At 42.2% G+C, this 109,938-nt stretch overlaps 1 protein-coding gene across 1 annotated transcript; it reads right to left on the bottom strand.

Moving 5' to 3' along the window:
- Positions 1-4,067: 4,067 nt before the first annotated feature.
- Positions 4,068-85,760, bottom strand: LOC134227216 (dynein axonemal intermediate chain 7-like). The gene is given in 11 exon segments (XM_062708562.1): positions 4,068-4,552; positions 4,647-4,710; positions 14,528-14,941; positions 46,017-47,144; positions 47,146-47,185; positions 64,454-64,780; positions 64,916-65,109; positions 65,184-65,362; positions 66,707-67,030; positions 85,035-85,310; positions 85,557-85,760. Coding segments are annotated over 11 exon segments (3,087 nt in total). The 5' UTR covers positions 85,560-85,760; the 3' UTR covers positions 4,068-4,414.
- Between the last annotated feature and the right edge of the window lie 24,178 nt (positions 85,761-109,938).

Here is a 109,938-nt window from a genome sequence, read left to right as displayed (position 1 = left end):
CGTTAATGGTGTTTATTTGTGCATAAATTTATTTATGCTGTGCGCAATTATTGTGTTTGTTGCACTATGAGTCTTTGGCTGATATACGTGAATGTAGGTGAAAACTATTCAAGATTTTTCATATTGACAGCAAAATTTGAAATACCGAAAATACCGGTATTTTCCGTCTCTAATACCAGTATTTTCGGTACTCAAAATTGGCCGGTAATACCGGTATTGCCGGTTTCTGTACTACCGGTTAGACCACCCTATTTTAAATTTAATAATCATTTACTAATCAAGGGCCCTCTTTAGCCGTGCGGTAAGACGCGCGGCTACAAAGCAAGACCATGCTGAGGGTGGCTGGGTTCGATTCCCGGTGCCGGTCTAGGCAATCTTCGGATTGGAAATTGCCTCGACTTCCCTGGGCATAAAAGTATCATCGTGCTAGCCTCATGATATACGAATTCAAAAATGGTAACTTGGCTAAGAAACCTCGCAGTTAAAAACTGTGGAAGTGCTTAATGAACACTAAGCTGCGAGGCGGCTCTGTCCCAGTGTGGGAATGTAATGCCAAGAAGAAGAAGAAGAATCATTTATTTTATTTTAGCGGATTTCAATTTTATTGAACAATTTGATAGAAAAATGTTTTTAACACAGCACAGCAGAAATATGTGGAGTGGATGAAAAATTCAAATTGAAAAAACGCCTACTTCGATGCACCACGCTTGCCTACCGCGATGTACCATACTCGCCAACTTCGATGTGCGCCTAGGTCGTCATGGTAACAACGGTCGCATCGTGGCATTCTCCGTACCCGAGCAAAAGTGGTTGTACTGCTGACAGGGTTGGTAACACAGTGCTTGGAGGAAGATTTATCGAGGCGATACTGAGGTCTTTTCCTGGTGTTAGCCATGTTTGACATAAAGCAAAAACATCGCATTGCAATTTGTTAACTAAAATATTGAAAATGTCTATTTTGGGAAGAATACTTCGATAGATCCACCACAGACAAAGGTTCACTGTAAAATTGAAATCATGTTACCCTTATTGACGAAATTAGCCATCGAAGGATACGAATGACTCGAGGAGGGGCATTTTCTAAGCCAGCTGCTTCAGAAGAGGAGTGAGAATAGGAAGAACTGTTTTCACCATGTTTTTAACGGGGTCGGAAGCATTAAAGAAGTTGAGGATGAGCTTCACGATGTCAAAAAGCGTGAACATTGGAGCGCTCTGTGGTTGTTCCGTTCACTTTCTCTGCTCTGTTTCTGGCTGGAAATTTCCAAAACTTAAGACATTTAAGATTTTAGATGTACCCGGAAGCGGAGGAAACTCTCTCTAATCTTGATGTGAAACCACAAAAGTTAAACGCTTTTGAGCATTTCCACTCGCTATTATTTGAACATGTTGGATTGGGGTTCACTTTGAGCCAGTTTTCAAGGCTTTTTCAAGGGTCGCTGGCTCTATTTCACTCTTTTCCTCGTTGAACATTTGAAAACGAAGGGAACCCCATTTCCAACTTCAGAGTCAGAACTACCTTGATCGTCCAGAGGAAGAGACGAGCAGATGGTGTCAGAAACAACCGGTGCGGTGTAGCGGCCTTCTTCAGCATCTCGGCGTAGCTTCGTCACGACCATTTTGGTGAATTCGCCGCTTTATGTACGTCGAGCAAGCTTCAAGAGCATGTGAAGGATCGTCGTTGCAATAGACACATTTCGGTGCCGTCTTGCATACGCCATCCACATGCTTATCTCCGCATCTCCAGCTGCTTGCAATTATCGCAATTCATCACCTTCGGTACATACAGCCGCACAGGTAGACGAAGTTTGCCAATCACTACGTAGTCAGGCAGCGCGGACCCGGAGGAGGTGACGCAGGAAGACTCAGACGGGGAATAAAGCCGCTTCTCTCCCTCCTGCGAAACCGAATGCATTTGTTTGCATTCCAGTATCGCAATCGGAGGCAAAGAACCGTTCTTGAAACGACCGAGACCTTGTTTTAAATCGTTGCATGTCACACTCCCCTCCGTCACCACCCCTGCGATCTCGCAGGCCGCTGATATTCGAGAGTGAAATGCTCAGAGGTGGCAATCTCGTTGGCTTGTTTGCGATCACTGACCGTGACGCAAATATTACTGGACCCAACCATGTCAATGGTCGTGACAGACGAGCAGGCTGTTCGGACACATTGAGAGTTGACGTAAAGTCAATGTCAACTTCTCTCCACGAACAGCCTAGATAGCCGTCGGCAGCTGGTTATCTGGCTAAGAATAACATTACGGATTGCCTGTTCCAGTGGTAAAAGTCCACCATACAGGTGACCCCTAATTCTCGGTGTGATGCGGCTTTATGCTTACCGTGCCTACGAATGAATGGTTAGGGGGGTCCAATAAGAACCTAACCGCAAACGGAGCCTGTGAAGCACCAGGGCCCCCTTCACAGTGTTTTAGCCTATGGCGTAGTTGACTTTTTACTTCTCCGAGATAATCGGCTACTCTTATTCAACCTCATCGTGAGGTTAAATAAGAGTAGGGTTATGAATATGTGTTTTACTTAGTTTTCAACAAATTGTTACCTATATGGATTCGCATTATGCGTTTTTTACAATGTTCTTTGTGCATGTTACCTATATGGATTCGCATTATGCGTTTTTCACAGTACACTCTGTGTTTCGTCATTGACGTTCATCCATTGTTACTTCCTCTGTGTTTTTGTGACACCTCTCTTTAGTCCCTAGCTGAATGCGTGTGAGTCTACATAATTAACTTTCCTATAAATGGTTCCATTCTCCTTTCCAACTTCACTTCCTCTTCCTTTCCCCTTTTCACTTCCTTTTCCGTCAGGTAAATGATGAGAAAGGCCAGTGAAGGCGATGGCACAAATCTCTCAAATTGAGGGGAACGTGCCTCCTGAGCCGACGTTCTGATACCTGATACCTGATACCCCTGCGATCTCGCAGGCCGCTGATATTCGAGAGTGAAATGCTCAGAGGTAGCAATCTAGTTAGCTTGTTTGCGGTCACTGATCGTGATGCGAAGTTTACTGGACCCAACCATGTCAAGGGTCGTGACAGACGAGAACCGCTTTTCCAGATCTTTACCGATCTGGCTGATAGTCAAGCATTTGCCTTTGGGTCGAAAGAAAAGAACATACGGCCCACTAGAGTCGTGAGGGTAGACCTTGGGACGAGCGTTGCTGGTGTCCATTTCGTTTTGTTGTGGAACACCCGAATGCAACGTAACATCTGACATGGAATACGAAGCACCCTCGCCATCTTCGCGCCGCTGTAGCGACTAGCGAGGCACACTCTATTTTAAAACTAAACAATTATTACAAGGACAAAAAAACACACACTCGCAAAATAATGATTTGGAACAGAGGGGAAGACGAGTAAAAAAGAAAGAAAAAAAACTTTTTTAATAAGATGGAGAAGAGAGGGTACCAAAGACCGCTGGTGGTGCGGTCGAAGCGAACCACGCTGTTGTTGGTGTTCTCGCCGTAGACAACACTGCAACTGGGTGGATGGATAGTGGCAGGACGGCAGCGTCCGTGTTGGTGGAGACGCACGATAGATGATGATAGTGGTGGGACTGTCGCGACATGTCGGCGTGGGGCGATGATGCCTGCGATGGATGCCGAAGAAACTGCAAAATTTTGCATAGTCTTGTAAAAACGACGAAATGGCTACTTAACTGCTTCAGCTAAGCACCACTTCCACTCAATCACTTTAACTTACAACCGTCTCGCACGGATACTCGACGTCGAATGGAAACGAATTTTGAAATGATTTTTTTTGTATACATAAAAATGAATTTCTGTCGGTCTGACCCTCATAGACTCGGAAACTACTAAACCGATCGGCGTGAAAATTTGTTTTTTTGGGACCGGGAAACATAATTAGAGATTGATTCAAGATTTCAAACTGACAGATATAATTTAATAGTTAACTATTTTAATTGTGAAATTGTTAACAATTGAATTCCAATCGACAATCTCTACAAACAATCAATTACTCGATCGATAATCGGGCATCTCATCGTTCACCACATCAAGCAAGCGAAGTGATCAGATTATATTCTTTTCATTTATTCTCATTCCACTTTTCCATTCATCAAATAAACGCTTCTAACTACTGTTTGCCTGGCAACGGTACACAAATCTTACCATTCTGTGCTCGCTTGTTAGAGTCTAGTCAGCTTGGATAAGAATGGTTGAAATTTCTTTGCTGATAAAATATTAACAACTGAATACAAGAGTCCATTTCCTACGCAAGAATGTACGCCACTCCAAATTACTAGTTCCATTGTGGAATTGTTATTTCAATGAACAAACAGTTGGATTTGTTTCCTCCTATTTTAAATTAAATCATTTTGGACGAATCGGATCGTAGTAGAACGCTAAGGGGTTACAAAATGTATTTCATTCACGTCGTTCATTCACGAAAAGCTTAGCGGACGAACTGCCTTCAGAAGCCGGACGACGTTGTCCCGTAGGATGGGGCTCATGTTTTCCTGCTTCACTTTTGACGATGGTTGCGAGTGCTCGCGGCCTAGATGGTACAGGTCAGCGTAAGGCTGTTTTTTTGGATAGAGTAGAAAGGATAATTAGTGCTTTGTCTTTTCCTAACGAGATTATTATAGCTTAACCTATTCGATTCGATTCAATTACCTGCATGCCATCGATGGGATTGCTGTTGAAAACCGGCGAGACTTCCACTGAATCGACGATTGTACTGCAATGGCAATGGTTGAGAAATAATACAATTGGTATGATTGTAGTATTATCAAAAGGTCATTTTTTGTGGTTAGGTGAATTAAAGAAAATACACATAGAAAGACCTTTTCTAAATGGAGCAAATTGTAACGTTTTATGAATGACGAGGTTGACATTAAAGGGGTCATTTTTAATGATGATGATAATAAACGTAGACAATATTTTCAATGGTTCTTTTGGCGTTAGTGTGACATTGAGGATCTCGCATACATATTTAATCAAATATCATTTTTATCTGAATCTTTGTTGTACCATGTACCAAAAACTATGTTGGTATCATATGACGTGTACAATAATATAGATGCTTCAGCTTTGATTTAATCCTACGATCTACATTGGTTTCAGAATGATACAAATTGATAAAAATTTAAATCAGCTTTATCACAGATCTGTGGCTTTACTTTAAAAAATAAGTCCACTGTGACAAAAATTATGTTTGAGAATGGGCAAACTGTTGTCTAATTCCGTAAAAGATCATTACTGTTTGCTTTATTGTAGAATAATTTATCAATGATCATAAATGATATTCATGCTGAACAAAACTTTAAAATTTTCTCCGACGGTTCGCTATAGTGTTACCTATTTTAATTACTACATTATTATATGCGATAACTCTTCATTGTGAATGCTGCCATGAGAATTTTAATTTGCATCCAGCTTCTCTTAGTATAGCAATTTGTCATCTAGCGCTCTGAAATGTGTTGTAGTGTTATAACACAACAATTCATTTATTTTGCACTTGTCTTAATTGAAGCTTTAGGATACACCGATGGAATTGGCAGAGAGTAGTGATGATTCGTGGGGACGTTTGATCTCAAGTATTCATTTGACGATTTTTTAATGAAATAATGTTTGGGATGAATGTAATATGTACGCATAAACTTTTAAACGTATTTTAGGTGTTGAAAGTATTCGAAACAAAACTGCAACGAGCCGTTAACGACCCTCAAGGATGTTTGGCGATTTGTCCCATTTCAAGCACGCATTCGGGCTCTTGCTTTCGACTGCTGCTTTGATCTCATTGTCATCGCCGCAACAGGAAGTTGAAGAATCAGAAATTCATCCAGTTCCATGAATCCACGTGTCGAAGACGGTAAAGCGTTTTGAATGGATCAAAAGAACATTTACCTGCCGAGGTTATACCGCCAGCTGTCGCTCTAGTTCATGTTCTGATCAGTGAACCATATTCATATGACACAATAACACCTTTAAGTTCCTCCAAAATAAACAAAACATAATCGCTAAAATTGATTTTGCTCAATTTTAGTCGACCTTTGCACCAGTTGCCGTACTAGTGGTCCCATTATGGCCAATACCATGAGAAAGCAATGGGATTTGCCATAATAGGAACCATAATTAAGAATAGTGCCTCAACTGGTACAAGCATTCCTGTTATAGATTAAGCAATTTTGGGAACTATCACGAATTTTAATGGGTTTTCCCAGTTTTCCTAAGGAGCAAGAAGGGAAACCTTTCGCTTGACATTTTAACATAACCCACAGGCTTTATATTTATTAAAAAAAAATAGTTGTTCTTAAGTTTCGTGACGATTTGTACACCCAACCCAAAGAGGAACTTCTTAAATTTTGAGTAGTTTCATTTTCAAAAAGTGAGTTCAATTTCCACCTTGTGTGTACAAAAAATAAGTTTGTTGTGCAACTGAACTCGACTCTGGACGTCTTAGAATTTAGTAAACTTTATCATCAAAGCACATTCTTCTTCTTCTTCTTCTTATTGGCATTACATCCCCACACTGGGACAAAGCCGCCTCGCAGCTTAGTGTTCATTAAGCACTTCCACAGTTATTAACTGCGAGGTTTCTAAGCCAGGTTACCATTTTTGCATTCGTATATCATGAGGCTAACACGATGATACTTTTATGCCCTGGGAAGTCGACACAATTTCCAATCCGAAAATTGTCTAGACCGGCACCGGGAATCGAACCCAGCCACCCTCAGCATGGTCTTGCTTTGTAGCCGCGCGTCTTACCGCACGGCTAAGGAGGGCCCCTAAAGCACATTCATGTAAGTTAAATCAATGGAGAGTTACAGATACAACTGACGTTTTTTGATCATATTCATATAAAGTTAAATACTAAGTTATTACGATATAGGTCCCCATGAGTATTTTTCAGGCAAAAATGGGTCTTCCAGGGGAAACGATGGGAAAAGATTTGAAAAACTGTTCAGCAGCATATATGCATGAAAGCATATGGAGGCGCATGGTACATTTGTAGCGATGATTCACATTGTGACTAAGCTTTTCATGCAAATTCCATCACATCCATTTTATTAAATAAATGAACAAGTGTACCAGCATTTGTACCTGTAAAACCTGTGAACCTGTACTCAATTGCATGTTGGGAAGTACATGTTATTGGTTACCATGTCGAATACGGCGATAAAGAAATCATTAGAATCATGATTTTAAAAAGCAGGTTCCCGGGCGTCTTCTAAGCAATTTTCACAATTCTTTCGCGGTTGAATTATCCACCTCATCTAGTTTCCTGTAGTTTGCTAGTTGATTATGTTTCAAGGGATCCTCGTTTTTTTATTGCAAGATCAGCTGGAGCACGCAGGCTGTCATTTAGTATGTAGAAAATGTTGATTCAGTTCATCGAAAAAAGTCCCTATGCAAAATTTCAGCTCAATTGGACTTCGTTAAGTATTTGCCTATTGCGGTCAAAGTTTGACTGTTTTGAAACACAAAAGATTTCCCATAACAATACCGTCCGCCATCTGCACTCCACCATAGATGGTACGCAGCACTTTCCTTTCGAAAACTCCGAGTGCGCGTTGGTCCTCCACGAGCATCATCCAGGTCTCGTGTCCGTAGAGGACTACCGGTCTAATGAGCGTATTGTAGATTGTCAGTTTGGTACGGCGGTGAACTCTATTCGATCGGAGCGTCTTGCGGAGTCCAAAATATGTACGATTTCCAGCCACTATGCGTCCCCGAATTTCTCTGCTGGTATCATTTTCGGCAGTCACCAGTGAGCCCAAGTACACAAATTCTTCAACCACCTCGATTTCGTCACCACCGATGCAAACTCGAGTTGGGTGGCTCACATTGTCTTCTCTTGAATCCCTTCCTATCATGTACTTCGTCTTCGACGTGTTGATGACTAGTCCGATCCGCTTACCTTCCCTCTTCAGTCTGATGTAGGCTTCCTCCATCTTCTCAAAGTTACGTGCCATAATATCTATGTCGTCGGCGAAGCCAAATAGCTGGTCGGACTTATTGAAAATTGTACCACTCGTGTTAATCCCTGCTCTTCGTATTACCCCTTCCAAAGCGATGTTGAATAGCAGACACGATAGACCATCACCTTGCCGTAACCCTCTGCGCGTTTCGAAGGGACTCGAGAATGCCCCTGAAACTCGAACTACGCACATCACCCGATCCATCGTCGCTTTGATCAACCGTGTCAGTTCATCCGGAAAACCGTGTTCGTGCATTAGCTGCCATAGCTGGTCCCGATCGATTGTATCATATGCAGCTTTGAAGTCGATGAATAGATGATGTGTGGGCACGTTGTATTCACGGCATTTCTGCAATACCTGACGTACGGCGAACACCTGGTCCGTGGTGGAGCGTTCGCCCATAAAACCCGCCTGGTACTGCCCCACGAACTCTCTTGCAATTGGTGTTAGACGGCGGCATAACATTTAGGAGAGTACCTTGTAGGCGGCGTTCAGCAATGTGATTGCGCGGTAGTTACTACAATCCAGCTTATCGCCCTTTTTGTAGATGGGACACACGACACCTTCCATCCACTCCTGCGGCAAAACTTCCTCCTCCCAAATCTTGGTAATGATCCAGTGCAGCGCTTTAGCCAGTGCCTCACCACCGTGTTTAAACAGCTCTCCTGGTAGTTGGCCAACCTCAGGGGCTTTGTTGTTCTTCAGTCGGCCAATCTCCTCCTGGATTTCCTGGAGATCCGGAGCCGGTAAAATTATGTCCTACGCGTGTTCTCCCAGGTCCATCACCATACCGCCATCTTCGTCTGCCACATCGCCATTCAGGTGTTCTTCGTAGTGCTGCCGCCACGTTTGGATCACCTCACGCTCGTTCGTAAGAAGGTTCCCGTTTATGTCCTTACACATAAAGCCTGTCCACGTTAAATTTCGGACACTGTGACAATGTCTAATTGATTTGTAGCCATTTCATCACTCGGACAAGAATGAAAACATGCTCAAAGAATCACATAAAGCGGAGAGATTTAGCAGTCATGTAAATTATTCTTCTCATTGGTTTGTGAAAATTTTAAAAAATAGCATTGGATGATGGGTGTCCGAATTTTAACGTGGACAGGCTTTATCAGGCTGTGGCTCTTGGCGCTTACGTAAACGGTTCAACTTCTCATAGAACTTTCGTGCGTTATTAGCGCGGTACAGTTGCTCCGTCTCTTCATGGTCTCAATCTTCGTGTTGGCGTTTTTTCCTCCGGAGAATCAAGTTTTGTCTGTTTCGCGCCCGTTTATATCGTGCCTCGTTCGCCCTCGTGCGGTGTCGCAGCAATCTCGCCCATGCTGCATTCTTCTCTTCCACTAACTTATATATTTCTTTGAAATTTAAATTTTGTAGAAATCTCACAACATTGAGATCTGAAGTCACAAATAGGTAAAGGATTTTTAACCCTTATGCGGCCAACAAAAAAAACACACGTGGATGGCCGACAGGGTACCCGTGTTCCCATAAATTGATGTTCTCATAATTTCACCAATTTTCAACCGATTTGGGTAATTTTGACAGTTTTGGAAACAGAAACTCATATACTTTTTGCCCATAGTCAAGTTTTACAGCTTACGCCTATGGTTATACAAGAAATCTTTGAAGTAAGGCTTAAGAGTCTACACGCGTAACCAAAGGTCATTCAACCAGTTTCAAATATGCTACAAGCTCTTTGCGCTTCTTAGAATTGAAGGTATTCACAGTATATGCTTCGGGTAATGCAAAAATCCCTGAAATGAGGTCTTAGTCATCCGAGAAATCTCTGTAGTAAAGCTTAAAGATCTACTCGCGTAACCAAAGGCCTATTATGCAAATTCAAGTACGGTACATGCTCTTTGTGGTACTTAGTATAGAATGCGTTCACAGTATATGTTCCGAGTCATCCAAGAAATCTCTGGAGTAAGGCCTTAAGGTCTACACTCGTAACCATGGGTCTATGGACTTGTCTTAAAAGTGGTACATGCTCTTTGCGCATCTTGAAATCAAATGTGATCACTACAAATGTTCTGCGCTATCGAAGAAATCTCTCGGATAAGTCCTCTGGCGCCTTCATTGCATATGTTGATGGTCATCCAAGAAAACCCTGGAAAAGGCCTTAAGATCTACACACGTAACCAGAGATCTTTTAGATTGTTTCAAAAGTGGTACACGCCCTTACATAGAAAAGAACGCCTGTATTGCATATGTTCGTGATCATCCAAGAAAACCCTGGAAAAGGCCTTAAGATCTACACGCGTAACATAAGATCTTTCAGATTTTTTCAAAAGTGTTACATGCCCTTTATGTTACATAGAATAGATTGCGTCCATTGCATAGGTTCATGGTCATCCGAGGAAACCCTGGAATAGGCCTTTAAATCTGCATGGGAGATCTTTTGGCTTGTTTCAAAAGTGGTACATGCCCTTTGTGGTACATAGAATAGAATTCGTCCATTGCATATGTTTATGGTCTTCCAAATAAATGCTATAGTAGGCCTCAGGATCTTCGCACGTAACCAGATACCTTTCGGATTGTTTCAAAAGTGCCATATTCCCTTTGTGATACATAGAATATACCGCTTTCATTGCATATTTTCATGAGTATCCAAGAGATCAATCCTCAAAAACTTCACGCGTAACCAGAGTTCTTTCGGCCTATTTGAATAGTTATACATGGCTTTTATGGTACGTAGAATAGAATGCACCCATTTCAAATGTTCATGGTCATCCAAGAAAATCCTGAAGTAAGGCGTTAGGATCTACACCAGAGATATATCAGCCTGTTTTAAATTTGGTACATGCCTTTGGGGTCCTTGAAAAAAAATGCGTTCATCCTAGACCCAAATGGGCATCCTAGAAATTTATGGAGTAAGACTTCTAGGCTTACACGAATATCTAGAGGGCCTTTAAGGTTACTCCTTACGGAATCCAAGTTTCAAAGTGGTCTCGTTTTCGGGAGCACACCACTCGATGAGGAAGCAACGCACAACTATCATTTTTATTATTTCAGGCAGCAAAGCTAAATCAACAAAAATGACAGTTGTGCGCCGCCTCCGTATCGATTGGTGTGCCCCCGAAAACGCGAGCACTTTAAAACTTGAATCCCGTGAGGAGTGTCCTTAATCTAATTTTAATATGGTACATGATCTTTGCGATATTAGCCCGTTTTTTCTCTCACGTTCTCGGCGTTAAGTTGTATCGTTTCAATTTATTTACATTTTGCATTTCCAAAGAATAGACAACTTCATATTAGTGATATGAATGAAGTTTGTATACTACCTGGAGTCAACAACAACAAGACAACAATAACTACTTGGAATGCTAATATATCAAGATGAGGTTTCACATCTTGTTTATTCTTCAATAACTACCCAGAGCTAATGACAACAACTTGAACTACTTGAAATGCAAACATATACCAATAGCCTTCCGTTCGTGCGTTGATCTGCAAATCATTCCTATATGGAGTTCATAGACTACCTAGTAGGGGAACTGCTCCTTGAATTCATACCATGTACCCAAATCAATACCATTCGAAAACAAAGAATTGGTGCGCTGATTGTTTTATTTCTCATTTTTGTGATTTTTTTCAGCAGTGAGCACGCCGGAAAACAACAAAACACGGCACAAATTTAGCCTAAATTGCATGTTTTGCGAATGTTATTGATATAGGAGCATGTTATTAATAATGGAACAGATACCCTACCATGGCAAAAACAAAAACTACAGCAGACGTTCAATAACTGCAAGTCATTTAACTGCAATGCTTTTTAACAGCAATTTGATAGGTGCAACAGTTTTACAGTTATCGGACCGCTAAATTTCAAACCGATGGCAGACTCAATGACAGCTGCATTGCGCTGCATACTTAGATGCACTTTTATTGCATCTGACGTCGATTGACAACCGTTTGACGTCTAGAGTGCGTTGCAGTTATCGAACGGCATTCGATAACTGAAAAGTAAACATTTTGCAGTTATCGAACGGCTACTGTACTAGGAATGCGTACATTTACTCAGATGAGGTTGACCCGATTTTGTCACTCCCTGATTTCGTCTACTCCTGATTTTACCTAACCCGATTTTATCACGTTTGTCGACCCAATTTGCCGCAAACAATAAAGATATTCATTAAATAACTTTCACTGTCTGTAGCTTATTATGAATCATTCATGAGTACTTGTTAATAAGTTTGGAATACAAACATATACCAAGAAAGGGTCACGCTACTTGTTTATTCTTCGATAACTGCCTCCATTACGGAGATTGATCCGAAGATCTTGACTGTATGGAGTTCGTAGACTACCTGGAACTGACGACAACAACACGAACTACATGGAATACAAACATATACCAAGTAGGGGCTACACAACTTGTTTATTATTCAATAACTGCCTCCTTTACGGAGGTTGATCCACAGACCTTGAATCTATGGAGTTCGTAGACTACCTGGAGCCCACGACAACTAGAACTACTTGGAATACAAACATATATCAAGAAGGGGTCACAAAACTTGTTTATTCTTCAATAACTGCCTCCATTACGAAGATTGATCCCCAAACCTTGACTCTATGGAGTTCGTAGACTACCTGAAATCCTCGACAACAACAAGAACTACTTGGAATACACACATATACCAAGAAGGGGTCCAGCAACTTGTTTATTTTTCAATAACTGCCTCCATTACGGAGATTGTTCCGAAGACCTTGACTGTATGGAGTTCGTAATCTACCCGGAACTCACGACAACAACAAGAACTACATGAAAAACAAACATACGCCAAGAAGGGGTCACAGAACATGTTTATTCTTCAATAACTGCCTCCATTACGGAGGTTGATCCACCGACCTTGAATCTATGAAGTTCGTAGACTACCTAGAGCCCACGACAACAACCAGAACTACTTGGAATACAAACATATGCCAAGAAGGGGTCACACAACTTGTTTATTCTTCGATAACTGCCTCCATTACGGAGATTGATTCGAAGACCTTGACTGTGTGGAGTTCGTAGACTACCTGGAACTCACAACAACAACAAGAACTACATGAAAAACAGATATATCAAGAAGGGGTCACACAACTTGTTTATTCTTCAATAACTGCCTCCATTACGGAGGTTGATCTACAGGCCTTGAATTTATGGATTTTGTAGACTACCTGTAACCAATGACAACAACAAGAATTACTTGGAATACAAACAAATACCAACAAGGGGTCACAAAACTTGTCTATTCTTCAATAACTGCCTCCGTTACGGATATTGATCCGAAGTCCTTGACTGTATGGAGTTCGTAGACTGCCTGGGGCCCACGACAACAACAAGAACTACTTAGAATACAAACATATACCAAAAAGGGGTCACGCAACTTGTTTATTCTTCGTTAACTGCCTCCATTACGGAGATTGATCTGAAGACCTTGACTTATGGAGTTCGTAGACTACCTAGAATCAATGACAGCAACAAGAACTACTTGGAATGCAAACATGTTTTAAGAAAAGGTCATTGGATGACCCGGAACATATACTGTGGTAGCATTATATGCTAAGCACCATAAAGAGCATGTACCGTTTTAGATTTTACACGATAGACCTGTGGTTACGTTAGCACACCATAAGATCTTATTCCAGGGATTTTTTGGATGACTGAGGCCTTACTGCAGGGGTTTTTGGAGACCCAGAATATATACTGTGAACACCGATTATTCTAAGAAGCGCAATGAGCATGTTATATATTTGAAACTGGTTGATAGTCCTTCGGTTACGTGTGTAGACTCGTAAGCCTTACTTCAAAGATTTCTTGTATAACCATGGACAAAAGCTGTAAACCTTGACAATGAGTTTCTGTTTCCAAAACTGTCCAAATTATTTAAATCGGTTGAAAATTGTTAAAGTTATGAAAATATCAATTTAGTGGAACACGGGTACCCTGTCGGCCATCCACGTGGTAAAAAAAATCAGATGCCCCTCCCCACGTCCCTCCTCACTGTATCAACGTGATTTTCTCACAGATGCTACATTTTATGGAGTTCTTAGATGTCACCGAGCTTTCATATATAAAAATTCATTGAAATATCACCACCAATTGTCCTCAGCTGACTGCTGAATATGTAAATAAAATTAGAAACGAACCAAATTGTAAATATGCGTACACATTTGGTTTTTTGTTTTGCATTTACCGTTGATGGTTTAGCAATCGAGAATCGTGACGATAGTTTGCTTTTCTGCTTAAACTATTAAGATTAAATTCGTTAACACTCAGACGATGGAAAGCTGAATGAATTTGAACATAGCAGAACAATTTAGTGCTAAATTTAGCTCTCGGCTGTTTGAATAAGAACGAGCTCATGCATAATTTGTGGGTTAGATTACGCAGATGCAACGCTGAATTGAATTTGAATATTTACCACACATGAGAATGCTTTGCTAACGAAGCGTAGGCATTGTGCATTGGTATGCATTAGTTAGCATTGTATTGGAATAGCCTGTGAACATGTCCCATTTCCAATTAATTTAATAAAGATCAGTCGAATAAATATGTACGTATCACAGAGGTTCGATACTCACGCCTTCAGCGGGGTCACCAGCAGCGTCGAATGAATCGGAATCCGGCGGTGTTCGATAATTTCACGCATCAGCAGAACGCACATCCGACAGCCCGACAGCAGATTCCATCTGGACCAGGAAAAGTTATGTGTCAGCGCTAGCAGGCCCATGCAGTCGTAAAGGTGCGACTCCATGATGGGGTTCTTTTCGCACGAGCCCTCGCAATAGTTGAATGCGTCATCTTCGGGAAAGAGGTCAACGGCAGCCAGCCGTAATTGTTTCATCATTTTCCGCATCGGCATCACCTGGCCGAGAATTTCCTGCAGGGCCTGCGTCGGGCCACCCTGCAGCGAGTTGACGCGGAAGCCCTGCTCACTGACGGTGATCTCCGTACTGACGACGGCTGCGGTGAGGGAGAACACGACACAGCCGGGGCTGGAATGTATGTAATTGGAGGACGAAAAGTCACAGATTTTACAATAGCCACATAAGTTTTATTAGAAAGAATAAAAGGTGCGTTCAAAATTAAACAAAAAAATAGGTACAAAAGTTAAAAAAAAAAAAAACTTGACTGCGTGTAATCACATTACTATTACTGAACTATAGAGATCGTTTCCGAGTTTTGATGAGCAAATGTTCTTTTTTATACTGTGATTATGCTGTGATTATAAATAAAACATTTTCATTTATTATGTATAATGAATGTGGAAAATGCAATAATTTTAAAGAGTTTGGCAATTTCGTATATGCTCAATTTTGATAAATATTTTGGTACGTTCTTATTCAGGTACCGTCAACTGGGGGGAAGATGATCATTGAGGTGAATGTGTCAGTCAAAAGTGCCAAATTTTTTTATGAAACGGTAGTCAACAATATTCTCCATTTAAGTAATGTTACCGCTAGGTAGAAATCCGAGTTTTTCGATTATAATCATGAAAATGTATTTTGTGGAAGAAAGAGAGAGATAGTCATAAATAACGCTATTTTCGTTTCAAATATTGACTTCGTAGACTTCTTTACGTAGTAAATTCAACATTCATACAAATAACCTAATGTATTTTGACTACTAGGTCATAATGATTTTAGTAGACCTGTCTTGATCAACTTCACCCCAAATCAGATTACTCAAAAAATGTGTGATAATTTAATTTATTTTAATAAATGCGAACGCATTTCAGGAAACTAAAGTTGTTGATTATTGCAACGTATAGCAGTACATGTTTTGAACATATTTGTTTCGATTTAAAATGTAAACACACATTGTTATTGCATGTTTTGTCTTAAAAATGATCATCTTCCCCCCAGTTGACGGTACCTAAGAAAATCTGTTGATCGTCAGTGTATTTCGGTGAGCAAGGACTGTCTCTTGCTGGTATTTTGTTGTTAAGCGATCTTTCTCTCACCTGATGTATTGTCAATTAGGGTTTTTTTTTCCTCTTTCCTTGCCTAACATGCATACAACTGCATTATTTAATTGCTAAATATCGTTTGAAAAAGCTTTTATATGATTTTCCACGGGAACTACTTTGAAGTTTTCATGAGAGTTTCTTTGGAGTTTCAAGGGGAAAATTTTCAGAATTTTCAAGGAAAACTGTTAGGCAGTTCCATGGAAAATTCTCTGAAATTTCCATGGGAAATTCTTCAGGAAATTGTTTAAAATATGCACGGGATGGGCCATTTGTTCGAATGAGTCATTAGCTCGAAAATGTCATTTGCTGAACGGGTGTTCCCGGACAGAAGTCATGAACTGAATATTGAGCGTTTACTTGCTAGGTGAACACGGTCGGTTGAAGTAGCTGTTTCACCAAGTGTTCGTTCAATTAGTCGTTAAACTATTCGCTGTTGGTATGAGCGGGACAAAGAAAACGTAAAAAAAATGCAGCCAGCAATCTAAGTGAAAGATCGAATATTTGTTTACCGACGACCACGTGCTTTTTGGCATTCGCATTTCTGGCGGAAAAAAAGGATGAGCGCGTGCTCCAGTGGGTGAGGGGTAATTAGATGTAAATGATATTTATTACCTGATCGTAACATAATTAATTGAGACCCCAATCAGTTCGGACGTGCCTTGTCTGCAATTGCAGCACCTCGAACAATTGTCGTTCAGTATCAATTATCGACCGCGCGCGAAAGTGATTAGTCTGCAATAAACCGAGCAAAAAATAATAAAAGTAAAATCATAGTGCGGTGAACCAGTGGTGAACATGAGTACACAGAGCGGAGGGGACCTCGACCCCCCTCCTGTGACCCTGTCGGCAAATGGAATTCAAACACGGTATGTAAGGGTAAACAAAGTGAATGGTAGACTGGAGGATCACAATATCTTTCTGGTCACTAAGTCCATCGAGGCATACGGAAGCATTGAAGGTGTGTGGAGTAACCGGAGTGATGGTTCGCTAACGGTGGCCCTAAAGGAAAAATACGCAAAAAGGATTCTCGAACAAATGAAAACGCTCGGGGACAGCACCCCGGTAACAGTGAAATTGGATACAAGACTGAACACGTCAAGTGCAGTGATCGTCTGTAACCAACTGACTAATCTCGAAGAAAAGGAAATTCTGTCTGAACTGGAAAACCAAAATGTGATCAAAGTGAAACACATTTCCCGTTCAAATGGAGACAAACAACGCACCAACACCGGAGTTGTCATACTCACTTTCTCTACCACCACCCCGCCTGACAGAGTGGTGATAGGATGGCGAGTATGCCGCACCGAAAAGTATTATCCAAGGCCGACCCAATGTTTCCGCTGTTACGCGTTTAATCACATCAGCAAATACTGCAAAAATGAAACACGATGCCGAGTCTGCTCAAAAGTAGCACACAAAGACGACGATGAATGCAGCAAGGAACTTATGTGCATAAACTGCAAAGAAAAACACGCTCCTACTGACAAAAAATGCCCTGTTTACCTAACAGAACAATCAATTGTGAAAATAAAAATTGACCAAAATGTGTCCTATCAGGCAGCTCGTCGAATGGTGGAATCTAGAACGAACAAGGATAGCTACGCTAACAAAACAAGTGACCTAGACAAAACTATCGCAAACGAGCGTACAAAGTGGGAAAAGTAATGGAATCGAAGCTCAAATACATTTCAGAAAAGATGGAACAGCTCGCCAAAAAAGAAAACGAAATGAAAAATGGTACATAAACATAAAAGCAAAAGAAGCGGAATTCAAAGAGTATGTCGAGAAAAAAGAGGCTGAACTTAACCACATGGAAACGCATTGCAACTATCTCATGAACGAAATGCAGAAAAGGGATGAGCAAATCTCAACCCTTAAACAGCACATCGAAAGACAGGAACAAAAATTATACACATCAAAGAAAACACGGCAAAAAGGCAAAACTGGAAAAAAAGCACGAGTCATCCCCAGAACGCGAACCCGACGGAACTCCGAAAAGGAAAAACATAACAAAAAACAGGACAGCAACGAACACCACAAGAATCAGAATCTGATCAAATGGACGACGACAACCAATAGTCAAAACACAAAACAAAACAACAACAAAACATATGATGACTACGCTCATCCAATGGAATTGTAACGGTATACGTAGCAAACTTGCTGAATTGCAATTAATAATTAAAGAATACGACCCTTCATTTATAGCACTACAAGAAACAAGAACTAAACCAGGCGTGAATATCAAAATCAAAGGATACAACACCATCTTTACGCACCGCCCATCAGGACAAGGCGGCACTGCCATTATGATCAAAAACGGCATAAATTATACACCAAATACTCTAAACACCAACATTGAAATAGTTGCGGTTAACGTTAACATGCCCTATAAAATGACAGTTGTGTCACTATATATTCCTCCAAATTCAACACTAGACCCCGAAGAATTTGACCAAGTTATCACATCTTTACCAAAACCACTGATAATCTCCGGAGATTTTAATGCCCACCACCACCTATGGGATCCAGATAGACAAAATGCTAGAGGAAAAGAAATAGCCAAACTGATAGAAAAACATGGCCTTATCATCCTAAATGATGGACAAACAACTTTCATCCATTCTGCAAAACGAAACGAAAGGATCAGTAAATCTGCAATAGACGTAACAATATGCAGTCCCGAACTAGCTGCAAAACTAGACTGGCAAATAATAGAGGATCAACACAGCAGCGACCATTTCCCAATCAAAATAGGAACACTAGCAAACAACACTCGAAAAAAACAAACTCCCAAATGGAAAATTGACAAAGCCGACTGGGCCAAATACGAGGCAGAAATTGAAAATCTAATAACACCAGACCGAGAATACACAATTGAGGAGATAACAGCTGCTATCAAGGAGGTCGCCTATAAAGCAATTCCTCGAACATCAAACTTCATTAGTACCAAAGCGGTTCCATGGTGGAACGAACAAATCAAAACAGCTATCCGCGAAAGAAGAAAAGCCTTAAGGAAACTGAAGAAAACCTCAACCGACAACCCAAACTACGACTCCATCCAAGAGAATTTCCGGAAAAAAAGATACGAAGCAAGAACAATTATCGATGAAGAGAAACAAAAATCATGGCAAGAATACGTCTCCGGAATAAACGAAAATACAAACCCAAAAGAAGTATGGAAAAGAATAAGAAGTGTAAGAGGGAATAAATCATCCGACCCCATATGGACGATATCCATAAATGATCGAAACATTTCTGACCCTCAAGAAGTGGTCGAACACATAGCAAACCATTTCGCCAAAGAATCATCTGACGAATCCTACCACCCAAAATTTCTGACAATCAAAAAGAAAAAAGAACAAAAACCAGTAACTTATCCTGGAGCCAGAAATGCAGCTTACAACGAGCTTTTCACAATAACTGAACTAATCTATCAAATGGATACTCTGAAAGGATCTTCCCCTGGCCCTGACGAAATTCACAACGAAATGCTTAAAAGATTACCTTTCTACATCAAAAAGAAATTACTCCAAGCTTACAATCACATCTGGACGTCAGGAACGTATCCACAAAATTGGCGAGAATCGTTCCTCATCCCGATTCCGAAACCAGGAAAACAAACCAATGAACCTGCGCCCAATATACTCAACGAGCTGCGTGATGAAATTATTCGAACGAATGATTAATCGTCGCCTAATGAACTTTTTAGAAAGCAAAAACTTCCTTGGAACCGAACAACACGCTTTCCGCAAAGGAAGGCAAACATTGGACCCACTTACTGAGGTAGAAGAATTATGCAACAAAGCCATTACAGACCACAAACACGTAGAACTCCTATTTCTGGATATAGAAAAAGCATATGACAAAACATGGAGGTACCTCATCAAAGCAAATCTAGCAAAGGCAGGCATTGGAGGCCATATGGCAAAATTTTGTGAAAATTTCCTAAGAGAACGACAATTTAAAACTATACACCAAGGACACATTTCGAACCCCAAAATCCAGCAAAACGGAGTACCACAAGGATCGGTGCTTGCAGTTACCTTCTTTCTGATCGCTATCAACAGCATAAAAGAATGGTTACCCAAACACACAACAATCAAAATATATGCCGACGACATAACCATCGCAGCCACATCCCAATCCGCCAGATGGACCAGGCACCGCATACAAAAGATATTAGACCAAATTGAAGATTGGAGCAACAAGACAGGATTCACTATCTCAACACAAAAATCGTCAATCATGCACATTGGAAACCGGAAAAAACTCCAAAAGCAACCATCGGCCAAACTATGCCAAACCCCAATATCCACAACGAAAATCGCAAAAGTACTAGGAGTATGGATCGACTACAAACTTAACTACAAACACCACATCCAAAAAAAACGCGAAGAGTGCAACAAAATCATATCACTGATGAGATGCATCAGTAGTACAAAGTTTGGAGCAGACAGAAAATCACTACTACGTATACTTAACTCCATGCTGGTCCCAAAACTGTTATATGCTGCACCAATCATCAGCAAAGCAAACAACAACGACTTAAATCGACTAAATCCAATATACCATCAAGGAATCCGCATAGCCACAGGCGCATTCCACTCCAGCCCAATCGAAAGTCTCCTGTCAGAAAGCGGCCAACTTCCACTACACCTCAGAATAACAGAAAATCTGATCTCATACGCAGCTAAATAAACCAGTCGACAAATAATCCCTAAAGATTGCTCCCTAGCACTACGAGCAATTCTAAAAGCTGAAGAAATAGATATTCCCCCAGCAACTATCGAATCAAAAATCCCAACATACTATCGCCCTACACAAATCCATGGAATAAACTTTGAAATCACTGTGGAAGCCACTACAGCAGAGAAAAAAAACCGATTTCAAGAAATAAAAGCTACAAAATACAATCTACACAAACACATATACACAGACGGATCGAAAACCCAAGAAGGAAGCGGATGCGGTATTTCCTCGGAAGACATCGAAATCAGTATCAACCTTCCCCAACATTTGTCCATATTCAGTGCCGAGGCTTACGCGATCAATAAAGCCATCGACCTCCACGAAACAAATCTTTCGGTAATCTTCACAGACTCAAAAAGCGCGCTAATGGCAATCAAACACCAAAACTCAAATCATCCCTGGATACAAGACATTAAACAGAAGCTGATAAACAAACCGGGACGCATCGAACTCTGCTGGGTCCCTGCACATATAAACATAACGGGAAACGAAAAAGCCGATCAACTGGCAAAAAAAGGAACAACCGCACCCAGAACAAGTAATATCAACACCCCATATGACGATTACAAAAAGCTCATCAAACTACACGCTAGACTGAACTGGGAAAACAGTTGGCACAACTACACCGGACATCTGAGAGAAATTAAGCATAGCACTGTCGAATGGCAAACTTCAAACATGTTCAAAAGAAAAGAGAGTCTCATAATAACACGACTTAGAATAGGGCACACTAGAGCCACTCATGGGCACTTTGCTCTGAAAGAAACAGAGTCAACCTGCAGTACCTGTGGAATCCCAACAAGTGTCAAGCATATACTCCTAGACTGCCCCAAATTCGACAATATCAGAAAAGAAACAAATATCGCATCATCAGTTTACATCGCCCTGGGCAATGACATCGACGAACTCAAAAAAACAATCAATTTCGTCGAAAAAGCAAACTTGACAAACGAAATATGACCAATCAAAACACAAAAAAAAAACCACGATCAGCAACAAACGTCGAACCAACCAAACAAACAAAGATATAAAACCGATCAATTTCACCCCAACCCATCAGTACCAAGCAACGCAGCAGAACAAAACTTCCTGATAGACCCAGCAACAGAAGTGCAGCTCGAACAAAATTCCAAACATGGGAGGCTCAAGCACGAAGGAGGAAAACACCGCACACACCCACGGAAACCAACTAGTAACTGTGATCCAAACACAGGACGTCCACTCAGCAGAACACAAGGAACACCAATCATTACTGCTCATCGTGATCGTGCTACAGATTATCATCATACTTATAATGGTGATCAAGATGATCTACAAAATGATGCGGAAACGATGGATGGAAAAAGGAATAAAGGCTGCCCGATCCATCGCCACACTAGATGTGTAAAGTGCCCAAAAGTGATTTCAATGTATAATGAAATGTAATTTCTTAGGTTAAGGCGTGAGTCAAATGACTATAGGTTAAGATTCACGTTAATAAATGAACAACAACAACAACAACAACCTGATCGTAAGATATAAAATGTTTAAAATTTGCTCAAAAAAAAAGCAAAAAATATCTAAATTATTTCATAAAGTTCCGCGACTGTAGTATTGAAGAATTGATTCCATTTAACGAAATATTGTAATTGTAAATTAAATTTTATAAGACATTTATATCGGTGTTCTCCTCGGTTTTTATGCGCTTCTTCTAAGTAGCCGTGAAAGCAATCGGGAAAATCTTGATATCGAATAAATCCACAATAACAAAACATCATATGGACTCGATTGATATAAGAGATAAAAGATCAGGCAACAATGTCACAAATTCGAACCGCAAAATCATTTCAATACCAAGATATGTTATTGATAAAAACAAACTAGTAGCTCGAGATATTGATCACTTCTTACAAATTTCATCATATCGTGATATTTCAGTGCAAAAAACGACAATAGTCTGATCTTGTATCTTATATATCAATCAAGTCCATATCTCATTTTGCCATCGAATCACGATTTGTCATTATTGTGCTTTTTTCTTCTGCGTAGTTTTTGGCTAAAAATGTCGAACCATTTGGCCAGCGGACCATTTTGGCCAACGTCGTTTTCGGTTAAATGACCTATTTGTAGAGATGCCCTTCATAGTTGGACACAAATGTTACTTCAATCTGACAAAATGGTGCACGTCAAATAAAGGCTGTCCACGACGAAATTGCCACACACAAAATTGATTCGCAAAACCCAAGTAACAATTTCCATGCTTCTTGGATTTATCTAATTCTTATTGCGGACTTATGACAGCAATCACGAAGCTGATTGCTCAGTTTTATTGGCGCTCTTATTGCTATCAATAAACCTCCCATAAATCTGCTGAAAAATGCTTCAAACGTCAAATGCATATTGACCATATGAACAGATCTATGGTAGTGATCAAGAGCGTAATAAATCCAATTTTCAACGTTCGAATAAAGCTACAGTTTTTGGTCATAATGTGGTCAAATGAATTACCCCCATAAGAATGTTTGTATTGCGAAGAGTTTATGACGGTGTTTTATAAAAGCAAAATTTTTCTGATCAAATTCCATGATGGCCATATTGAAAACCGGAAAAACATTTCGCAGTCAGCGAAATATATCACTGAAATGCATGATTTAACGAAATTTTCACCGCTTATCATACTTTTTCCGATAGATAATTTTATTAATTAATAGTTTGGGCAAAAATACTAATCGATTTAGTGGACATCCTAGATGTTTTGGTAATCAATATTTTCGATTTATTTCCCTGAACTACGATATATGGCCGGCGCGTGGTGTTTAAACTTATTTTTTTCACAACATTTGACTATAGAATCGGAAGCGCACTTCTTTTCAATGGTACTGAATCGAAAAAATAACCTGAAATAAAATATTATTTTGTTGTCATCATCATAATTTTCATCAACAATCCATTTTGTTATTATTTTTCTGCAAAGATTTGTTTCTCTTTTTTTAATGCAACATTTTGACAGCTGCCGCAGCCAAATTCCCTTTTTGCGGGTGGTTTAAAAAGGGTTTCTAAATGCTCTTATAATAGGTTTATAGTGGTTATCTAGAGAGAGCCACTTGCCAATATCTTACTCTTATAGTGGTCATCAGAAGGTTGCCGTGTATTACTCGGTTTTATTGTTAGATCTTATAAATTGATCTTGAAAACCATTCTTAGAGCGGAATAAAACTTAAAATGTTACTTGGGAATTCGAGTTTTCATCCAATTGCCATCAAATTTTCAGGGATTGAAAAATAACTATTAAACTTCATTTTACCATTTTACTCGTATGTTATTTACAGTCCATACGCAAATGCCCGCACCTTGGCCTTAACCCCGGCCATAAGATTCTGCACAACCTGTGAATCGACCGTGTCGTAGCCAAACGATTTGCCAATCTTCTCCGTGGAAACAGGCTTTGGACGCCGATAATCAATCAGCGTCCTTCCGCCTCAAGAAACGAACACTGAATGATCTTCATTTATATTATATGTCACCCGTCGAACAATCTGTTAGCTTACTTAGATTTAATTTCAAAATTCTTTTCATTAGCTTCTTAGCATGCTAGCATTTCAAATACCTACTACGATTGGATTTCAAATTTGTTATCTTTTTTTTTCATTATTGTCATTTGAAAATATTTTAGTTAACTTCTTTATTTTCATTATATAGATAAGACATACGTTCTACATTATATATCAATGCAACCAAAAAAAATGCGAATGCTGAATACAGGGTCCCCTTATTCCCCACAATATTCTCCGTCTCAACTTTTTTACTGTTTATTCTGATTAACAAATTATTTGGAATTGTTTATACGAAAACATGAATTCATGAATATCAATGACAGCTTCAACCCAAATGCAATCCAATCCCAATCCAAATCCAATCCAAACCCAATCCAAAACTAATCCAAAACTAATCCAAATCCAATCCAAATCCAATCCAAATCCAATCCAAATCCAATCCAAATCCAATCCAAATCCAATCCAAATCCAATCCAAATCCAATCCAAATCCAATCCAAATCCAATCCAAATCCAATCCAAATCCAATCCAAATCCAATCCAAACCAATCCAAACCAATCCAAACCAATCCAAACCAAACCAATCCAAACCAATCCAAACCAATCCAAACCAATCCAAACCAATCCAAACCAATCCAAACCAATCCAAACCAATCTAAACCAATCCAAACCAATCCAAATACAATCCAAATTCAATCCAAACCAATCCAAACCAATCCAAACCAATCCAAACCAATCCAAACCAATCCAAACCAATCCAAACCAATCCAAATCCAATCCAAATCCAATCCAAATCCAATCCAAATCCAATCCAAATCCAATCCAAATCCAATCCAAATCCAATCCAAATCCAATCCAAATCCAATCCAAATCCAATCCAAATCCAATCCAAATCCAATCCAAATTCAATCCAATCCCAATCCAAGTCCAATTCAAATCCAATCCAAATCCAATCCAAATCCAATCCATATCCAATCCAAAACTAATCCAAAACTGATCCAAATCCAATCCAAATCCAATTAAAAATCAAATCCAAATCAAATCCAAATCAAATCCAAATCCAATCCAAATCCAATCCAAATCCAATCCAAATCCAATCCAAACCCAATCCACATCCAATCCAAATCCAATTCAAATCCAATCCAAATCCAATCCAAATCCAATCCAAATCCAATCCAAATCCAATCCAAATCCAATCCAAATTCGATCCAAATCCAATCCAAAACTATCCAAAACTAATCCAAATCCAATCCAAATCCAATCCAAATCCAATCCAAATCCAATCCAAATCCAATCCAAATCCAATCCAAATCCAATCCAAATCCAATCCAAATCCAATCCAAATCCAATCCAAGTCCAATTCAAATCCAATCCAAATCCAATCCAAATCAAATCCAAATCTAAACCAAATCCAATCCAAATCCAATTCAAATCCAAATCTAATAAAAATCCAATTCAAATCCAAATCTAATAAAAATCCAATTCAAATCCAAATCTAATCAAAATTCAATCCAAATCCAATCCTATCCAAATCCAATTCCAATGAAGGGGTATGAAGCTTTTTTTAATGATTTCTTCAATCAAACGCAAACTCATTTTTTCCAACTTCTAAAGATTCAGTTAGAACCTGGTAGATCGCAAGGAATATGGAATTCTGTCAGGTGGTTCACTTATCCAAAATGTTTGGGAACTTCTTATCTAAACAACATTACATGAAATGGATACTCGCTGAATCACATATCTCTGGGGTTCAAGCCCTCAGCTCTTTATACGTCCAGTTGGATTTTACCTTTCAACTTCTGGTGGTGTACAAATTTCTAATTTCAATCCACTTTGTTTCAAATATGCATTTCTCAATGCACCTTTTTCCATAAAATTTGCTTCATGGCTTACCATAATTTTTTGCCATTTTCTCTTCCCATATGCATGGCTTACCATTTTCTTTTGCCATATCTATTCTATGGCTTACCTTGATTCTTTGCCATTCTCTTTGTTGTCTGCGGCTTTTTTAACCACTGACATACTTTGGCTTATCATTATTTTTTGCCATTTTGTTTATAGGTACATAGGCTTATCATTCTTTTTTTGCCTTATTTCGCTTCTTTTCTTCAAACACCTAAAAAATTTATTACCTTGTAGGGGAGCAACAACTACACCATTGTCGTAGCCAAACGATTTGCCAATCTTCTCCGTGGAAACAGGCTTTGGACGCCGATAATCAATCAGCGTCCTTCCGCCTCAAGAAACAAACACTGAATGATCTTCATTTATATTATATGTCACCCGTCGAACAATCTGTTAGCTTACTAAGATTTAATTTCAAAATTCTTTTCATTAGCTTCTTAGCATGCTAGCATTTCAAATACCTACTACGATTGAATTTCAAATTTGTTATCCTTTTTTTCATTATTATTATTTGATAATATTTTAGTTTACTTTTTTATTTTTATTATGAAATGAGACATACGTTCTACATTATATATCGATGCAACCAAAAAATGCGAATGCTTTATTCAGGGTCGCCTTATTCCCCACAATATTCACCGTCTCTACTCTTTTACTGTTTATTCTGATAAACAAACTATTTGGAACTGTTTACACGAAAACATGAATTCATGAATATCACTGACAGCTTCAACCCAAATGCAATCCAATCCCAATCCAAATCCAATCCAAACCCAATCCAAAACTAATCCAAAACTAATCCAAATCCAATCCAAATCCAATCCAAATCCAATCCAAATCCAATCCAAATCCAATCCAAATCCAATCCAAATCCAATCCAAATCCAATCCAAATCCAATCCAAACCAATCCAAATCAATCCAAACCAATCCAAACCAATCCAAACCAATCCAAACCAATCCAAACCAATCCAAACCAATCCAAACCAACCAAACCAAACCAATCCAAACCAACCAAACCAATCCAAACCAATCCAAACCAATCCAAACCAATCCAACCAATCCAAACCAACCAAACCAATCCAAACCAATCCAAACCAATCCAAACCAATCCAAACCAATCCAAACCAATCCAAACCAATCCAAACCAATCCAAACCAATCCAAACCAATCCAAACCAATCCAAACCAATCCAAACCAATCCAAACCAATCCAAACCAATCCAAACCAATCCAAACCAATCCAACCAATCCAAACCAATCCAAACCAATCCAAACCAATCCAAACCAATCCAAACCAATCCAAACCAATCCAAACCAACCAAACCAATCCAAACCAATCCAAACCAATCCAAACCAATCCAACCAATCCAAACCAATCCAAACCAATCCAAACCAATCCAATCCCAACCAAGTCCAATTCAAACCAACCAAACCAATCCAACCAATCCATATCCAATCCAAAACCAATCCAAAACTGATCCAAACCAACCAAACCAATCCAAATCAAATCCAAATCAAATCCAAATCAAATCCAACCAATCCAAACCAATCCAAATCCAATCCAACCAATCCAAACCCAATCCACATCCAATCCAAACCAATTCAAATCCAATCCAAACCAATCCAAACCAATCCAAATCCAATCCAAACCAATCCAACCAATCCAAACCAATCCAAATTCGATCCAAATCCAATCCAAAACCATCCAAAACCAATCCAAACCAATCCAAATCAATCCAAACCAATCCAAACCAATCCAACCAATCCAAATCCAATCCAACCAATCCAAACCAATCCAACCAATCCAACCAATCCAAGTCCAATTCAAATCCAATCCAAATCCAATCCAATTCAAATCCAAATCTAAACCAAGTCCAATCCAAATCCAGTTTAAATCCAAATCTAATAAAAATCCAATTCAAATCCAAATCTAATAAAAATCCAATTCAAATCCAAATCTAATCAAAATCCAATCCAAATCCAATCCTATCCAAATCCAATTCCAATGAAGGGGTATGAAGTATTTTTTTATGATTTCTTCAATCAAACGCAAACTCATTTTTTCCAACTTCTAAAGATTCAGTTAGAACCTGGTAGATCGCAAGGAATATGGAATTCTGTCAGGTGGTTCACTTATCCAAAATGTTTGGGAACTTCTTATCTAAACAACATTACATGAAATGGATACTCGCTGAATCACATATCTCTGGGGTTCAAGCCCTCAGCTCTTTATACGTCCAGTTGGATTTTACCTTTCAACTTCTGGTGGTGTACAAATTTCTAATTTCAATCCACTTTGTTTCAAATATGCATTTCTCAATGCACCTTTTTCCATAAAATTTGCTTCATGGCTTACCATAATTTTTTGCCATTTCACTTCTCATATAAATGGCTTAGCATTTTCTTTTGCCATATCTATTTTATGGCTTACCTTGATTCTTTGGCCATTCTATTTGTTGTCTGCGGCTTACCTTTTTTTACCACTGACATACTTTGGCTTATCATTATTTTTTGCCATTTTGTTTATAGGTAAATAGGCTTATCATTCTTTTTTTGCCTTATTTCGCTTCTTTTCTTCAAACACCTAAAAAATTTATTACCTTGTAGGGGAGCAACAACTACACCATTGTCGTAGCCAAACGATTTGCCAATCTTCTCCGTGGAAACAGGCTTTGGACGCCGATAATCAATCAGCGTCCTTCCGCCTCAAGAAACGAACACTGAATGATCTTCATTTATATTATATGTCACCCGTCGAACAATCTGTTAGCCTACTAAGATTTAATTTCAAATTTCTTTTCATTAGCTTCTTAGCATGCTAGCATTTCAAATACCTACTACGATTGAATTTCAAATTTGTTATCCTTTTTTTCATTATTATTATTTGATAATATTTTAGTTTACTTTTTTATTTTTATTATGAAATGAGACATACGTTCTACATTATATATCGATGCAACCAAAAAATGCGAATGCTTTATTCAGGGTCGCCTTATTCCCCACATGTAAACCCATACTTTCTTCAGTTCCTCGACTGTCTTCACAACCTTAGGTCGTTTAAGAAGGCGCTGCTTCATAATCGCCCAGTACTTCTCGGTGGGGTGGAGCTCCGGAGTGTTGGGAGGGTTGAACATTTTCGGCACGAAATTGACCTTATTGTCCGCATACCACTTCAGCACGTCCTTGGAGTAGTGGCATGAGGCAAAATCCGGCCAGAAGATTGTTGAGACGTTGTGGGCCTTCAGGAGAGGAAGCAGCCGTTTCTGGAGGCACTCTTTCATGTACACCTGTCCGTTCATCATGTCCTGGGTCACGAAAGATGCACTCCGCTTCCCGCACGTGCAGATGGCTTGCCAAACCACGAATTTCTTCACAAATTTGGACATCTTATGAGTGCGGACATGCTCCGGAATGCTGAACTTATCCTTGGCCGTGAAAAACAGGTTGCCGGGGATCTGTTTGAAGTCGGCCTTAGCGATGGAACGATGCGAGAGATCCTTGTTCTCGTGATGAATGCGCAAGATTTTATCACGCCCGAACTGTTCTTTCGACTCCATTTCCGCGAGTGTTGATCACAGGACTTTAAAACTTGTAAATGTAAATAATGCACTATGAACTAAATCCACCCAAATTTTTATTAAATTCTACCCAACGGTTAAAAAGTTAGAGCAATTTCATAGTGTGGCAATTTCATCGTGGACACCCTTTACACGCGGGCGCAGACATTCCATATACATCAGTGTGTAATACATGCCGGTGTATTTGCAGAGCGCGCGCCCACGTGACTCCAGCGTGTATTATTTTGTCAGATTGAAGTGACATTTTGAAAACTAAAATATCCAGGGAATCAATATTCGAGTAACGCCTAACAATATACCCTTTGTCATCAACAGAGTTTGTTACTGACAAACGCACCTTGCAACAAGCCTTTGTCAGAACCTGAACACAATATGACAAGAATCATTTGCCTTGCATGCTCTGATATTTCCGAGAATACGAGACTATTTTTGTAATCAGCGTTAGATTATCGAATATTTCCATGAAAGTAGAAACTACGATAGCATAAAACCGAAATTTGCTCTAGAGAGAATGCAAAATAACGGAATCAAAAGTTAGCAACAAAATTGTCTTCTTTTTTGTCGCGGACAAAATTTTTCGGATCTTTGTCATTATTATCTACGACAAAAATAAAGCTTTGACGTTGGTTCTCTTTTGTCGCTTGTTTCGTATGCGCATCGAAGAAAAATTGATTCCCTGAAAATATCCATCTATTAGTTGCACTGAATGAATGTTATTTGATTGTAAGTTGTGAAAAATAAAAGAGCAGATTTTGTCCCAACTGTGTAGGACATCTCTGTCTGAATCTGTGTCAAAAGGTCGAAGGACAAAAGGTCGAAAGAGCAAAAGGTCTAAGGGACAAAAGGTCGAAAGAACGAAAGGTCGAAAGAACATAACGTTGAAAAAGGTCGAAAAGTCGAAGATTGAAAGGTCGAAAGGACAAAAGGTCGAAGGAAAAGAAAGTAAAAAAAATTATTGAAGGAAAAGATGGTTCGAAAAAATGCATAGATCAAAAGGTCGAATGGACAAAAGAACTAAGAGAAAAAGGTCGATAGAAAAAATAGTCGAATAGACAGAGATTGGAGATTTCATTCTATTAATCATTAACTGTTCCTACGAATTATGCCTTATTTAAATCTTAAACAGACGCTATTCTTTAGGGTTTACTTAACCCTCTAATTCTAAAATTTCTCTCAAAATCACTATTTTGCTTTCTAAAACTGATCTGATCACATTTCAGTCTCGTTAATAAAGACAAAAAAAAAATCATTTCAGGCAAAAGAAATTAAAACGTGATTTCATCAATTTCACCTTTTTTAAATTTTGGTTTTCTAGTTTGAAATTATTTTTTGACCCGATTTGAACAAGTATTGGGCTTTATATTACTGATCGACATCAAAAACTTTTTGAAATCTGAACAATTAAAATTACAAAAATGTATCAAAGTACCCCTCTAAGGGCGGTCTTGTACGTTAAAGGTCACTCCTCACATATTCCAAGATTTAAAGTGCTCGCGTTTTCGGAGGCACACCACTCGATACGGAAGCAACACAGAACTGTCATTTTTATTTTTTCACGCATTCTGCGACGCAGCAAAGCTAAATCAACAAAAATGACAGTTGTGCCTCCGTATCGAGTGGTGTGCCCCCGAAAACGCGAGCACTTTGAAACTTGGATTCCGTGAGGAGTGACCTTAAAGGGTTACTTGTTGACTTCACTAAATGAAACAATGATAAGAGTTTCAAAATTGCGCAACGCAAATTTGGGAAATTCCATACCCCTCCCTACTCCACAGCGTAACATAAGGGCTTCTAATTATAAAAATAAATTTATTATATACGTTTATATTTACTTCAAAACAAATTCTACTTCCGTTGAAAAGTATGGTCTTTTGAGCAGATAAAAACATAATTATTATCATTACAAGATAGTATGTTAAGCTAAAAAATGATAAACATAGAACATCGACTCATGGAGATTTTACTGAATAAATCATTTTGAATAATCATTTTGATGCAAATGAGTAAAGAACTAGTTTCAGGCATTAAAATTTAAGTAAATAAAGCCTAGCAACACTTTGATATACCCCTGGACAACACATATATCCCTGAAGCATACCCTATGTTTGAACAAAGTGAAAATTCTGAAATGAAAAATATTTTCAGGTGAACAGTCTATTAGGCCGTTACAAATATTTAATCAATTTTGTCCTACTGGTCTCCGAAATAATAAATAATTAAATGAAAATAATCAAAAAAACTCCTTGGATTCGTTAAAGCATGTTTTGAAAATCCTCAAAATTATCCGAATTTTATTTTATTGCCCCCTCAAAATATTATTTTTTGACAAAAAAAAATCCGAGGAGGGGGAGACAAAATAGTTTTTAAATATTTGTATCGGCCTTATTAAAAAAAAAGAAAAATAAATTAAAGATGAAAATCACAGATAAAACACAGATTAATATAAATACGCAAAACTAAAAAAAAAGCCATATGATTAGAATAGAGAAAAATTCAACAATAAAACATATTCAGGTGAAACACAAATAAATATAAATGTGCGAAACTCGAATGAAAAGTGAAAAGTCTTACCGCACGGCTAAGCAGGGCCTTTTATCCCATCTCACCTTTTAATCTTTCGATGTTTTGACCTTCGCCATTTTGTCCTAAAACCAAAAGTTGTCTCTTTTGTTCGTTAGACGAATCGTCCTTTCGACCTTCTGTCCTCCGACCTTTTGACTCAGATTTTTTGTTTCGAGCTTTTGTCCTTTCGACCTTTTGACCTTCGACGTTTTGTTCTTCGACTTAAATTTTTTTTCGACCTTTTGCCCATTCGACCTTTTGTCCTTTCAACCTTTGGTTCTTTCAACCTTTGGACCTTCGACCTTTTGACTCAGATTTTTGTTTCGACCGTTTGTCCCTTCGACCTTTTGACCTTTCGACCTTTTGACCCTTCCACCTTTTGTTCTTTCGACCTTTTGACTCAAGTTTTTTGTTTCGACTATCATTCCCTTCAACCTTTTGTCCTTTTGACCTTTTGATATTCGACTTTTGTCCTACAACCATTAGTTCTATTTTTTGTTATTTCGACGTTTGGTTCTTTCGACCTTTTGACCTTTCGACCTTTTGTCATTTCGACCTTTTGACCTTTCAACCTTTTGACCTTTCGACCTTTTGACCTTTCGACCTTTTGACCCTTCGATCTTCTGACTAAGATTTTTTGTTTTGACCTTTTGTCCCTTCGACCTTTAGACCCTTTGACTTTTTGTCCTTTCGATCTTTTGACCTTCGACCTTTCGTCCCACAACCTTGCCCTTCGGGGAAAACTCCCACCGGCATGAGACAAAGTCATGAAATCACAATTAGTCAAACATGTGTGAGTACTGCTGGTCTGCTAGAAACAGTCTGCACAGGTTCGCGACATAGCATCAAAATTACCACTCAACGATCTAGTTTCACGATATCATCAGTCATAAAAAAGAATGTTGAAATTTTACATGCAAAACCCATTTATTCACCCACCCAACTTAAACCTATTTTACTTAGCTTCTAATGTTGTAAGTGTGTCCACGTGTTGAAGTGTATCCCTTCGGCGGCTCCGACAGCCCTCCGGACGCAAGAGGGTAGTTCCACTGTCCGTGCTGTCCTTAGGGCTCGATTGTTAGCGGCTCAAGTGCGGGAAAACCATTACACCTCCCTGATGCCGGTGGGAGGTTTTCCCCGAATTCCTCTGTCTATTTGTCCTAACGACTTTTTCGACTTTTACGATATTTTCGATCGTATGCCCATTTTTGTTAAACATCATTTTCGGCCAGATAGGTTAAGGCCGAAAAATATATTCGGCCGTACACCTTTCGGCCTACTGACCTCCGCATAATCGTCACTTTCCGTCGTTTAGCCGAATATCCTTTCGGCCAAACCATTTCTTTCGACATTTTCGGCCAAACCATTTCCTCATAACTGTATCGGACAAATGGAATTCGGTTAGGCCTAACGTGCTATCGGCCAATTAGCATTCGTACAAATGGTTTTCCGCCAATTGCCATTCAGTCAAACGATGGTAATTTGGTCTAAAAAGTTGTACGCCTTCACATGTCATTTAACTGAAAACGCCATTCACCCGGAATAATCGTTAGACCGGAAATATCGTTTGCTCGAATAGATCGTTTGGTCGAAAATGTCGTTTAGTAGAAAGGATGTTTTGGCAGAAAGAGTAATTTGACCCGAAAATTTGAGGTTACATCGCTGTATTCACTATTTCGGTTCGCAGCGACTGGTTCGCAGTGGCATTAGGATGAACGTAAACAAAGCGAGCTGTCATCTCTGTCTCTCTCTCTCCCTGATTTCTACCATATGACCATAGTATTGAGACGTCTCACTACGCGCTTCTTACTCTTGACAGCGAGAAGTGAGAAATGAGGAATGAGAATTGAGACGTCTCACTTCTCACTCGTCACTGTGAAAAGTGAGTAGTGCAAAGTGGGTAGTATAACGTTTCACTACTTATTTCGCGCTTCTCACTTTTCACAGTGAGAAGAGAAAAAATTAAGAGTGAGAAATGAGACGTCTCTCTTCTTATTCTTAATTCCTCACTTTTCAAACGACCTATTCGGCCAAATGACCCTTTCGGCTAAATGACCCTTTCGGCCAAATGACCCTTTAAAAAAAACACCTTAATAAAGCTACAAAAAAAAATACCCTTTCGGCCTAATTACCCTTTCGGTCGAACGACCCTTTCGGCCAAACGACCTTTTCGGCCAAATGACCTGTTCGGTCAAATGACTGTTGCCCAGATGGGTTTCGGCCTAGTGGCATTCTGCCGAATGGGTTTCGGTCAAACGACCCTTCCTTCTATAGGAAATTATTGTTGAACATGATCAATTGTTTTGAAAAGTTTTGTGACACTAGTTAAACATATTCATTCATCAAGTTCAAGTTTTATGTTGGCATGTGCTGGGAAATAATTGGGTGTATATTAGAGTGGGGCGTCATTAGCATTAGCATTGAGCAATTCGCACAAATTCGTAGGTGGTACAAGCCTGGACTATTGTATGAAAGTAGCATCATTTTCATCCGTTACCACAGATATTGATTTGGGACTAATCACTATCTCTTAGATGGAAGCAATGCACTCTCCAATAGTCCAGATCTGTCCTGGCCACGTCCTTGCGAATGCTGGGTAAGGGGAAGGATGATTAGTCGGAAAGAAAGATGCAGAGAACTCTACGACCTCTCATAGGTGCCACGGGAGGTTTTGGAATTGTTAGTGTGGAAGGTTATAACATTAGGAATCGTGTTGGTATAACGAGAAACACAGAAAGAACTATGATAGAAATACAAAGTAGGAAAGGGACGAGCTGTATATTAGAGTGGGGCGTCATGGTCATTTTTTCAAATCAATGGTTTTTCGTAGTCATTCTGGGTCCTGAACAACTGTGCAGAATTTGGGACCGATTGGTTGCTTCCTCGCTTTCCGCATCGGGTTTGAAGTTTGTATGGAAATTAGTATGGAAGAACGTATAAATTTGCATTTCTACTACTAGAGGTTTCAGTTCATCGTGAACCAAGTGGCACATTGCGTTAAAGTATAACCCAAAGGATGCCGAAAAACTTTGCTAAAGAAGGCACGTTGCTGGAACGTCCACGAAAAAAGTTATAACGCTTCGAACATTGTTCAAACCATATGCAAAAAATCGTTTATTCTGCCAGCACTTCCGTACTACGTAGACCAATAATTTAACTGAGTTTTATTTAAAAAAAATGATCTTATAGGGCTTTAGAGCTAATAGGAGCTATCCGGAATTATTTCATAAAGAAAAAAATCCGACAAGAAGGAAGTTGGGTTTTGCCCTTCGATAACCAGAGGTTGTCCGGTAGTGCAACCAATCGAGCCCATGTTTTGCACAGTTGATTGGGGTCCCAGAACGATTCAGAAAAACCTTGATCTCACTTGATCGGACGAAGTTTGCGTTTTTCCATACAACTGCGCCCCACTCTAGTGTATATGTGCATAAGATGACGATACAGAGAATAATCCCCATCAAAACCTTGTCACCCCTTGGGAGGGGAGGCCGCATGAGACGGAGGACAAAGAAATAAGAAAGGCGGTGAAGATGGCACTGGTCCCCATGACCCACTTACCATCATTCAGCCTACCTAGAAAATGGTTCGAATAAGTGCAACCAATAGCGAAGTATAATCGGAGACGCTCTTGATAAAATTGAAGCATAAATTTCACATTAATAAAAAAAGTGTTTATTTAGTACTTACGTTCTAATTTCTGCTTAAACCTAGAAAGAATTGTTAATTTGTGTATATGTGTGTGTGTCAGTGTGGGAGGTGTATCCCCCGGCGACGATGAGATGCTGCGCCTGTCCGGACAGACCGCTGACTTCGACAGCTACATAACGGCCATCCACAGGTAACACTGCGCACCTCCATTCCGCCAGGCGATTATTTGTTGGCGTAGAAGAGAAAGGCCTGGTTAAAGAGATATCGATGAACCTTTCATTGTCACCAGTCACAGCACTTTGTTCTATATAATTTGGGAACTGTTTCAATCTGCCGTTCTTACCGATCTCAGAGCAATCAATCACCACTCTACTCCATCACGGTGGTTAGTAGGTGCATAATCTCGGCGTGGGCATTAGTGGCTAAAGAGGCAAATACTTTGTTAGCCCAAAATCTCACTAAGTAATGAGGTGTCGTTACCTTGCCCTAGCCATCACAAAAAAACACACCTTACAATGCACCGGTACTTTTGAAATATAGTCGGTCAGGCGATAATCACTACTAGCACCGATTCACTCGAAACAAGACTCACTTCGCGTGCTGCCTGCTTAGCAGTTAACCGACAACTGACTTGATCTGTTTCGGTTTTGAAGGTGAGCAACTTATATTCTCTTATCTTCGGCAGGTGGTGATAAGAGCGTTGGAGCGTGTAAAGAGGGAGAAAGTTTTGTGATTGCTGTGAGAATGGTGATGGGAGGGAACTCCTGATACAGGATTATGGCATCTTCAGTAATTTGATTGCGTTGCTCTTTCGCAAAGACATCAGATCGGCCCGTTGTGAGTGGATGGCCCCTTAGTTAGAATCCTATCAGATGTGGATTCTCCTGATGTAAAACTCTCCTCCAAATACGGAGCGCAGGCGCAATTTTCGTGTTCTGTTGGTATGTTGTAAGTGTGGTGTATTTCACATGGTAAGAATTATTTTTGCTTCGATTTAATAAGCTTATATAATGGCTACATTGATGCCAACCGCGAGGCCGTTGGAAGTGTGCAGGTTACAACCTTTCTTAACTGTTTGCAGGAGATAATATAAATGTATCGAGTTCGACTTCGTTATGCACATTAGCGTTTGAGCTCCAATAAACAAGTTATTTTGAAAAGAAAATTATTGTAAGCTTTTAGTGGAATGTATTTACTTGCAATAAAACGAAAAGAAAAAAAAAATAATGAAAAATAAACAGCGCATAAAACTTGACATGCGAAAATTTACGCTATTGTTCGTTGAAATGGTCCACTTCCTAACAATAATGCTTACAACTTGTTTGCAATATTGACGATTCATGTCAAATATTGTATACATAGGCACGGCAAATGCTGGGTAAAGCGTACCATTGGTACTTCGCGTACTTGAAGGAATAAAATAGACCCCATCTCGCGGTCCTTAGCCTCTTACCCAGCAACTCCTATCCCTACTTCCCCGCGGTGCTGGCCGGGATACGAGCAACCTTAGGGAAGATCGGGTAACCAACCCCGGTGGGAACTATGGTCGTATGCTGACAGGGAAGGTGGGGTTTGCTCCTCTTCGGAGATGCAAATCTTACTGAGCGTCTGTTCTCCATGTCAGGATCGGCTCACAACAGCGTCTGTTCTCCATGTTAGGGGCGGCTGATCATCGTCCGAGTGCCAGCGAGGGACTCTAAGTGAAACTGTGCACCATGGTCCACCGGAAATTTAGGGGGTTTGGTGTCAGGCCCTGCAAGCCAGCCTTTAAAAATCATAAGCAACGAACAATCAACAAGAGAGTACGGACCGGAACCATCGGCGAAGACCACTGCGACGAAAAGGGACTAGCGATTGGAAACTCGGTTCGTGGAACTGCAAATCTCTCAACTTCATCGGGAGCACACGCATACTCGCCGATGTGCTCAAGGACCGTGGATTCGGCATCAGGAGGTGCAGGAGGTTTCTTGGAAGGGATCAATGGTGCGAACGCTTAAAGGTAATCATACCATCTACCAGAGCTGCGGCAACACACACGAGCTGGGAACAGCTTTCATAGTGATGGGCGATATGCAAAGGCGCCTGATCGGGTGGTGGCCGATCAATGAAAGAATGTGCAGGTTGAGGATCAAAGGCCGGTTCTTCAACTTTAGCATAATCAACGTCAATAGCCCACACTCCGGAAGCACGGATGATGATAAGGACGCATTCTACGCGCAGCTGGAACGTGAGTACGACAGCTGCCCAAGCCACGACGTCAAAATCATCATAGGAGTTCTCAATATACACGCAAGTTCTATCAGAAGCTCAACGCATCCCGCAAAGGCTTCGTGCCGCGAGCCGAAATGTGCCGGGATAAGGATGGGAGCATCTTGACGGACGAACGTGTGGTGATCGAAAGGTGGAAGCAGCACTACGAGGAACATCTGAATGGCGCTGAGAGTACAGGCAGTGAAAGTCAAGGCAGCGGAGGAGATGACTACGTCAGTTCAGCGGACGATGGAAGCCAACCAGCCCCCACCTTGAGGGAAGTTAAGGATGCCATTAAACAGCTAAAGACCAATAAAGCAGCTGGTAAGGATGGTATCGGAGCTGAGCTCATCAAGATGGGCCCGGAAAAGCTGGCCCCTTGCCTGCACAAACTGATAGTCAGAATCTGGGAAACCGAACAGCTACCGGAGGAGTGGAAGGAAGGGGTTATATGCCCCATCTACAAGAAAGGCGACAAACTGGAGTGTGAGAACTTTCGAGCGATCACCATCCTTAATGCCGCCTACAAAGTGATATCCCAGATCATTTTCCATCGTCTGTCACCATTAGTGAATGAGTTCGTGGGAAGTTATCAAGCCGGCTTCGTTGACGGCCGCTCGACAACGGACCAGATCTTTACTGCACGGCAAATCCTCTAAAAATGCCGTGAATACCAGGTCCCAACGCATCATCTGTTCGTTGATTTCAAGGCGGCATACGACAGTATAGACCGCGCAGAGCTATGGAAAATTGTGGACGAGAACAGCTTCCCTGGGAAGCTTACCAGACTGATCAAAGCAACGGTGGATGGTGTGCAAAACTGTGTGAAGATTTCGGGCGAACACTCCAGTTCGTTCGAATCGCGCCGGGGACTAAGACAAGGTGATGGACTTTCGTGCCTGTTGTTCAACATTGCGCTAGATGGTGTCATGCGGATTGCCGGGTGTAACAGCCTGGGTACGATTTTCAACAGATCCAGTCAATTTATTTGCTTCGCGGATGACATGGACATTGTCGGCCGAACATTTGCAAAGGTGGCAGAACTGTACACCCGCCTGACACGTAAAGCAACAAAAGTTGGACTGGTGGTGAATGCGTCAAAGACAAAGTACATGCTTGTTTGCGGAACCGAGCACGACAGGGCCCGCCTGGGAAGCAGTGTTACGATAGACGGGGATACCTTCGAGGTGATCGAGGAATTCGTCTACCTCGGATCCTTGCTAACAACAACTGTTAGGCTGACAACAACGTTAGTCGTGAAATACGAAGGCGCATCATCTGTGGAAGTCGGGCCTACTACGGGCCCAGAAGAAACTGCGTTCGAAAAAGATTCGCCACCGCACCAAATGTGTCATTGTACAAGACGCTTATAAGACCGGTTGTCCTCTACGGACATGAAACATGGACAATGCTCGAGGAGGACTTGCAAGCACTCAGAGTATTCGAGAGACGGGTGCTTAGGACCATCTTTGGCGGTGTGCAAGAAGACGGTGTGTGGCGGCGAAGAATGAACCATGAGCTCGCCCAACTCTACGGCGAACCCAGTATCCAGAAGGTAGCTAAAGCCGGAAGGGTACGATGGGCAGGACATGTTGCAAGAATGCCGGACATGAACAAAGATGGTGTTCGCTTCCGATCCGGCAGGTACGAGACGGCGTGGAGCGCAGCGAGCGAGATGGGCAGACCAGGTGCAAAACGACTTGGCGAGCGTGTGGCGTATCCGAGGATGGAGAGATGCGGCCTCGAACCGTGCATTGTGGCGTCAAATTGTTGATTCGGTGTTATCTGTTTAGATGTTAACTAAATAAATGAATGAATGTATACATTTAGGCTATATCTCGTGTGGATTTACGCTAATAATGGCGTTCCATTTATGTGCATGATTTTTAGCGTAAATTTCAGTAGATTTTTCTATCTGTGTATTCTATTTAATCCCACTACTTCATTGTACCTTTGACAGATACGTATTTCGTTCTCAACAGTATGGCCATCTTCAATGTCTCGTACTCGACTCGACGAGTCGAATTTAAGTTATTTAGACTATTGCTTGGTAATATACAATTCCCCCTTAGCTTTTACATAATGATTAGATTAAAAAAATCCAGGACACTGTTAAATAGGATGCGATAAATAATCGATTATGGGGCCCTCCTTAGCCGTGCGGTAAGACGCGCGACTACAAAGCAAGACCATGCTGAGGGTGGCTGGGTTCGATTCCCGGTGCCGGTCTAGACAATTTTCGGATTGGAAATTGTCTCGACTTCCCTGGGCATAAAAGTACAATCGTGTTAGCCGCATGATATACGAATGCAAAAATGGTAACTTGGCGTAAAAACCTCGCAGTTAATAACTGTGGAAGTGCTTAATAAATACTTAGCTGCTAGGCGGCTCTGTCATAGTGTGGGGAAGTAATGCCAATAAGAAGAAGAAGAAGAAATAATCGATGATTTTCCTATACTAAAAATTTCCGTTTCAGAGAGAAAAAAAATGTTCGGGACTCCTCGGTAGATTTCTTTTCAAATAGTCACGAAATGGAAGCAAATGCTCTATTTTCACGTAGTGAAGGTTTTGGCGATGCTCGTTTTTTTGTCATAAAGGTTTCCTATACACACGCCGTGTATTCATAATAATTTTTAACAACGCTGCACAGTAGGCCTGGCCGCTTTTATGTTTAAACTACATTTATGATGTGCTTTAAACATAAATATTGATAAGACAAGAAATAGATGTAGTCGAATCTATCACTTCTCAGAATTCTGACTAGACTAGACTACAATTCGACAAGGAGAAATTCTTCAGAGTATGAAGAAAATTGTCTTTTTCACCATTTTAATTGTCAGGTGCGATACAGTCGTTGAATGTTGTTCTTTAGTGACATTTACAATAATGCTGTCTAATGAGCAGCTCGAAGTTACTCCCATCCCTCTGATGCCCATTTGTTGACAAAAAAAAAAGAACGAGCAGGGAGGGAACAACTTCGAGCTACTTCGAGCTGCTCATTGAACAACACTAATATTTACATTCTTACGAAGAGGATCCCGAAAACTGCGAGCCATTTCAACACAAATATAGGGTAAGACGGTATAATGCGCCCACTTGGCCAAAACGCCCCCTTTGATTTCTAGAAAACTATAACTAACTAAGGTTCAAAATCAGTTTGTACCTATAAATATTTATAAAACCATCATACCATGTGAATGTGGAAGTATTTTTGTATTACATAATGAAAATATTTGCAAAATACAAAAAGTTACAGTTTTGATGTAACTTTAAATGTTTGTTTGCTCAACATTCTGGAGCGACGCTAGCATACTGTCCGCAAAACTTGCACACGAACATTCAGTTTGGCAACAAAATAACTTTTCTCAGTGGTTAATATGATATAAAATTACCTACTTCCATCTTCAAAAGTGTAACGTTTTTCAAAAATATGTTTCACTGATCAAAACGCCCCAGCAGAGTAGGCAGGACGATATGCCCTTACGAACTGCACACAAACGCGGCGAGATTGCAGCCGTTGCTTCCAAATTATATGGAAACTATTGAAATGTAATTCAAACCTGATTAAATGAACTTATGTTGGTTTTTTAATGTCAAGCACATAAGGCTCTATAAACCGTAATCAATCCGATGATGACGATGATTTTATTCGAATCCACACTAATACTAATAAAGTTTTGAACTAAATCAATATTTTGGGGCAATTTACGGACTTACCCTCCATCATAATACATATATCCATTGCATTTCCATATTAATTTTTCACTTTTAAAAACTAGCAATTACTGAGAAAATGCTGGAAAAACGCTGAAAACTGCGTTTTTCCTTGGCCGATATTCTTATGTTCATCGAACGCATACTAACGTTCGAACGTTCGGATCAAACACATACACACTCACTTGATTTTTCAATTGATCTTTTCCTATTGTTTACTTTATTTTATTACTCCTAAAACATATTCACTAACTGACTTTCACATTTTTCTTCAATCTTGACTACCAAAATTCACTTCACGCCCAAAAACTGTCGAAAACTGCTTTCCAAAAATCGAAGTGAAAGACAAATTTGACGACCGTATTGTGAATGCAATAAAATGCGGAAGACTCAAATTCACTAGCGCAATAAGTGAAATGGTGAGTACAAAATCTACGCGATGCAACTTCATTCAATCCAAACAATACAACGTATACGCCAGCCAACACGCAAACAAAGATGTGCATACACAAGAAAATAATCATCTCTTCACCGTTGCCAGATTTATTTATTGGAAAAAATCATTGCTGTTTGTCGGATTGAACAATAAAACCAAAAATAAATATTTAAACATGTTATGTAAGCTTCTATTACATTCCAAGTGGCGTATAAAATTTTTTAAACCGATAAATACCCATATATTTGGTACAACATGTCTTATGATATAAAATAAACAATTCGTCAAGTCTGGGAACATTATGCATCAGCTGGCATATTTTTACCACCCAATTTCCACCCACCCCAGTTGTAAACAACATTTTATTTATCGCTGCTGCACTTTTTCGTACCAACTGCATCACTATTACAAACAAGTGATTCAGTCATTAATTTTCAAAACATTGTGATGGAGTCTTGAGCCATAAGGATTTGTAACCTTTTTACTATGGGATTGATAAAATACTAATGAAGGGCTATGAAACGTCTTTGGCTAAGGTGCGTTTTGCCCAGGCACTTTTTGAAATCCATTTTTTCACGATTTTTCAAAAAAGCTTTATTACGTGTTATCTATTATATTTTCATATGACTACTCACGGGCAATGAAGAGCATCATTATCGGTCGCGAGCATTTTAATCACCCGCGCAGCGCTCTCATTTTAGTTTCGTCACTCGTTTCCGTATCGGTCACTATTTTCGGCTCTCAATTTGGTTGCTGTATTCCGTACCGGTGACGTTTGACAGTTGACAGTTCAGCAGTTAGCAGCGCTCTTATTGCGCTACTAAATTTGGTCACCTGTCAGTCGCGCTACTGTTATAGCAGCGCGTTTAGTAGCGACCGGTAAAGTGTCAAGTAATGATACTGCGCTGCCAAACGGCTTAAACTCACCACCGGTAATCTTGCTCTAACATATGTGTAACTCGGGTAGCAAAAGTTGTACCCTTATAACACTTTTTATTTGTTATACGGAACATCGAAACGTCAGAAGATAGTATAACAGTATTTGATCCAACAAGGGGTCATGCGACTTATATTGTATATCTGAATACGATTCGCGTTGGAATTATACAAAAGATTTTCCCTATAGTGACGTTGGGTGTTTAGGAGCTAAATTTGTTTTTTTTATAATAATTTGGAGATTGGGGTAAACAATATTAAAGTAAAAAAGAAAGGAGTTTAAGGTATGTAACTGATTTAATATTATGTTTATATTGATTCGCCAAACTCGAACAAAATCCATTCGTACGCCGCGCACGGGCTCCTAACCAGTAAACGATGAATTTGTTTGGTGCTTGGTTGAAATATTATGTTTTTATTCGAAAAGCATATCAAATGCTCCTTCATTGCTATGAACATATTTATTAACCGCATTTCTCAAACATTTCCCATATGTGGCGTCTCTCCCAGTGGTGTGGCATCGCACCCGAATTTGACTTTTTTTCTAACATGTATGTAACCAACTTTTTGTCTTTCAAAAGTCTTCTATACTATGTTTCCTTAAGCTATCAATAACAGCAAGTAGAGTTTCATTTATCGGTTTATTTTGAAGAAATATCGATTTTTAAAAAGGTGATGCCTCACCTGAATTTACCCTCAGTTAAATGTTCAATGCACAGTTTTGGTGTTTTCTGTTTCCTTTTTACATGTTTTTGAAATTGCTCTACTTTTGGTAAAGAGTATTCGAAATACTATCAACCCAAAAGCAATGTTCTAATAATGGAAAGAATGCCATGAAAAGAGATAACATTAATATCGTACATCGTAATAACCTATTCAGATTAGGTGCTTGATTGCATGATAAAGATTATCTTGATTTCAATGTTGAATCATCACATTTTCATTTAATATGATATCCAAATTGGAAACACCTCACAGTTGCGATGCTCTCCTGCATTGTGATAAGCGAGTTTGCGATTGATAATTTATAATGTTGCTTCTAATCTATCTATTTTGTGATTGTTGCGCATCGTAGACAAACATTGGTGTATCCCTCGTCATCCTTTCGAAAAAACCGAAGACTGCGTATATAAAGATTCGTTCCCAATGTAGAACAGTTCTAAGGAATATACTTTTCTACACATGTTGAATAAAATCTAGATTTTTACCATGCTGACCGAAAATATTATATCAATTTTAGAGGAATTTTATTTCCGTATGATAAATAAGTTAAAATGGATAAAAGACGAACATTTCATCAAAAATCGCCTGAAAATAGAAGTTTACCCTACAAATAAATCAAATTAGATTTCATCAAATATAAATTAGTTAGTAAAAGCATAAGAGAGACCTTCTTTTGGATGCAATCCGTCATTTTTAAAAACAATGTAAAAAATTTATGATAGAAAAATAAATATCATTATACTTAGGCTACAGATCTTGCTCTTTGTAGTCTTGGAAAAAAGTGTTATAATTTTCTGATCATATGGTATTTGTTTACACTTGAAAATGACAGAACGATGTTCCCGTTCCCAATTATAACAGTTTTGGCTCATCAAAAGGGGTCAACTTTTGGATTGGATTTTGTTCGAAGATCCACTTATGTTATGTGATTTGCGACTACCCGGACTACCAAATAACACGAAGTTTGTTTAAATTGCGTTGAAAAGTAAAAAGTTATCAAGGAGTTGCCTTAGGAGGGGCATATTATACCGTCTTACCCTAATTCCATGAAAAAGAAAAGTAGGATTTTTCCACATTGTGACATCTAGCCATTTCACATGCAAAAGCGTTAATGGAAGATTGGCCTTTGGCTTTTTGAATAACAGCAAATAAAAAACCACAGTTTTTTTTTATTTCTATCGCTTTTGAATGTGTAATAGATCTATGGCGCATTTCTTCTAATGGAAGGAACAGACTTTATTTCATTCATGGTGAAACATGTGGCGGTCAATATTCTACCGAATTTTTCCTAGAAGTCTGAGGTAACAGTTAGAAGAGTGAATGAGACGCCTTTTCCTATACAATCTTCAATCTTGTTCATCACTCATTTGGATCTAAGTCAAATTTTTACAGCAGCTTCTGAGAAACAAAATATATTATTCATACTCAGTGAAACATTTTATCGGAGCGGTTAAAAAAATTGCAATGGCGCGCCCGTGCCAGCAGCAACTGGGACGAACAAAAATGTTTTTTATATCGCACATGCTTATATCCAAAATTCGAAAACTTAAAGAGATTTTTTTGAACTTTTGAACTTTTGAAATTTTGAACCCATCGGTTTGTACACCATATCAGAGCTATCAGAACGTGGAAGTGTAAGGAAAACCTCATAAAGAAACAAAAAAGAAAGTGTTTAAACATAGCAGCAATGTGTGTGAGAATGGAAAAAACATATTTAAAAAGTAAAATTTAAATGTCCCGAAGCGTGTTAAGTTACGTTTGTATTTTTGTGATTTTTGGACAAGCGAAACACCAAATAAATCTTTAACGAATGAACAAAAAAAGTTAGGCAAATATGGCTACTTTGAGTGATGTAAAGTGCTACAATACATTCTTTATATCCGATCATTAAACTAATTAACATTCTCTGTTGCTACTACCAACAATGGACGCTTGCACTACATCGCTTCTACTTGAACCAAACTGCTCATGCCGCTAATATAAATCAATAGAAACTGTCCTACATAAACTCATGCTCGCTCATGCCCCCACCACACCACTTTCCAATTCAAATTAAATGCCATACTTCTTGAGGTCCGGCTTCAGTTCCCACGACTGATATGGCAGATTGCTGTATCGGTTTGCGGCGAACGCTATCGCCCCCAGCCGCCCGATCCGAAACTGAATTGTTAATTTATCCTCGTTGAATTTCACATCATGGATGTCCCTGGTGCTCCACTTGCCAACGTACTCCTTCTCCCGGTCCACCATAACATAGTTTCCGACCTCCTGGATGTCCCCGTAGTCCACCTCCTCATCGTCCGAGTCGAACTTGCTCTTCTGGACCTTTGCCTTCCGATCACGATCCCGGGTCCGTTCCTCGGAACGAACAATCATCACGCTTTGTCTGCCCTGCTCGGCTTTGGATACGGTCGTAACTATTTCTTCAATTTTAAATTCAAATTTTGGGGTTTTCGCATCAATTAACTCGTCTAAATCTTTCATAAATTTAGAGAACATGTATTGCTTTTTCCTAGATTTTCCGTTCCCAGCAGAGGCCGCATCGTTGTCGGAGTCATCGTAGTCCGCCTGGTCGTCGCTCTCCTCCGGAATGGAAGGGTAGCTTAATTTATTTCGTCTGTTCCATATTTTCAGTATTTTGCTACCACAGCCCGGTGGGAAAAGATAGGACGGTATTTTCGTCTCGTAAACGATGTTAGTCAGTGCCGCACTCGAAGGAGTTTTGGTGATTTTCCTTTTTTTCTCACGGGACTTTTTGCCACTAGCCATAAAGTGAGACTTCTTCTTGTCCTCCTGTGGTACTATTTTGACTGCATAGTTTTCCGGAAGCTTGGGAATCACGAAATCAGCAACGATGGAGCTGAGGTGGACGTGTGACGGGATGTCGAGGATGTTGAAATCTTCGATATACTTTGTCTTACGGTCGCGCATCGATTTGGTTTTGCGTTCCTTTGCTGCATGCACCATATGTTTATGTTTGTCTAAGTACTTGGAAAAACTGGGCTCGGATTCTAAAGTCTCTTCTCTGCGCTCCCAGCGGCACACGATTGGTGGCTCGAACCAAAACACATTCTCCGGCAGCTGTAACGTGATCAATGCCAGCTTGTCGAGGTTCTCCTCCATTTGTTTGATTTCGGCTTCGATTTCCTCCGGCAGCCGGCGCACTCCCGGCTGGGGCGTTGGGGAGGTCGATAGGCTGATAGAATTTCTTCCTCGTCAACTGGCCCGCTGGAACTGTGGAAGAACAAACAAGTCGCTGTAAGTGAGATTTTTTATCAGTATGATGGTTGATTTTGTGTACACAAGGTTAAAGCTTATTTATTGAGGAAACTTTTATCCTGATCATCTATTAAACAGTGACATGACGAATGGACTTTCTATTAAAACAGTATGCCTTCAATTTTGAAAATTTTGAAGACTTGTTTTGCTTGATATAAAAGTTCGGAAATCTGTTCTTTAAATTGTGAAAATCGAAAAATAAAATAAAACAGAACAGAAGCGAATGCCAAACACCAACAAAAAAGGTATCATGATGAACTCTTTAGATATTAAGAAAATCACTTAAATAAAGGTTAAAAAAAAAACAATAAGGTACCTTTGAACTATCACTTATCTGAGAAAATGCTTTGGATCTTAAAGTTTTGTAATACTATGAGCTCGTTAAAATGGGATTTATTTATTTAACAAAAATATTTGGATTGGATTGGATTTGGATTGGTTAGTTGTTGGATTGGATTTGGATTGTTTGGATTGGTTTGTTGGTTGGATTGGTTGGATTGGATTTGGATTGGTTGGATTGGATTGTTGGATTTGGATTGGTTTGGATTGGTTTGGATTGGTTTGGATTGGTTTGGATTGGTTTGGATTGGTTTGGATTGGTTTGGATTGGTTGGATTGGTTTGGTTGGTTGGTTGGTTTGGATTGGTTTGGATTGGTTTGGATTGGTTGGGTTGGTTTGGTTGGTTTGGATTGGTTTGGATTGGTTTGGTTGGTTTGGTTTGGTTGGTTTGGTTGGTTTGGTTGGTTTGGATTGGTTTGGTTGGTTTGGTTGGTTGGTTGGTTTGGTTGGTTTTTGGTTGGTTTGGTTGGTTGGTTGGTTTGGTTGGTTTGGATTGGTTTGGATTGGTTTGGTTGGTTGGTTGGTTTGGTTGGTTTGGTTGGTTTGGTTGGTTGGATTGGTTTGGATTGGTTTGGATTGGTTTGGTTGGTTTGGTTGGTTTGGATTGGTTTGGATTGGTTTGGATTGGTTTGGTTGGTTTGGATTGGTTGGTGTGGATTGGTTTGGATTGGTTTGGATTGTTTGGATTGTTTGGATTGTTTGGTTGGTTTGGATTGGTTTGGATTGGTTTGGATTGGTTTGGTTGGTTTGGATTGGTTTGGATTGGTTTGGTTGGTTGGTTGGTTTGGTTGGTTGGTTGGTTTGGATTGGTTGGTTGGTTTGGTTGGTTTGGATTGGTTGGTTGGTTTGGTTGGTTTGGATTGGTTTGGTTTGGTTTGGTTGGTTGTGGTTTGGTTGGTTTGGATTGGTTTGGTTGGTTGGTTGTTGGTTGGTTGGTTGGTTTGTTGGTTTGGATTGGTTTGGATTGGTTTGGTTTGGTTTGGATTGGTTGGTTGGTTTGGTTGGTTTGGTTGGTTTGGATTGGTTTGGTTGGTTTGGATTGGTTTGGTTGGTTTGGTTGGTTTGGTTGGTTTGGATTGGTTTGGTTGGTTTGGTTGGTTTGGATTGGTTTGGATTGGTTTGGTTTGGTTTGGTTGGTTTGGTTGGTTTGGTTGTTTGGATTGGTTGGTTTGGATTGGTTTGGTTGGTTTGGATTGGTTTGGATTGGTTTGGATTGGTTTGGATTGGTTTGGATTGGTTTGGATTGGTTTGGTTGGATTGGTTTGGATTGGTTTGGTTGGTTGTTGGTTGGATTGGTTGGTTGGTTTGGTTGGTTGGTTGGTTGGTTGGATTGGTTGGTTGGTTGGTTGGATTGGTTGGTTGGATTGGTTGGATTGGTTTGGTTGGTTGGTTGGTTGGTTGGTTGGTTTGGTTTGGTTTGGATTGGTTTGGTTGGTTGGATTGGTTTGGATTGGTTGGATTGGTTTGGTTTGGTTGGTTTGGATTGGTTTGGTTGGTTTGGTTGGTTTGGTTGTTGGTTTGGTTGGTTGGATTGGTTTGGTTGGTTTGGTTGGTTGGTTGGTTTGGATTGGTTTGGTTGGTTTGGTTGGTTTGGTTGGTTTGGATTGGTTTGGTTGGTTTGGATTGGTTTGGATTGGTTTGGATTGGTTTGGTTGGTTTGGATTGGTTTGGTTGGTTTGGTTTGGTTTGGATTGGTTTGGATTGGTTGGTTGGTTTGGTTGGTTTGGTTGGTTTGGATTGGTTTGGATTGGTTTGGATTGGTTTGGATTGGTTTGGTTGGTTTGGTTGGTTTGGATTGGTTTGGATTGGTTTGGATTGGTTTGGATTGGTTTGGTTGGTTTGGTTTGGTTGGTTTGGTTGGTTTGGATTGGTTGGATTGGTTTGGATTGGTTGGTTGGTTGGATTGGTTTGGATTGGTTGGATTGGTTGGTTGGTTGGTTGGTTGGATTGGTTTGGATTGGTTGGTTGGTTTGGTTGGTTGGGTTGGTTTGGTTGGTTGGTTGGTTTGGTTGGTTGGATTGGTTTGGTTGGTTTGGTTGGTTTGGTTGGTTGGTTTGGTTGGTTTGGTTGGTTTGGATTGGTTTGGTTTGGTTTGGATTGGTTGGATTGGTTTGGTTGGTTGGTTGGTTTGGTTGGTTTGGTTTGGTTTGGATTGGTTTGGATTGGTTTGGTTTGGTTTGGATTGGTTGGTGGTTGGTTTGGTTGGTTTGGTTTGGTTTGGTTTGGTTGGTTTGGTTGGTTTGGTTGGTTTGGTTGGTTGGTTGGTTTGGTTGGTTTGGTTGGTTTGGATTGGTTTGGATTGGTTTGGATTGGTTTGGTTGGTTTGGATTGGTTTGGATTGGTTTGGATTGGTTTGGATTGGATTTGGTTTGGATTGGTTTGGTTGGATTTGGTTGGTTTGGATTGGTTGGATTGGTTGGATTGTTTGGTTGGTTTGGTTGGTTTGGATTGGTTGGTTGGTTTGGATTGGTTGGATTGGTTGGATTGGTTTGGATTGGTTTGGATTGGTTGGATTGGTTTGGATTGGTTTGGTTGGTTTGGTTTGGATTGGTTTGGTTGGTTGGTTGGTTTGGTTGGTTTGGTTGGTTTGGATTGGTTTGGATTGGTTTGGTTGGTTTGGTTGGTTGGTTTGGTTGGTTTGGATTGGTTTGGTTGGTTTGGTTGGTTTGGTTTGGTTGGTTTGGATTGGTTTGGATTGGTTGGTTGGTTTGGTTGGTTTGGATTGGTTTGGGTTTGGTTTGGTTGGTTTGGTTGGTTTGGATTGGTTGGTTGGTTTGGATTGGTTTGGATTGGTTTGGTTGGTTTGGTTGGTTTGGATTGGTTTGGTTGGTTTGGTTGGTTTGGATTGGTTTGGTTGGTTTGGTTGGGTTGGTTTGGTTGGTTTGGATTGGTTTGGATTGGTGGATTGGTTTGGATTGGTTGGTTGTTTGGTTGTTTGGATTGTTTGGTTGGTTTGGATTGGTTGGATTGGTTTGGTTGGTTTGGTTGGTTTGGTTGGTTTGGTTGGTTGGATTGGTTTGGTTGGTTTGGTTGGTTTGGATTGGTTTGGATTGGTTGGTTGGTTGGGTTGGTTTGGATTGGTTTGGATTGGTTTGGATGTTGGTTGGTTGGTTTGGTTTGGATTGGTTTGGTTGGTTGGGTTGGTTGGATTGGTTTGGTTGGTTTGGTTGGTTTGGTTGGTTTGGTTGGTTTGGTTTGGTTTGGATTGGTTTGGTTTGGATTGGTTTGGTTGGTTTGGTTTGGTTTGGTTGGTTGGATTGGTTTGGTTGGTTTGGTTGGTTTGGTTGGTTTGGTTGGTTTGGATTGGTTTGGTTGGTTTGGATTGGTTTGGATTGGTTTGGTTGGTTTGGATTGGTTGGTTGGTTTGGTTGGTTTGGATTGGTTTGGATTGGTTTGGTTGGTTTGGATTGGTTTGGATTGGTTTGGTTGGTTTGGTTTGGATTGGATTGGTTGGTTGGTTGGTTGGATTGGTTTGGTTGGTTGGATTGGTTTGGTTGGTTGGATTGGTTTGGATTGGTTTGGATTGTTTGGTTGGTTGGTTGGTTTGGTTGTTTGGTTGTGTTTGGTTGTTTGGTTGGTTTGGTTGGTTTGGATTGGTTTGGATTGGTTTGGATTGGTTTGGATTGGTTTGGTTGGTTTGGTTGGTTTGGTTGGTTTGGATTGGTTTGGATTGGTTTGGTTGGTTTGGTTGGTTTGGTTGGTTTGGTTGGTTTGGTTGGTTTGGTTGGTTTGGATTGGTTTGGTTGGTTTGGTTTGGTTGGATTGGTTTGGTTGGTTTGGTTGGTTTGGTTGGTTTGGATTGGTTTGGATTGGTTTGGATTGGTTTGGTTGGTTTGGTTGGTTTGTTTGGATTTGGTTGGATTGGTTTGGATTGGTTTGGTTGGTTTGGATTGGTTTGGATTGGTTTGGTTGGTTTGGATTGGTTTGGTTGGATTTGGTTGGATTGGTTTGGATTGGTTTGGATGGTTGGTTGGTGGTTGGTTTGGTTGGTTGGATTGGTTTGGATTGGTTTGGATTGGTTGGATTGGTTGGATTGGTTGGTTGGTTGGATTGTTTGGTTGGTTGGTTGGTTGGTTGGTTGGATTGTGTTTGGTTGGTTGTGGTTGTTTGGTTGGTTTGGATTGGTTTGGTTGGTTGGATTGGTTTGGATTGGTTTGGTTGGTTTGGTTGGTTTGGTTGGTTTGGATTGGTTTGGTTGGTTTGGATTGGTTTGGATTGGTTTGGTTGGTTTGGATTGGTTTGGTTGGTTTGGTTGGTTTGGATTGGTTTGGTTGGTTTGGTTGGTTTGGATTGGTTTGGTTGGTTTGGATTGGTTGGTTGGTTGGTTGGTTTGGATTGGTTGGTTGGGTTTGGGTTGGTTTGGATTGGTTTGGTTGGTTTGGATTGGTTTGGTTGGTTTGGATTGGTTTGGATTGGTTTGGTTGGTTTGGTTGGTTTGGTTGGTTTGGATTGGTTTGGATTGGTTTGGATTGGTTTGGATTGGTTTGGATTGGTTTGGATTGGTTGGTTGGATTTGGTTGGTTTGGATTGGTTGGATTGGTTTGGATTGGTTGGTTGGTTTGGTTGGTTGGTTGGTTGGATTGGTTGGATTGGTTTGGATTGGTTGGATTGGTTGGTTGGTTGGATTGGTTTGGTTGGTTTGGTTGGTTTGGTTGGTTGGGTTGGTTTGGTTGGTTGGATTGGTTGGTTGGTTGGATTGGTTTGGATTGGTTTGGTTGGTTTGGTTGGTTGGTTTGGTTGGTTTGGTTGGTTTGGTTGGTTTGGATTGGTTTGGATTGGTTTGGTTGGTTTGGTTGGTTTGGTTGGTTTGGATTGGTTTGGTTGGTTTGGTTGGTTTGGATTGGTTTGGATTGGTTTGGTTGGTTTGGTTGGTTTGGATTGGTTTGGATTGGTTTGGTTGGTTTGGATTGGTTTGGATTGGTTTGGATTGGTTTGGATTGGTTTGGATTGGTTGGTTGGTTTGGATTGGTTTGGATTGGTTTGGATTGGTTTGGTTGGTTTGGATTGGTTTGGATTGGTTTGGATTGGTTTGGATTGGTTTGGATTGGTTTGGTTGGTTTGTTGGTTTGGATTGGTTTGGTTGGTTTGGTTGTTTGGTTGGTTGGATTGGTTGGTTGGTTGGATTGGTTGGTTGGTTTGGATTGGTTGGTTGGTTTGGTTTGGTTGGTTTGGTTGGTTGGATTGGTTTGGTTGGTTTGGTTGGTGGTTGGTTTGGATTGGTTTGGTTGGTTGGTTGGTTGGTTTGGTTGGTTTGGTTGGTTTGGATTGGTTTGGTTGGTTTGGTTGGTTGGTTGGTTTGGTTGGTTTGGTTGGTTTGGTTGGTTTGGTTGGTTTGGATTGGTTTGGTTGGTTTGGTTGGTTTGGATTGGTTTGGTTGGTTGGTTTGGATTGGTTTGGATTGGTTTGGATTGGTTTGTTGGTTTGGTTGGTTTGGATTGGTTTGGATTGGTTTGGATTTGGTTTGGTTTGGTTTGGATTGTTTGGATTGGTTTGGATTGGTTTGGATTGGTTTGGATTGGTTTGGATTGGTTTGGATTGGTTGGATTGGTTTGGTTGGTTTGGTTGGTTGGTTGGTGGTTGGTTGGTTTGGTTGGTTTGGATTGGTTGGATTGGTTTGGATTGGTTTGGTTGGTTTGGTTGGTTTGGATTGGTTGGATTGGTTTGGTTGGTTTGGTTGGTTGGATTGGTTTGGATTGGTTTGGTTGGTTTGGTTGGTTTGGATTGGTTTGGTTGGTTTGGTTGGTTTGGTTGGTTTGGTTTGGTTGGTTTGGTTGGTTTGGTTGGTTTGGATTGGTTTGGATTGGTTTGGTTGGTTTGGTTGGTTTGGTTGGTTTGGATTGGTTTGGATTGGTTTGGATTGGTTTGGATTGGTTTGGATTGGTTGGTTGGTTTGGTTGGTTTGGATTGGTTTGGATTGGTTTGGTTGGTTTGGATTGGTTTGGATTGGTTTGGATTGGATTGGTTTGGATTGGTTTGGTTTGGATTGGTTGGGGTTGGTTTGGTTGGTTTGGATTGGTTTGGATTGGTTTGGATTGGTTTGGATTGGTTTGGATTGGTTTGGATTGGTTTGGATTGGTTTGGATTGGTTGGTTGGTTTGGTTGGTTGGATTGGTTGGATTGGTTGGATTGGTTTGGATTGGTTGGTTGGTTTGGTTGGTTTGGTTGGTTGGTTGGTTTGGATTGGTTGGTTTGGATTGGTTTGGTTGGTTTGGTTGGTTTGGTTGGTTTGGATTGGTTGGATTGGTTTGGATTGGTTGGTTGGTTGGATTGGTTGGTTGGTTGGTTTGGTTGGTTTGGATTGGTTTGGTTGGTTTGGATTGGTTTGGTTGGTTTGGTTGGTTGGATTGGTTTGGATTGGTTTGGTTGGTTTGGTTGGTTTGGTTGGTTTGGTTGGTTTGGTTGGTTTGGTTGGTTTGGATTGGTTTGGTTGGTTTGGTTGGTTTGGAGGTTTGGTTGGTTGGTTGGTTTGGGTTGGTTTGGTTGGTTTGGTTGGTTTGGATTGGTTTGGTTGGTTTGGTTGGTTTGGATTGGTTTGGTTGGTTTGGTTGGTTTGGATTGGTTTGGTTGGTTTGGATTGGTTTGGATTGGTTTGGTTGTTTGGATTGGTGGTTGGTTTGGTTGGTTTGGTTATTGTTTGGTTGGTTGGATTGGTTTGGATTGGTTTGGATTGGTTGGATTGGTTTGGTTGGTTTGGTTGGTTGGTTGGTTGGTTGGTTTGGTTGGTTTGGATTGGTTTGATTGGTTTGGATTGGTTTGGTTGGTTTGGATTGGTTTGGTTGGTTTGGTTGGTTTGGTTGGTTTGGATTGGTTTGGTTGGTTTGGTTGGTTGGTTGGTTTGGTTTGGTTTGGTTTGGATTGGTTTGGTTGGTTTGGATTGGTTTGGTTGGTTTGGATTGGTTTGGATTGGTTTGGATTGGTTTGGTTGGTTTGGTTGGTTTGGTTGGTTTGGATTGGTTTGGATTGGTTTGGTTGGTTTGGATTGGTTTGGTTGGATTGGTTTGGTTGGTTTGGTTGGTTTGGATTGGTTTGGATTGGTTGGATTGGTTTGGATTGGTTTGGATTGGTTTGGATTGGTTGGATTGGTTTGGATTGGTTTGGATTGGTTTGGTTGGATTGGTTGTTTGGATTGGTTTGGTTGGTTTGGTTTGGTTGGTTGGTTGGTTTGGTTGGTTGGATTGGTTTGGATTGGTTTGGTTGGTTTGGATTGGTTTGGATTGGTTTGGATTGGTTTGGATTGGTTGGTTGGTTTGGTTGGTTTGGTTGGTTTGGATTGGTTTGGTTGGTTTGGTTGGTTTGGTTGGTTTGGTTGGTTTGGTTGGTTTGGTTGGTTTGGTTGGTTTGGTTGGTTTGGATTGGTTTGGATTGGTTGGTTGGTTTGGTTGGTTGTGTTGGTTTGGTTGGTTTGGTTGGTTTGGTTGGTTTGGTTTGGTTGGTTGGTTGGTTGGTTTGGTTGGTTGGTTGGTTTGGTTGGTTTGGTTGGTTTGGATTGGTTTGGTTGGTTTGGTTGGTGTGGTTGGTTTGGTTGGTTTGGATTGGTTTGGTTGGTTTGGATTGGTTTGGATTGGTTGGTTTGGATTGGTTTGGATTGGTTTGGTTGGTTTGGATTGGTTTGGATTGGTTTGGTTGGATTTGGTTGGTTTGGTTGTTTGGATTGGTTGGTTGGTTGGATTGGTTTGGTTGGTTTGGATTGGTTGGTTGGTTTGGTTGGTTTGGATTGGTTGGATTGGTTGGATTGGTTGGTTGGTTTGGATTGGTTTGGATTGGTTTGGATTGGTTTGGTTGGTTTGGTTGGTTGGATTGGTTTGGATTGGTTTGGTTTGGTTGGTTGGTTTGGATTGGTTTGGATTGGTTTGGATTGGTTGGATTGGTTTGGTTGGTTTGGTTGGTTTGGTTGGTTTGGTTGGTTTGGATTGGTTTGGATTGGTTTGGATTGGTTTGGTTGGTTTGGTTGGTTTGGTTGGTTTGGATTGGTTTGGTTGGTTGGATTGGTTTGGATTGGTTTGGTTGGTTTGGATTGGTTTGGTTGGTTTGGATTGGTTTGGATTGGTTTGGTTGGTTTGGTTGGTTTGGATTGGTTTGGATTGGTTTGGTTTGGATTGGTTTGGATTGGTTTGGATTGGTTTGGATTGGTTTGGATTGGTTTGGATTGGTTTGGATTGGTTTGGTGGATTTGGTTGGTTGGTTGGTTGTGGTTGGTTGGATTGGTTTGGATTGGTTTGGTTGGTTGGTTGGTTGGTTTGGATTGGTTTGGATTGGTTTGGTTGGTTTGGATTGGTTTGGTTGGTTTGGTTGGTTTGGATTGGTTGGTTGGTTGGTTGGTTGGTTGGTTTGGTTGGTTTGGTTGGTTTGGATTGGTTGGTTGGTTTGGTTGGTTTGGATTGGTTTGGATTGGTTTGGTTGGTTTGGTTGGTTTGGTTGGTTTGGTTGGTTTGGTTGGTTGGTTTGGTTGGTTTGGATTGGTTTGGTTGGTTTGGTTTGGATTGGTTTGGATTGGTTTGGTTGGTTTGGTTTGGATTGGTTTGGTTGGTTGGTTTGGTTGGTTTGGATTGGTTTGGTTTGGATTGGTTTGGATTGGTTTGGATTGGTTGGGATTGGTTTGGTTGGTTTGGATTGGTTTGGTTGGTTTGGTTGGTTTGGATTGGTTTGGATTGGTTGGTTGGTTGGTTGGTTGGTTTGGATTGGTTTGGATTGGTTTGGATTGGTTGGTTGGTTTGGTTGGTTTGGATTGGTTGTGGATTGGTTTGGTTGGTTTGGTTGGTTGGATTGGTTTGGATTGGTTTGGTTGGTTTGGTTGGTTTGGTTGGTTTGGATTGGTTTGGATTGGTTTGGTTGGTTTGGATTGGTTTGGATTGGTTTGGTTGGTTTGGATTGGTTTGGTTGGTTTGGTTGGTTTGGTTGGTTTGGTTGGTTTGGTTGGTTTGGTTGGTTTGGATTGGTTTGGTTGGTTTGGTTGGTTTGGTTGGTTTGGATTGGTTTGGTTGGTTTGGTTGGTTTGGATTGGTTTGGATTGGTTTGGTTGGTTTGGATTGGTTTGGTTGGTTTGGTTGGTTTGGTTGGTTTGGTTTGGATTGGTTTGGATTGGTTTGGTTGGTTTGGTTGGTTTGGTTGGTTTGGTTGGTTGGATTGGTTTGGATTGGTTTGGTTGGTTTGGTTGGTTTGGTTGTTGGTTTGGATTGGTTGGTTGGTTGGATTGGGATTGTTGGATTGGTTTGGTTGGTTTGGTTGGTTTGGATTGGTTTGTGTTGGTTGGTTGGTTGGTTGGTTGGTTGGATTGGTTTGGTTGGTTGGTTGGTTGGTTGGTTGGATTGGTTTGGATTGGTTTGGATTGGTTTGGTTGGTTTGGTTGGTTTGGATTGGTTTGGATTGGTTGGTTGGTTTGGATTGGTTTGGTTGGTTTGGTTGGTTTGGTTGGTTGGTTGGTTTGGATTGGTTTGGTTGGTTTGGTTGGTTTGGTTGGTTTGGTTGGTTTGGTTGGTTTGGTTGGTTTGGTTGGTTTGGTTGGTTTGGTTGGTTTGGTTGGTTTGGATTGGTTTGGTTGGTTTGGATTGGTTTGGATTGGTTTGGATTGGTTTGGTTGGTTTGGTTGGTTTGGATTGGTTTGGTTGGTTTGGTTGGTTTGGATTGGTTTGGATTGGTTTGGATTGGTTTGGATTGGTTTGGATTGGATTTGGATTGGTTTGGATTGGTTTGGTTGGTTGGATTGGTTTGGATTGGTTTGGTTGGTTTGGATTGGTTGGGTTGGTTTGGATTGGTTTGGATTGGTTTGGATTGGTTTGGTTGGTTTGGTTGGTTGGTTGGTTGGTTGGTTTGGTTGGTTGGTTGGTTTGGTTGGTTTGGTTGGTTTGGTTGGTTTGGATTGGTTTGGATTGGTTTGGTTGGTTTGGATTGGTTTGGTTGGTTTGGTTGGTTTGGTTGGTTTGGTTGGTTTGGTTGGTTTGGATTGGTTTGGTTGGTTGGATTGGTTTGGTTGGTTTGGTTGGTTGGTTGGTTTGGTTGGTTGGTTGGATTGGTTTGGATTGGTTTGGTTGGTTTGGTTGGTTTGGATTGGTTTGGTTGGTTTGGATTGGTTTGGTTGGTTTGGTTGGTTTGGTTGGTTTGGTTGGTTTGGATTGGTTTGGTTGGTTTGGATTGGTTTGGATTGGTTTGGATTGGTTGGTTGGTTGGTTATTGGATTGTGGTTGGATTTGGTTGGTTTGGTTGGTTGGATTGGTTTGGATTGGTTTGGTTGGTTTGGATTGGTTTGGATTGGTTTGGATTGGTTTGTTGGTTTGGTTGGTTGGATTGGTTTGGTTGGTTGGATTGGTTTGGATTGGTTTGGTTGGTTTGGATTGGTTGTGGTTGGTTTGGTTTGGTTTGGATTGGTTGGTTGGTTGGATTGGTTGGTTGGTTTGGATTGGTTGGATTGGTTTGGTTGGTTTGGTTGGTTTGGATTGGTTTGGTTGGTTGGATTGGTTTGGATTGGTTTGGATTGGTTTGGATTGGTTGGTTGGTTTGGTTGGTTTGGTTGGTTTGGTTGGTTTGGTTGGTTTGGTTGGTTTGGTTGGTTTGGATTGGTTTGGTTGGTTTGGATTGGTTTGGATTGGTTGGATTGGTTTGGATTGGTTTGGATTGGTTTGGTTGGATTTGGATTGGTTTGGATTGGTTTGGATTGGTTTGGTTGGTTTGGTTGGTTTGGATTGGTTTGGATTGGTTTGGATTGGATTTGGATTGGTTTGGATTGGTTTGGATTGGTTTGGATTGGTTTGGATTGGTTTGGTTGGTTTGGATTGGTTGGATTGGTTTGGTTGGATTTGGTTGGTTGGTTGGTTGGATTGGTTTGGATTGGTTGGTTGGTTTGGTTGGTTGGTTTGGTTGGATTGGTTTGGTTGGTTTGGATTGGTTTGGATTGGTTTGGTTGGTTTGGTTGGTTTGGTTGGTTGGTTGGTTTGGTTGGTTTGGTTGGGTTGGTTTGGTTGGTTTGGTTGGTTTGGTTGGTTTGGTTGGTTGGGATTGGTTTGGTTGGTTGGGTTGGTTTGGTTGGTTGGTTGGTTTGGTTGGTTTGGATTGGTTTGGTTGGTTTGGATTGGTTGGTTGGTTTGGTTGGTTTGGATTGGTTTGGATTGGTTTGGTTGGTTTGGTTGGTTTGGTTGGTTTGGATTGGTTTGGTTGGTTTGGGTTTGATTGGTTTGGATTGGTTTGGATTGGTTTGGATTGGTTTGGTTTGGTTTGGTTGGTTGGTTGGTTTGGTTTGGTTTGGTTGGTTTGGTTGGATTTGGTTGGTTTGGTTGGTTGGATTGGTTTGGTTGGATTTGGTTGGTTGGTTGGTTTTTGGTTGGTTTGGATTGGTTTGGTTGGTTTGGTTGGTTGGATTGGTTTGGATTGGTTTGGTTGGTTTGGTTGGTTTGGTTGGTTTGGTTGGTTTGGTTGGTTTGGTTGGTTTGGATTGGTTTGGATTGGTTTGGTTGGTTTGGTTGGTTTGGTTGGTTTGGTTGGTTTGGTTGGTTTGGTTTGGTTGGTTTGGTTGGTTGGTTGGTTTGGTTGGTTTGGATTGGTTTGGTTGGTTTGGTTGGTTTGGTTGGTTTGGTTGGTTTGGTTGGTTGGATTGGTTTGGATTGGTTTGGTTTGGATTGGTTTGGATTGGTTTGGTTGGTTTGGTTGGTTTGGTTGGTTTGGATTGGTTTGGTTGGTTTGGTTGATTGGTTGGTTTGGATTGGTTTGGTTTGGTTTGGTTGGTTTGGATTGGTTTGGATTGGTTTGGATTGGTTGGTTGTTGGATTGGTTTGGTTGGTTTGGATTGGTTTGGATTGGTTTGGTTGGTTTGGATTGGTTGGTTGGTTGGATTGGTTTGGTTGGTTTGGTTGGTTGGTGGTTGGTTGGTTTGGTTGGTTGGTTTGGGTTGGTTTGGTTGGTTTGGTTGGTTTGGTTGGTTTGGTTGGTTTGGTTGGTTGGATTGGTTTGGTTGGTTTGGATTGGTTTGGTTGGTTTGGTTGGTTTGGATTGGTTTGGTTGGTTGGTTGGTTTGGTTGGTTTGGTTGGTTTGGTTGGTTTGGTTGGTTTGGATTGGTTTGGTTGGTTTGGTTGGTTTGGTTGGTTTGGATTGGTTTGGTTTGGTTTGGATTGGTTTGGTTGGTTTGGTTGGTTTGGATTGGTTTGGTTGGTTTGGTTGGTTTGGTTGGTTTGGTTGGTTTGGATTGGTTTGGATTGGTTTGGATTGGATTTGGATTGGTTTGGATTGGTTGGTTGGTTTGGATTGGTTTGGATTGGTTTGGTTGGTTTGGATTGGTTTGGTTGGTTGGTTTGGATTGGTTTGGATTGGTTTGGTTGGTTTGGTTGGTTTGGTTGGTTTGGTTGGTTGGATTGGTTGGATTGGTTTGGTTGGTTTGGTTGGTTTGGTTGGTTGGTTGGTTGGTTGGTTTGGTTGGTTTGGTTGGTTTGGTTGGTTTGGATTGGTTTGGATTGGTTGTTGGTTGGTTGGTTTGGTTGGTTTGGTTGGTTTGGTTGGTTTGGTTTGGTTTGGTTGGTTTGGTTGGTTGGTTGGTTGGTTGGTTTGGTTGGTTTGGTTGGTTGGGTTGGTTTGGGTTGGTTTGGTTGGTTTGGTTGGTTTGGTTGGTTTGGTTGGTTTGGTTTGGTTTGGTTGGTTTGGATTGGTTGGATTGGTTTGGTTGGTTTGGTTGGTTTGGATTGGTTTGGATTGGTTTGGATTGGTTTGGATTGGTTTGGATTGGTTTGGATTGGTTTGGATTGGTTTGGATTGGTTTGGTTGGTTTGGATTGGTTTGGTTGGTTTGGATTGGTTGGTTGGTTTGGTTGGTTTGGTTGGTTGGTTGGTTGGTTGGTTTGGTTGGTTTGGTTGGTTTGATTTGGTTGGATTGGTTGGTTGGTTTGGTTGGTTTGGATTGGTTTGGTTGGTTGGATTGGTTTGGTTGGTTTGGATTGGTTGGATTGGTTTGGTTTGGTTTGGTTGGTTTGGATTGGTTTGGTTGGTTTGGTTGGTTTGGTTGGTTTGGTTGGTTTGGATTGGTTTGGTTGGTTTGGTTGGTTTGGTTGGTTTGGTTGGTTTGGTTGGTTTGGTTGGTTTGGTTGGTTTGGATTGGTTTGGTTGGTTTGGTTGGTTTGGTTTGGTTTGGATTGGTTTGGTTGGTTTGGTTGGTTTGGATTGGTTTGGTTGGTTTGGATTGGTTTGGTTGGTTTGGATTGGTTTGGATTGGTTTGGTTGGTTGGTTGGTGGTTTGGATTGGTTGGATTGGTTGGTTGGTTGGATTGGTGGATTGGTTTGGTTGTTGTTGGTGGATTGGTTTGGATTGGTTTGGTTGGTTTGGTTGGTTTGGTTGGTTTGGATTGGTTTGGTTGGTTGGTTGGTTTGGTTGGTTTGGTTGGTTGGTTGGTTGGTTGGTGGATTGGTTTGGATTGGTTTGGATTGGTTGGTTGGTTGGTTGGTTTGGATTGGTTTGGTTGGTTTGGTTGGTTGGATTGGTTTGGTTGGTTTGGATTGGTTTGGTTGGTTTGGTTGGTTTGGTTGGTTTGGTTGGTTTGGTTGGTTTGGTTGGTTGGTTGGTTTGGATTGGTTTGGATTGGTTTGGGTTGGTTTTGGTTGGTTTGGTTGGTTTGGTTGGTTTGGTTGGTTTGGTTGGTTTGGATTGGTTTGGATTGGTTTGGTTGGTTTGGTTGGTTTGGTTGGTTTGGTTTGGTTTGGATTGGTTTGGATTGGTTTGGTTGGTTTGGTTTGGTTTGGATTGGTTGGATTGGTTTGGTTTGGATTGGTTTGGTTGGTTTGGATTGGTTGGATTGGTTGGTTGGTTTGGATTGGTTTGGATTGGTTTGGTTGGTTTGGATTGGTTTGGTTGGTTTGGTTGGTTGGTGGTTGATTGGTTTGGTTGGTTTGGTTGGTTGGATTGGTTGGATTGGTTGGATTGGTTGGTTGGTTGGTTTGGATTGGTTTGGATTGGTTTGGATTGGTTTGGTTGTTGGTTGGTTGGTTGGTTTGGTTGGTTTGGTTGGTTTGGTTGGTTTGGTTGGTTTGGATTGGTTTGGTTGGTTTGGTTGGTTTGGTTGGTTGGTTGGATTGGTTTGGTTGGTTTGGTTGGTTTGGTTGGTTTGGTTGGTTTGGTTGTTGGTTGGTTGGTTGGTTTGGTTGGTTTGGTTGGATTGGTTTGGATTGGTTTGGATTGGTTTGGATTGGTTTGGATTGGTTTGGATTGGTTTGGTTGGTTTGGTTGGTTTGGTTGGTTTGGTTGATTGGTTGGATTGGTTTGGTTGGTTTGGTTGGATTTGGTTGGTTTGGTTGTTTGGATTGGTTTGGTTGGTTTGGTTGGTTTGGATTGGTTTGGTTGGTTGGATTGGTTTGGTTGGTTTGGTTGGTTTGGATTGGTTTGGTTGGTTTGGTTGGTTTGGTTGGTTGGTTGGTTGGTTGGTTGGTTGGTTTGGATTGGTTTGGATTGGTTTGGTTGGTTTGGTTGGTTGGATTGGTTTGGTTGGTTTGGTTGGTTTGGTTGGTTTGGATTGGTTTGGTTGGTTTGGTTTGGTTGGATTGGTTTGGTTGGTTTGGTTGGTTTGGTTGGTTTGGTTGGTTTGGATTGGTTTGGATTGGTTTGGATTGGTTTGGTTTGGTTTGGTTTGGATTGGTTTGGTTGGTTTGGTTGGTTTGGTTGGTTTGGTTGGTTTGGTTGGTTTGGATTGGTTTGGATTGGTTTGGATTGGTTTGGTTGGTTTGGATTGGTTGGTTGGTTTGGATTGGTTTGGTTGGTTTGGATTGGTTTGGATTGGTTTGGATTGGTTTGGATTGGTTTGGATTGGTTTGGATTGGTTTGGATTGGTTTGGATTGGATTTGGATTGGATTTGGTTGGTTGGTTGGATTTGGTTGGTTGGATTGGTTGGTTGGATTTGGATTGGTTGGATTGGTTTGGATTGGTTTGGATTGGTTTGGTTGGTTTGGTTGGTTGGTTGGTTGGTTGGATTGGTTTGGATTGGTTTGGATTGGTTGGTTGGTTTGGTTGGTTTGGTTGGTTTGGTTGGTTTGGTTGGTTGGTTGGTTGGTTGGTTGGTTGGTTTGGTTGGTTTGGTTTGATTTGGTTGGTTTGGTTGGTTTGGTTGGTTGGATTGGTTGGTTGGTTTGGTTGGTTTGGTTGGTTTGGTTGGTTTGGTTGGTTTGGATTGGTTTGGATTGGTTTGGATTGGTTTGGATTGGTTTGGTTGGTTTGGATTTGGTTTGGATTGGTTTGGTTGGTTTGGTTGGTTTGGTTTGGTTTGGTTTGGATTGGTTTGGTTGGTTGGATTGGTTGGTTGGATTGGTTTGGATTGGTTGGATTGGTTTGGATTGGTTTGGATTGGTTTGGTTGGATTTGGTTTGGTTGATTGGTTGGTTGGATTGGTTTGGTTGGTTTGGTTGGTTTGGTTGGTTTGGATTGGTTTGGTTGGTTTGGATTGGTTGGATTGGTTGGTTGGTTGGTTTGGATTGGTTGGATTGGTTTGGTTGGTTGGTTGGTTTGGATTGGTTTGGATTGGTTTGGATTGGTTGGTTGGTTTGGTTGGTTTGGTTGGTTTGGATTGGTTTGGTTTGGTTTGGTTGGTTTGGATTGGTTTGGATTGGTTTGGATTGGTTTGGATTGGTTTGGATTGGTTTGGTTGGTTTGGTTGGTTTGGTTGGTTTGGTTGGTTTGGTTGGTTTGGTTGGTTTGGTTGGTTTGGTTGGTTGGATTGGTTGGATTGGTTTGGGATTGGTTTGGATTGGTTTGGATTGGTTTGGATTGGTTTGGTTGGTTTGGTTGGTTTGGATGGTTTGGATTGGTTTGGATTGGTTTGGATTGGTTGGTTGGTTTGGATTGGTTGGATTGGATTTGGTTTGGTTGGATTTGGATTGGTTTGGATTGGTTTGGATGATTGGTTTGGATTGGTTTGGATTGGTTTGGATTGGTTTGGTTGGATTGGATTGGTTGGTTGGTTGGATTGGTTTGGTTGGTTGGTTGGTTTGGATTGGTTGGGATTGGTTTGGATTGGTTGGATTGGTTGGATTGGTTTGGATTGGTTTGGTTGGTTTGGATTGGTTTGGATTGGTTTGGTTGGTTTGGTTGGTTTGGTTGGTTGGTTGGTTTGGTTGGTTTGGTTGGTTTGGATTGGTTTGGGTTTGGTTGGTTTGGATTGGTTTGGTTGGTTTGGTTGGTTTGGTTGGTTGGTTGGTTGGGTTGGTTTGGGATTGGTTTGGATTGGTTTGGATTGGTTTGGATTGGTTTGGTTGGTTGGATTGGTTGGTTGGTTGGATTGGTTTGGTTGGTTTGGTTGGTTGGATTGGTTTGGTTGGATTTGGTTGGTTTGGTTGGTTTGGATTGGTTTGGATTGGTTTGGATTGGTTTGGATTGGTTTGGATTGGTTTGGATTGGATTTGGATTGGTTTGGTTTGGTTTGGATTGGATTTGGATTGGTTTGGATTGGTTTGGATTGGATTTGGATTGGTTGGATTGGATTTGGATTGGATTTGGATTGGATTTGGATTGGATTTGGATTGGATTTGAAATCCAAATCAAGTTCTAATCCAATCCTTTCGAAATCCAAACCAGATCCACTTCAAAATAATTGTTGTCAACGGTGAAATTAAATACTTAAACAAATGAGCATTGTCGAATAAACTAATAATTAGCCAATTAAATATTGGTGTCTCAGAATCAATCAAAATTATGAATAATCGAAGGACTGAATTTATTATACCCCTATACTAAATGTTGTCTATATTGGTAAGATGCACATCTATAAAACTCCATATGATCTTTATGTATCAAAATACTGTTGAGCGTTCCTCTATCTACCGAAATATTCGCTTATGTTATGAGCAATTTTGCCATCTTTATCCGAATGTCTTGCTATAATAGACGTAATATCAGCATCATCATCTTTATCGCCCTCTCAAGACTTACCCGTCCGAAGGAGCGACTTTTTTGCAATTTTAACCTCCTGCATCGGCTGCTCCAGATAATCGATGCAATAAACACCGGCAATTATGCGATGGCTTCTCATGTTCACGTCGTTCTCGAACAGATTCAGTGCCTTGGTTCCTTTTTTGGCGCGTTCCTTCTTCATCAGCTCATCCGCGTGCTCGGTGTAAATTTTGTCTACGTCGATGTCGTGCGTTGCCCGTTCGTCGTCCTCGGAGTCGTCCGGCCGTTTTTCCCGCGGTTCCTCGTACACCGCCTTCAGGATCTCCTTCCGCTTTTTCCACTCGATTCGGCTAATAATACGCAGATCTGGCCACGGATCAAGGAGAAAACATAAATAGAGAAAATAAATAGAGACGGCATTCCTCGGTGCGATGTGATGAAGATATCACGATGCTGTGCGTTTTGGAAATAGTGTGTGTCGGGAAAGAGATATTAATTTACCAGCACGGTAATCCTGCCTGTAGGGCATATCGTAGCTGGGGCAATAGTCACTGAAATGGTCGTAGCTTATCCATAAACCTCTTATTGCTGAATGATGACACTTCACGGCAGCTGGTAGAACCAGATGAAACCCCAGCAGCGGGAAATCGATATCCGTGTGTTTGCTGTCCTCTTTGGCCTTCTCCTTGGGGTTGCTATGAAAAACCAGAAAAAGCATTACATTATTCAGCGGTGTAATTTTTTTTAACTCTAAGCCACGGTGATTTACAGTTGGGGAGTGGGCATGTCCCGGAGCCCATAAAGCTGCATTTTGAATACGTCGGACTCGTACTTGTGCGTTACTTCCAGCAGCCCCGTCAGTGCCATGTCCCGGTTAATGTTGCTCAGGATTTTGTACGCGAACTCGTCGATATAGTTGGCCAGCACTCGGCGAAATTCAGTTTTCATCTGTGGGTGGAAGTATGGAAATGAGTGAGTCGTTTCCTGAGCGGTTTATGGATTGCTGTCTAAATGGCCAATAAAGCTTTTATCTCCCTTCATTGTGTTAATTTTCGAAATAATTCTAGAGTTTGGTGCTTTAGATTTCGAAATTGTCTGGTGATGTCGGTTTAGAAATGTCGAAAGTAACTTTTGATTTATGTATTGTAAATCTGCTGAGCTGTGGCGAAATGGCGTATGCTCGAATAAAATATATTTGAAGGATTTCTGTCATAATTATTTAAAGCGAATTTGAAATTAAACCGTAGTAGGCATGGAAATGCCAGCATATGCGAATAAGAGCAAAAATAAATTTAAATCGCGGTAGGCTGGCATAAAATAACATCTGCAAAGCAAATCACATAACTAGTTTGGAAGTCAATCGCATAGTAGGCTGTAAGAAAATGTCAACATACTATAAAACGTACAAAAATAAGTGATCATCCAAATTTTTCAGTTTTAGTGCGCAGGTTGTGTTTTTCGACTTAGATTTTTTTGTGTAGTTACCAAGCGGCACGACACTGGCGACGGTGTTGCTTCGACAAGTGTCAAGGTACATATATGTATGTTCAACATTGTAAAGAAAAATATAACAGGTTTGATAATAGTGAGAAAAGGTAATTTGGTAACAGAAATAAATGAGGCAAACATTAATTAAGCCACGTTCAAATACAATTGGCATAAGAAAATCGGATAGGCAAATAAACCATATCTATCAAATGGCAAAAATCCACAAAAGTCATAATAAAATACAAGACATAAAAGCATGGTAAACCAACGAAAAATTTGAAATGATAAAAAAGTTTTTGAAACCTATGAAAGCGTCCCTCCTGGTCTCACTTTTTTGATCATTCATCAAGTCTGCAATATCATAATACAGTACATAGATCATATTATTTGATCTATTTGAAGTATTGTGTACAAAAGCATATAGAGTACTAATCGAAACGAAATTAAAATTATGGTATTCAGAAGTAAGTCTTCAACAATAATTCACTTGTCGTTACTTAAGATTCCTTCCAAAAGTTAAACGACAAGTTTTCGCAAATATTCGCTATCAAGAATTTCCTTGCATACGTCCAAGCTGAAGGAAATTACTCTCATGCATAAATCAATATCAATTCAAAACTATTTCATCCTACCGATCAACAGCAAAGCTGTAAAGTCGACAAACTGTTGCTTCTGATGAAAATGCTTCTCAGGCCTTTTAAGCGGTACTATCTCACGGCACAGTCATAAGTACTATTTATGATTCATGATAAATCCCGCTCATCACCGGCATATTTGCCAAACCAACCCGTTAGAGTTATGTACCTCGTGTAAGTCATCAATCATCGTCTGTGTCATATCCGTATCGTGCAGAGCGTCGTCTATCTCCTCCAGTATGCCGAGGACTTCCCTCGTCTTGGCCGCGTACACGTTTCCTATTTCCGGCTGCTGTTGCTTCAGGCTCTCGCGCGACATGTTGGCAACGTTAACGTCTTGCGTCAATATGCTCTGCTCGTTGGTGCACAGCAGCCAGTTTTGTTCGCGTTCGTTGTAGAGCCGGATGGCCTCACACCAGATGTGCAAATACTTTCTCAAATCCGCAGGATCAAACGCATTCGGTAAGCCATTGCACCGCATGTACTGCTCCCACTGAAATAATTACGAGTGTTTGATGAGTGCCAGATATGGAGAAAGGTTATCTAATCTAGTGCTGAAGCTAAACAGCTACTCGGCAGTGATACGATCTCAGCATATGGTATACTACGGACGGAGGAACCCGAACGATGTGGATATGTATCGAAACCAGGACATTGTGGTTTTGGTTAGAACGTTGTGACTCTGCGAGGGAGCGATGTTCGTTTTCTTTGGAGTGGAAAATCAGCGATAAATCACACTAACGGCCCAATAGGATTTAAAGTAATTCAGAATGGAGGGTTTCCACTAGATTAGGTTACCGAGTTTTAAAATATTTATATACATTGTTTTTAATGTTCAGAATAATACTACAATGATATGAATAATGTATTTCGGAATGCACGTAATTACCTACTCGGATACCTGGTTGGCTACAACGTCGATACACCTTTTCCTGCACAATGGACTGATTCGCAAAATTTCAGGACATAATTCGATAACTCTAAAACTATCAACGCTAAAGTGTTAGTGTCTTCAGAAGAAATGATCTACAAGAAAAAAAACTTTTCATGTAAGTTGCCATTAGGATAGCCCTTTTGTGACAAATTTTGAAAATGTAATATTTTAATATTCCATGTTAGGGGATCGTCTTCTTCTTATTATTATTGGTATTACATCTCCACACTGGGACAGAGCCGCCTCGCAGCTTAGTGTTCATCAAGCACTTCCACAGTTATTAACTGCGAGGTTTCTAAGCCAGGTTACCATTTTTTCATTCGTATATCATGAGGCTAGCACGATGATACTTTTATGCCCAGGGAAGTTGACACAAATTTCCAATCCGAAAATTGCCTTGACCGGCACCGGGAATCGAACCCAGCCACCCTCAGCATGGTCTTGCTTTGTAGCCGCGCGTCTTACCGCACGGCTAAGGAGGATTAGGGGATCGTACTATTTTATAAAAGATGTAGAGCATTATGATCTCTTCTAAATCTTCTAAATCCTTGTCTACTTTTGTTTGATCGTGTTTGGTATAAAAACTCATTAATTCCATGTGAAACACAAAAAGGAACTCCGGAGACGAGCCAGCCTTGGGCTGAAAATCTCTTTAACAAATAAAGAAAATTATTTTCAGCTTTTTAGTGGAATGTTTTCACTTGTCATAAGACGAGTTTGTACAATCCAATTTAATTCTACTACTTAATTGTACTTTGACAGATACGTATTTCGACCTCAACAGTAAGGTCGTCTTCAGTGTCTCGTACTTGAGGTCGAAATACGTATCTGTCAAGGTACAATTAAGTGGTGGAATTAAATGGGATTGTACAAACTCGTTTTATGACAAGCTCCTCAATAAAGATTAAAATAAAAATTAACTGTTCGGCACTTCCTTTCATAGCTTCTATGTTCATCCCATAAAAAACAAAGCAATGAAAATTAATTATAAATTGCTTTGTTTCATAATCTAAATACTCACGCTCCTCTAATGTGAAAGTGTTCTACACACATAGTGGCTTGAGAAATGGATTGCGAGTGATTTGACTATGCGTCCAATTTGGGAATCTCGAGCTCGTTCAGTAGCCGCTAGGTTGCGAAGGCCGACGGAGGTCCTTCGTAGCTTAGTTGGTTAAAGCACCAGTCTAGCGTACTGTAGGGTCATGGGTTCGAGTCTCATCGAAGGGAAAGTGGTTACCTCCATTACATTTTCCAAATCAATATCTTCTACATAACGTACATATTTACCTATGAGTTTTCACAACGTTGTAGATTGCTTTGTTTGTTATTTTTGGGATTTTTTTCAGCAGTTCGCTGATCGAAAAAATCAATTTTTTTGAAAAAAAAAAGTTCCGTCGAAACTCTAGCGCTGATGTTTTTCAAGTTATCGAATTGAAATTTATCATTATGAAGTTTGACCACTTGTAGATTATTCGCGATGAATTTATGAATAGTCGGGTTACGGACCGTATTCCCGACAGGGTCTAATTTCCGGCACAGGCTCAAAAACCAAGGATAGAAACATTATTTTGCCAAAATTCCACCGTACACACTTAAATCGTTTCACAGATTTCGATGAATTTTGCTTCAAATCACCGAAATCTCCACAGCTCTATTGTTCGGTAATTATTTCACCGATTTTCTGCGATATTTTCCTTTGATCAACTGTCAAAACCACCGAAAGTCTGTAAAACTTTACAAAATTCTGCGATTTATTTTACGTGTGTATTCGTGTGAGAATGAACTTTAATATGCAATTGTTGCTTTAGGTGTGCCGAGGCTCAATTTCTTGTGGGGAATACTTGCCGTTACCCTATGTGGAATATGAAGGACTGTTCCAATTTTAACGTAGGACTACGTCTATCTATTCTATATTGGGGTACACTTTACGATTGCGAAAATCAGAGATTGTCACGAAAATATGATAGGTTTTGAACATTAATATCTCAACCGTTTCTTGATGAATTTTCAAATTGTCCGACCATTCGATCAAGGAAGAGTCGATGCTTCTTTGTATTTTTCTGAAAATACTAATTTTCAACTATTTATTATCGATAATTGATAAAAAAAAAACAGAATAATCCGCCTAGCGGTGATGGTGCCTTTCTCGTGCGTTAAAAAAATAGTATTTTGATCATAACTTCTGAGCCCATAGTCCGATCCGGCCAATTTTCAATAGGAAATAATTCTGCATCGAACGCAATCTGTTGCGAAGAAATCGGTTTAGGGGAAGTGCAAAAAAGTGAGCCAGACTTTTTTCTCGCTTTTTTTATGAGAAAAAGTATTCTGGCCATAACTTACGAACCCGTAGTCCGATCCGGCCAATTTTCAATAGAAAACAGTGGGGCAGGATACTGCGTTGAGTGCAATCTATTGCAAAGAAAAAGTAAGCTAGACTATTTTACGCGGTTTTATATGAGAAATAGTATTTTGGTCATAACGTCCACTTATACGAGAAAGGCAAAACGGCTGAGATGTTAACGATCAAAGTCTATCATATTTTCGAAACGTTTTTCAAATTTCGCAATCGCAAAGTGTGTATTTTGGCCACAACTTCTGAGCCCATAGTCCGATCCAGCCAATTTTCAATAGGAAACAATGGGATAAGATTCTGCCTCGAATGCTACTTGTTACTAGCAAATTGGTTAAGTGTAAGTGCCTGAATAATGGGATAGACTTTTCCCCCCGTTGTTGTCAAAAAAAAGTATTTTGGCCATAACTTCTGAGCCCATAGTCTGATCTAAACAATTTTCAATAAGAAACAATGGGACAGGATTTTGCGTCGAATGCATGTTGTTGCAAGCAAATTGGATTAGGTTAAGTGCATTAAAAAATGGGCTAGACTTTTCCACTCGTTGTTGTCTAAAAAAAGTATTTTGGCCATAACATCTGCACCCATAGTCCGAGCCAACCAACTTTCAATAGGATAACTCTCCTGCAATCTAAAAAGCGCAATAGGTGGAGCCTAAGGAAACATCCTTTGATTGCAGTAAAATTGTAATAATGTTGCAACATACTACAGCGGAAAAAAATAAATAAAATAAAAATAAAAAACTGGATTCGATTTTTGGATCTTGTGATTGATAGTCCATCACTCTACCACAGCACCATTCAACACTTCGAAGGGACTGCATGTTGACTCACCATAATAAAACATACGATTATGAAGTTTTGTACTCGGGTTTCCAGTAAGGTACACCGGGGCAAGTTGAAATGCGGGGCAAGTTGAAACGGAAGCTGTAATTTAGATCGGAAATGACTGAATGTCCCGATTATTTTTTTCAACAAAATGCTCCCCTAAACGCACCTTCTGACTGCCATTTCCGGAAGATTGCAGCTTTCAAAACCAATTCCTGCTATTGTATATTTTTTGCCCTTTGCAAAATCCAAACCAACTATTTGACGTGCTATTGAAACAGGTCTCAAAACGATGATCGAAAGAGTTTTTTCATCAAATTTTCACGGTAGATAATAATTCAATATTGAATAAGCATAATGATTATGAAAAATCGATGAAAGACCCGTTTTAATTTTTGTATTTTGGTTGTTTGATATTGCTCCGCATGTTCAACTCATCGGAGCAAATAGAAATGCGTGGTGCGGGGCAAGTTGAAACAACGATTCAAAGCGTCACCATCGCAATTAAAAGTAATATTTTTTTTTTCCAGAATTCAACATGGTCCATAAATACATAACGTTTTGACTCAAATTCCAAACACTCGCCTTTAAATGGCCATTTTGGCTTTATTAGTGTAATTTTCTCCATCAAATCTTGAATTCGTTTATAATCTTGATCCTCAGAGTGGAAAACTGATGGAAGTTTCAGTTTTGGGCGCTAAAACGCCAGTGTTCGGAATATGAGTCATGTTCGGGATTTGAGCCAAAACGGTACATTCGTTACACATAAATTTATAAAATCTTCCAAACTTCTGAAAATAAATTTAATAAATTTCCGCCCATTCCGTCATGAATGCAACCCTTCTACAATCTCTACTAGAATGCAAAGGAATCATGTTGCAGTTTTGAGATTCTTTATCTACTGAGCACTGACGCTCAGAAAAATAAAACATAGAATATGTAAACATTTCGTTAATTCCACCTTTCCCTTCCCCAGCTGCCTATTTCTCCAATCGAAGAGTTTATGAGAGATATGCTGTCTGGTTATTTAATGTGCATTTATGAAGAAGCAGCCACAATCGAATTAATCAAGTGCACAATATATGTACAAGTGAAGCAAATAATGAACCATCCTGAATAGTAATCCGAGTGGTCACCAGTAGGAGGAAATCAATTTGATAAATTTTCAGCGAAGTGCGTTCTCCAGAATTTGGTCTTTGAAAATACGCTTGTGACTTTGTTGTACACTGCCCTTATTCGCATAAGAGTCCCATGTCATTTTCTCCGACCTAACTATCAATTCTATACTTTCGCCTCTAATTCTATCATGAACATGTACGTCTAAGTTTGGAAGATGATATTAGCATTTCCATATCTTTGAAAATCGTTTAACTTCACACACAACTGTCATTTTCATTATTCCACGCATGCGACGCAGCAAAGCAGAAATAAAAAAAACAAACGTTGTTCGCTGCCTCCGTATTGAGTGGTGTGCCCTTGAAAAGGTAAGTGAATTTAGTTTTGGATTCTGTGATGCTTGTCCTTAACTTCTTCTTCTTCTTATTGGCATTACATCCCCACACTGGGACAGAGCCGCCTCGCAACTTAGTGTTCATTAAGCACTTCCACAGTTATTAACTGCGAGGTTTCTAAGCCAAGTTACCATTTCTGCATTCGTATATCATGAGGCTAACACGATGATACTTTTATGCCCAGGGAAGTCGAGACAATTTCCAATCCGAAAATTGCCTAGACCGGCACCGGGAATCGAACCCAGCCACCCTCAGCATGGTCTTGCTTTGTAGCCGCGCGTCTTACCGCACGGCTAAGGAGGGCCTGTCCTTAAACAGGAGACAATTTTAAGCTAATTTCTGAAGGAAAATCAAAATCGTCAAAAACTTACATGGTACTCTTATGTGAATCCTAGCAGTATTATAATCACCTTTACAACCTCCTGCATCTTGAGTCTCATTGAGTACATACATGTTGTTATTAATACGGCAAAATCAGATTATGTCTGCTAACGCAGTGTTTCAACTTGCCCCGATATGCGGGGCAAGTTGAAACGATTCATAGAAAAAAATAATTTAAATATACAAAATATTTATAAAAAAGTTTTTAAAGATTGCTTATTTTTTATGCATAATCTTTGGCCCGAACTAGCAAACACCGCAAACGGATTCAAAATATATCAAAAGGTGATTTTTTTACAGCACTTCGAATTTCAACTTAAAAAAAAAACCGTTTCAACTTGCCCCGGTGTACCTTAACTTGATTGCACCATCACAGGAAAAAAAGTGAGTTCTCAAAACGTTGAACGATGCTAAATTAACATGAAGACACACTTATCTGCTACACAATTTAAACAAACAATTAAATTTTGAAAGACGCATTGAAGTTACATGGTTAAAAATATGCAACTTGATGATTTTGTTTAGTGTTTGCAACATGAAGTGCAGTACTCTTTGGTTGTTTGTTTCCAAATGTCAAAGACGTACTGCGTTGCAATGTTAATGAAACATGGATCACAATTCGAACGTTTTTGACATGATGCATTTTTTTCGCGCTTTGATGTTTTTTCAATGCCTTTAATGAAACTGAATAGAAACAAGGTTCCATCGTGCGTCTCCACCAACACAGACGCTGCCGTCCTGTCACCATCCATCCACCCAGTTGCAGTGTTGTCTGCGGTGAGACGCCACCGAAATGTGTCTATTGTAACGAAAGCCCTCCACATGCTCTTGAAGCTTGCCCAACGTACATACAGCAGCGAATCCACCAGAAGCGGTCTCTTCAGCAGCGTTCTCGGCGAATTTACCTACGCCGAAATGTTCGAAGGAAGGCTTCAGTCGTTTCTGATACCATCTACTCATCTCTTCCTTTGGACGATCAAGGTAGCTCTGACTCCGAGGTTGGAAATGGGGTTCCCTTTGTTTTCAATGGCTCAACGAGGAAGCGAATAAAACAGAGCCAGCGACCCTCGAAAAAGCCTAGAAAACAGCCTCAAAGTGAGCCCCAATCCAACATGGTCAAATTCAAAGCGGGTGGAAATACTCAAAAACGTTCAACTTTTGTGGTTTTACATCGGGATGATCGAGAGTTTCCACCGCTTCCGGGAACATCTAAAACCCCAGATGCCTCAATTTTTGCGATTTCTTAGTCGGAAAGAGAGCATAGAGAGCGAGCAGCAGATGAACTCCCGAGCGCTCCAATGTTCACACTTTCTGGCATCGTGGAGCTCATTCTCAACTTCTTTGATGCTTCCGACCCCGTGAAGAACATGGTCAAAACTGTTTTTCCCATTCTGACTCCTCTCCTGAAGCAGTTAGCTTCAAAAATGCCCCTCCCCGAGTAATTTGTATCCTTCGATGGCTAACTTAGTCAATAAGGGTAACATGATTTCGATTCTACAGTGGAACTGTCGAAGTATTCTTCCAAAATTAGATATTTTCAAATTTTTAGTTAACAGATTACAATGCGATGCTTTTGCTTTATGTGAAACTTGGCTAACACCAGATGTGAACCTTCATTTTCCTAATTTCAACATAATCCGACCAGGCTAATTGATATAGAGGGGTGCTTTTAGGGATCAAAAAGCAGCACTCCTTCTATAGAGTCGATCTTGCGCCAATGTCAGGCACCAATGCTGTCGCATGTCAGGTGACTATTCGAGGAAAAGACCTCAGTATCGCCTCGATATATCTTCCTCCAAACACGGCATTATCTCGTAAAGATCTCTCGCATATCTGCTCGGTTATGCCCGAGCCACGGTTGCTCCTGGTAGATTTTAGCTCCCACGGAACAGGCTGGGGGGAACTGTATGACAACAACCGTTCAACAATGTTATACGACCTCTGAGACAGCTTTAATATGTCACTTTTGAACACAGAAGAAGTTACACGAGTGCCTTCTCCAGCAAGAGATAGCCGTCTCGATCTTTCCATTTTTTCGAGCTCATTATCGTTGGACTGTACTTGGGAGGTGGTCCAAGATCCCCATGGTAGTGATCATTTGCCGATTTTAGTCTCGATTTCAAATGGAAGTAATCAATCTGTTTATGTCGACTTCTCATATAACCTCACGAGGCACGTCAATTGGCGCACATATGCGGAGGCCACCATTGATGGCGTAATGTCGATAGAACCACTTTCTCCGCGAGAAGAGTACGAATTCGTATCCCAGTTGATCCTTGACCGTGCTCTTCAGGCACAAAGCCGGCCAGTGCCAGGAGCTTTGGTTTGTAGGAAACCCCACTATCCGTTGTGGGATGTTTAGGGTACACAACTTTATCGCGAGAAATCCGGCGCGTTCAAAAAACTCCGGAAACACGGTTCGATCGTTCTTCACAAACGGTACATCGCGCTCGAGGGGATAAATATATAAGTTCTTTTCGCGAGCTTCGGACATTTGTTGATATTAGTGCTTTTTTTTCACTAACCGTAAGTCAAGACAACCAAATCAAACGGAAGAGATTTGTTTTGAGACTTTCTTAATGAATCTAGTTCATTGGATGGCAACGACTACGGTCAAGGGCCGGGGCTAATGGGCTTGCCTTCTTGGATACAGAAAGCTGCTTATTTTGTTCGAAATTCCGCGAGGAGCGGTCCCGGCATCGGTGATGATAGTCGGCGTGGCTGCTGCAAAAGCTTTATTTTCGTCGTTGGCGTGGGTGGCGCGCTTTGCCGCAAGATAATTTAACCTCAACGAGGGCGTATGCTGCGATTTCCAAATCATCGTGTGGACGTCATCAGCAGTACTCAAATAATTTTTTTTCTAAAAATTGTGAATCATCGTCTTTAGTTGCTGTTAGTGGATGTAAAAGCGTATCAAGAAGCGGAAATAAGATCTTGTCAGGACAACCATAATAAACGGAAGTTGATTTGTAATTTTGTTCGTACCGAATATTATGTCGTTAGTAGCATGGCCAAACGACTGTCGTGATGTTGTGATGTGATAGCAATAAATAGTATTTTTTTTCGCAATCGTTTGGTTGTTGTTAGTGGTTGTGAAAGCGCATCAAGAAGCGTAAATCGTTTCTTGTCAGGACCACCATATTTAACAGAAGAGAGTTGATTCAAGATGAATTTTCTTCAAATCGACAGAAAATTCAATAACAATGATAGCGTAGGTAGCGACGATGGCCGTCAGCGATGGTTGCGATAGAAAAGTTATTCACTGCGATAGCTTCTGCAGCCATTTATGAGGAGGAAGTGAAGTTTGTGATTTAGTGAAAGTGATTTAGTCATTTTTTGGGGCCCTCCTTAGCCGTGCGGTAAAACGCTCGACTTTAAAGCAAAACCATGTTGAGGGTGGCTGGGTTCGATTCCCAGTGCCGGTCTAGCCAACTTTCGGATTGGAAATTGTTTCGACTTCCCTAGGCATAAAAGTATCATCGTGTTAGTCTCATGTTATACGAATGCAAAAAATGATAGCTTGGCTTAGAAAACTCGCAGTTAATAACTGTGGAAGTGCTTAATGAACACTAAGCTGCGAGGCGGCTCTGTCCCAGTGCACAGTGGTTCCCCCATAGGTCATAAATCCAAAAACATGACTTTATCGAAATTCAACAAGATATCCCTAAACTGCTACTTTATGGTATACTATATAAGATGCAATCATCATTTTTGTAGAATTTGAGCTAATATGACCTGTATAAGGCTTCGAATTTAAGATAATCCAGTTAAATAAACTATACGTGAAAATGTGGGCATACCTCATGAAACTTATGTTTTACCTTTGAATTCCCTCTTGAAATATCCTCTGAGTAAATATTTACACAATAATCTGTCATCTACATGCTATTTCAGCTGGGACCGTCCGCAGCCAAGCAAATGGTCAACGAAAAGCTCTAATGTGTTTGATGAACAAATTCGCAATTTTCTTCTGAATTTCATTATTATCATCCACCAATAAAATATGTTTCCCCTTCAGATCCCCTCCAGAAACATTTCCTGAGTAGATATTTATACTATTATCTATCATCTGAAGGCTATTTCAGCTGCGACCATCTGCATCAAGCAAATGGTAAACAAATAACTTTTCTATGTTTTATTCGACGGAAAAACAATTTTCTTCTAAATTTTGGTATCATCGTCCTCCAAGAAAGTATGGCTCCCCCTCAAATCCCCTCCAGAAACATCCTGTGAGTAAATATTTACACTCTAATCTGTCACCTAAAGGCTATTTCAGCTACGACCGTTTGCGACCAAGCAAATGGTAAACAAATAATCTTTCTATGTTTCTTCGATAGAAAAACAATTTTCTTCTAAATTTTGTTATCTTCATCCTCCAAGAAAGTATGTTTCCCCTTCAAATCCCCTCCAGAAACATCCTCTAAGTAAATATTTACACTCTAATCTGTCATCTAAAGGCTATTTCAGCTGCGACCGTTTGCGACCAAGCAAATGGTAAACAAATAACTTTTCTATGTTTCTTCGACAGAAAAACAATTTTCTTCTAAATTTTGTTATCTTCATCCTTTACGAAAATATGTTTCCCCTTGAAATCCTCTCCAGAAATATCATGTGAGTAAATATTTACACTCTAATCTGTCGTCTAAAGGCTATTTCAGCTGCGACCGTTTGCGACCAAGCAAATGGTAAACAAATAACTTTTCTATGTTTCTTCGACAGAAAAACAATTTTCTTCTAAATTTTGTTATCTTCATCCTCCAAGAAAGTATGGTTCCCCTTCAAATCGTCTCCAGAAACATCCTGTGAGAAAATATTTACACTCTAATCTGTCATTTAAAGGCTATTGCAGCTGCGACCGTTTGCGACCAAGCAAATGGTAAACAAATAACTTTTCTATGTTTCTTCGACAGAAAAACAATTTTCTTCTAAATTTTGTTATCTTCATCCTTTACGAAAATATGTTTCCCCTTGAAATCCTCTCCAGAAATATCATGTGAGTAAATATTTACACTCTAATCTGTCGTCTAAAGGCTATTTCAGCTGCGACCATCTGCGATCGAGCAAATGGTAAACAAATAGCTTTACTATGTTTCTTTGACGAAAACACAATTTTCTACTCAATTTTGTTATCTTCTTCATCCACTAAGAAAGTATGTTTCCCCTTCAAATCCCCTCCAGAAACATCCTCTGAGTTGATATTTACACTCCTATTTTTCAGCTAAGTGTAATAAACAAATAACAAAATTATGTTTGTGTAACAGATATCATATTTTCTGCTCAATTTAATCGTGTACTATAATTTCTTTCTGAATATCCTTCAAGTGTATTCAGATTTCTGGCTGCTGCCTAAATGGGATTTTAGTTACCGCAGTCTGCGACTGAGCTTGGAAATAAATAATCGATGGTAAAAAAATACCAAATTGATGAACACGAGTATTATGTTTTTTTTTACCATGGTCAACTTTATGAGACTGAAAAGCATCTGACATCTCTGAGAATATCGTGGTATAATAGTATTATATTTAACTTTAAATTGATATATTGAACCTTTTTGTCTTTCTCATATACTAAGTATACGTCAAGGCTATACGTTTGTTCCAAAAATGAACTGTTATAGGATGCCCGGAGACCCATAGTATTATATACCAGATGATATATGTCTGTGCGTGTGTATGTGTGCGTATGTATGTGCCAAAAAACTCACTTATTTTTAGGCACTCATACTTCTAGACCAACATTTGGAAAGGGCGTAACAGCCACTATTTATTCCTTCTGATTCTTCGTCTACATATTTAGCTATATATGTGGACAAAGAATCAGAAGGAATAAATTTTGGCTGTTACCCCCATTTTCAAATGTTGATCTAGACTCAACCGATTTGTTCGGAACAAGTTGCGTTGCACGTGGAATCATATCCTTTTGTTTTCTAATAAGAATTGGCCAGATCGCACAATGGGTCTAAAAGTTATGGCAAAAATACTATTTTTTCATATGCACTAGAAAGGCATTAACATTGCTAGGTGGATTAATCAGGTTTATTTTCGTTTACTACTTTCACAATAACAAGCATCTTCACACCCACGCATCTTCCTCAAGAATGTAAATTGAACGTTGTTTGTTGGATTTTTGCATATAATACTGAAATCGGCTTCGTAAAGTATGATAATGACTGAGCCTACCAAATAATTAAAAAATAGGCTGTTTAACCCGAAAAATACTAAAAGTACACCATTTTAAGGTATAACTTCCGTAATTTATATTTATGACCGCCCTTCTAAGGGAATGGAACCACTGTGCAGTGTGGGGATGTAATGCCAATAAGAAGAAGAAGAAGAAGAAGAAGAAGAAGAAGAAGATTTACTCATTTGGTTGTTAATAATGTTTGGAAAAGCGCATTATAAAAAAAACTCGGGAAAGCTAAAATCAGCAAGAAATGAATAATTTTCAAATGCTGGCATTCTAAATTTATTATTAATTTAATGAACCCACTCAAAATCAGATTATTTTTCAGCTGTTCTGGTGTTTGCTAAAATAAATTATTTTCAATAATACGCATTTCCAATCACAAACGCCAACAAACTCAAAGCCTGAATCTTTTGGAAAAAAATTACTTGATGTAAATAAGACTGAACTTTTAGAACTTTTAGACTGAACATATAGAAATCGATTTAAAGTTCCGCGATGCAAACAATAGACATACAGTCACTCTCAAAATTGAGCGTACACCATGGGTTAGATGAATATATTCGAAAATTCCAAAGGAAAACAAATTGTTGGCTCGGATGTTTTTAATGCATTTCAATATTCATCCCTTCCTTCAATGTATGCGTACATAAAATGGTTGAAATTTTTTCTCTAAAGTTCATTTATTGGAAAATGATCTCAAAATACGCCTATTAGATGTTACAAAATTGAGCGTACAGCGATTTTTTTTTCTATAAAATTTCTTATTATAAACACGATTAATGTATTTTAATATTGTTTTTTCATGATTATATTTATAATAATAAACATCCGCTACTTAAACATTCAATGTTTAGAAATAAAACCATGTTTTAATCAAAATGGCGAACAAGTAAGATGTATTAACAATGCTATGCTAATAATATTAATAAAAGAGCAGAACACGGATACATTATAAGATGTCATTTTATATTTGAAGACTCAGTCACCGTAGGAACAAATTTGGTTGAATCATTTAAATTCATCAAGGTATCATTAAATAAGCTGTCGAACTTTTAAAAAAGTTAATTTTTTCTCTCCACATGGCAATCATCTAATTGTATCCCTTATGGTAACAGATCGTGGAGTTTAATCCAAATTTAATTATGAAATTACGTTTTAAAGCTATCTTTTCAATATTCAATCAGTATTGCTCTACGGGGTTGAAAAGCTGTTTTTATGTTCGGTACCTTAACATGCACCTTGTACTTTTAGAATTTGACTGTTAATGATTGGATTCAATAATATTACTCTTAATGAAAGACCTGAGACAAAAATCAAGCTTTAAAACAAATTTCAGTTAAAGACATACTAAATTTGAATTATGTCATTCCTAACATTTGTCGTTTTCTCTGTATGTTTACATCTGTTTTCATCATTTACCGACTGAATTTTCCCAAATTTATCGTATGTCTCGCTCGATTTTGCTTATCTATCATATATAAGATACGAGGTGGTAGAAGAATTTGTGTACTTGGGCTCACTGGTGACTGCCGAAAATGACACCAGCAGAGAAATTCGGAGACGCATAGTGGCTGGAAATCGTACGTACTTTGGACTCCGCAAGACGCTCCGATCGAATAGAGTTCGCCGCCGTACCAAACTGACAATCTACAAAACGCTAATTAGACCGGTAGTCCTCTACGGACACGAGACCTGGACGATGCTCGTGGAGGACCAACGCGCACTTGGAGTTTTCGAAAGGAAAGTGCTGCGTACCATCTATAATTGGGGTGCAGATGGCGGACGGTACGTGGAGGAGGCGAATGAACCACGAATTGCATCAGCTGTTGGGAGAACCATCCATCGTTCACACCGCGAAAATCGGACGACTGCGATGGGCCGGGCACGTAGCCAGAATGTCGGACAGTAACCCGGTGAAAATGGTTCTCGACAACGATCCGACAGGCACAAGAAGGCGAGGTGCGCAGCGGGCAAGGTGGATCGATCAGGTGGAAGATGACTTGCGGACCCTCCGTAGACTGCGTGGTTGGCGACGTGTAGCCATGGACCGAGCCGAATGGAGAAGACTCTTATATACCGCACAGGCCACTTCGGCCTTAGTCTGAATAAATAATAATAATAATAATAATAATAATAAGGAGGAGGAGGAGGAGACAAGATCGAGCGATACGTCGAGAAGGAGTTCTGTTGGGTTGGATGCATCAATCGCAAGTAACCGTCGTGATTCGATTGCACCCGCCGCTCCAGGACCAACAGTGGAATTGCAACGACAGCAATTGAAGGACGAACTAGCTAATCATATGGGCACAGCAGTTACACAGTTCCGTGGGACAGACCCCATGTCCCGACACCGGATACCCAAGTTGCAGTACTCCTATCGGTTGACGAGTACAGTAAGCATCCTTAACCAGGATATTTTGCCACAGTACTTGGAAACCGTGGAGAACCTTGAAGAGCTGCAATTTATCGTGTATTCGGCTGCAGTGGCTGTTGTAAGAACGTTGGGATTGCGAACGCGCCCACAAGGTGAGAGTGATGGACGCGCACGCCCCAAAGCACGAAAACCCGCGTGGATGCGACGTCTGGAGACCCGCATCGCCACACTGCGGTCAAAGGTTGGTCGATTAACACAGTACAAGTAGTGTTGCTGAAATTGTGAAACCCACAGAACTCCGTGATCTCACCGAGGCGAACATAACTGAGATCCTCGACACCCATGTACAGCGGTTGAGTGCTCTTGCTAAACGACTGCGACGTTATGGAGAATGTTCGAAGAGGAAGGAGCAAAATCGAATGTTCAACATCAACGAAAGGGAGTTCTACAACCACATCCGAAACGACAAAGCCGACTTTGGCGAGGGCCTTCCGGAGATTGGAGAAGTCACGCAGTTTTGGTCCAATCTATGGGAGAACCCCGTCATACACAACGGCGATGGGGTGTGGATGGCAGAAGAAGAGCAATATTGTGGTGGAATTGGAGACATGACCGCTATCAACGTGACCGCCCAAGACATACGTGAGGGCTACTCGGTATACCAGGAATTGGGCTGCACCAGGACCCGATTTTGTGCATAATTTCTGGTATAAAAAACTCACAACGGTCCACGGGCGGATGGCGGAATGCTTCAACACGGTACTAGCTAACCCCGAGCAGCTACCGGAATTCATCACTAGGGTGTCACTTATCTTCTGCCGAAGGATCGGAACACTTTGAACCCAGCCAAGTACAGACCAATAACGTGCCTTTCGAGTCTGTACAAAGTGCTGTCATCGGTAATAGCGAGGAGGGTGCAGAACCATTGCGACGTCAACAACCTGATGACCGAGGAACAAAAGGTTGTCGACGTAACACACGAGGCTGCAAGGATCAGGTCTTCATTGATGCAGTCGTTGTTGAGCAGGCCACCCACAAGCAAAGAAACCTGAGCATGGCGTATATCGACTATAAAAAGGCATACGACTCAGTACCTCACTCGTACCTTCTTAAGGTACTGCAGTTGTATAAGATAGACGGTAACGTCATCAGGCTAATGCAGCACGCTATGGGGATGTGGAGCACATCCCTACACATTACCGACGGAGAAAAGGTGCTACGGCCCAGGGCTATCAGCATCAGGAGGGGCATATTCCAAGGCGATACCTTTAGTCCTCTATGGTTTTGCCTTGCCATGAACCCTCTTAGCAGAGCACTCAACCAACACAACTATGGCTATCATTTGAAGGGTGGGGAAAGGAGTACAAACATTACCCACACCTTCTTTATGGACGACTTGAAGCTGTTTGCGGAATCTGTGGAGAAGCTGCACCAATTTCTACGGCTTGTAACGGTATTCAGCAACGACATCCGGATGGAGTTTGGTATCGATAAATGTCGATCTATACATCTACACCGGGGTCACCTGGTGGATGCCGACAGTTTCCGCGTCAACGAACAGGAGGAGATTCGAAACATGGTTGAAGGCGAAACGTACAAGTTCCTAGGTTTCCTGCAACTGAAAGGAATTCGCCATACGACGATCAAGAAAGAGCTGCAGGAAAAGTTCTTGCATCGTGTCAACGGTATTTTGAAGAGCCTCTTGTCGGCCGGCAACAAGGTGAAGGCGATAAACACGTTTGCTGTGCCCTTGTTGACATACAGTTTCGGGGTGGTGAAGTGGACCAAGACTGACTTGGAGGCGTTAGAACGAGCAGTACGAGTGGCGTTCACTAAGCATCGCATGCGCCATCCAAAATCGTCCATTGAGAGAGTCACCCTGCCACGTACAGTAGGAGGAAGAGGCGTCACCGATATACAAACACTATGTGTTTCCCAGATCCAGCAGTTGCGAAGATACTTCGTGGAAAGCCAGAACCGCCACGAAATCTATCGCGCTGTGTGTGAAGCTGACCACGGATTCAGTGCCCTGCATCTGGCGCAGGAGGACTATCAGCTGAATTGCGACATCAAATCTGTCGACGAGATGATCGCATCGTGGAAGCAGAAGGAGTTACATGGGACGCACCCCCATCAACTGGAGCTGGAATATATCGACAAAGCGGCGTCGAATACGTGGCTGGTGCGGGTGAACTCTTCTCGGAAACAGAAGGATTCATGGTAGCCATCCAGGACCGGGTAATTGCGACGAAGAACTATCGGCACTATATATTGCACGAAAACGTGGAGGACCGCTGCAGGAAGTGCAATTCAGTAGGAGAGACGATCGAACATATCGTGTCCGGGTGTTCAGCCTTAGCTGATTCAGCCTATCTCGGTCGTCATAACGAAGTAGCCAAGATTGTGCACCAACAGCTTGCTTTAAAGCACAACTTGGTTAACCAGTTTGTCGCCTACTACAAATATGTGCCTGTCCCGGTTCTGGAAAATAGTTTCGTGAAGCTGTACTGGGATCGCGAGATCATAACGGATGTCCTCATTCGTGCCAATCGGCCCGATATTGTGGTCTACGACAAAAGGATGAAGCGGGTAACCCTCATCGACATTGCTGTACCGCTAGACCATAATGTCCAAACAACATTCTCCAACAAGATAACGAAGTACCACGACTTGGCGGAGGAGTTGAAGCAGATGTGGCACCTGGAGGACGTGCGTATAATTCCGGTTGTTATCTCAGCAACCGGAATCGTCCCGAAATCTCTTCTGAGATCCTTAGGAGAGCTGGAATTATCTCATAACCTCCATAGCATCCAAAAGACAGTGGTTCTTGGAACTTGCAGCATCGTAAGAAGATTCCTGAACCACCATAACTAATACATCCGGTGCAAACGTTTATTATAGGATTTTAAGTCAACCGGCGAATGAGATCCACAGAGCCTAATCCCCTTTGGCATTCAGATTGCCCGGGGTAGGTGAAAATTCCCAGCACGCTTGCTGAGGAAGTGCCAAAACTCTATAATAATAATAAGATACGATGCCGGTGAAATCCATATCTTAAAGCATCTATTTTCCCTAGCAGCATTGAATTGTTAAATAGCAATGTTCTTACGTCTCACTTGTTCGCCATTTTGACCAAAACATGGTTTAATTTCAAAACTTTGAATGTTTAGGTAGCGGATGTTTATTATTATAAATATAATCATGAAACAACTATATTTAAATACATTAATCGTGTTTATAATAAGAAATTTTATTTAAAAAATTCGCTGTACGCTCAATTTTGTAACATCTAATAGGCGTATTTTGAGATCATTTTCAAATAAATGAACTTTAGAGAAAAAATTTCATCATTTTATGTACGCATACATTGAAGGAAGGGATGAATATTGAAATGCATCAAAAACAACCGAGCCAACAATTAAATTTCCTTTGGAATTTTCGAATATATTCATCTAATCCATGCTGTACGCTCAATTTTGAGAGTGACTGTATATTAACACTTACTGCCAGCCCCTGAGCAATATAGAGTCCGTTATGCTACGTTCCAACGTGACACTTATGTACATCCCGATTGGGCTGCACCTTTGAGTTTTTAATTTAAGCTTAATTTTTGTGATTTTTTGTAACTATGATAAGTTCATCACATTATCTGCTATGACTTTAATTAGCAGATGAGGTAGGTACGGTACAGTCGATTCTATTACACACGGCGAAACCAAACATGACACTTTTCTTTAATTCCTGATATTCGATTTGGTAACACCTACACGAATCTATTTTCCACCAAATTGATTATGTGTCATCTTTTTTCTTCAGATTTATCTCAAACACCAAAGAACCACAATTATGTCCGGAGTATATTACCAAAACTACTAATCAGCTGTTGCCAAAGCATATCTCATACAGCCACATAGCACATAGTTGTCATACGTACCTCACGGTCTTTCTTCTGCTGGCCATGTAGATGTTTAACCTCCTCTTTAATTAACGCAAAATATTTGTAACTATCCTCCAGTTGGACTTTTCGCAACTTGTTGGCCACTATTTCTCGCACCTGTTTCCGCTCAGCTTCCTCCTTTTCGCGAACTTTCCGCATTTTTTCCTCCTCGATCTTACGCTGCCGTTCCCGTTCCAGTTCCATCCGCTGATGTTCGGCTTGTTCGGCCTCCAGGCGAGCTCGCTCCTTTTTGGACATCTTCTTTTTGGGACTCTGAGCAAACAATTATAAGCGAGGGTGGCCAAAGCCCACGACAGTGGTGGGGGATGTGGAATGGATATGGAAATGGATATACCGCAAGTCAAAGGGAGGAGAAGAAAGAGAACAAAGAAGATTGCACACACTCGGTTGTAACTGGGGGGATGTAATTTAATTTTTGGTTCGGCTGACTACTGTCGCAACAAAGACAACGCATTCGACCGTTGCTCGACCGAAAAGAAGAAAATCGATATCAACTACCATTTTGCAGAGAAGTTGAATCCAGACTAAACCGCGATTTCCTGCTTCTTCTGTTACTGCTGTTGCTTTCCCCTTTCCTTTAAGTACACAACAAATGGCCAATTATGCACTTTTATGTACCACATAAAGACACTGCCACGTTCGGCATGGGACACACGAGACCAAAACTTCCAAAAGGACAACCACCAAAAAACTTCCACTCCAGCCTATATCCGAACGCATTAACTTTTGTAACTTGCCGACTGAATTCCGGTGAAGGGGTACAGAATACGTTGGTTGTTATAAACATGACCCCCCCGCCAGGCCTGGCAACCGAATTGAAACCGACTCAAAACGATGCGATGGGGCATATCACGGTGGGAAATAAAGCATTCCGCTTGTAGGTTTTTAACAAAAATTATCCATTGGAAACCAACCAGGTAGATAGTCGGCAGACAAGCCAGTGCATTGTTTTAGCCGTTGCTGTGCAATGATGCGAAGACTTCTTGTGAAAGGGAAGGAAACTCATTCCTGCTTCTATATCGTTGGGTGAGGAATGTTTCCTTTTGGTTTGCGTATTACATGCTGTTGCCCGTGGCTGCTTTACACAAGGCAGGAAGGAAGGAAGAAATTAATAAAATACAAAGTTTTGAGAATTATTAAATAGGGACGTCGATGAATCTAAAAAGAAAATATTAGGGTAACGGGGAAATGGCTCCGGAACTGCTAGTGGAACTGAGTCCAAAGGAAACCTATATAGAAGTTCCGGGTGAACCTAATGTTGAATTAGAACGTTGAGCAGTCGGAACTACCGGGGTTCTCGGAATGAAAGGCGATGGAATTCGCTGTTTATTAGCTGAAGGTGTCTTGTTTTTAAACCAACTTCTCACTACTCAATTATCATAAATCACTTCAAACTATTTACTTTCACTATATATTGTTCGACTAAACAACATCTACGGTCATATAATCCGTTCGGAAAAACGAAAAATGATTCAGCCATATGTTCGGCCTAATGACATTTTCGGCTAAATGACCATTTCGTCCAAATGATCTCTTCGGACAAACGACTTTTTCGGCAATATGACCGACACGACATTTTCGGACATATGACCTGTACGACCAAACAACGTTTTCGACTTATTTGCTCTGTATGACGTATTTTCGGCCAGATGACCTTTTGGGTCAAATGGCCCTATCTGCCAAACGACTTTTTCGGTCAAATTACCTGTCCGGCCGATTGAGTTCGGCCATTCAAAATTTTCGGCCTTGTGACCTGTTCTGTTAAACAACATTTTCTTTCTTCGTTCGGCGAAATGACTTTTTCGATCAAATGATCATTTCTGCTAAACGAACTTTTCGGTCAAATGGCATTTTCGTGCAAATAACCTATTCAAATAACTGAAGGGGCCTTCAGAAAGAAGAGAGACGGAAGGAGGGAGAAGGAAGAAAGAAGAAGGAAGAAGGAAAAAAGAATACGGAAGAAAGAAATAGCAAGAAAAAAAAACGATGAGAGAAAAAGGAAGAAGGAAGGAGAATGGAAGAAGGTAAAAGAAAGATGGAAAAAGGAAGAAGGAAGAAAGAAGAAGGAAGAAGGAGAAAGAAGAAGGAGAAGGAAAAAGGAAGAAGGAAGAGAGAAGAAAGAATAAAGAAGATGGAATAAAGAAGAAGGAAGAAGGAAAAAGGAAGAAGGAAGTAGGAAGAATGAAGAAGGAAGAAGAAGGAAGGAAAAATGAAGAAGGAAGCTGGAAGTAAGAAGAAGAGAGAAGGAAGAACTATTAGGAAAGAAGAAAGAAGGAAAAAGGAAGAAGGAGAAACGAGGTGAAAGTGAAACGAATGAATTGTCCGTTATATCCAACAGCAGCTTAAGCGCCACTTTCTTTAGGAGAGGCTGCTGAGGCGTTTTTACTTGCGCGACTAAGACTCAACTTCAGGGTGGGTTAATAGGCTCAAACACCCGATCTCACATCAACTTTCCCAACACAAGACATCCAAATTTCAAAATCCTTTCATCTAAACCGAATTCAAACCCAATCAGTGGAGATGCAGTCAATTAAACGGGTGAAAATTAACCGAACCGTATCCAACAATTCCAATGGAGTCGTCAACCAAAAGAAATCAAAATTTAGGGTAGCTAGTATGTACCTGACTCATTCTATTCAGTCTTTGGGATCCCTGATCTACTCTAGTTGACGTCAACATGCACACCACATGCAGCCACACCATGCTGTTCTGAAGCCGGACAGTACAACGACCAAATTGCGCGTTGTGTTTGACGCATCGTGCAAAACTATACACCAGGCGCTACACTGAATGATGGGTTGATGGTCGGTCCCGTAGTCCATTATGATCTCATCTCCATTCACGCTCGATTCCGACTGCGTCGGATTGACGTTACAAAGATCTACCGAATGGTAAGAATGTGCTCACGTGATCAGAAGTTTCAGCTTGTTCTATGGAGGAAGTCTTCAGATCAACCCATCCAGACTTATCCTCTCACGGCCGTTACGTACGGCACCGCATCGGCTCCGTTTCTCGCCACTCGTTGTCTAGTTCAACTAGCAGGAGATGGAGACTCCACACATCCAGTAGCAGCACAGGTGCTGCGTAAAGATTTTTATGTCGACGACATGATCACGGGCGTCGACAGTCCAGAGGAAGGCAAGAAGCTAGTCACAGAAATGATTAGCCTGACAGACTCAGCTGCATTCTCGTTACGTAAATGGAACTCAAACTGTGAAGAAGTCCTAACCGAACAGCAGCCGCATCTTCACGACAATCGAGAAGTATTCGAGATGGATCCTCCACCGCCAACCGCTACCGTCAAAACATTAGGCCTCGTCGTGCCTCGTCTGATGTCCTTCCGCCGTTGATTTCAGCTTCACTGTTCCAAAGTGGAGTACGACAACAGAGGTGACGAAGAGGACTGTTGTTTCCGATGCATCCAGATTGTTTGATCCATTGGGTTTGATTGGACCCGTAATCGTCGAAGCCAAGATTTTCATCCAAACGTTGTGGAAACTACAAGTCAGTTGGGACGATTTGCTTCCTGAAAACCTTCAAGCATTTTGGTTGGAGTATCGTAGGAACCTTGGTGCTTTGGAATCCATCAGCATTCCGCGATGGGTCAACTATAGTGAGGACTGTTCCTCAGTCGAATGGCACGGCTTCTGAGACGCTTCAGATAGCGCATACGGTGATTGTTTGTACCTGCGGTGTACCACTTCTGATGGTTCTGTTAGTGTTCACTTAATGTGGCACCACTGGAGGATTTGGAGAACAAGAAGCGCGAACTTTCGTCCGCACTGCTCCTCAGTCATCTTTACGAGAAGGTCAGCCATGTTATCCAATTGAAAATTCCGTCGTTTTTCTGGACTCATTCCAACATTGCTAAATTTTGGATTGCGTCGACACCATCGCGATGGCAAACCTGTCGCAGGAAACGAAAACCCAGCCGATGTTCTTTCGCGTGGCATATCAGCCGTTCAATTGGAGTACCAAGCGTCAAGAACGACACTTCTGGCCTGTGAACGCTGAAGTTGCTGTTGAACAGCTAGATCCAGCTACCCTCGAAGAACTAAAAATCGTGGCGCTACCGCTGCAAGCAATTCCGCCAAGTGAAATATTCTCGGTACGCTCGTCGCTGTCGTCGTTAGTTCGTTTGGTAGCTTGGATTCGTCGTTTCCACCACAATGTGCAAAGTGTCAACCGAGGCCGGATTCAACCGAGTGTCAACCGAGGGTCGGATTAATCACCTCGCAAGAATATGGAGACGCCATGCTACATCTAGGCTATCACAAAAAGAAAGCTTTTCGCAAAAGATAGCAAATCTGTCCAGTGGGACTCAAATTAAAGATTCCTCCGCAATATCGTCATTGAATCCTATGCTGCAGGGTGGAATAATTTGCGTTGATGGTCGGCTCCGGAACGCTGCTGTATCCGAGAATCGGAAGCATCCAATGATCATCGACCATCGCCATCCTCTCGCTTCGCTGGTAATCCGCCACTATCATTTGAAGATGCTTCACTCCGGACAACAAGTTGTCATTGCTAGCACCAGAGAAAGGTTCTGGATCCCGAACGTACGTAAACTGGTACGGAAGGTCTTGCATGAAAGTGTCACCTGTTTCCGTATCAAACCCAGATGCCATGCGCAATTAATGGCAGAACTTCCGTCGGAAAGGGTGAACCCCGCTCCGCCGTTCCAGAAGGTTGGTGTGGACTATTGTGGACCATTATTGGTGTCATACCCCCAGCGTCACAGTCCTCCCGTGAAATTCTTCGTTGCTGTATTTGTGTGCCTCGTTGTGAAGGCAATCCACGTCGAACTTGTCACAGATCTCACCACGGAGGCATTCCTGGCTGCACTTAAACGTTTCTCTGCTCGTCGAGGCCGTCCGGCCTTGATAATGTGCAATAATGCTAAGAATTTCGTCGGGGCCAAGCGTGAACTTCGACGACTGTTAAATCTTTTCGAGCAGGAGCAGTTTCAGAACGCTGTGGCATGCAATGCCGCAGCTGAGGGTATTGAATTTAAATTCATCCCAGCAAGGTTGTAACCTGCACACGTCCGACGGCCTCGCGATAGCTGCAAAACAGCTGATTCAGTCGCCGCACGGAATGTAAACAAAAATCTATCCCCATGTAAATCACAGCACACAGAACACAACACACCAACAGAACAGTCGTTGCTGAAACCCAGATGAGAGCCACATTCTAATCTCCTCAAGCGAACATCAGCTGAAGGCGGTTGAAAAACTACGTTCCTAGCATGCAGCATCTTCGGGCAGCAGCATGGTACTGGCTACCAAGCACGCCATAATTTTGTTTCAGGAACCCGTTCCATCCAATATTCTAGCAGCATCCTACAGAATCCTCCCCGGAGATAATCTCTCAACTCCAGGTAACGATCATCTACACGATAAGCAACATCGGTAGGCAGAGGTATAATCCGATCTCCCCAGTTAGTTGTCGGTTAACTGCCAAGCAGGCACTACGTTCGCAAGTGTATGATTGAGTTCGGTATCGAAGTGTTAATTGCCTGACCGACGGATTGGTTCTAGTTACCGTGTGCGGGAGTTAAAAGAAACTACTTGTGGGCAGTGAAGTGGTGATTTATTGATGGCCTAGGAAAAGGTAGCAGCTCTGCTGTAAAATAAGAGTGATGGTGCTAATTTTTATCCACCCTACAGCCCTAGTTGCCAAGATTAGGAGCATTATCAAGAAGCATTACCAAGAAGCATTATCATTACCAAGAAGCAAGTAGAATGGAGTAGTGATTGTTTTGCTAAGAGATCGGTAAGAGTGGAGTTTCAAAAGCAAATCCGATATAACTGTGATGAGAAGAAAGAAAAGTGATCCATACTATACCCCCAACAGGCCTTTCATTCGCTGCAAAAATTATGTGGCGGCTTGTGGGAGCAACATCCCAAGACGACGGTGAATCGAAGTGGCTGGCATGGATCGCTGGCAGGGGCCAGCAATCATCTTGGTTCTGTCCGGACAGACATGACGGTTTGCGGTCGCCGAGGGATACATTTTTACACTGACACACACACATACTACACACACATACACGCTTTGGGGGCAGCAGGGACCATGTCCAAGGGCTTGACGACCCCTCCCCAGCCGTCTGTGAGTCAGGGGGTTCTGCCTAGGAGGTGGTGGGGTTAACAGGGGGCGCTGTTAATTCTCTCCCAAAAACCACATATCCGTAAGCAAACCTTATCAAGCGACCGTGTGCCGCTTAAAGCATACAAGCCCCTAACCCCGAATCCCAAGGTGTCAGGCGACCCGTGCCGAAGGGATGAATGGCCTGGGGGGTGAAACAATTAGCCAGGTCGTTAACGGAGCCTGTGGAGGTTCCACAGAGTGAGGGCTGCTTCGGCGGCAAGCGGGTGGCAGTGGGTGGTACCCACACACCCCCAAGTGGTGCACATGTGGTGCAAGCGAACGGGAGTTGGGGGTATTACTCGTAATACCCCCACAGAATGAGGGACCGAGTGTATGGGTGAGCACACAAGTAAGTCTCGCATGGTACGCATGGTCGGTAGTGTTGGAATGACTGAGGTCTGGTGAGGCCTGGCAGGAGTCGGGGGGCAGATACCTCTGCGGCACCTCAGAAGTAGGGGACACGAAAGTCTCGCTGCGTCTGGCAGGAGTGTCGGGGGGTTGATGCTTCTGCGGCACCTCAGAAATCGGAGACATGTAAGGTAGTGGTGTGACCCCGTCCCAGGATGGGGAGACCACCACATTGGCTGAGGACTACCTAGGCTTCGAAACGTCAATGGGTGGGTGCTACCGGCATAGTACCTTACGGAGTCCTATTGACAGTGTCAAAGCCCGGGTAGGTGAGTGTTAGGCACGCTTGACGTGCCGGGTGTTCCACGCCCAAACGATGCACAGGAGGTGCACAGAGTGGATAAAAATGGGAGATGGGGTATTACAACCCCACTGAGTGAGTGACTGAATGTCAAAGAGAGTGGTGCACAAGTGGTGCAAGCGATTGGGACTGAATGTATGAGCGAGCACACAAGTTAGACTCGCATGGTACGTATGGTCAGAGTGGCTGCTTAGGCAGTAGTGTGATCCGGCTGTCAGGGACGGAATGAGTGAAGTCTCGCTAGGCCTGGCAGGAGTGTCAGGGGCAGATACCTCTGCGGCACCTCAGAAGTAGGGGACACGAAAGTCTCGCTATGACTGGTAGGAGTGTCGGGGGGTTGATGCCTCTGCGGCACCTCAGAAATAGGAGACATGAAAGGGTCTGCCTCGTAGCTGAGGTAGGAGCGGCATAGGAGCCACCAACCTAGGGTCGCCTCCGGCTTGGTAGACAAGTGGTGCCACCCTGTTGCAGGACGGGGTGAACACCACACTGAGTGAGGACTGTCTATGTTGTGAGATGGCGGCATGGGGTATCCCCTGCAGGGTACTTATAAATTGGTCCTTGCAGTCATTCAAGCGGCATAGGCAGGTGAGTGTTGGGGCACATGTGGTGCCAGTGTGTCTTGTGCAAATGTGTTGCATGGGGAGTGTCGAAGAGTTGAGGCGCATACGTGCACTTGTGTACGTCATGGAGGGGGCGCAATGCCCAATAGTCATCCCCCGAAGTATTGCTTAATTGCGGGCCGGGGGAATGACTGGAGAGGAAGGAGTTGGTTTACACTACCTGGGTTCGCCTCCCCAGGTGTCTGATTGCAGATTTCCATTACCTTCGATAAAAAAAAAAAAAAAAAAACACACACACATACTAAACTCTATGTTAAGGAATTTAAGCGTAAGTACTAAAATACATTCTTCTCATGTCAAATTTATGTTTTTATTTTTGTTTCAATGATTCCGAGTATGTAGTGCTTTTTTTTATGGGTCCACTATATTGTTTGAACCAATTGTTGGCAGTTTTGGGTACGTGGGCAATGGAGACCAGTGCCATCTTCGCCTCTTTTCAATTTTTTGTCCCCGTCTCATGCGGCCCCCCCCTCAAGGGGGAGGTGACAAGGTCTCCAAACTTCGGTGGTCGGACCAATCGGACGAAGTGGACAAGGCGACGACAACATAGCTGTTGCAACAATGGTTCTATTGATGGACGAGTTGGAACCTCGGTCGAGTCACCGAAGTGTTCCGAGGCTCTGATGACAACATTCGCGTGGTAGACGTACAGACTAGCAGTGGGGTATACCGTAGAGCAGCGGTTCTCAACCTTTTTCTTGAGAGGTACCCCTTCGAACTTTTGCATGATTTGAGGTACCCTCTCTCGACAGTAGGCTTCCAATCCTCTTGAAAGCATAATTTCGAGCCCTTTTGAGGGGAAGGTCCTTTAAGCTTTTGAATCCATTTAGAGTGGGCTTCCGCGCCTCTTTATTAGAGGCTTCTGAGCCCCTTGTAGAGAGACTTCCGAGCCTCTTCAAGGTGGTTTTCGAGCCACTTAAAAGGAAGCTTTCATCTTGAAGGACGCTTCTGAGCCTCTTGATAGAATGCTTCCAAGCCTATTGAAAGAAGAACTCTGAGCTTCTTGAAGCGAGGCTTCCGAGCCTCTTGAAAGGAGGCTACCGAACCACTTGAAAGTAGACTTCCGAGAGTCTTGAAAGCAGGCTTACGAGCCTCTTGAGAAGGCAACCTTACCACTTGAAAGAAGGCTTCCGATCCTCTTGGAAAAAGGCTTCCGAGCCTCTTGCGAGGAGGCTTGCGAGCCTCTTGAGAGGAGGCTTCCGAGCCTCTTGAGAGGAGGCTTCCGAGCCTCTTGAGAGGAGGCTTCGAGCCTTGAGAGGAGGCTTCCAGGCCTCTTGAGAGGAGGCTTCCAGGCCTCTTGAGAGGAGGCTTCCAGGCCTCTTGAAAGGAGGCTTCAGGCCTCTTGAGAGGAGGCTTCCGAGCCTCTTGAGAGGAGGCTTGAGGCCTCTTGAAGGAGGCTTCAGGCCTCTTGAAAGGAGGCTTCCAGGCCTCTTGAGAGGAGGCTTCCAGGCCTCTTTGAGGAGGCTTCCAGGCCTCTTGAGAGGAGGCTTGAGCCTCTTGAGAGGAGGCTTCCAGGCCTCTTGAGAGGAGGCTTCCTGAGCCTCTTGAGAGGAGGCTTCCAGCCTCTTGAGAGGAGGCTTCCGAGCCTCTTGAGAGGAGGCTTCCAGGCCTCTTGAGAGGAGGCTTCCAGGCCTCTTGAGAGGAGGCTTCTGAGCCTCTTGAGAGGAGGCTGAGCCTCTTGGAGAGGAGGCTTCCAGGCCTCTTGAGAGGAGGCTTCCAGGCCTCTTGAGAGGAGGCTTCCTGAGCCTCTTGAGAGGAGGCTTCTGAGCCTCTTGAGAGGAGGCTTCCAGGCCTCTTGAGAGGAGGCTTCCAGGCCTCTTGAGAGGAGGCTTCCAGGCCTCTTGGAGAGGAGGCTCTGAGCCTCTTGAGAGGAGGCCTGAGCCTTGGAGAAGAGGCCTGAGCCTCTTGAGAGGAGGCCTGAGCCTCTTGAGAGGAGGCTTCCGAGCCTCTTGAGAGGAGGCTTCTGAGCCTCTTGAGAGGAGGCTTCCTGAGCCTCTTGAGAGGAGGCTTCTGAGCCTCTTGAGAGGAGGCTTCCTGAGCCTCTTGAGGAGGCTTCAGGCCTCTTGAGAGGAGGCTTCCAGGCCTCTTGAAAGGAGGCTTGAGCCTCTTGAGAGGAGGCTTCGAGCCTCTTGAGAGGAGGCCTGAGCCTCTTGAGAGGAGGCTTCTGAGCCTCTTGAGAGGAGGCTTGAGCCTCTTGAGAGGAGGCTTCCAGGCCTCTTGAGAGGAGGCTTCCTGAGCCTCTTGAGAGGAGGCCTGAGCCTCTTGAAAGGAGGCTTCTGAGCCTCTTGAAAGGAGGCTTCCTGGCCTCTTGAAGGAGGCTTCTGAGCCTCTTGAAAGGAGGCTTGAGCCTCTTGAAAGGAGGCTTCTGAGCCTCTTGAAAGGAGGCCTGAGCCTCTTGAAAGGAGGCTTGAGCTCTTGAAAGGAGGCCTGAGCCTCTTGAAAGGAGGCCTGAGCCTCTTGAAAGGAGGCTTGAGCCTCTTGAAAGGAGGCTTGAGCCTCTTGAAAGGAGGCTTCCAGGCCTCTTGAAAGGAGGCTTCTGAGCCTCTTGAAAGGAGGCTTCCAGGCCTGCCTCTTGAAAGGAGGCTTGAGCTCTTGAAAGGAGGCTTCTGAGCCTCTTGAAAGGAGGCTTCTGAGCCTCTTGAAAGGAGGCTCTGAGCCTCTTGAAAGGAGGCTTGAGCCTCTTGAGAGGAGGCTTCCAGGCCTCTTGAAAGGAGGCTTCTGAGCCTCTTGAAAGGAGGCTTCTGAGCCTCTTGAAAGGAGGCTGAGCCTCTTGAAAGGCTTCTGAGCCTCTTGAAAGGAGGCTTCCAGGCCTCTTGAAAGGAGGGCCTGAGCCTCTTGAAAGGAGGCTTCCAGGCCTCTTGAAAGGAGGCTTGAGGCCTCTTGAAGGAGGCTTCTGGAGCCTCTTGAAAGGAGGCCTGAGCCTCTTGAAAGGAGGCTTCCAGAGCCTCTTGAAGGAGGCTTCCAGAGCCTCTTGAAAGGAGGCTTCAGAGGCCTCTTGAAAGGAGGCTTCCAGAGCCTCTTGAAAGGAGGCCTGAGCCTCTTGAAAGGAGGCTTCCAGGCCTCTTGAAAGGAGGCTTCCAGGCCTCTTGAAAGGAGGCTTCTGAGCCTCTTGAAAGGAGGCTTCCAGGCCTCTTGAAAGGAGGCTTCCTGAGCCTCTTGAAAGGAGGCCTGAGCCTCTTGAAAGGAGGCTTCAGGCCTCTTGAGAGGAGGCTTCTGAGCCTCTTGAGGAGGCTTGAGCCTCTTGAGAGGAGGCTTCCTGAGCCTCTTGAGGAGGCTTCCAGGCCTCTTGAGAGGAGGCTTCCAGGCCTCTTGAGAGGAGGCCTGAGCCTCTTGAGAGGAGGCTTCCTGAGCTCTTGAGGAGGAGGCTTCCGAGCCTCTTGAGAGGAGGCCTGAGCCTCTTGAGAGGAGGCCTGAGCCTCTTGAGAGGAGGCTCTGAGCCTCTTGAGAGGAGGCTTGAGGCCTCTTGAGAGGAGGCTGAGGCCTCTTGAGAGGAGGCTTCTGAGCCTCTTGAGAGGAGGCTTCCAGGCCTCTTGAGAGGAGGCTCTGAGCCTCTTGAGAGGAGGCTTCCTGAGCCTCTTGAGAGGAGGCTTCCGGGCCTCTTGAGAGGAGGCTTCTGAGCCTCTTGAGAGGAGGCTCTGAGCCTCTTGAGAGGAGGCTTCCTGAGCTCTTGAGAGGAGGCTTCTGAGCCTCTTGAGAGGAGGCTTCCTGAGCCTCTTGAGAGGAGGCTTCCTGAGCCTCTTGAGAGGAGGCCTTGAGCCTCTTGAGAGGAGGCTGAGCCTCTTGAGAGGAGGCTTGAGCTCTTGAGAGGAGGCCTGAGCCTCTTGAGAGGAGGCTTCTGAGCCTCTTGAGAGGAGGCTTCTGAGCCTCTTGAGAGGAGGCTTCCAGGCCTCTTGAGAGGAGGCTTCTGAGCCTCTTGAGAGGAGGCTTCCAGGCCTCTTGAGAGGAGGCTTCCAGAGCCTCTTGAAAGGAGGCCTGAGCCTCTTGAGAGGAGGCTTCCAGGCCTCTTGAGAGGAGGCCTGAGCCTCTTGAGGAGGCTTCCAGGCCTCTTGAGAGGAGGCCTGAGCCTCTTGAGAGGAGGCTTCCAGGCCTCTTGAGAGGAGGCTTCCGAGCCTCTTGAGAGGAGGCCTGAGCCTCTTGAGAGGAGGCTTCTGAGCCTCTTGAGAGGAGGCTTCTGAGCCTCTTGAGAGGAGGCTTCTGAGCCTCTTGAGAGGAGGCCTGAGCCTCTTGAGAGGAGGCTTCCAGGCCTCTTGAGAGGAGGCCTGAGCCTCTTGAGAGGAGGCTTCTGAGCCTCTTGAAAGGAGGCTTCTGAGCCTCTTGAAAGGAGGCTTCCAGCCTCTTGAAAGGAGGCTTCTGAGCCTCTTGAAAGGAGGCCTGAGCCTCTTGAAAGGAGGCTTCTGAGCCTCTTGAAAGGAGGCTTCTGAGCCTCTTGAAAGGAGGCTTCTGAGCCTCTTGAAAGGAGGCCTGAGCCTCTTGAAAGGAGGCTCTGAGCCTCTTGAAAGGAGGCTTCTGAGCCTCTTGAAAGGAGGCTTCTGAGCCTCTTGAAAGGAGGCTTCTGAGCCTCTTGAAAGGAGGCTTCCTGAGCCTCTTGAAAGGAGGCCTGAGCCTCTTGAAAGGAGGCTTCTGAGCCTCTTGAAGGAGGCCTGAGCCTCTTGAAAGGAGGCTTCTGAGCCTCTTGAAAGGAGGCTCTGAGCCTCTTGAAAGGAGGCTTCTGAGCCTCTTGAAAGGAGGCTTCTGAGCCTCTTGAAAGGAGGCTTCTGAGCCTCTTGAAAGGAGGCTTCCAGAGCCTCTTGAAAGGAGGCTTCAGGCCTCTTGAAAGGAGGCTTCAGAGCCTCTTGAAAGGAGGCTCTGAGCTCTTGAAAGGAGGCTTCTGAGCCTCTTGAAAGGAGGCTCTGAGCCTCTTGAAAGGAGGCTTCTGAGCCTCTTGAAAGGAGGCTTCCTGAGCCTCTTGAAAGGAGGCTTCTGAGCCTCTTGAAAGGAGGCTTCTGAGCCTCTTGAAAGGAGGCTTCTGAGCTCTTGAAAGGAGGCTTCTGAGCCTCTTGAAAGGAGGCTTCCAGAGCCTCTTGAAAGGAGGCCAGGCCTCTTGAAAGGAGGCCTCTTGAAAGGAGGCTTCCGAGCCTCTTGAAAGGAGGCTTCCGAGCCTCTTGAAAGGAGGCTTCCGAGCCTCTTGAAAGGAGGCTTCCGAGCCTCTTGAAAGGAGGCCTGAGCCTCTTGAAAGGAGGCTTCCTGAGCCTCTTGAAAGGAGGCTCTGAGCCTCTTGAAAGGAGGCCTGAGCCTCTTGAAGGAGGCCTGAGCCTCTTGAAAGGAGGCCTGAGCCTCTTGAGAGGAGGCTTCCTGAGCCTCTTGAGAGGAGGCCTGAGCCTCTTGAGAGGAGGCTTCCGAGCCTCTTGAGAGGAGGCCTGAGCCTCTTGAGAGGAGGCTTCCGAGCCTCTTGAGAGGAGGCCTGAGCCTCTTGAGAGGAGGCCTGAGCCTCTTGAGAGGAGGCCTGAGCCTCTTGAGAGGAGGCTTCTGAGCCTCTTGAGAGGAGGCTTGAGCCTCTTGAGAGGAGGCCTGAGCCTCTTGAGAGGAGGCTTCTGAGCCTCTTGAGAGGAGGCTTCCAGGCCTCTTGAGAGGAGGCTTGAGCCTCTTGAGAGGAGGCTTCTGAGCCTCTTGAGAGGAGGCCTGAGCCTCTTGAGAGGAGGCTTCCTGAGCCTCTTGAGAGGAGGCCTGAGCCTCTTGAGAGGAGGCCTGAGCCTCTTGAGAGGAGGCTTCCTGAGCCTCTTGAGAGGAGGCTTCCAGCCTCTTGAGAGGAGGCTTCCAGGCCTCTTGAGAGGAGGCTCTGAGCCTCTTGAGAGGAGGCTTCCTGAGGCCTCTTGAGAGGAGGCCTGAGCCTCTTGAGAGGAGGCTTCTGAGCCTCTTGAGAGGAGGCCTGAGCCTCTTGAGAGGAGGCCTGAGCCTCTTGAGAGGAGGCTTCTGAGCCTCTTGAGAGGAGGCTTCTGAGCCTCTTGAGAGGAGGCCTGAGCCTCTTGAGAGGAGGCTTCTGAGCCTCTTGAGAGGAGGCTTCCTGAGCCTCTTGAGAGGAGGCTTCTGAGCCTCTTGAGAGGAGGCCTGAGCCTCTTGAGAGGAGGCTTCTGAGCCTCTTGAGAGGAGGCTTCCGAGCCTCTTGAGAGGAGGCTTCTGAGCCTCTTGAGAGGAGGCTTCCAGGCCTCTTGAGAGGAGGCTTGAGCCTCTTGAGAGGAGGCTTCCAGGCCTCTTGAGGAGGGGCTTCCAGGCCTCTTGAGAGGAGGCTTCCAGGCCTCTTGAGAGGAGGCTTCAGGCCTCTTGAGAGGAGGCTTCCAGCCTCTTGAGAGGAGGCTTCCAGGCCTCTTGAGAGGAGGCTTCTGAGCCTCTTGAGAGGAGGCCTGAGCCTCTTGAGAGGAGGCTTCCAGAGCCTCTTGAGAGGAGGCTTCCTGAGCCTCTTGAGAGGAGGCTTCCTGAGCCTCTTGAGAGGAGGCCTGAGCCTCTTGAGAGGAGGCTTCCTGAGCCTCTTGAGAGGAGGCTCTGAGCTCTTGAGAGGAGGCTTCTGAGCCTCTTGAGAGGAGGCTTCCGAGCCTCTTGAGAGGAGGCCTGAGCCTCTTGAAAGGAGGCTTCTGAGCCTCTTGAGAGGAGGCTTCTGAGCCTCTTGAGAGGAGGCTTCTGAGCCTCTTGAGAGGAGGCTTCTGAGCCTCTTGAGAGGAGGCTTCTGAGCCTCTTGAGAGGAGGCTTCTGAGCCTCTTGAAAGGAGGCTTCTGAGCCTCTTGAAAGGAGCCTTCTGAGCCTCTTGAAAGGAGGCTTCTGAGCCTCTTGAAAGGAGGCTTCTGAGCCTCTTGAAAGGAGGCTTCTGAGCCTCTTGAAAGGAGGCTTCTGAGCCTCTTGAAAGGAGGCTTGAGCCTCTTGAAAGGAGGCTTCCTGAGCCTCTTGAAAGAAGGCTTCTGAGCCTCTTGAAAGGAGGCTTCTGGAGCCTCTTGAAAGGAGGCTTCTGAGCCTCTTGAAAGGAGGCTTCTGAGCCTCTTGAAAGGAGGCTTCCTGAGCCTCTTGAAAGGAGGCTGGAGCCTCTTGAAAGGAGGCTTCTGAGCCTCTTGAAAGGAGGCTTCTGAGCCTCTTGAAAGAGGCTTCAGAGCCTCTTGAAAGGAGGCTCTGAGCCTCTTGAAAGGAGGCTTCTGAGCCTCTTGAAAGGAGGCTTCCTGAGCCTCTTGAAAGGAGGCTTCCTGAGCCTCTTGAAAGGAGGCTCTGAGCCTCTTGAAAGGAGGCTCTGAGCCTCTTGAAAGGAGGCTTCCAGGCCTCTTGAAAGGAGGCTTCTGAGCCTCTTGAAAGGAGGCTTCCTGAGCCTCTTGAAAGGAGGCTCTGAGCCTCTTGAAAGGAGGCTTCTGAGCCTCTTGAAAGGAGGCTCTGAGCCTCTTGAAAGGAGGCTTCTGAGCCTCTTGAAAGGAGGCTTCTGAGCCTCTTGAAAGGAGGCTCTGAGCCTCTTGAAAGGAGGCCTGAGCCTCTTGAAATGAGGCTTCCTGAGCCTCTTGAAAGGAGGCTTCTGAGCCTCTTGAAAGGAGGCCTGAGCCTCTTGAGAGGAGGCTTCCTGAGCCTCTTGAGAGGAGGCTCTGAGCCTCTTGAGAGGAGGCTTCCGAGCCTCTTGAGAGGAGGCTTCTGAGCCTCTTGAGAGAAGGCCTGAGCCTCTTGAGAGGAGGCTTCTGAGCCTCTTGAGAGGAGGCTTCCGAGCCTCTTGAAAGGAGGCTCTGAGCCTCTTGAAAGGAGGCTTCTGAGCCTCTTGGAAAGGAGGCTTCCTGAGCCTCTTGAAAGGAGGCCTGAGCCTCTTGAAAGGAGGCTTCCTGAGCCTCTTGAAGGAGGCTCCTGAGCCTCTTGAAAGGAGGCCCTGAGCCTCTTGAAAGGAGGCTTCCAGGCCTCTTGAAAGGAGGCTTCTGAGCCTCTTGAAAGGAGGCTCTGAGCCTCTTGAAAGGAGGCTTCTGAGCCTCTTGAAAGGAGGCTTGAGCCTCTTGAAAGGAGGCTTCCTGAGCCTCTTGAAAGGAGGCTCTGAGCCTCTTGAAAGGAGGCTCTGAGCCTCTTGAAAGGAGGCTCTGAGCCTCTTGAAAGGAGGCTTCTGAGCCTCTTGAAAGGAGGCTTCTGAGCCTCTTGAAAGGAGGCTTCTGAGCCTCTTGAAAGGAGGCTTCCTGAGCCTCTTGAAAGGAGGCTTGAGCCTCTTGAAAGGAGGCTGAGCCTCTTGAAAGGAGGCTTCTGAGCCTCTTGAAAGGAGGCTTCTGAGCCTCTTGAAAGGAGGCTCTGAGCCTCTTGAAAGGAGGCTTCCTGAGCCTCTTGAAAGGAGGCTCTGAGCCTCTTGAAAGGAGGCTTCTGAGCCTCTTGAAAGGAGGCTTCTGAGCCTCTTGAAAGGAGGCTCTGAGCCTCTTGAAAGGAGGCTTCTGAGCCTCTTGAAAGGAGGCTTCTGGAGCCTCTTGAAAGGAGGCCTGAGCCTCTTGAAAGGAGGCTTCTGAGCCTCTTGAAAGGAGGCCCCGAGCCTCTTGAAAGGAGGCTCCTGAGCCTCTTGAAAGGAGGTTCCTGAGCCTCTTGAAAGGAGGCTTCCGAGCCTCTTGAAAGGAGTCTTCCGAGCCTCTTGAGAGTAGGCTTCCGAGCCTCTTGCAAGGAGGCTTTCGAGCCTCTTGAAAGGAGGCTTCTGAGCCTCTTGAAAGGAGGCTTCTGAGCCTCTTGAAAGGAGGCTCTGAGCCTCTTGAAAGGAGGCTTCCTGAGCCTCTTGAAGGAGGCTTCCTGAGCCTCTTGAAAGGAGGCTTCCTGAGCCTCTTGAAAGGAGGCTTCTGAGCCTCTTGAAAGGAGGCTTCCTGAGCCTCTTGAAAAGAACCTCTTGAAAGAAGGCAGCCTAACCACTTGAAAGGAGGCTTTCGAGCCTCTAAAAAGGAAGCCTTCGAGCTGCTTGGAAGAAGGCTTCCGAGAGGCGTAAAAGGATGCTTCTAATCCTCTTGCAACGAAGCAACCGAGTTTAAGTGAAAATATACGAGAAAGGCAAAATATCATTTTGTTCATTCGACGTTTTGTTCGTTTGATCTTTTGTTCCACAGTCCTTCATACATTGTGCAGGTTGTGTCACATAGGATTTATTGATCGCATTACATATTATGTACAAAATATTTTTTTGAAATAGAAAATGCACAATTATCAAAACTTTATCAATGAATTTTGGTTGAAATTGTTATATGTCCACCATTACGCATTTCTGTCCGAGGTACCCCCTAGGGCCAGCGAAGGTACACCCAGGGGTACATGTACCCCAGGTTGAGAACCGCTGAGAGCAATCTCGAAGGTTTGCACACTTCCGATAAGGGACAACGCAAGTTCTTTCATCGATGAGGCATAATTCGCCTCCACCGGTGGTGCTTCGGCACCCACGGAGGTCCCAGTGGCGTCCGCATTCCAGTACGTCTTTGTTTTCCATCATTTTTGCAAAAAGTAATCGAAGTTTCATACCCCATAGCCGTTGTTCTGCCCGGTCCCGGGTCCCCGGGACGCTGCTTCGTCTGAAGCCAAGTCGTCATCTGTGTATTGTTCCCCTTTGAAATCCAACGTTCCGAGGTACATGGTGATGGTAGATGTGCTCGTCAGTCAAGATCGTAAGACGGAAGAGGAAAACAGAAGAAGAAAGGAGGAAGAAGGGAGGAGGAAGAAAGAAGAAGGAAGAAGCAAAAAAGAATACGGAAGAAAGAAAAACTATGAGAGAAAAAGGAAGAAGGGAAGAAGGAGAATGTAAGAAGGTAAAAGGAAGATGGAAGAAGGAAGAAGGAAGGAAGAAGAAGGAAGAAGAAATAAGGAAGATGGAATATGTAAGAAGGAAGAAGGAACAAGGAAAAGGAAAAAGGAAGAAAGAAGAAGGAAGAATGAAGAAGGAACAAGGAATAATGAAGAAGGAAGAAGGAAGATGGAAGAAGAGAAAAGGAAGCAGGGAGAAGGAAGAACTATGAGGAAAGAAGAAAGAAGGAAAAACGAGGAGGAAGGAACAAGCAAGAATAAAGGAAAAAGCGAGAAGAAAGAAAGAAGAGGAACAAAGGATAAAGGAAGAAGGACGAAGGAAAAATGAAGAAAGGAAAAAGCAGAAAGAGAAATAAGAAAGAAGAAAGAGAAACAAGAAAGAAGGGAAAATAAAGAATAAAGGAGGAAAAAGGAAGAAAGAAGAGTAAAAAAGAATAAAGAAGGAAGATGAAGAAGGAAGAGGAAGAAGGAAGAAATAAGAAGGAAGAAAGTGAGATGGAAGAAAGAAGAAAAAAGAAGGAAGAAAGAAGGATGAAGAAGAATAAAAGAAGAAGGGAGATAGAAGAAGGAGCAAGCAAGAAGGGAGAAGGAAGAAGGGGTAATGTGAAGGAATAATTTCTCAGTAAAGTAATGCTTCTTTCTGCTCATTCGGCCTAATGGCCATTCGACCTAATAACCTTGGTCGGGAAGCAGCCTTGGTTCCCTGGGTATATTGATTCCGCCAAGTGGCATTTAGTACAAATGGCTTTTGGTAGATTATGTTTCGGCCAAACGACCCTTTCCTATGCAAAATAGAATACGAGAAAAAGGAATCTCTAGAAAGGTGTACTTTTCTAAAATCCTTAGAAGAAAAATATGCCATAATTCCAGAAGGGGTAAATCAGAACTGTGAAAATTAAAACAATGAGTTGACCTACGAAAAAAATCACAAAAAATCGAAGAAAAATCAGAAGATATTTAAAAAGCTGTGGAAATTGTATCGAGTAAGTAATTGATGAAATCTATCCGTCGAAAAAGCTACCTCAATGTATGAGTTTCCTAGAACTCCTGCCCGCACAGACTAAAAACTCAAAAGCATATCATATTTAGTTAGACTCAACCCTCTTATTACGGCACTTCGTTTTTCATCCTTCTTTTGATGGCGCTGACGTTAAAAGAATTTTAAGCATTATTGGCATCCAAAAGTAAACCTATAAGAAGGCACTCTTCGAAACCCAAAGAACTAAGTAGTTGTTTTGCATCTTAAATTTTGCCTTCAACAAGTGTTCCATTCCAGGTCATCCAAGAATTCTATGAAGTCTACACGCGTAACCAAGGTTTTAAAGTTGACACGCGTAACCAAAGGGCTGAACTCTCTTTTTGAAAATGATTCATGGTCTATTCGAACAATTAAACCAAATTGGACACGCCTTCATTAGCTGTTTTAATACCATCAGCTGATAGATAATATCTATTAGATATATTTATAAGCTTTCGTCCAAGTACTAACTTGTATGATAAATGCTCATTTTTATTGCGGGAGGAGCAAATCAAGGAAAAAAAGGCCAACATACTGAGCATCACTGATGTACCACATTTCAAAATATCAAAAGAACAATGAATTAAGTAAAAAAGCAAGTAATCTAAGCAAAACGTTTATTTTTTCTAATAAGTAAAAAGAGGTTTGAGTGTAGGTATTTTACTCCCTCTTAATGAGCGACGTAATAAGAGGTACATATAAGTATATCTGGTTTTGCGTTTCGAAATTTCGGCTTTTTTTCTGATTTGTTAAGAATTGAGTCGCTTCTCGAATCTTACCTCCCCTTGAAGCATGATGTACTTCATAAACGATCCCTACAAGTTTTTACATCGTTAATCGTTATCGCACGAGAACTACTAAAACCATTCTGAATGGCGTGCTTCCGCCTGCTTGACGATAGGAAAAATGAAATCGCTTTGCATATATTTACTTCCGACTGTTTCGCTGTTTTATTCATCCAACAATGAACCTCAAAGAGCAAACAGACCTCCGACGGCGATACTGTCGGCAACAATCTCCAATTCAACAAACAAAACAAAGTCAATAGTCGATGAACGCAAGTCTATCGACCGGCTGAAGTTATCTCTCGAAGCTTGCTTCCTCTCATATCGCATTCTTCCACTGCCAATGTACGCATAATTGTCCCAAGTTTGTCAAGCTTTTCGTACAAATTCAGATATAAATAAAAATGTAAAAGAATATGAAATGCTTTCGTGAATTTTATATTACGATGTCCGTACATTTTAAGTATACATAATAAAATGAGTAATAAAGGACAGATAATAATGCGAAGAACAACAGCGATTTTTTTCTCCCGCTAGCACGGTTTACTTTTGTCCTTTCGATATGTGACGAGATTATCTTATTTTGCTACTGCTGTCGCTGAAACAGCGAGATTGGAATGGAAACAGAAGGAAAACCAGCACGAACATGGCACTTGTTGACAACAACTGTGAAGCAGACGGGTATCCTTGTACCGCTTCGACATACACGCTCTGTTGGGCTTTTTAATATTCACAACAGGTGAAAAGCAGGGTGAATATTAATTCGTTACGCATCCGCAGCCGGTGACTGCTGTTCAGGATACAGCTTTTTTTTCCTCGATTATATTACCTCTCTGATGGAACTTTGCCTGCTTTTACCTTTCTATCTTCAAGTTAGTTTCCGCACTTTTTTCACAAAATGCCTGAAATCATATACAGTATAATAATTCTATAATCAATTAATTATTCTAATTCAAACTTGGCTTATATTCCGAATATTTATTCATTTATTATTAAAATCATTATAATTGCAAACATAAATTAACATTAGGATGTATCCTTCTACGTTCAACCTGATACCTCTAGAATGGTAATTCCATACCAGAGCGCAACAGACACTGTAGGAACATGAAGTACAAACAAGCGAAAATTGAAGCGTCACAGGTCCTAGTATTTACATGCGGATAATTATTCTGCAAACTGAACAGCACGTAGGGAGAAAATCTATTTTGGCAGAGCAAACGTCCCCAACGCTTATTACTCGGCCGAATTCCAATCGAATTGAATGCTTGATCTATAGTGCATCTGCAGACTTCTAGTCATGAGCGAATTTTTTTTCTTTCCCAGCAGAAATGTCATCGGGAAACCATGTTTTAGCTTTCACGATTATCCCAAAAATGCTTTTCAATGTTTTTTGGCATTTGTTTTCTTTCTTCTCTAGATTTCTGTAGTAAATGCCATGTTTGTAACCTAGTTTTGTAACTTTTTGTCAATCTTGATGACGCCGAGTGATTTCAATAAAGCCGAATAAAGCAATAGATGCGCTATTAATTGAGCATCTTATTAAAATTATTAAGTAAGCCTTTTCTCAGCTTGTTATACAGCATGCAATGGATTATTGTACAAAGGATCTAAAATAACCTGTAGGAATGCCATTTAGACGGCGATGGCAGGTTTTGGTGTTTATTTATTGCGTCCATTTCCTCGAGATTTTGTATTTTTTCGGAATATGATCAAGACGTGAGAATCTATTGAATTTCCCTAAGAAATTCGTTTACGCTTTCCAAAATATTCTTCATTTTTTTCTATTTTTCTGTTAAAATGTTTCCAATTTTCCACGGAAAATAGGGGAGAATCTTTGCAGTTTGCAAGTTCTTTAGAATTCCAAGAGAAAATTCTTCGGAATTTTCAAGGAAAATTGTTTGAAATTTCGTGATAAAAGTGTTTGCAATTTCCATGGAAAACGAAAATGAAATCATCGCCACTAGGTGGATTAAACAAGAAAAGACTTTGCTCGAGTACCCTCCCCCTCATCGTAGGTATTCCTTTTTCTAATGGCAGACGCCCGGTATACTGGTGGAGTCCCGAGATTGCGGCTCTTCGATCAACCTGCCTCTAGGCAAGACGAAGGATGAAAGAACAAAACCGCCGTGAAGTGTTTCGAGCTGCGAAACTGGCGCCTTTAACAAGGCCATCAAGAGCAGTAAGAGAAAGAACGAAGAAAATTCAAATCAAAACCGAGAAGCATCAAACTCAACCGATAAACAGAACAACGACGATGAGCAAAACAAAGCAGATAACTCATCGACAGGAGCCGATCCAAGTGAAGGCGACAACGACGACGGTGACGGCAATAGCGAGAACGGTAATAACACCAACGAGCTTGAATACGGCACCGCAACGGCAAAGAGGAGATTGTCAACTGGAACAAACGAAACGAATGGAACGGACACCATAGAACAAGAATGTAAAAGAACATGTGAAGATCAGAGCTGCCCAGATGAGCCAGAATTCAGCGACGGAAACTTTTCCGAGTGGAAAGTCTACAATACTAGATCTAAGAAAAAAATAATTTGAATTATATGAATTACCATATTTATAATCTTTCAGAGATGAGCCAGCCTAGGGCTGCAAGTCTCTATAATAAAGAAAAAAAAAAAAAGCTGTAAGAGAGCGTGTTTCGACAACCTATGCGAAGGAACCAACGCGAATCCTTGGGGTGACGCCTACAGAATAGTGATGGCCAAGACCAAAGGGAGCTCTTCACCCCCCGATAGGTTGGCGAGGTTTATCGAGGTACTCTCCTCATCCCGAGCCACAAGTCCCTAACATCCTGTACCACAAAACAATATGGGTGCGGCCGAAATGGGGGCTCCGGCGATGAACGAAGCCGCAGCCACTCACGGTGGCCAAAGCTCCAGGGCCTGATGAAGTTCCGAGCAACGCTCTCAAGGCAGCAATCATAGCAAACCCGAACATGTTCAGGCTAGCTGTGCAGAGATGCCTTGATGAGTGTAGATTCCCCGAAGGATGAAAAAGGCAGAAATTTGTGTTGTTGCCGAAGGCCGGGAAGCCACGTTGCGACCCATCGGCGCATAGACCAATCTGTCTTATAGACACGACGGGCGAGTTGCTAGGCCTGTCCTGGCTTGTCAAGTAATCAGTTCGGTTTTCGCAAGGGTAAGTCCACGTTGGACGCTATTAACTCGGTGGTAATGACCGCCGAGATAGAGATCCAACAGAAAAGGCGAGGTTTTGATTCTGTGCGTTAGTGACACATGATGTGAAGAACGCATTCAACAGCGCAAGCTGGGATGCCATCGGGCTCTCATTGCTTAGCCTGCCGGTGGGCCTGTACCGGATTTTGGAAAGCTATTTCCACAACCGTTTACTATTATACAAGACCGATGCCGCTCAGAGAAGCGTTCCTACTACCGCAAGGTTCAATACTGGGCCCGGTATTATGGAACCTTATGTATGGCCCAGTCAATTTATTTGTTTCGCGGATGACATGGACATTGTCGGCCGAGCATTTGCAAAGGTGGCAGAACTGTACACTCGCCTGAAACGTGAAGCAACTAAAGTTGGACTGGTAGTGAATGCGTCAAAGACAAAGTACATGCTGGTGGGCGGAAGCGAGCGCGATAGGGCCCGCCTGGGAAGCAGTGTTACGATAGACGGGGATACATTCGAGGTGGTCGAGAAATTCGTCTACCTTGGATCCATGCTAACGGCTGATAACAACGTTAGTCGTGAAATATGAAGGCGCATCATCTGTGGAAGTCGGGCCTACTACGGGCTCCAGAAGAAACTGCGGTCAAAAAAGATTCGCCACCTCACCAAATGTGTTATGTACAAGACACTGATAAGCCTGGTAGTCCTCTACGGACACTCAACATGGACAATGGTCGAGCAGGACTAGCAAGCACTCGGAGTATTCAAGAGACGCGTGCTTAGGACCATCTTTGGCGGCGTGCAAAAAGGCGGTGTGTGGCGGCAAAGAATGAACCACGAGCTCGCCCAGCTCTACGGCGAACCCAGTATCCAGAAGGTATCTAAAGCCGGAAGGGTACGATGGGCAGGACATGTTGCAAGAATGCCGGACAGCAACCCTGCAAAGATGGTGTTCGCTTCCAATCCGGCAGGTACGAGGCGACGAGGAGCGCAGCGAGCGAAGTGGGCAGACCAGGTGCAAAACGACTTGGCGACGATAAAGAGATGCGGCCTCGAACCGTGTATTGTGGCGTAAAATTGGTGTGATTATCATATCGTCAATGCACGGATTGCTGCCTTGGACTGCAATCATGTTATGAATTATGCCTCAATCAACGATTCTGTTACCGCGTTCGCACCATCGAACTGATTAGCCGAGAAAACGTGCCGGTCAAAATTTGCCGACCATCTAAGAAGTACAATCAACCCTGATGGATGCCACAGCTCCAGAATCTTCACAATCGTTTGCCGAAATGCAGGAAGAAATTCTTCCGAAACATGAATCAACGCGGCTAATCTGCGGTTAGCTGAAGAAGAATATACTCGTATGCAGCATTGTCGGTTCCGTGAGTACATGGAAAGTCTTCAAGCAAACTTGAAAAATGATCCTTCATCCTTCTGGGCCTGCCTTAAAACACGGAAGGGGTCGAACAATATCCTTGTTGACGTCACTTATCGTACGCTTTCCTCCCGGTTACCTGATGCAACAGCAAATTTGTTTGTCAGCTTCTTCCGCTCAGTACATGACGACAACCCACCTCCATTGGATCAAAGCTACATCGAAAGTCTTCCGTCGTATTCCGTCCGGTTTCCTCAAGTCGCTTTTAGCAAAGCGGATATTTTAGAAGCTATCAGCTCGCTTGACACATCAAAAGGACCGGGATCCGATCACTTATCGCCCACCTTCTTATCGCTGAAAACTTGACCGACTTGGCTTACCTACTTGGATCATTCGGTGGTTAAAATCGTACTTATCCTCTCGCAAGGCTTTCGTCAAAGTACATGGCAGTCTGATGCCTATGACATTCCCTCTGGAGAACCGCTTGGCAGTATTCTAGGTCCGCTCATCTTTATTCTTTTCGTCAATGATCTGTGTAACTACCTGAGCTCCGGACAACAGCTTTATGCGGACGATTTGAAAAAAATCGTGCCATAAAATCGCTCGTAGACTGTTGTGCTTTACATACTGATATTGTAAATGTTGCAAATTGGTGCAAGATCAATGGTATGCAGATGAACCCGACTAAATGCAAAGTCATAACATTCACTCGTTGCCGATCTTCTTCTATAACCTATGCCTATTGTCTGAGTCACACTGAGTTACATCGATCAAAGACCTTGTGGGATCGTTCTCGACAGTAAGCTTCGTTTTACGGAACATTTATCAGTTACCATCGCTAAGGCCAACGCTATGCTTGGATTCTAACGGCGTAGTACAGCACAGTTCGATGATGTCCATGCTCTCAAATCATTATATTAGCTTAGCTTCAGCTTACACGGGTAAAAATCCGTTCCCGGAAATGAGAAAATAATTCATGATTTCATGAATCCAACGTGTTTTCATGTTATGAAAATACACCATGAATATAAATCATGATTTCATGATTTATTTTCGCGTAACGCAACCAATGCGTTACTATTTGGTTGTTGAGATCGAAAAATAAAAAAAGTTCAACAGTAGTTTTGAACTCGAGTTCACCGAGTGCGAGTCCGGCGTGCTACCTTTCAGCCGTTCTCACTTCTTGGGAAGGGAATGTTCGAAGCAGAGCTGTAAATATTCGATTATTTTTTATGAAGCCCATCGGCCTTCTTTGTCACTTCACTTCTAAACATATTCATATTCGGCTCTGCACCGTCAATTTTGAGAATGAATATGGGTCAGTGAGTA

Source organism: Armigeres subalbatus, chromosome 3, assembly GCF_024139115.2.
Source record: "Armigeres subalbatus isolate Guangzhou_Male chromosome 3, GZ_Asu_2, whole genome shotgun sequence".
Taxonomy (NCBI): domain Eukaryota; kingdom Metazoa; phylum Arthropoda; class Insecta; order Diptera; family Culicidae; genus Armigeres; species Armigeres subalbatus.
This window is presented reverse-complemented; position numbering and strand designations above follow the sequence as displayed.